The 144179-nt window shown below is 40.0% G+C and overlaps 2 protein-coding genes, 1 non-coding gene and 1 pseudogene across 6 annotated transcripts; 3 read left to right on the top strand and 1 right to left on the bottom strand.

The window, feature by feature from the left end:
* The first annotated feature begins 18490 nt into the window (after positions 1-18490).
* Positions 18491-29065, top strand: GRXCR2 (glutaredoxin and cysteine rich domain containing 2). Its single transcript, XM_069483579.1, has 3 exons — positions 18491-18826; positions 24571-24798; positions 28883-29065. Exons 1-3 carry the CDS (start codon positions 18491-18493, stop codon positions 29063-29065), a joined length of 747 nt encoding a protein of 248 aa, XP_069339680.1.
* A 5723-nt stretch (positions 29066-34788) lies between these two features.
* Positions 34789-34895, top strand: LOC138393338 (U6 spliceosomal RNA). The gene has a single exon (XR_011235159.1). It is a non-coding gene; the product is annotated as a U6 spliceosomal RNA (small nuclear RNA).
* A 12789-nt stretch (positions 34896-47684) lies between these two features.
* PRELID2 (PRELI domain containing 2) lies at positions 47685-116821 on the top strand. 4 transcript variants are annotated; one of them, XM_069484159.1, is made up of 9 exons: positions 48236-48298; positions 53372-53494; positions 60848-60905; positions 62802-62903; positions 63667-63740; positions 65257-65417; positions 82784-82889; positions 109941-110010; positions 114724-116821. In XM_069484159.1, exons 3-8 carry the CDS (start codon positions 60860-60862, stop codon positions 109998-110000), a joined length of 549 nt encoding a protein of 182 aa, XP_069340260.1. In that variant the 5' UTR covers positions 48236-48298; positions 53372-53494; positions 60848-60859; the 3' UTR covers positions 110001-110010; positions 114724-116821. The 4 variants fall into 4 exon arrangements, with proteins under 4 accessions (XP_069340261.1, XP_069340259.1, XP_069340262.1 ...); XM_069484160.1 differs by lacking the exons at positions 48236-48298; positions 53372-53494 and adding an exon at positions 47685-47765; XM_069484158.1 differs by lacking the exon at positions 53372-53494 and having other exon boundaries at positions 48145-48298.
* Positions 111942-127654, bottom strand: LOC138392986 (G2/mitotic-specific cyclin-B1 pseudogene; annotated as a pseudogene).
* Positions 127655-144179: the final 16525 nt, after the last annotated feature.

Here is a 144179-nt window from a genome sequence, read left to right as displayed (position 1 = left end):
TTTCCAGCTCCTGGACATTTCCTTGGGCTTCTTGTCAGCCTGTTTTCTACAAGTAGAGTTCTCAGACTTGCTGCTTCCCTTTCACGTCAGTGGCTCTCACCCTCTGCTCCCGCTGCAGCTGAGCAAGAGCCTCCCACCTGCAGACCCGCGGCCGCCACCGCCGCTGCCCTGGGACCCTCACTCAACAATCGCTGCCATGTGCAGGGGACGCCAGGCCAAGACACTTGACCTCTCTGTCCAGTTAAGCACCGGTCATCCATCTTCTCTGATTTAAGCAAGAAACAGAATAGAACTGTGGAAAGAGTGTAATTCAGAGTTAGACCAAACCAGTTCTCAACATGTTAACTAGGGGTGGTCATACATGTGGTCATTAATTTGACTATGGCGAGCAGTACACAATGTATCCATATATCCAGTCATCATTTGTACACCTTGAGTATATAAAACTTTTGTCAATTAAATATTTTAAAGTAAAAAAATAAAATAACCTTTTTTTTTTTTTTAAATGTGACACACTCAAACTTGCCTCTCAAAAAACAAAAAACCAAAACCACAAAAAAAACCCTGCTTCATAATATGTGGGTAAGCTCTGACAAGAGATTGAACTTCCCAGAGCCTCGGCTTGGTCATTCACAGAAAGGGGCTGTGCCTATTGTCGGATACACACGCATACTTCACGTAGCTGACCTTATCCTTTTGATGTTAGCTTAAATCTTTTCTGCTTTATCTAAGATAGGTTTCCTCCCTTGGTCTCAGCTCTGTGTGAGTTTCCTTTGTAGCACTTATCACGATTTATAACTAATCGATTTCTATATCTTTTGTGTTGTCTTCCCCATTAGATAGCAGATAAGAAGTGTATCTCTGTCAGTGTTGTAGCTCAGACATTGCAACAGTAGCTAGTATGTAATTGTATGTACTATAAAAGTATATATACAAAGTAGAAATAATTATACTTATATAATTTTCAGCATATAGATATACAATTATAATTATAAGTAATTTTAAAAGTATAAAAGTTGGTATATAATTATGTCATTATTATTACTTGTATTATTTTTATGGACAGTGAGGAAATTATTGGAAAGAAGGAAAAAGAAAATCTCTGGGCAACAAGGCACTCTTTCCTTGGTTAATGGAGAGGTCAGTGTAGATTCACAAAGGTCAGGCTGTGGTCTGGGGGTCCTACCCAGGAGAACCTTACCTTCCAATAAGAGGTGGCATGTGTTTCATTGGTTGTCAATTTAGGACTGGCCCTCCAGTTTGAGAAGATCAAGTTTTTTGGAAATCTACTCCACCTCAGCCTGCTTATGTAGTTTCAATTAATTTTAGTAATGAATTCAGTTGGCATTTTCCCTTTGGAACCCCATTATTGAAACAAACTTGACAGAGACTCTGCTTGCAGGCACAACAGTGTGGGAACAAAATGAACTTCCATGTATGATACAAGTCCCAATATCAGTTCAGCCACTGTGACAGTTTGAATGAATAACAGCAATGGGAATCTTGTTAAGCATCACAATTTAGCACCAACCTCCAGGAGGGGACAAAATCACGTCTGATCATAACTGTTCTGTTAGCCTTGTAAATATACAGGAGTGACAAATTGTTGAGGGGAAGAAAAGACAGCAGGAATATTTATACCAACTCCTTGGTCACTTGCTGATGGATCTGATAAAAGACTAATTGAAAAGGATTTATAGGAGAAGTAAAATTAGGTCACGGTCAGAAGGCTCTCATAGGTGGTAAGAGAATTGTTATTAGTCATCATTCACTTATTGAGCATCTACTATGTGCTAGGTGCTGCTCTAGGCACTGGGGATAGAGTGTGAGAAAGCCAAAGTCCATGCCCTTAAGGAGCTTACATTCCGGTGGGAGGAGATAGACCATAACCAATTAAGCAAGTTAATAAATGCCTTCTGTAAAGAAAATAAAACAGGACAGATAACATCACAGGCAGTTACATCTATGGGGGTGATTATAGACTACTTCAGCTGGATGGTCAGTAAAGGCTTCTCTGAAATTGTGACATGTGAGTGATGACTGGATGTTTGGATGGAGGCAGCTGCACAGAGATGGCAGCTACTGGCATCTCAGCTGAGAAACAGGATGGGCGAATCCTGCGCAGGGAAAAATCAAAAGATTGATCAATACCCTCCAAATACAAAAATACAAATGATTACCACTTCCACATTCTTTACTACTTCCTAGTGATATTTATTATTTACCAGCGATGTGCCCTTGGTCAAGTTATTCAATCACTCTAATCTGACAGCTATAATATGGCAGGAATAATGACTACACACCTTGTAGCCTTGTTATGAGTTACACATGATAGCAATAAATGCCAATTATTGAGTGCTTATTATGTCTTGAGCACTTTGATAAGTGCTTCACATATAATAGCTCATTTAATCTTCTTGATAACCTCCTTAATAAGACAAGAAGCATTATAATTCCCATTTTGCAGATGAGGAGATTAAGTATAAAGAGGGTGAATAACTTGCTAAGGTCACCCAGCAAGTGAGTGGCAGAGATGGGGTTTGAACCTGGGCACCCCGCTTCCAAAGCTCTCAACCGTACCTCACATTTTGGAGGTGTAGGAGCCTTAGATCAGTGCCCACCAAGTGCCTAGCCCTGTGTCTGTACATGGTGGCCCTCAGTGCTTCTGTCTCTATCATTACTACGTATCTTTTGTGCCTTTCCTCCACCTCCCAACAGCCTTGAGTGATCTTAGAATCTACCTTTTGGAATGTGACATTCAGAAATCAATGATTTGCCATAGAACTGGAACTGAAAGCCACATCTTCTGATTCCAAATCCCCAGGTCTTTTCCCTACTGCGAGCCTCCCTGGAGTCTTTGCTTATTATAATTAGGCATATTTTGAAAGGAATCCTCAGAAATACACACTGGATTTGCTTCAGTAGATCCAGCTGTTTGCAAAACAATAGGTCCAATTTTCTTCCTTAATTCTGCTTCTATTAACATTTAAAAGATCCCTCCATATTCATTGTTCCTATTTTAAGCTAAAGAATTGTCAGAACCTTTCAGTATTCATCAGCTGATGAAACCCACCAGAATTCTGAATCGACACCTCCTCCGCCACCTGTCAGCCCTGGTGTCACTCTCTGTGCCTGTCTTGCTCCTCCTTGTGTACGTTCCAGGAATTTCCAGGCTTCCTTGAGACTTCTAAACTTTGTTCCTGGTGAGTTTGTTTTTGTTTCTTTGCACACAGTCATTTTATTGTCTTGGATTAGTAGAGCTGAACTTTAAACTTAAGATCTTTTTTTAAAAAGTCTTTTTGGCTGGGGGTGTTGGAACTTAAGACCAGCCTCTGAGACTGGAGGGAAGTGCGGCTGCGCTCACTGCCTGGCCAGGCAGCGACAGCTGTGAGTGGGAAAAGAGGACGTGACTGAGGAAAGGTAAAACAGCCAGAGCATCTGCCCCCACAGAAAAGACAAGGCTCAAGCTTCCTCTGATCTTTCTCTGGGGTGCAGATTTATGACTTCAGTCCAGACTTTCTCTTTGGATATGAGATGCTGATATTTGGCCACCTCGTCCCTGTCTCCACTTAGAAGTCTAACAGGCATCTCAAATTTCACACGATACAGACAAATGCTGGACCTCCACCCTCAAACTTGCTCCTCTCTTTTTCACATCTGCTCTATCCTTTGAGGTGCTCAAGTAATAATGTTGGCTTTTTCCCAACACTTCTCTTTCCCTTCCTGCCCCCATGTTCTGTTCATCAGCAACACCTGTTGGCCTTTACCTTTAAAACAGACCCAGAGGTGGACCACATCTCCCACCTTGGGTGTTGCCACCGCAAGCTGAGCCACTGTCCCCTCTCCTGGTTTCTGTGGTCTCCTGGTCTTCCCTTTTCTCTCACCCCTTTGCTTTCTACTGAATGTGGCAGCCAGAGTGACCCTTTTGAATCTACATCGGTGTGTGCCTCTCCTCGGCTCAAAACTCTGCAATGGTTTCTTATCTCGGGGTGAAAGTTAAATTCTGAAAATGGCCTTTAGGATCCCCACCCTCCCCCACCATCACGCTAATCTCTGCTGATCTACCCCTGTCCACTGTGCCCTCGCCACACTGCTCCTTGCTGCTCCATGGACCCTCCAGGCACGGTCCTTCTTTGGGAACAGAAGTTCCCTTTGCTAGAAAGTTTCTGCCCTTCAAGGCTGACTCCCCCACCAACTTCAAGTCCCTTCTCAATTAAACCTCCCCTGATCACTTTACGTAAAATTGTAAACCCACTTCCAGCTCCTACTTCCTGTTTCCTCCCCTGCCTCATTGCATTTTCCCAGAGCACGTATCGCCATCTGTCATACTACATGTTTTACTTACAGATTTTGTTTATTGTCTGCTCCCCACTAGAATGTAAGCTCCACGAGGACAGAAATTTTTGTCTGTTTTTTCATTCAATTTCTAGTACCTAGAACAGAACCTGGCAGCCAGTAGGCACTGAAATATATCTGTTAGAGGAGTGAATGGCTGTTAAGGCACTAACACAGTGTCCAACTGTATCTGGTCAGGAATCATTCCACCACAAAAGGACAGAAAATCAATTCAAGCCAGAAGGGAATGTGATTGTATCCCTTCCAAGGCTGTGGGAAATTTGGGCGAGCATTGCTTTCAGGGTGGCTCTATCCAGGAACTCAAATGAAGCCATCAATCACAGACTCCTTTTGTTGTCACTGTTTTCTTCCCTGTTGGCTTCATTCTCAGGCAGGTTTTCATTGTTTCCATCAACTTCAGGTTTACATACTACCAGATCAGCAATACCGTGGCGGGGGAAATATTTATTTTCTGACATGTTCACCTAAGTTCCTAGGAGACCATTTCATTGGCCTGGCTCAAGTCAGGTGCCCGTCCCTGGGCCAGTCGCTATGACCCAGGGGGTTGAAATGCTCCCATTGGCCAAGTTGCATCATCCGGCCATCCCGAGAGTAGAGTGAGAGAGTGCGGGTGTCAGGCCTGCCAACGCTCCACAGACTGAGAGGGAAGGGTGGTTCTGTGAAGGGAAGTGTAAGTGCCATTACCAGCCTCATCTTGCATCACCACCAGAGTGACCTCTGCAAAAACATGGTTCTGATCTTGTGACTAGTATGCTCCAGAATCCTCCGTGGCTCCCCATTGAAATAAATGTTGAACTCCTTTGTCTGGCATTCAAAGCTCACCATGACATAGCCTCAACCTATTCCTCCACTCTCCAGCTTCATCTCTTACCATGACCTCCCGTGTTCCCTTTGCTGCAGAAACACTGGACTGTGTGCTGTTCTTGGACCGCCATTTGTTCATTCATTCATTCATTCATCCATACATACATAACACTTATTAAGCTCTTACTATATGCCTCTCTGCCTTTGTTTTTTTAGTGACTGCTCTCCTGAGTGCATTTTTGCCTCCTCTATGCATATAAAAGATAACACATTTTTTACGGCTCAGGTTAAGTGGCACATTTTTGAAGATGTCCTCATTTCTTTCCACCCCCACGCAACTCAGGATGATTTATTCCCTCCCTCTCTCTCAATAATACTTTATTCATTTCTCTCTTGAAGCTGCAGCGTTGGGGGCCTTGGGTTAACGTCATATATGTACATACCTATTTCCCCTATTGGACTCTAAATTCTGTGAGGTCTTGGATATTCTCTCCCCCAAAACAGCCAGGCTGTTGTAATATGTTGTATACACAGAAGATATCTAATAAATGTGAAAAGAATGAATAACAACCTGAGTTGACTTGAACTTTTAGTTTCTCCTTTATCATCATTGTGATATGTTTATTTGCATAGCACATTTGGATTTATAAAATGTTTTCAGGCCTTACATGTTATTTACTTTTCATAATGGTATTCTGAACTGGGTATTATCTGTATTATAAGGATGAAGGAACTGAATGTTTGATAAGCTAGGTAACTTTTTGGGTGCACAGCTAATAAATGGTAAGGATGAGAATTGAATTCAGATCCAATATTGACTCTGTGTCAGTCAAGGATATTTTGGTGACAAATGACAGCAACTCAAACCATAGTAAGCACAAAAAAATTTATTGGTTAATTGGTGGCCCACAAAGAGCCAAGCTTTTTAGTATTTACTCTCTTGTGTCATCCCCTCCCTCAGTGACTCTGAGCTTGGGTGTGGGACTTACTTTGGCCCATAGGACTTTAGCATGTACGATGTGAGCAGAAGCTTGGTACGTTGCGGGCACACTGGGACGTGCCTGCTTGGAGTGCTCCCTCTTGGCACTCAGCTGTCCTGTTGGTAGAAGCCCAAGCCACAGGGAAAGCCACAGAGAAGAACCGTGCTCCCATCAACAGCCCCAGCTGAGTGCTCAGCTGTGACCAGCACCCACAGCCAGCGTAGGAGTGAGCACCCTGGCTGTGCCAGCCTAGCCCAGCCTCCACGTGGCCAAAACCCCAGCTACAGAACCAAGAGACAGAATACAGTGTTTGTCATTTAAAGCCATTAAGTTTTAGGGCAGATGGATACTAAAAAATGGGTAACAGAAATATCAGGCAAGCATCTGATTTGTTCTGCCTGACCTTGATCCAGTCACTGTGGCCAAGGCTGTGGGATCTTCTGCCTCCTGCCAGGACCACATGGAGCAGGGGAAGTGATGCTCAAAGAGGGGACATGAAGAATTGTGTGGGACAGACAAAAGTGGTAGCTCCGGAGCCTCCTACAGACTGCAAAAAGTAAGCCCATCTCCTCAGTGGGTCAGGAAGGTGTTCATCACATCAAGGAATCACGGATTGTTGGTAGTTAAAAAGTTCAAGTCCAAGTCTTTTATTTTATAGACACTAAAATAAAGGCCTAGAGAAGACCATTCCCAGGGCAAAGATCTTACCAATTGTCAGGCCAGAACGCGGTAGGTATCACGGCTCCTCCTCTGGATCTACCACCCCTGTTTCCTTGGTGATGGTGGTTCTCAGGGGTGGAGGGAAAGTGGGGTGCATCTGTGTGTTTCCGGGTGTCTGGCCTGAGGCAGGGTGGAGGGGCCGTGGTGTGAGTGGTGTCACCCTCCCCAAGCTCTGTGTTCAGCACCTGCTGGCCCTGTGGGCAGAGACCCCCATTCACACACAAATCAGTTCCCTGGGTCTGGGCTGGTCGGACCTGGCTCAGCTCCAGTCCCACGTCCTCCTCGGCCTTTCCTGACACCACTGATTGTTAAACCACGCAGTCCAGGGCATGGCTCTGAAGTGTTGTGAAACTTTGATAGGAGAGAAAGTATTTAGAGACAATGTTTGGGACCTCAGGTTTCATGTAATGCTCTGCTTGGTGTGAATTTATAGCTCTTTAGACAGTTTCAAAGCAATTTTTCTGAAATTTCCTGGAACATTTTGTATCCTCAGGCAAAAAAATGGCTCTCGCTGGATGAGCAACAGTTGTGTGTCTCCTCCGGAGAAAGACAATCAATTGTAGCCTCGGACAAATCAATGCGTAGAGGTAGGGGCCAGATTCTTCATCTTCGCTGTATCCATCATTCTCTTCCTTCCCATAACTCCCAGAGATAAAGTCGTAGGATGTTCATTCTGAGAGAGAATTTAGAGTTTATTTGCTCAAGCACATGATTTGAGAGATGAGGAAATGGAGGCCCAGAGAGGGCTAGAGGCTTGTTCCAGTCACACAGCAATTCTTATGGATTAAGTTGGGATTAGGTTTTGAGGAAAGGACATTAGGAAAGAACTGAGTTTCAGAGGAAAGTGACTCTTAGCAGGAGGACCTCAGAGAGAGAAAAGAATGATCTAGATTCCTCCAGTAGAGACTCTAGACTTCACTGCCAGTCTTCAGCCACCAACAGGACTCTTGGATATAACATCTTTAATAGGTTTTCACACTCATAAGTCTCTATAGAAAATCACTCATGCCATGTTTCATTTCCTCTGGGCCCTGACCCACTTCTCTGGGGTTCAGAGAGGTTAAGCAATTTACCCAAGATCACACAGCTATTATACCAGGAGTTGATTCCAAAGCCTGTGCCCTTTACATTACCCTGCACTGCCTTTTAGGGGGCTAGGTATAATCCTTAATATCAATGAAATGGAAAGTATTTAGTCAATGCTTATTTGTCCCAAGGAAAAAAAATATCATAGGGATATATAGGAGTTTGTATTTAAAAGCTGCATAGTGCAGCTGGTTTAAGGTAATGGCCTCCAGAGTCAGACTGTTCAGGTTCGAATTAAGTTCCATCGTTATGCTTGTGAGACCTTGGGGGTGCACTTGACCCCCAAGTAAAAGAAAGTCTCCTTTTACTTCTTATCTAGACAATGGGCATAATTTTAACATTTACCTCCTTGTGTTGTCATGAGAATAAAAGAGAGAGAATGCTTGAAAATCACTTAACACTGTACCTGACATATGAGTGCTCAAAAAATGTTAGCTGTTATTTGATTTTTATAATGCACAGTTTAATTGGCAAGCAGGATAAAGCAGGAAGGGAAAATATAAAAGAGAAAAGACTACCTCTTCTTTCTGTTTAACTTGCCTTCATGCACTGATTCCTTTGCATGTCCTAAGCACATACCTACCCTCTCTGGTGGGTTTAATTAGATCAGCCATTCCCAAGGAGAGAGATAGGTGAAACTGTTTACTGGGAAACCCAACCAGGTGTGAACAAAGATCCATGTAAGAGGATAGTCTTTGCTGGGCCATTTATAATAGAGAAAGCTAAGAAATAATCTAAATGTTGATTTATAAAGAACTGGTTATATCAGCTATGGTGCATCTCAGTTAATGCAGCAAAGTCCTTCCAGGGGCTTAGGATAAAACTTCAGAATCATCTCTGATTCTTTTCTTTCTCTCACTGTCCACATGAATACCACAAGTGAATCCTTCAACATATATTTAGAATCTAACTAATTCTCATTAGCTCCACAGCGACCAGCCTGATCTCGAGGCACTGTCATCCTTTGTGTAGATGTTTGCAGTCGCCTTCCACCTGGTCTCCCTGCTTTCACTCTTGCCCCTTCCAGAGTCAGTGGCATCCTTGCTGTTCCATAAACCTATTAGTGACATTCCTACCCCCGGGCCCTTTCACTTAACTGTTCCCGCTGCCTGGAACACTCTTCCCCGCGATGTTCTCATAGCTCCCTTTTTCATCTGCTCAAGGCTGCTTTTCAGAGAGGTCTGCTCCATCCACCCTGTTTTTAATTGCAATCCATCCCACTCTGAATTTTGTCCTCCCAATCCCCTTTACTCTGCTCTATTTTTTTCATAACAATTATCACTTTTTATGTAATATATATTATTATTTACTTAGCATATCATCTGCTTCCCTCTGCCAGAATGTAAGCTCCATGTAGGAAAGGGTCTTTGCTTTTTTCCCTGCTTTTGTTGTTGTTTAGTGCTATGTTCCTAGCACCTAGGATAGTTTCAAGTACATAGTAGGTACTTAATAAATATTTGCTGAAAGAATACATGAATAAATTCTTTACAATGGGTTAGTGTGAAATCTTAAAATCAATGAGGGGAATCTACATGTATTGACACAGGAAAATCTCCAAGACATAATTTTAAATTAAAAAAAAATCAAAGGCCGGGCGCGGTGGCTCACGCCTGTAATCCTAGCACTCTGGGAGGCCGAGGCGGGTGGATCGCTCAAGGTCAGGAGTTCGAGACCAGCCTGAGCAAGAGCGAGACCCCGTCTCTACTAAAAAAATAGAAAGAAATTATTTGGCCAACTAAAATATATATAGAAAAAATTAGCCGGGCATGGTGGCACATGCCTATAGTCCCAGCTACTTGGGAGGCTGAGGCAGGAGGATTGCTTAAGCCCAGGAGTTTGAGGTTGCTGTGAGCTAGGCTAACGCCACGGCACTCACTCTAGCCAGGGCAACAAAGCGACACTCTGTCTCAAAAAAAAAAAAAAAAAAAAAATCAAATTGTAAGGCTATACATACATACATAAACACACACCATATAACTTCATCTCTGTTTTTTAAAAAAGCCACCAAAACTACCTATTGGTATCTGCATACATATGTATATACGTGTGTGTATGTATAAATGCATAAAATGTTGGGATTTATTCTAGATTTATTCTAGATTTATAGTAACAGTTATTTTATTAGGAAGGGTGAAGGAGGCCTTTTGTTCTCTACCTGTGTCTGCAGTTTTTGAATTTACCTTACAAAACATGTATTCATGTATTACTTGTGTGTTTTTATGTGGATTTCCTAAGTTGGTATAAATTTTGAAAAAAATTGAATGTATGTGCAGAAACTTTAGCACCCTTGGTATGTTTTCTTGAGTCAACTAACCTGAACAAGTTGTTAGCAGAGGTTTGAAACGAATCAGGAGTGTCTCTGACTAGCAGATCATTCTTGCCCATTTGGCCTGATCCCCACCTCCCCAGACCCACACATCTTTCCGCACCCCTCTGTGAGCACCCTGGGAGAAGAGCCATGATTGTTTGGGTCACTGCCATAGCTCTATCTTCCAGCATAGTGCTGTGGACTTAGTAGGTATAAAGTGTGCATTTGTTTAATTGAAGCAGCTCTTTCCTGTCCTCTGGAGCCATCAGCCACATCTTTCCTTGTTCTTTGTGATGCAGCCTCAGTTCCTTCTCCTCCCTGCAGGTGGCAGAGTCTTCATTGGCTTGAACTGGCCACGCTTCTTACTACGGCAGTGGCTCTTAATCCACTGAACACGATGGGTGCTTTCAGCAACATGCATTTACTACCTCCCTCTACTATTCTGGAATGAAGTGAATAAATTAAATAATTACCTATAAATATAACTTCAAAAAACCCAATACAATGCCCTTACTCCAATATAAAGAGAAATAAAAGGAAAGTAATTGATAACAAAATACTGTGTATTTTAATAACAAATGTTTGGGTGTCATTTCTCTAGAAGCTATTATGAAATAGTCAGATGCTCTGCCCATGCTCAGGACCCCTGTGAATGTGGACAGGTACAAATGCCGTATGATACATTTGCTGTATTTAATTAGGGAAATAACTTTCCAAAATTGTGGACAACTTTTGGTAGAACTCTGAACGAAAACAAAGTGCAAAATTTCTTAATTTATATGCATTCTAAGTTTCCCATAATATACTGTATATCAAAGCTAAGCTCCCCACTTCCACCAAAAATAAATAGATAAATAGCCATATTCTAAGCTTATATATATATATTCAAGAGTACAAAGTGTGGGACAAGTTTTGTTTTGTAGTATTTCCCCTCATAGTGCAGGATGTCTAGCAGCCTTGGTCACCACTAAATGCCTGTGGTGTTCATTCATTGAGTACAAACCTAAAAAAAATGTTTCCACAAATTTCCATAATGCCCTGTAGGAGGCACTTTTGACTAGCTACCCAGTAGGGTAGCCACAAGTCATATGCAGCAACCTGCCTTGAAATGTAGCTAGTGTGACTAAAGAACTAAAATGTTAACTGAATTCAGTTGACCTATACATTTTAAAATTGACGCTCAATTCAGTTGGAAGAGCTCAGGTGTGTGAATTTTACTTTGTCAATATAAATTTTATGAAATCAGAACACAGATCAAATATTTCTAACCAAAAGTTCAGTGAAACGAATTGAGATACTTCCTAAGTGTAAAATACACAGAGAAGTTTAAATGTTTAGTAAGAAAAAAAGTACATAAAAAAATTCATGAATACTTTTCTCATTAATATATTGGATTACGTACTGCAATGACAAAATTTTGGCTATATTGGATTAAATAAATATTAAAGTTAATTTGCCTTATTTCTTTTTACTTTTTTAATGTTGCAGTTGGAAAACTTAAAATACGTATGTAGCTCACATTCTAATGCTATTGGAGAGTTCTGGAATAGAAAAAACTCAGGACTATTTTTCAGCCTCTGAGATCTCTTCTTGCTTTGCTGTCTGATAGGAACGAACGTAGGTTAGAAATAAGGAAGGAGTTAGAAAAATTAGTCTCTTCTTCTTTAGCAGGCAAACCCGAGCCCCAGGGACAGGGTCTTCAAATGATAGAATAATCCCAAGAGATTATTATTTTTTAATGAAGTTCCAGATTTTGGTCTGCGGTTTCTGGCAGGGTTGATGTTTTTCCACTACACTCATCCTCTACTGGGTCCTCTGAGAACCTTCCCTGTAGATGCTGACGTGGAGGTTTTGGCCTGTGATACAAAGATTTGTGCCAGCTGTGCTCAGAGGCAATGAGGAAAAGGCATTTCAACGTACAAGGGAGACGCCGAGCTCTCCATCCTGGAGATTTACAGATAATGCAGGTGGCTACATTTCAAAGGGAACTGTGGGGCATCCCTTAAGACAGAGCCTAGAGAACCAACCCCCTGGGTAGCTAAGATACACGTCAGCCACCAAGAGGCCTTCCTGATCATATATTCAGAAGTTTGTTACGGGGTCTATAAAATAAGATTAGTTAACATCATTTTCTGTTCAGTTTTTAAAGAAGTCATCTTTCCTTTTCCAAGTGGTCAATTTCATGATGTGAGATAGAAGCATTCATGGTAAGAAGTGTGAGCTTTGGGGTCAGACCTGGGTTACAGCCCAAATGACTGACATTTCATGGCTGTGGGACCCTGGGCAGGTATCTTACCCTTTCTGTGCTTTGGTTTCCAGTTTCCCCATCTGTGAAATATCTTCTGCATGTGTGCTAAATGCTCAATAAGCAATAGCTGGATTTGATTTTTTTTTTTTTATTGTGAAGGGGTGAGTGTAGGAAGTGGAGAGCATTTTGAAGCAGGGAAGCATTTTAGAACAGCATCTCCCAGGCTCTTCTCCTCAGATCTCCGTGAAATTGAATTCCAAAAAGCAAAAGAGTTTTGTGGGCACTGCATTTTGGAAATGGTGTATGGAGCATCATTTCTTTACCTGTAGCAAAGAAATCAGTTTCACTTGGCTTAACTCAGCATTTCCCAGACTTACTTTATTAGGATTTTCCCCCCCAAATAACTATGAGCTCTTTAGGAAATGATATGGGAGAAAATGTCTTGCCTTCTAATTAGAACCCCTCGATCTCACACTTTGGATTGGATGGACTCCTCTTCAGATTGTCCTACTATGTGGAAGGAGAAACGTGGCACAGGCCACCAGACTCTGCCCCTGCCACGTTGGTCCATAATGAAAAATGTATTCCTAAGGGAGCATAGATGACCTTGAAAAAAAAAGAAAAAAGGCGGTGGTGAGATACAATAGTCTGCTGAAGCATTGCCTTGCGAATTTCTGTTTTAGGTGGTGATGGAGCAGAGGCAGACTATAAACTTAGATTTTGTTTTTCATGTTTTGCATAAAATCCCATGAACACTTACAGCTCTCTATAAATGATCAATAACTATAATAACCTTCTGCCATAATAATATTTCAAAGGGAAATGCCAGACTGGAGTTTAAATACACACACACATACACACACACACACACACACACACACACGCTGCATGGTAATGTATGAGCAGATTAAGAGGATATGTTTAATTTATAAGCCCTACTCTGATTAGAAATGATAGATGTGGAAAGATCGCTAAAAGATAATGTTCATACTCAATTTGCAATAATTGCACATTTCTTTCATCAAGACACATATCTAATATAATCTCCCAAATCCCAAAATACACATAAAAATAAAGTCCAGTAAATGACATCAGACAGAATAGGATAAAAATTCTGCTCCTAAGAAGATTCAGAATACACTAGGGTCTAAATCAAAATGCAAAGAAGCAAACCTAGGTATCTGTGAATATTTTTGTAAGAGCTTCATTTCCCTCCACCTTTTATTATAAACATTTCAGATGTACAAAGAATTGGAGGAATAGTACAGTAGTTGTCAAGTATTATGAACATTTTTTCATTTTTTATTTTGTATACTGTATATGCACACATATTTTAAATAGGCATATATATTGAGGAGATAAACTTTTTCAAAATAGTTTGCAGACATCATGACATTTCGCCTTAACTATTAAATATCTCAGCATGTGTGTCCTACAAAAAAGGACATTCTCCCATATAATTACATAACATTATCTTGCCTAAGAAAATTAATAATAATTCTCTAGTTCCTTCTGATATGAACTCTAGAGTCAAATTTCTCTAGGAAGCAATCCAGGTGTATATATTGCACTTGGTTAGATCTCTTTATTCTCTTTAAATCTAGAATGTTCCTCCTACCTACAGCATTTTTCCCCCCATACACTGATTTTTTGATGCGACCTTGTAGGATATCCCACAGCGTGGCTTTGTCTGTCTCATTGTTTTGGGCCATTTAACTCATTCCTCTGTCTCCTATACTTCTGGTAAACCAAAACAGTTAGGCTTGCTTAGATATTAAAGATTTTTGTCCAGAATACCTCATAGGTAGGGTTTATTCTAGTTTGCTTCCTGTCCTGGTGTAACTGTAAATTGTGCCCCCTCTCCCTGTCAAGATCATCCTGGTTTGGACATCCTATCTGTAAAGAAGGTATCACATCAGCAGACATAATTTCTCTTTGTCCCGACTTTAGCGATGCCAAGTTCAATCACTTCGTTAGGTATCCATCAGAGCTTTTAAAAAGTATTGAGCTCCATTTGGAGATTTTAAAATGACTTTGTTATGTAAGTCATCCCTACTTTCAATAGCCCATTAAATTGTTTTGCAGCTGGTTATAACCCTGAGTAAACCATTCTTCCTTGAGATTGGCTTGAATTAAAGTCATTTCTTTTTGTATTAAAATGGCACCAAACATATATGATTTCCTGTTATTGAATTCAACCAGAGAAAAAAAATAGCAGAATATTGAGGATTTAATTTTTTCTAGCAAATTGCATAAATTTATCTGTGTTTTAAAAGTGTTATGCATAGTTTGCTTTTTAAAAAAAGAACCCTATTGTTCTAATATTAAAATTGGTACTTGCTCATTATGGGAAATTTAGAAAAATACACAAAAATAAGGAAAAGAACATAAAAATCATCCCAATCTCCTTTTCAGACAGAACCACGGTTAACATTTTAATGTATTTACTTTTAGCTTTTTTTCTATATAATTTTACATAGTAAATTCTATACACAGAACATAAAATCTGTTATACTTTTTCCTACTTAATTTGTGCCATAAACATTTTTCCGTATTATATATTTCAAACTTTTTGAAAACCCTTTAAAAATTACTATTACTACATACTCTTTCATATTGTGGCATTCCTATTGTTGGACATTGAAGTTGTTTTCAATTTTTTTCCCAGTATGAAAAATATTATGGAGGATATCTTTATCTACATAAATATTTTTCTCCTTTTAAAATTATTTTCTTAGAAATAATTGAGTTGAAAGGAATGGATTTTTTTCATTTATTTTCCTCTTGATTATCAAAGTAAGTGGAGCTTACCACAGATGAGTAAAATATAACAAAGCTAGGAAAGAAAAAAATCATTCAGATCCTCTACCCAGAGGGAACTGATATTAGTGTTTTGACATGATTTCTTCTGATATATGCAGTTACAGTATTTTCTTTCTTAGCAAGGTTCAAGGATGAGTATTTTTAAGGCTTTTGATAACACTGTCAAAATTGCTTTCAATTTATCAATTTATCCTCCTTCTGGAAGTGTATTAGTTGTGACTATTCTGAAAACTCCAACATCTAAAAATGATCAAATAAGCACGATTGTTTAAAAACTTTCCAAGCTTTTTGTTTGGCTCACTGAAAATCTGTCTGTGAATATGGAAAAGGTCATAAAAAAGTGTTGAACAGGCTGGGTGCAGTGGCTCACGCTTGGAATCCCAGCACTTTGGGAGGCTGAGACAGGAGGATCACTTGAGGCCAGGAGGTCGAGACCAGCTTGGTTAATATTGTGAGACCCTGTCCTTACAAAAAATAAGAATAATTAGCCAGGCATGGTGACACATGCCTGCAGTCCCAGCTACTTGGGAGGCTGAGACAGGAGGATCGCTTGAGTCCAGGAGTTCAAGGTTGCAGTGAGCTATGACTGCGCCACTGCACTTCAACCTGGGCAACAGAAAAAAAAAAAGTGTTGACCGAATGTTACTTGGGGAACTCGTCTCCAGCTTTTGATCTGGTTGAAGTCCACCCTTCTGAAAGGCTACCTTTGTTAATGGTGTTCCATTAGGTTTCAATGGGGGCAACCGAAATTGTTTACTTAACAAGTAGTTGTGGAAGTCAGCTTATTGGTTTTTCTAGATGAAAGTAGGCTGTTGGTCATTTATTAATATTTGTTTCCTGTGATAGGTAGAAGAATGTATTCTTCCGCTTAGGAGTTCCCAATGTTTTTCATGGCATGGCACACATGGAAAATAATATTTGTTCTATTCATTGGAGTAAACGAGTGACACTGTGTAGTCCTGCCACACTCCCACCCTCGGCTGCCCTGAGGGCTGAGGGATCAAGGTCACAGTGTCCTATAAAAAATTTATGGCACATCTGGTCACCTCTGCATCCTAGGGAGCCTAGAGGAATATGTCTTCTTATGTCATAAAGAGCATATCTTTCTTTTTTTTTTCATTAAGTGTTATTTTCCTAGTCCATCTCTGCCCCCAACCTATTCCTTGCACTGATTACAAAGGGACTTTGTGACTGTGGCACCTCTCCTTAGTAGAAAGGCAGATGTTTTTCTTAATCCTACCTCTTCACTATTCTCCACAAAATGTGCTCAATTCCTGCTCCACAGTTTTATCTATTTGACTTCTTTTGCCTGAAGTCATTCATAATTAGCTGCATTCTGTTATGTACCAGGCACTCCGGTAAACACTGGGAATAGAGAGATGGTAAAGACAGCTTCTGACTCTAAGGTGTTCACAGTTGAATGGAGGGAACACAGGAATGGCAAGGCAAGTGAATGATCATAGGTCCAAAGGTTCCATGGCATTCTACCTGGGGCAGGTGGGAAGGCTTCTAGAAGCAGGGACATTTTAAGTGTGATTTGAAAGAGGAGTGGAAGTTTGACACTCCAATCAGGAAACAGAGTAACTGGATAAGAGACAGAACTGTGGTTTTGAGAAACGGGCGAGTGTATCAGTGTGCCTAGAACACCAATTCCAGGCAGCACCTGCAAGAGTGACAGAGGAAGAGGCTGAAAAGGAAGTAAGGGGAGGCAGGCTAGGTTTGGAAGGGATTTATTGCATGGAACGGCTAGGACTTATACACTGGACCACTGGGAAAGATTTTTCAGCGGGAGACTGACATCTATAGACTTGTGTTTTTAGAAACTGCTCTCCCAGAAGTGTGGAGAATGGAATTGGGGATGGGTAGAGAAGTCATTAGGTAGCAGCTGCAACTTGGAAAACAGAAGTGATGAGAGTTTGACCTGGGGCCAGGGAGGTGGAGGTGGATGAAAGAAGGCAATGGTGATAGAATCCATAAGAATGGCTGTAGGAGTTTGGGAGATGTCAGTTTGGGCAACTAAGTAAATGGTGATGCCATTAGCAAAGACAGGGAGAAGGGCCTTACCCCACTCTTCCAGCTCTTCCAATGCAGCCCACCCATTAGACCCAGCCTTAGGACCCTCTCCTTTGCAAGCCTTCTTCTCGTATCCTTGTCTCCTAGAGACCACTCCCTTCCCAGAGTAGCTATTCTGGGATTCAGCTGTGGACAGTTTGCTCCCTAAGCATGAGGTTATTATTTCACATGTGTTAGATTTGTTTCCCAAACTGGATCACAGGACTGTTCACAGGCCCACATCTCATGCTGCTCTGACATTTATCGCAGCGACTATCTCGCAGTGTTGGGTATTTATGAAGTCCAGCAGGCAGTGGGGACTAGTGCTGTGCTTGTAGATGAAATCTTCAATGTAAGATACACAAAAAATGGAGCTGCCCTGGTTAATGCAGGAGCAGACGGCCCAGAATCCAGGACCCTGGGCTTCCTCTTGTTCTAAGCAGCAACTCCCAAGAGCTTCCGTAGTATCTGGGGCTCCATGAGACGCAATTTGAAAACTTAGGCTTGGTGGACTGATCATGGGTGTTGGAGTCAGGTAAATCTGAGTCTGAATCCCTGCTCTGTCACTTACTTAGCTGTATTAGAGGAGACAGACGAAGAAATAGCTCTAAGCTTCACTTTTCACTCTGTAAAACAGATAATGCTTTCTTTGCAGGTTAACTGTGAAGACAAAGTAAGATAATGCATGTAACAATCTCTGGCACTTACTAAATGCTCACAAGATCATAGTTGTTATTGGTAACAATAACAAGACACTTATTAACTGATTGAGCATCTGATCCTTATAGAATTGGCACTTGTTTTGTGTAAGTAAATTGATTCAACCTCAGGTTAAGAAAAGCCAGGGTTGGGGGTGAAGTTATGGGTGAGCTTGGACTTATGAGAAGAACCAATCTTGTCTTGTGTTCCATCCACTCCATAAACCCACAATCGCCTTCCTTTTCATGAGGGTCTATCAATATTTAATGGATGGGTGTCAGTTGCTGTAAACTGACCATACCCTAGCAACAACTTGAATTAATTATATGCAGGAGATAAAATGCCTTTTTCTCAGAGGCCCAAGTTTCACTGGCTACACGGAAGCCTGGAAATCACAGGGTGAGCTGTCTTCTGATGGAGGACCCCGAGAAGAAGCTGAATCAGAAGAATGATGGCAAACCCCGGAAAGTACGATTTAAAATCTCCTCCTCCTATAGTGGCCGAGTATTGAAGCAGGTCTTTGAAGACGGGCAGGAATTAGAGTCACCAAAGGAAGAATACCCTCACAGTTTTCTCCAAGAGTCCCTTGAACCAATGGATGGGGTTTATGGGTCTGGGGAAGCTCCCAAACCCCCACTGTGCTCCCCTAAGCTGACTGCTCAGAGGATCAGCGTGTTTAGAGAGGGCAATGCCTATACTTTGGCAGGCAGCCAGCCTCTGTTCAACGATTACAAGGCGAATGACCATAAGGTTGGTATTGTGTGTGGCATATAAGCTTTCAGGGTAGGGCTGCCCCGAAACTGTGTTCAGAGAAACACCTAAAGTCTTTGGATTTGTATCTTACTCATGCTCTAGTACGAGCCAGAGCTATAGGTGCACCAAATGGGAAGCCGCTGTTAGAATATTTCTGGGACAAAAATAACATGCTTGTTGACTACTCATCGGGAAGTGCAATGAGCATATATAGTATTCAAATTCCACCCAGAGCAATACATTGTAATTGGATCTTTGGGTTTTCTCAGATGTAAATTAAATAGAGGTTCAGCGGTCACCAGGTTGCCAGACTGCCGTTTTAGAAAATTATGCAGAAGTGGGTCATTTTGTTTCATGAAAGAGCTGAATGTTTGAAGGTGCTCATTTTATTCCAGCCAATTATTTAGCTTGTGGTTTATCCATGTCTTGTTTTTTACCCCTATGGTCTTTCTACTGTCTGCTTTTTAAAAATGTTTATTTATTTACGTTGCCTTTCCATTGCTCATTAGCATGAAGTGTGGGCAGTGGAGTCCTGGGAGGAGATGGTGAAAAAGAAATCAGCCAGAAGAGATGTTATGTGGGGAAGCAGTTTGAGCTAATAGTTCAGTTGAAGCATGTGTTTAATCTGTGAATTTCAATTACTTCCCCGATACCATGGATAATCAAAAGCCCATACATGATTTTCTTTTAAACTAAAGGAATCCGGAAAATATTCACTGACTTCCAAAATTCACAGGAAATATGTATATGTTCTCTGTCAGTGGGACCATGGATGTCTTATAAAAAAGATTAAATACAATTATATAATATATCCACATTATTAATGAATAGCACACCAGGATGTGTTCTCATCTTTAAAGTGTGAAATTCAGATAATTATTCTCCAATTATTTTTATTGTTAGTTTCTGAAAGGAATAGATAATGTATCTGTTGCAGACAAATGTATTATTGGCTTTGCTGGCATTAGTAAAATTGTGGGCATGTCTGCAATTATCAAAGATAATGCTAGGTCTCTTTTTAATGTTAAAGGAGGCAGGAATGAACAACACCTTATGTTAACGAAGTACCTTATGCATTACAAAATGCTGTCACTTAATATTCTATCTGTATCTATCATATTGGGTCTCTATCACAACCTGGGGGAAGAGGGCAAAGTATGGTCATTCCCATTTTGCAGATGAGGAAAATTGAGTGCCAAGTTGTTAAGGGACCCACTTGGTATTACAGGGTGATTAGGTGCAGAATCATAAGAATCTGGGTCTTCTGATTCTTCATACTTTTTGCTTTAGGGCATGTTCCTTCTTAGAGAACATGATTATTACATAATAATAATGATGATAATAATATCTGCCATCTATTGAGTGCTTCTTATGGTCTTGGTACTTGGCTATGCCATGCACTTACAGTATTTCGTTTTAACTGTATCTTATTTGTAGGTTTAGAATTTACAAAGTTATAGTTCATACAGACCTTGTACAAAGCCATGGTAGATAATTTTGGATTGCTTGACATTCATAAGTCATGTGCCAGATTTGGCATTTATATAAATGTATGGTTTGACGTGGATTTATAAATCTAGGTAAACGAGTCTTCACTGAAGCATGGCTCAGTTGGTTAAAACACAGTACTCTAGAGACTGTGTTGAAGGTTTAGTTCAGCTGCTTGGTCCAGCTACTGTTTTCTCTGTTGCCTGATCCAGTGCCCCATCCCAGTCTTAGCCAGCCTCTGAGCCTGAGAGCATCCAAGATGGATTCACGCAGCATCCTCCACTGAAGCCCTTTGTCAATGTGGTGTTTATGAAACATAAGGAAATGAGAGCTGGGATGTCATGATTTTCAATAGTGAATCCAATTATAAAATAACTCTTAGTAAATACTAGTTATGACACCACATCAGGTAACAGTGATGTGCAACGATTCAAACCAAAGGCTGTGAACTCAAACAGATATTTGTATACCATTGTTCATAACAGTATTATTCATAATTGCCTAAAGGTAGAAACGAACCACATGCCCATTGATTGATGAATGAATAAACAAGAAAATGTGGTATATACATACAATGGAATATTATTCAGCCTTAAAAAGGAAGGACATTTTGACACATGCTACAATGTGGCTGAATCTTGGAGACATTATGTGTGAAATAAGCCAGTCACAAAAAGATAAATACTGTCAGATTTCACTTATATGAGGTACCTAGGGTGGTCAAATTCATAGAGACAGGCAGTAGAATGGTGGTTGGTAGGAGCTGGGGTAGGGGCGAAGGAGGAATTACTGTTTAATGGATATAGAGTTTCATTTGAGGAAGAAGAACGTGTTCTGGAGTTGGACGGTGGTGATGGTTGCACAACAGTGGGAATGTACTTAATGCCATTGAACTGTGCACTTAGAAATGATTGAAATGGTAAATTTGATGTCATGTATATTTTACCACAATAATAATAATGACTTATAAAAAAAAAACAAGGGCTCTGATGTCAGTCAAACCCAGGCTTGGGCTGAGCCCAGTGGCTCACACCTGTAATCCCAGCACTTTGAGAGGCCGAAGCAGGAGGATTGCTTGAGGCCAGAAGTTTGAGACAAGCCGGGGCAACATATCGAGATCCTGTTTTTAAAAAAAAAAAATTTTTTTTTTAAATTAGCCAGACATGGTGGCTTGCGCCTGTAGTCCCAGCTTCTGGGGAGGCTGAGAGGCAGGAGGATCGCTTGAGCCCGGGAGTTCAAAGTTACAGTGAGCCATTGATTGGGCCACTGCACTGCAGCCTGTGTGACAGAGAGGGACCCATCTCAAACAACAACAACAATAACAACAGCCACAACAAAACCTGGGCTTGATGTCCAGTTCTACCCATTTACTGTGTACGCTTGAGCAAGCTACTTAACTTTGCAGAGCTTCGACATCATCCTCTATGAGATGAAGGTAATAAAAGCGCCTACGTAAAGAGAGTTGTGTGGCAATTAAAAAAGACAATACATAAGAAGCTCTTAGCATTGTGCCTGGCACGTTGTTGTGTATGCTCAGCAAATGTGCCCACAATTGTGATCGATAAAGAGCAGGTTCTGATCAAAGAAATGCTGAGTCTTGTATGTGATGGGTAGAGAAGGTGGTTATAATTAATTAACATAGTTTAAGGAATTAAAACCAACTTCAATTTACGAACCTTGGAGTTTACAAGGTTCATAAAAAGAATGAAAGCGAAAAGATAGGGAAGTAACATTTAATGAACGTCTATTTTGTATATATTTTGTAATTTCATCTTCATGATATTTCTAGGAGAGTTTTACAAATTGGAAAAACAGAAGTTCATAGCGGTTAAACAATTTGAAAATCTCACACAGTTGTGGAATAACATTTGAATAGAATTTGAATTCAGGTCTGTCTGACTCCAAAGCCCACTGCACATCTAGTACCTAATAAGGCATTTCTGCATTTAAAAACAGAGCAATGGAAGGCTTTCGGAGAGCCTGATTAACAATCTCTAAGCATGTTGCCACAGACACCAGCGTAGTTGAAAATGCTCAATCACATAGGTTGTCATTCTGGGCACTGTGGAAGGAAATGAAAAATTCTTGGCTCCATTCTGCCCTCTGTAATTCAAGAGTGGGTGTTCCTCACAGGCAATTAATGTAATCGGATAACATGAACTTTACTTACACCCAGAGAGTTTCTTCAGACACAGGGAAGAATTCGGCTGTCAGGGTGACTGAAACTTACACACCTTAAGGGTGATTTGAGACCCTCCATCTTTGGGGTACATTAAAATAAATTTGTTATGGGGGGTGTCCTGGATATTGACCAACTTAGAGGCAGGGGGCTGGACCAGGTGATCTCATATTCTCTTAGCATATTGAGAGCTTTGTCTTGAAAAACAAAACCAGCTCTAGCTATGAAAAAGCTCCCTAGAAACTGAACCTCTTTGGCCATTACTGGAAGTAGAAATGGAACCTTCCAAAAGTACCACCGTCCTTATCTTCTGATGTTCAGAAACTGATATTCCAGAGTGTGAAACTGGAATCCAGCCTGCATAAAACAATAGGAAATGGAAGCTGCTACACAATCCCTTGACGAGAGGGAGAGAAAACAGGGCCACATAGGAAGCTTGCGGCTTAATAAATAATTATTGAAAACTCCATGGGTGTTTCAGGGAGGGGAACCTGAACGCTGAAGTCTTGCTCACACCAGATTTTGACAAAATACATGCGAGGCTGCTTAACTGTAGCATTTAGATAGATTTGATCGTACAGTTCTATAAGCAGGACAGAATAGTTCATGCTGAGGTATTCAGTTGTGTGGCACGATTGTGCACCCACAACTGAAGAACGGTTTTTAATAATAACGATGGTAATGATGCCCACCATTTGCATAGTGTCTCCAGCTTTTGCAAACACTATATTTGCTACATTTTTCATAGCACCTCCCATCCCCCAGAACTTAATGTAATTGGCTTCAGGGATGAGAGTCAAAATATTTAACCACAGGAACATTGCCCAATCAGTATGGAAGCCAGCAGAGCATTGAGGCAGGGGCCTGAGACTAGGGGTCCTAAGTATTAAATCTCATATAACTGAGTTTTGGGATTTTAGAGGATCCCTAAGGGGAAGCTGGAGTAACAGGAGGGCACTCAGGAGTCTCAGGACAGCACCTGTTTGCCACCCAATATGGAAGTATTTCTGCATTTTAATAACTAGTTTGTCTGTGGCAGTGCCTACCAGCTAGATGTTAGCCCATTTGCAGATGAACAAATTGAAGTTCTAAGACGCTATGTGACTCTTGTATATCGCACAATAGGTAGACAGTAGGACTGGAATCCAACGCAATGTCCCTCCAAGCTGTCCTAACTCTTGGTAAAATATGAGTTCTTGGTCAAGAAATCACAAAGCGCTTCCCAGGCTGCTTTCTCTACTGCATCGTGCTATTGCCCAAATTTATTCCTGAGCAAATGATTAAGTAACACATGGCAATTCCGTGTGAGGGAACATACGCTCTTAATAATGATGCTTTAGAGTCTACTTATTGACATGAAAAGATTTTCATATTACATGGATAATGAAAAAATAGGTTACAACAGAGTATATACACTATGATCCTATATTTTGGGGGGAAATGCTTGTCAATAGTGCAGTGTAGGTAGTAAGAATATGGGCTTCAGTGTGACATCCTTGGGTTGCAATCCAAGCCACATTCCCTGAGTAACTCTGTCACCTTGGCAAGGCACCTGACCGCACTGAGACTCAGTCTTCTCACCTGCAAAATATGGAAATCATAGCATCTCCCTCAGAGGGATGTTGGGGGGAAAGTGAGGTAACATTGGTAAGACATGCATCCTGACACACAAATGGTGCTCAATAAATGGCATTTATTAATATTATTTATGCAGAGAAAAATTTGGAGGGATATTTATATAAAATGAGAAAAAGTGCTTGCATGTATTAAGCACTCATAGTGCCCAGCCGTGCCGTGGCTGCTGGGGCATACAGCAGGGGTGGAAGCTCAGCCGCTGCCCTGCAGAGCCTTGCACTCTGAGCAGTTCGGCTTTGATTGGTTACCGCTGAGGAAGCTGGTTTTCATGGCTTTCAGAGAGAACAAACCAGAGAATGAGCTGTAGCTTTGGGGTCTAATGGGATCACAAGTGTTGGATGGTAGAAGTTCCTCCTCTCCTGTTTCCTGGGATGTTGGACAGATTCTGCAGCCCTGTATTTGGTGGTGAAGTTTCCATGCTCATTCTCCATTTCTCTAGCCCCCACCTATCATAGATTTTGGAAAGATAATCATCTACACGAACAACCTGAAAATCATTCGAACCCCAATGGACAAGAGAGACTTCATGAGGAAAATTCTCCAGAATGAAGAAGGGGTTGAGGAAGAGTCTCTGATGAGCAAAGAGGAAAGCTACGGAGACAGGGACCAGAGTGACGGGCCTTTGCTGGAGGCGGAAGGCGTGTTCCCGCATAACCGGTACACACAGGTGCGTCACAGAGCTTGCCATGCCTGTCCTACTCGTAGCCAACCCTACAGTGAGGGTCTCCAAATTGGCTCAATTGTGCACTACTTAAGTAAAAACTTTTGAATGTGACTACCTAAGATATCTCAATGTAAAATTCTTTAATTCTATTATTTCTCATACCAGATTGTAACTTGTAGGAGCATATATTTTCAGAAAAGAGCCAGAAATGGTAAGATGTGGGTCACACTGCAGGTCTGAATAAAAAAGCAAGAGTAGGCCTGATATGACAATTACCTTTAAATTCAATTTGGAGAGATCCGTGTTTTTTTTTTAACTGTCATGCTGTAAACTAGGACAGAGGTGTGCAGCAGAAGGTTGACGTGAAAGGTTATACTTCACTTGTCTGTCCTTTAAACTCTGTTTTAAATTGCTACGTGTTTGCCCAATCCCTCATGCAGTAAATGCCCAGACAAGCTTTATCCTAAAAGCGAGGGTCAGAGAACATCAAGGAGCCCCTTCTGACCAAGAGACTCTTTGTTCTGTTATATGGAGCAGGGCAGGAGTGAGAATCTGATGAAAGAGCAGGGCACAGCTGAAAGCCAGGCTGGGCTTGGGTCTCTGCATTAACTATCAAAGAGAAGGAGAAAAATGATTGAATCGAGCTACAGTAAAAGGTGGAAGGGGAAAATTTTGGCTTTGTGCTCAGTGGATGTGAGGCCATAAATCATCTGGGCTTCTTTATGCTTTATGTGATCTCACCTTTGAAATCGTAGTAATCATCATCATCATCATCATCATCCTAATAGCTGCCATTTACTATTGAGGGCTCGTGATAGCCAGGCAGCTTGCCCAATGCTGTCTATGCAGCAGTCCATTTAATTCTCACAAGGACCCTGTGAGGTAGGTATTATTAATATTTTCATTCTGCAGCAGGGGAAACTGAGGCTCACAGAGGTCAAGTAACTTGCCAGAGATCACTAGAGCCAGTAGTCAAATCTAGGTCGATCTGTCAACCAATCTTATGATCATAACTGCCCTGTTACGCAGTCTTTAGATTGGTGCTGGTTACTGTCTTTAGGGCAGTACAAACCTTTGAGTCTGCAATGAAAGATCAGGCCCTTCTCCCTGGTCCTGGAGCTAGTAAGAGGTGAATTGGAGGGTCTGTCAGGTTCTAGAACCTAAGCTATACTGTGCAACTCTGTTCTATATCCCCCTACTAAGTATTTTTGAGAATACTTTAGAAAATACTGAGAAAGGAAGAAAGAGGCTTATAGTACACACACGTTGTATAGAGTAGTACTCATTCAATACTTGTTGAAGTAACTGAATGAATAGAAAAAGCATGTGGAGGGTGAGTGGTTGGAGACAGAGTTGTAACCCAGGATAAGGATGGAAACTCTAACAATGCACCCTAGAATGGGACATGAGATATAATTTGATTGAAGATTTGTTTTTGTTCTCTACAGCAGGCTCACCAGATCATTTCATCCATCTTTCATTATTTTCTAACAGACCTGACATTTTATGCAAATGAATTCTTGGATCACATGTATAGCATTCTGGTAGGATTTTACTGTACTTTCTTGGGCAACATTGACTTACATCATTAAAATCTCACAGGGATCAAATCCAAAACATAAAGCATAATGGATCTGGCAGGAAAATGGATTGTGGCAATTTGCCTTATGTATATTTTGGCAAATATATTTATTTTGAATACTTTAAGAAGAAAACACATTTCTTTTTAGTTGATATATTAAAATATGGCAATAATCAATAAAGTATTAACACAAGGGTGCATAGGCATAATTTCAATTTTTGTTAGATGAGTAATCACTTCTATTCCCTAAATCTAGAATTAATAAAATTAATTAATTAAATTAGAATTAATAACATTCAAGCTGGGTGTGGTGGCTCATGCCTGTCGTCCCAGCTACTTGTGAGGCTGAGATGGGAGGATCACTCGAGCCCAGGAGTTCGAGGCTACAGAGGTTGCAGTGAGCTATGATTGTGCCATTGCATTCCAGCCTGGGCAACAGAGTAAGACCCCATCTCTAAAAACAGAAACAAAAATAATTTTAAAAAATAGAATTAATAAAGTTCAATACCTTCTTAGGCACTTTGCAGCATAATGGAGCTACTTTCAAAACTTATTCCTCCCTTTCAGAGATTATTTTTATCCTTCAGTTAGAAAAGAAAGCTGTGTCAGTTGAGTGGAGCTGCCCAGTGGACTCCAGCTGTCTTGCTGGTTCCTAGAATTTAAGAACAGGAAGCTTCTCCATACATCATTGTTTTGTTTGTTTATTCATTCCGCACAAACATTGTGCCAGGCACTGTGCTAGATGTTTGGGACGCGATGGTGAAAAGACACTAGTGCAGAGAGCTTCCTGTCTAGTGAGCAGGAGCTCTCAGCAGAGTGAGACCTGCCATGCTAGGGGCAGTACAGGTGCCATGGGGGGTGCACCTGGTCAGGAGGGGGGGTTGGGGCAAGGCTTTTTGGAGAAAGAGCTGCTAAGCTGACCTCTGGGAACAAGCAGGAGTCGGCTGGGTTGGGAGTGGGTGGGGAAAGGTCCCTGGAGACCAAGTACAGAAAGGCCCAAGGACAAGAGCCTGATGAAAGAGGTGACAAAAAAGTTTAAATGCCCTGAGGTTTTATCTGAAGGGCAAGAATTCATTAAAAGGTTTCCTGAAGGATCCCATGAACCCAGGAGTTCAAGGCTGTAGTGAGCTGTGATCACAGCATTGCACTGAGTGCTTTCTATGTGGCAGTCACTACTGCGGGCAACTTAATGAGGCTGCATCAGTGGGCAGGGAACACCCCACAGGACCAGAGGCAGGGGTCCACACTGCATTCATGCCAGAGTTGGTGGGCACCTGGGCTAGGATTGATGCTTGCAGGGTGAAGAGAATGGGATGGATGTGAGATGTTTAGAAGGTGAAATGGACAGGACTTGTTACTTGATTCACTGGGTTTTGATCTGGTATCTCCCCTTATTTCTTGGAAGGTTCATAGTCTAAATGAGTAAGAATATTGCCAACTTCCTTAACATGTCTTAGGGCAAGAGCAAGACAATAGCCAAGGGGCATTTTCTGGAGGGTGGGAGTCCAGGACTTGTTGGCAAGGCTTAGAAGTGAACTAACTTTTATAGGATCAGACAGATAATATTGCATTACATATATTCTCTCATTTAATAGTCCAGCTGCTCAGAAGGGTAAACGTTATTATTACCATTTCACAGGTAAAGAAACAGACTGGAGAGAGGCTAAGGGAACTGTCTAAGCTACCCAGCTGATGTCAGACAACAGCTTCAGTTCTAATTGATTAACTCCAAAGTACAGAGCTCTTAATCACTGGGCCTTACGCAGCTCTCAAAGAGAATAAAGATAAAGTACTGGGAGAATTCAGAGCTAAGCTTTGAAGGATTGTAACACTTATTGATTGATTGATTGATTCGTTCATTCATCCACTCAGTCTCTCAGTTACGAACGATCTTTCTTGAGCACCTACTATTGGACAGCTACAATGAGAGGCTGTGTATGTAGTCATTAGGAGCATGAATTCTGGTGTTCAACTCCCTGAGATCAAAACCTGCCTTTTCCTCTTCCAAGCTGTGTGTGTCACCATTGGCAAATGACTTCTCAGTATCTTATTTTCCCATCTGTGACACAGGGATGATAATACTCATACTATCTCGCTGGGATTTTGTGAGGATTAGGTGGATTGATATATAGAAAGCTCTTAGAATGGCACCTGGCACCTATCCGCCATGCTACAAGGGTTCACTATTAGCATTTGGCAATGATAAAAATGAAGTTCCTGCCCTTACGGAGCTTACAGAAATAACACATCAGATGGTGACAAGGACGATGAAGAATATAAAGTCTTGGAATGCGTGGTGTGGTGGCAGCAGATGCTGTCTTAGAGATGTCCACCAGGGAAATGCTCTCTGATAAACTTGCTGTGATAATCCATGTCCTGGCCAGTTCCCTCACTGGCGTTTGTGGGAAGCATTTTCCCCTAGTTCTGCCCCAGCCTCTGCCCAAGTGCTATTTTGACCTGCATGTGAACGATGGCTCTAACTCAACCCTGACCTGTCTCTTGCAGGAAGGGGAGCTTCCTGAGGACAACTGTTTTCACTGCCGAGGGTCAGGCAGTGCCACCTGCTCTCTGTGCCACGGCAGCAAGTTCTCGATGCTGGCCAACAGATTTAAGGAGTCCTATCGGGCCCTGAGGTGCCCTGCCTGCAATGAGAACGGCCTGCAGCCCTGCCAGATTTGCAATCAATAGCCCATGGCTTTTGCATGCCTGCTTTTATGGCACCCTCCCTAAAGCTGTTTCTAATAAACTGCCCCCTCCCCCTCCTCCTGCCCCTCCCTGCAAGGAGGCCAGAGCACCTGCAATCACGTCCACTGCTGGCAAAACTCAATTATCTGATGACATTTCGTGAAGCTGGTAACATCTCCGTGTGAGTCTAAGTGGTAGGGGCATTTTCGAATTAGAGTCTGCTTTGAAGCTGGTTCTAAAATTATCCTTCCAGGAACGTGTGAGAGTATCTCACTTGACTTAGCTCAGTTTTCGCCTTGCGCCAGTGAACAAATAAATGTACACTTCAGCCAGCAGGTTGAAGTCATTTTCTGGTTGGGAGTTAAATTTTGCAGAATTATGCGGTAAGAAAGGAATAAAAAGGCAGGTTTCTGACGAATTGAATTTCGGTTGCTTATAATGCACCTCAAATCGTTATTGGTCAAATTGAATTTCTAATTAAGCAGAAGAGGAAAGGGACAGCTAATGCTGAATGCACCAGAAGGCTACCACAGGCAAAATCGGGTGTTCATGCTGGAGACAGGCGAGCTGAGGAGCCTTTCCTTTCAAAGTCCTAAGCTTCTCCCTTGTGACGTGCTTGGAAAATAACCACATAGGCAAGTGAGCAGTGCTACTTCTTAGGTTAAGATGAGATAAGACACTTTTGCATGCCTCAACCTACTGAGGTTATTAGCCAAGTCAAAGCTATTTATGATAAATTTGGTGCTTAAGTATGTGTGGGTGATAGGACTTCTTCTAGCCCCTGAACAAAAACATCTATTTTAAGTCTAAAATCTAGCCACAATTTCTTCAAAGAGGACTATGGACATATTATAGGTTATCTACTGGAAACCTCTAAAAGAAAAATTAAGCAAGGCTGCTTTTTAGTAATTGTGTTTCCACTGTCCATGAATACACATACTAATCAAAGATTCTTTTCTCTTAAAGTTGGTTATAAAATGAGAAAAATATTTTTGTTAATGAACTTTTGGAGCTCTAACACCCACTCTCCATAGCCCTTGAGAATGACACTGTAAAATCTGTTCTCTCTTAAGACCCATTGCTTTCCATAATGATTTTGATTTCATAACTTAATAATTTGTTATTCTCTAACATTCAGCTGTTAAAATCATTCAACGATGCAATGCTTTTCAGACAATATAAATAGTTCTAATAAAAAAGATTAAAATATTTTTCAAAGCCATGATACATTTGTCCTTTTGTACCCAGAACTTACTAGCATCCACCAGCTTTCTTTGCTTCTATACTTAACTACCTCTGGTTATGTTTTCTTACAGCTGTTGGCTCTTCTGCCTTTCCAGAATACCAGAGAAAGGAGTGATGTCAAGAGACCTTTCAGTGTATTCTACTTTTGACAGGAACATTTGACCACATTGTCTGAGCTCCTCTGCACACGGGACAGTACTGGGAGGTGCTTGATGGATAGTGTTACCCAGAGAGGCAGTTCCCCTTTGGAATCTCATGGAACTTGCAGTTTTGGTGGAGACGGCTACATAAACAGATAATTGCAATACAGCCTGACAAGTGCTGGGATAGGTGATTACAGGGAATATTCGGAGCACATGGAAGGGGCACCTAACTTAGCCTTCCTGGTGTTAGGCTGCCCAGGGGAGGAGGTGTGACCATTGTCAGCTTCCGTTCCTGACCCCATGCTCTTAAGAGCCTGTGGTGTTTTTCATCACCTAATGAGTACGTCTACCAATGATCACATTTTATTCATTCCATAAGGATTTCTTATTGCAGTAGGAACACAACGTGAGATTTACCCTCTTAACAAAATTTTAGGTATATAATACTTTATTGTTGACTATCAATTAATGTTTATGGAGCACTGAAGATGTCAGTAGGCTAAACAAACAAAATCCCGGTCCCTGTGGAGCTTACATTTTGGTGAGGGAATATAGACAACTAAACATATACATTTATAGGATAAATATATGTATGTATGTGATAAATATATAGAAAGAATTAAAAATATACATTCATGGGACAAATATTTAATATATATTTATGCAATAAATATATCATATAGAATAAAAAGATATATATTTATATATAATAAAACTACATATACAGTGTACGGTTGTGTTAGAAAGGGATAAAAGCTTTGAGGAAAAATAAAACACTAAGGAGGATGGAGATTTGGAAGGGGTTGCAATCTTTAAATTAGTTTTCGGGGAGGTGTCAGTGAAATAAAGGGCCAAAGGAGTCGAGCTGGGAAGGCGTCTGGGGTTAAGATCCTGCCGAGCAGAGGAAATGAAGAGCCAGACCCCTAGGAGGCGGGTCGCGAAGGAGCGGCGCGGCGGCGGGAGAGCGGTGAGCAGGGCCAGGGAGCCGGACGGGGACGCCAGGAAGGCGCGTGCCGTCGGGGCCAGGGGGCGCCTTCCTCTGAAGCCAAGATGACAACTTGGGTTTTACTCCTGAGCGAGACACTGCTCTGGAGCGGGCCTGTTTGCACTCCCCTCCAAACCTCCCCCTTACTGCTCGGGCCGGACACCTGCGGACTACAGTTCCCAGACCCCCTTGCCTGCCGGCTGCCCGGTAGCTCCTGCCCGTGGGAGGTGCCGCAGGGGCCTGGAAGATGAGGAAGGAAGAGCCTTCCTCTTTTCTGGTCGGGCTCCTGGCAGCCTTTGCACAGGGCAGGAGCCGCTGCAGCCGGCCCCTGGGTTCCAACACTGGCCGCTTTAGTGGCTGTGATTGCAGGTTCGATGTTGCACCATTTTCGCTTTTGTTCCTCCAGCCTAGAGGTGCTAGTGGCTTCCTGCAGTTACTAATCTTTGTCACCAATTCCCTGTAATATATTCCCTCTGTTTGAAATATCTAAAGTGGTTTCAGTTTTCCTGATTGGACCCCGACGGATATAAATGTTTGGAGCAGAGGAGGGTCATGATCTGATTTGTGTTTTAACAGGCCCCGCTGGCTGCCCTGTGGAGAGGCGACACTGCGGGGCACGGGTGGAAGTGGGAGGCCAGTTAGGAGAAACTGGAGTAATGCCAGTGACAGCTAATGGTAGCTTGGCCGGTGCGGTACCAGTGGAAGAGGTAAAAAGTGGACGGACTTTGGATATACTTTGAAGGTAGAACCACAGGGTCTGCCTACGGTCCGCTGTACTCAGAAATACTGCTACAGCCCACTGTACGCAAAACATACACACCTGAGTTCTCTGCCTATTTGTGATCTACAAACGTTTGCCCGTGAGTTGGGCAGGGTTGGGGTAAGTTTAAGGACAAGGTTAGCCAACTGGTACTCCTAAGACTACAAGAATCCCTTCAGAGCTAGAAGCAAATATGATGGTTAAAAAATATCATCATAGTGATGCTGTGATTAAAATAATGCTATATCCTTTGAAAGCTCAAAACATTTTTAAATGAATACATATCTTAAAAACATAACATTTTTCCACTCATTTATTCATTGGAAAATTTTCTACTGGATTTCTACCTATGCTCAAGGCATAGGTCCTCAGAATAGAAAAAAAGACTTATATTTATGAGATTACAGTCTTGGGCCTCTAGTCAGCATAATAAATGAATTTGGCCTTACAATTTAGGGGAGACACTATTGCTATTCTTTGTCACTTACTACAGTGACTTCTACTTCCTTTGCTTGGCCAAGTTAGCTGGGCCTGGTTTGGGGGCTGTGTTACAGAAAGTATGTTTGTATTTATTTTATTAACAAGCACATATCAGTCTTCCTGCATGCAGGACACTGTTCTAAGCACTTTACACTTACCAACTCCTGAATTGTCTTAACAATTGAATTAATTCAGTTTATTGATCATCTCTTGTTACTGAAAGTTTGGTACTTGTTTCAGTGAGAATGGAAAATGAGCACAAGTAGTTTGAGGAAAAGGAAAGAGAAGTCTATTAATTTGCCAGCAAATGAGGAGGGCATCTAGCATCTCAAAAGACTGCTGTCCTGACTAAGCAGAAATACAGGAAGTTTAAAAGAAGGGTTTTCGGTGGTTGGGCCACGCGACCCTGATGATCTCGTGCCCCTTATCTGGACAGTTCTTTTGCGCCATCTCCTGTGGTTTAAGATACTAGAAAACAAACAGCAAACAAGATTATTTTCTGCCCCTTTGATTATTGGCCGTGGGCAGGAATACAGGTTTTAATTCCCCAAATGGGTGGGGGTTTTAGAGAGACAACTTGTAAAACATTTCCTTGCCTTTTTTCCGACCTTTACCTCTGTTCCACTCTTAGTCCTGCTTATACTTTGCCTTTCCATGGCATACCTGACCAGACTAAACACGCAGGCCCTGTCTGTGATCCTCACAAACATCTTGCCCTCGAGGGCTTTGTGGAATTAACAAACTATATTGAAAATGGGGGATATTCCCAGGCAGCTGATGTTGCATTGTAGTAATGAGACAGCTTAACAAGACTTTTTTTGCTGACTGCGCTGGCCACATAGCACCATTCTACTGGTTCCGTCTTCGTTCTCTGTCTTCTTATTACAGTTAACCATTATTCTTTTTACTGTGCTGGTGGAATGACTCATCTCCATGGCCCCTACTTCCAACCTTGGCTCAACTTCAAGGCTTATCTACTCCTCACACTCAAAGATCTGCAAAGCTCAGGAGGCCTCTTTTCACAGACCCTACTCTCCTTGGAAGATACTTGTGGTTTGACATGGTAATATATTCTCCTCCCTGCCTGTCTTGGGGTTCTCTGGAGTGGGGAGGGCAGAATCCATAGGCCTTAAATCTTCGCCCCGAGAGCAACTCTCCTTTTTTTTTTTTTTTACTTTTATTTTGTCTTTCAGGTAAGATCCCTGTTGAAGAGAGAGTTGCACATTTAAAATTTTTTGAAAACTGAGTTAAGCGTTATAATTTGCCTTTCCAAATTCAACTGGCCAAAGATATCAATTAAGTTCATAGAAAAGATAATATTTTCCTGTTCGAAGTCTTCTACAAATATGAATCACTTTGGTAATATTAATATATTCATTTAGACGGGTGCCGGTGACATTTATAAAAAAAAAAATTTCTGTGGTTCACTAGCGCTTAATTGGAGGGAATTTTATGCTAAAGGTAAATTTGAAAGAAATGTTCGCAGTTGTTTTTATCACCTGTCCTCATTAGTTGCATCTCCTCATTTTCTAATTAAACACAGTAATTATAGAGAGTTCACATTCATGCAATTATGTCAGAGAGAAATGGAGTTATGTCAGTGTCAAAATTATGGCATATAATTACTGCCTGTGTTAAAGAACATATAAAACTCAGGGAAGAAAAGACCTGGAACTATGATGCAGTAGAATTCTCTCCATGCTTGAGAGTTGGAGGAAAAGAGGGAGGAAGGGGGCAGTTAAATCAGGCCTTGATCAAACTAGAGTCAACATTTATCTCCTTTAAAACTATGAGCTTCTTTTTTTGTAACAGTGTCCTTGGCATCACTTTTATCCAGCTCCCAAGTGCATTTTCCTTTATCAATGATTATTTCTCAGAGATTAGGGCTATTAATTCATACTAAGGTGTAAATGACTAATGGACAGTTGATTATCCCTGCTTTTCTAGGTTTGAAGTATGATGTTTTTTGGAGCCCTCCTAAGTATCAGGCCATGTGCAAGACACAAGCAGTCACAAATATGAAAGAGACACAGTATCTTCCCTCAAGGACATCACAGTCTCATGGGGAACAAGATATTTAAATGAATATTTGCAAAATAAAATAATAGGTGCTGTGCTCGCTTCGGCAGCACATATACTAAAATTGGAACGATACAGAGAAGATTAGCATGGCCCCTGCGCAAGGATGACACGCAAATTCGTGAAGCGTTCCAAAAAAAATAAAAATAAAAATAAAAAAATAAATAAAATAAAATAATAGGTGCTGCCATAGGAGAGGAAGAGAGTAGAAAGTGGTTAACTTCCCTTTCATTGTTGGTCTCCCTCATTCAGCTCCGAGTTCCTTGAGGGCAGAAACTATGACTCATCCATCACTCTGTCCCCAGCATTTACACAGTGCCTGGTGCATAGAAGGTGTTCGATAAATATGTGGTAGTTTGGTGTTTGCAGAGACATGACATTTGATTGCACATACAGGACCTTCAGTGTATTGTTGTTTTATGGGCCAGTGCCTTGGGGAAATTTCACAGGTGGACAGTTCCTAAAATGGCTCCCAACGATCCCCACCTCCTGGTATTCCTGCCCTTCTGTATTCACCGCCTCCCTCCCTAGAGTGTGGACTGGACCTAGTGATTTACTACTGACAATAGGATGTGGCACAAATGATGGGATGTTACCTCTGAGATTGCATTATCAAAGACTATGACTTTTTCTCTGGCTTTTCTTGCTTGTTCACCTGATGAACCCAGCTGCCTTCCAGAGAGGGCCATGTGGCAAGGAGCTTCCAGCCAATGGCCAGCTAGGAACTGAATCCTGCCAACTATCACATGGGTGAGCTCAGAAGGGTCTTCTTCCCTAGTTGAGCTTGAGATGACTGCAACACAGCTGACAATGCCATTGCAGTCCGTGAGAGACCCGGAGTCAGAATCACACAGCTAGACTGTACCCAGATCTCTGACCTGTGCGATAATAAACCATGAGATAATAAATGTTGTTTTGCCAGTAAACTAACTGCACAGGGGATGATTTGTTACGTAGTAATAGATAACCAGTACCAGGTAAGACCACCTTCTCAGTAGATCCTTGTTGATTGAGCCTTTATGCTCGCAGGTTTTTTGCATGGAAAAGAATACTCAGAACCATTTGTTCTTTGTTTAATGCTCAATTTATTACATTAAGCTCATAAATCTAATACCAAAACCTGAAAACCAGGTTTTCTTGGGGTCTTTAAATATTGATTAAAAATTTATTAAACAAATCATTTTAAACAATTTAACTGCCATTATATATATAGAGTGGCTAATCCTTTTAAAGACTTCAAAACCTTAATTCAAAAACATATAAAAACAAAGATTACAGAACTCATTGTGATAGTTTCACTTAAATCTACTTGAGAGCATCAGTATCATGGATTTGATGCCTTTCTTATTTCTTGTTTTTCTTTGCTTGTTTTGATACATCTTCAGGGTTTCAGTAGTATTATTTTTATTTCTTTCCGAGATCACAAAATTCTTAGCAGACCCAAAGAAAAGATTATCTTATCAGAACAGCATAGATTGCAGGACTTGGTTTAATGACGGATTAATTCTTGGTCAGGTTTGTTTGCTTTTCCCAAGGTGATTCTAACCCAAACCACCTTTCTATAGTAAGCTTTTCTACAGTTCGCTGGCATCTGTTATATCAGCAAGACTACTTCAGGTCTTATCTTATGCCTAGGGTTTAATTTTGCAACCTAGTATCTACCCCTGAAATTGTCTTTGTAATTATCACTTGGCCGTTGTTATATAACTGATTATCCTGTCATAATCAAATATTGATTTGGTCTCATAGCATTAAAAACTGGCATCTTCCTTATTAGCACTGAGATCTAATCTCCTAGGAGTTGAAGGATTGAGTCTACATAGTTAGCATTCCTCTGTAGGTCACCTGGTAATTCATTACATTGGCAAACACCGTAGGACCCTCTCTCTGGTTGGTTGTTTTCAGTACACACTCAAACGGAATAGTTCTTCCTGTTTTCAATGCCTACTTTTTCTGGGACTTTGTGGCTTACAGTTTCCAATGTTTATTCTCCTTAAACAGATAGAGAGAGGCATATGACTATGTATCATAATTATACAAAATTAATAGAAGAGATGTCAAATCCTCCTAATTGTTAAAATCAGTAAAAAATAAATATGATCCATTATGTTCACTGTTTTCTATTACAATGAATGTTTGGGAAGACTTCATATTAACTTTTCTATTTTGAGTCATTTTGAATTCATGGCCTTTCACAAGGCCCATCCTATTCCTATAATCCATGATGATGATGGTAATGATGATGATGGTGGTGATAGTAATTTTGATGTTCAAATTATAGCTTCATCTCAAAAAGCATATCATCTTTTCTCTTAAAAAATGGGCAAGACTAAATTATAGTGTTTGGGAGTACACATTTGGATGATAAAACTATAAAAAATACAATGAAGCCATTACTAGACGAGTGAGGTTATACAGAAAGAGAAGGGGGTGTGATTGGAATGAGACTCATGGAAGGGCCTCATGGCAGGGGCACCAGGGATCAGTTTCATGGAAGATAATTTTTCCATGGACCAGGGTGGGGGACGGTTTCAGGATGATTCAAGTGCATTACATTTATTGTGCAGTCAAACCTCTCTGCTAATGATAATCTGTATTTGCAACCTCTCCCCAGCGCTAGCATCACCACCTCAGGTCCATCTCAAATCATCAGGCATTAGCTTCTCAAAAGGAGCGCGTAACCTAGATCCCTCGCATGCACCATTCACAGTAGGGTTCATGCTCCTTTGAGAATCTAATGCCGCTGCTGATCTGACAGGAGGCAGAGTTTATCCGGTAACGTGAGGGATGGGGAGCGGCTGTAAATACAGACCAATGAAGCTTCACTGGCTGGCTCACTCACCTCCTGCTGTGCAGCCTGGTTCCTAAAGGCCACAGACTGGTACTGTCCCATGATCCAGGGGTTGGGGACTGCAGCCTTATGGGGGAGCAGCAAAGTTCTGTTTTTTGACCTGGGCACACATTTGATTTCTGTTCTCTCTCTCTCTCTCTCTCTTTCTCTTTTGGCATCTGTGCTTTGTTTTTACAGTGAAAATTTTAACTTAAAAAACTGTCACCATCTACTTAGTGGGGAGCTCTTTATGTTGGCTCCCTTATTATTTACACACTTTCCCTGACATCCTTGAAAACATCCTTGCTCTTTGGCAACAATAGGATGTTGGAGAGATGTTCTGATTTATTTTTTCTGTCTTAAAGCATGGAATTAACTATCCTCCAACGGATTCTTTTTCCTTTTAGTAGGAAATAATTTTAAAGTCCAGGAGCTGGTTTCTGGGCGTACATGCGAGAATGTGGGGTGAGCCAGATGCTATTAATGTTGCTGCTAGGCCACTCAGAGCTGAAGAAACACTTTTGAAGGTTGTTATTTCACACTGATATTTCCAATTTAACTTACGATGTTGCTATTCCATACTTTTCTTATATTATATAAGGTTTCATCAACTACAACCCTTTCTCTTGAATTGACAATCTTTTTGGTGTGATGAAACTCCTGGTTGGAGCCAAGACATGCCTTCTATCAATTTCCCTCCTTGGCATAGTCATTTCTAGACGCTATCATTCACATAATTCATATTTTTTTGCCATATTTGCTAAATGCATAATTTTGTACCACCTATATTATTGTTTTCTTAACATTTTTATTTAACCAACATTAAACTGAAGCTCTTAACTTTCTATTAATCAATAATGTCCATACAGTTGTAGGGTTTAATTAACTGGTCATGCATTTTGCAGTACACATTAAGATGAATACATAAGTGCTGGGATTTGAAGGGACTCAATAAATGTCATTTCTCTCACTCAAGTCCAGCATCACCTGAAACGACAAAAGTCAGGGAGGTGGACCTGAAAACATCAGCTTCTTTACTGATGAAAACTGCACTGGGGGATGTGGCAGAGGTGCTGGACGATTATGGGATGCCCAGGAGTGGCTCTCAGACTTGGAGAGACATATCCACCCACAGGGCTTCCCTGCAGTGCGGCCCCATTGACCTCGCAGCATATTGGCCTCCCTGAAGGAGACAGATTCAAAGAGTACAAGGAGGGAAAGACTGAGCTATCATACTTAAGTTTATTATTATTAGTTAATTACTTTATTTGACAAATACAAATTTTGTATGTATATGGTGTACACCATGATGTTTTGAAATACATACACATCGTGGAATGGCTAAATCAAGCTAATTAACATATACATTACCTTACATACATACCATTTATTTGTGGTGAGAACATTTAAAATCTATTCCCAGTAATTTTCAGATATATAATACATTGTTATTAACTGCAGTAACCATGTTGTATGATAGAGCTCTTTGGCCAAGGAGCCCTTAGTTCCCACCCTTACTCTCCGGGCTCTGGTAACTGCCATTCTACTCTTTGCTGTTGATTCTTTTTTTTTTTTTTTTTGATTCCACATAATTAGATCATGCATTATTTATCTTTCTGTGCCTGGCTTATTTCACTTAACAGAATGTCCTTCAGGTTCATCTATGTTGTCACAAATGACAGGATTTTCTTCTTTTTTAAAGCCCAATAGTATTCCATGGTGTATACATGCCACATTTTCTTTATCCGTTCATTCTCTGATGGCCATATCTAGGTTTTCCTCCAGATTCGCTAATTGGGCAGGAGTAAGGGAGCAGAGATGTCCAGAAACATTAAGCTAATGGATATTTCTATAATTAAAATACAGATTCAGGGAGAATAACTACTAAAAATACATCTCTGTTCACGTATTGTGTCAAAGCATCTCAAATATACCTTTTGGGAAGTTCTGCAATAGTAAACCACGTTATGATAAAGTGCCTCTGAATTTCACCTTGTCAGATACTGCCTGGGCACCTTTTGTGCATCTCAGATTATTTGTTATATTTGAAGGAGCAGATGTGATGTAAAAGAGTCTGTTTGAACCCAAGTCAGAGTGAGTCAGATTTGTCCCTCAGTTTACTCTTCCTTTGCACCGGGCCCTTCATGGTTGCCTCCTTCCCTGCTGTTAGAAAAAACCCAAACTGTGTTTTGCTTCTGCTCTCACAACAACAGTGAACACAGAAAACTTCTCTGACTCCATAATATGTAGAGATTTTTTTCCCACCAGCAAGCAAGCAACTGATTCTGCAGCAGACGCTAGCTGGGTGTCTTCCAATTCAGTTCTGACATTATCTACCCAGAAATAGTGTCAGATTCCACAGGTTGAGGGCTCAGGCCCCAAGACTGCTCCCCACTTCCTATGCCAGTCATAAGTCTGGGTGTCTGGAATGTCTGACCGACTGGCTTCAAGTTGGGGTCCTCACAATCCCCGCTTTGGGTTTGATTAATTTGCTAGAGCGGCTGACAGAACTCTGGGAAACACTTAGGTTTGCTGATTTATTACAAAGGATATTTTGAAGGATAGAAATAAACAGCCAGATGAGAGATACACAGGGTGAGGTCTAGAAGAGTCCCGAGCGCAGGAGATTCTGTCCCCATGGCATTGGGGTACACCACCCTCCTGGCACATGGGTGAATTTTGTTCACCTTTCTGTCAGCCTCCATGTGTTCAGCTCTCTGGAAGCCCTTGAACTCTGTCCTCTTGGGCCTTTTATGGAGACTTCATTGGACAGGCCTGATGGGCACCCGTGTCAAAACGTGATTGGACAAAAAGGATGTGATTCAGTACAATAGAATGACTGCGTGGGAAACCTAGACAGGCCTGTCTGTCCAGATTCTTCCTGGCCTCTCTGTGCAGCCTTCCTTCCTCCAGGTGTGAGGCTGGACCCTCTCTGGAATGAAGGTCTTATGATCCCTAATCAGATTAGAGTCCTGCCTTGGGCAGGTGAAAGGAGGTTTAGGAGAAGATCAGAGAGAGAAGTCCTGTTTTCTGAGGCCTGCTCCTGAGACCTAAAGTGCCCCATCATTGTAACAAAAGACTGTCTATGGGAGTATGAGCTGGGAAGCATGGATGAAAACACACACACACATATCTCTCAAACATCACACCTGCCCCTTCCCTTCTTTCCCCTTTCCTCACCCATCTCAAGCCTACAGTACCTCGCTGCTCAGACCTTCTTCCCCTAGAAAACTACGTGGGAAGGGAAAGGACTTGTTAAACTTACTTGCATTGAGACTTACTATGTTTTCACCCAGCTTTCCCATATACTTCATCTGCAATCCTCTCTGTATGCCTTTGGTTTTATTATTGCTGTTATCTGCAGGACCACCACAACTGCCCTCTGTCATTTTTGGCCTTCAGTCTGGTGTGAGATCAGTCGTTTAAAATTGGTCTTCCCAGACAAGCAGCATCTTAAATAGAAGTGTTAAAAGTGCATGCCGTTAATAAAATAAAATAAAATGCATGCCGTTAATTGCTACCTGCTATTACAAAGAAAATTTCCTCTTTTGTACTTACATTGTGAGGGGAATTGGCCTTAAAGGATGCAATTTTACCAAACAAACAAAATGAATAAAATTCTTATTGGGTTTTTAAACAATGAAGGTGAAGAGGATAAACACAGGAGCTGGGTTGATTTGGAGATGGAAAAAAAAAAAAACTGGGCCATAAGGGTCTTTTCTCTTTTCATGTTTTTCTTTTGACATATGAACTCAGGACAGCTAAATTTTCCTTTCACATCATATTAGGTAGGAGTCTCGGTTTAAAGTGATAGAAAACTCAAATTAAGTCAAGCACAAAAGAAGATTTATTGGAAGGATCCTGGTGAAGCTCAGAGAATCTGAGAAGTAGATGGAAGAAGCAGGGTAACTGACGGGACGTCAGGACTGGACGGGAGACCCGGCGGCACCAGAATCTCTCTTCATCTTTCATCCATGCTTATTTCTGTCTCGTGCGATGGGTTAAATTGTGTCCTCCAAAGAGAAGTTGAAGTCCTAACCCCCAGTACCTATGAATGTTTGTCTCATTTGGAAAGAAAGCTTTAGGAGATGATCAGGTTAAATAATGCATTGGTTTGCTAGGCTGCCATGGCAAAGCACCACAGACAGGGCAGCTTCAACAACAGAAATTTATTTCCTCATAGTTCTGGAAGCTAGAAGTGCAAGGGGAAGGTGTCAGCAGGGTCAATTTCTCCAGAGTTTGTAGGTGACTGTCTTCTCCCTTTCTCTTCACATGGTCTTCCTCTGTGCATGTCTGTGTCCCAGTCACCTCTTCTTCTAAGGGCACCAATTATATCGGATTAGGGCTCACCAATATGACCTCATTTTACCTTAATTTCTTTTCAAAGGTCCTGTCTTTAAATACAGTCACATTCTGAGGCATGGGAATGATTAGGACTTCGCCATATGAATTTTGGGGGACACAAATCAGTCTGTAACAGTTGAGGTCATTAGAGTGGCTCTTTATCTAATGGTGTTCTCATAAAAATTTGTACACAAAGACAAACATGCATAGAGGAAAGACAACGTGAAGATGCGGGGAGAATGCCATCTACAAGCTAGGAGAAAGGCATGGACCAGATTCTCCCTCACAGCCCTCAGGAGGGACCCAGCCTGCCAACGACACCTTGATGTCTGACTTCTGGCCTCCAGAGCTGGGAGACAATGTATTTCCCTTGTTGAAGCCACCCAGTCTGTAGTACGTTGTTACAGTATCCCCAGAAGATGAATACATTGGGCTTTCTTTCCTTATGTATACAGGTGGGTGAGCTTTCTCCAGGTGGTGGCCAGTGCGAGCCCTGGCTCCTCTCTCGTCTTCCAGCACACTATGTCCTCTCCACCATCACCATGGAGCCCGAGTCTAAGCTGCTTACCACCTCCACCCATACCCCTGTGGTCTCAGCCACCATGGTCTCTTGTCTGGATTATGGCACTAGCATCCTGAAGGGGGAAAGGAGGACTCAAATGACAGTCATCAACACAGAAGACTTCTGGGACCAAATGTGTGTGGGTTTTCCCCACACACCAAGCCAACAATCAGTTCAGCAGTGGATCCCAGCCGGGTGTCCTCCAATGCAATTCTGAGACTGTCTACCAGCAGATAGCGTTAGATCCCACACGGTGGGGGCTCAGTGCCCCCAAACTTCCTCCCGCCCCCCAGACACCAGTTGCAAGTCTGGGCCTCCTGAACCTCTGACCGACTGGCTTCAAGTTGAGGTTCCCAGGACTCTCTCTTGGGATTTGATTAATTTGTTAGAACAGCTCACAGAACTCAGGGAAACATTTATGTGTAGCAGTTTTTTATAAAGGATATTACAAAGGATACAGATGAAGAGATGCACAGGGTGAGGTATGGGGGAAGGGCACGGAGCTTCCATGCCCTCCCTGGGTGCGTCCCCCTCCAGGACCCTTCATATGTTCAGCTACCCTGAAGCTCTCCTAACCTAGTCCTTCTGGGCCTTTCGTTGCATAGGCATGATTGACAACTGTGTAGAAATGTGATTGGACAAAAAGGTATGATTTAATACTAACAGATTGAGTGGGGAAATGAGGGTCTTATGACCCACTATCAGAAAGGTGGGGAAGTTTAAAGTCCTGCCTTGGGCAGGTGAAAGGAGGGCAGGAGGGCAGAGAGAGAGATTCTGTTTCCTGAGGCCTGCTTCTGAGGTCTACAGTGCCCCAACATTATAACAAAAGACTGTAACGAGGGCTATGGGAGTTATGAACCAGGAACTGTGGACAAAAAACAATTTATATATATATCATAATATCACACCTCCTAATTGATAGCTTTCTTCCCTTTGCCTCCCTGTAGCATTTCTCTACACAATAAGTAGCCAGTGTGATTTTGTTAAAATATACAGTTGAGATATGTCTCTCTTCTCTTCGAAACTCTCAATAAGATTCCCATCTCAGACAGATAAAAACATCTTCATCATGGCCTAGAAGACCCTTTGTAACCTAGGTCCTTGTTTTCTGACCCCAGCTCCCAGGACTCTGCTCTAGCCACGCCGGCCTCCTCCCAGTTCTCAAACACACCAGGAGCGTGCCTATCTCAGGGCCTTGGCACTCGCCATTCTCTCTGCCTGGAATGATCACTCCCCAAATACAAGCATAACGTGCTTCCTCTCTTCTTTCAACTCTTCAACTTAAATGTCACTTTCTCAGGGAGGTCTGCCTTGGCTCTTTTCTAAAGTTGAACTCTGCCCCTCTCCCCAATCCCCTGCCATCACTCCTCATCCTTCTTCCCCACTTTATTTTTTTTCTCCATAGCATCCACACTTACTTACCTTACTAGCTATTTTAAATATTTATTTTGCTAGGCATTGGGATTTGGTAGACCTTCTGGGGTCTCTGTGACATGTTGGATGGGCCGATGACCTGCTAGCTCCTTGCCCTGAAATGTTTCCTCTCTGCCTGATTGAAGCTTTTGAACTTCCTTTGACTCACTAATCAATTTCACCCTTAATTAGGGGAAGAGAAGTCTGGTTCAATGATGCCATGGGTCCTACCTACCCTGACATTGAATCTATTCTGAGATTTTGCTTTGTTCTCCTTTCAAATTCCTATTTTGTATCCTGGCTCCAATAACTATGCCCCTGATGCCTTCCCTGGCCAAGTCTCTAGCTCATGTCTGAAATCTTAAGTTGCTGGGAGGGAATTTAGAGATAATTTTGGCCCATGGTCATTTTGTTGATGAAGAAACTGAGGTGCTGGGGCAGGAAGGAACTTGTTCAAGGTCATGTTCTGTATTAAGTTCATTCATGAATTTGCTCAACATACACTGTGTGCCAGGCATTTCACTAGGTACTGGATAAGGAAGCGTGAGTAACACACAGTTCCTCCCAGTCGTGACAACTTCACAGTCCAAAGGAGAATTTATGTCACATTTATAAGATTGCATTAAAAAATATCAGTGACAGAGAGATGGTCGGTGGTCAGAACAGGGAATTGAACCAACATGAAGAAGGTGAAGAAAGCAGAGAGAGCAGGGGGCAAGGAGAGAGGGTCAGGACGGAAGCTCCATGTCCACTTAAACTCCACAGCACTTATAAAGGGCCAATCACTCATTCATTCAACCAAAATGTACTAGATGTCTACTATGTTCAAACCGTTAGGCCTTGCTTTGAAGATGCAAAAGATATTTGGTGTTTTACAAAAGCTCTTTGGTAACATAGTTTGTATCTTAAAGACCAAATAAGATCATGGACTTCTAAGGTTGGCCAGCAACATTCCAAACTCAAGTCCCTGACCAGTTAAGCCACCCAATTTCAAAGCAATGGAAATTTGTTTCACGGTTCCTTCTCTCTCCCTCAAGGGACACAGCAAGTTAAGATTACTGTTGGTGGGGAGGGGATGGGTGCATACCTACGTGATGAGTGCGATGAGCACTGTCTAGGGAATGGACACGCTTGAAGCTCAGACTCGGGGGGATAGGGGGGCATGGGCAATATATATAACCTGAACTTTTGTGCCCCCATAATGAGCTGAAATAAAAAAAAAGAGATTACTGTTGCATGAACTGGCTGTAATTTTGAGCCACCAGATTAGAGGCCTCATATTGTCAAACCTGGCACATGTTTCACCTTCAGAGTGCTACGATGTCCTTGGAATGGGCAGGTGATATTTGTTCTGACACAAGTCACTGTAAGGCTGGTACCAGGCACCCCTCCCCTCCCTAATGGAAAAAGAAGAAGCCCGAGAGACCTGCCAAGGACAATGCCTGCAAGGCCCAGTTAAGTTAAAGGACGACCACACCTGGATGGTTACCTGATAAGAGTCTCGGTTCCTAGAGTCCACACATACCACTGGCCCCTCCTATTTCTCAATACCCGCCCTAAAACTGCAATGGAAAATTCCTTGCTCTCCCCTACCATAAATCTTCTCAACAGAGAAACCCCTACCCCAGCCCTAAAAACATATATAAATCCACTCAGACTTCTGGGCAACTCGACTTCCCGGGTCTCTCTCGGGGCCCGTGAACCTTGCCCGGAAGCGCCCCAATAAAGCCTCGTTGCTTACCACTTTCAACTCTGCTCATCTTTCTTTCTCTGGCGCCAGCCCATCCAAAGACCTTACAGTCTCTTAACCAGCCAGCTCCAAGTAGAGCTAGTAGGTGCTGGGTCCTTTAACCTTTCAGGACACAGCCTTGGCCTGTCATGGTCACTTAATCAGGAGTTGGTGAGGAGCTGCACAAGGATATGTTCTGGAAGAAACTGATGGTCAGAGTGGAGTGGGGGCACAGGGCCCAGTGCCCAGGGCCCATCCTGGCAGGGTACTTGTGTGTCACACCTAGTTTCCAGCTACTTTCTGGTAACGGACAGAGGCAAGCATAAGATACCATAAACTCCGCAAATAAATGATCTCTCCTTTGTGGGCCTGTGTACTCTCCCCGGGAGACTGTTTTATGTTTTCCTGTAAGAAAGGGCTGGGATATGGTGGAGTTGCCTTTATACCTACATTCAACACATGTTGAGCTTTGGCACCTCACCCTTTACCCCATGCCTCCCTCAGTATTTCAAGGAAACGCCACCCATAGGTTTAGTGAGGTGGGCATTAAGAATGGATTATTGGATTTAGCTATTTTGTCATTGGTGACCTTGACAACAGTAGTTTCAGTGGAGTGGTGGAGGCCAAAACTGGTCACAATAGGTTCAAGAGATCATAGGCAACTTTTCTGAGGAGCACAAATGGAGCAGAGAATTGGAATACACCTGGAGGAAGATACGGGGTTAAGGGTAATTTTTTTTTTTTTTTTAGGATAGACAGAAGAAATCACTGTGCACTGGTGTGCCGGTTGGAATGGTCCAGTAGAGGCAAAGCTGATGATGCAGGAAAGAAGGCAGATATTGCTAAAGAGATGTCCTTGAACAAGAAAGAAGACAGGAACTTTTAGTGATGTGCTAGAGCTGGTGGTTCAACACAGCTGTTATTAAATATTGAATTATATAAATTACAATGAAATACATTATATTTTTGAAAGTAATAAATATCCCAAACTCATCCCTACCTCATTATGTTACTACGTTTTTCTGTTATCTGTGTTACTGTGGTTCTCTGTGGCTCTTGTACGTGAATGGTGGAAATACAAGGTGATTGGCGTGGTCCTGGCTTCTATTCCTGACTCCACTCACTCACTGAACTGCCAGACTTGATGTCACTCAATTGCCAATTTGTGCTCAGTGAGACCATGTTGATAGCTTTAAACGTGGGAGGAGTATTTACACAACAGAAATCAGCAACCCTTAGAAATCAGGGCTTTGTTTGGTTTGTTTTTAAAGGAGAGCTGTTTGTTAAACATTTGTCAGGCCACCTCAGGATTCCATGGACGAGGAGAGAAACAGTGCTTAAACTAAGTGCTGAAAGTTCATCCACAGGAACAGGAGGAAAGGCTGGGCCTTTGCACTGGCGGGTAGATAGGTGTGGCAGAGAGATGTTACTAATTTACCAAGTGAAAAAGGAAGCAAGATAATGACCTAAGTACAAAGCTGGGCAAGCAGGTGTTGGAGGTTTGAGGTGAGAGGAGTATGGGAGAGTAGGTAGATTAGAGAAATTCAGTATTTTAGTAGTGTATTTGGCACCATTGAAAGTCCCCTGGAGGTTCGTGATTATGAATTTAAAAAGAGGCCTGTCACCGTGGGTGTGCATTTTCCTCCAGCCTCTGTCAGTTCTTGGGTGAGGCAGGAAGAGGAGAGGCAGATTTATCCGAGGCCAGGGTGGTGCCAGACCAATGTGAGTACGCATAGCCGGGGCAAGCAGGAGAGATCATAAAACCATAAATGCAGTAAATGCAGAAGTCACCGCCTCAGAGACCCTCCATGGTCATCTAGCTAAAATCATGCCCTAGCCCCAGTAACTTTAACCTATTATTCTGCTTATTTTCCTGTCTTGTTGATTGGGAGTGAAATCTGGCTCATCCATCCCACAGGACAGCAGGGGTGGTGTCTCATTCACTGCCGAATCCCGTGTCTGCCACAGTGCTTGGCACAGAGTGGACGCTCAGTACTATGTTGAGTAATGTTTAACCTTTTGTGAGCAAAGGACCTTCCCTACCGAGTTGGATACACTAAACCACCGTTCTTTATTCCCCGAGGCTGGACCCCAAGCCTCAGAGGCAGCTGTCCCGCTCGCTCGGTCGGTCGGGTGAGTAAAGCTGGCCTTTGTCACATCGGAGTGTACGTGTTATTGCTTTTTTTCAGTGCAGGCGACAGCAGTTTAGGGCTCGGTCTGTGCCTCCAGGCGGGGATGACATAAAAGCACAAGCCCCAAAGTCCAAGGCTGCCAGGGTGCGGCGCGGCGGCTCACCGGCAGGGAAACTTCTACGGGAGGCCGCGGTCGGGAGGGGACAGGCGACAGGGGCCGCCCCGCGCTGGGGCCGGTGCTCAGGGCGCGCTCCCGCCTCCCCCGCCCTCCCCTCTGGGTGGCGGACGCGGGTGTGGGCGGGACCTACTGTGAGTTTCTCCGGGCGGACAATAAAGTTTCGCAAGTTTGAAAAAGGGCAGGAAAAAGTGCACGGCCCTGCGACTGCCGGCCGTGGGCGCCCGCGGGCCTCGGCGGAGCCGGCAGCGCAGCGCGGGCGCAGGCGGGGCGGGCGCGCGGGGATGGGGGTCACGGTGGACGTGCGCCAGGTGTACAAGTACCCCTTCGAGCAGGTGGTCGCCAGCTTCCTCCGAAAGGTACCGGGCGCCCTGTGGCCCGTGCGGGGCTCGCCTTCCCCGCGCCGCCTCCCTGCCCCAGCCGTCTGCGCGCCCGCCGCCTGCCGCTGTCGCCTCCCCGTCCGCGCGGACATTCGCACCGACCCTCTCCCTCCAGCCGCGGGGTTTGCTTCGGGGGTGTGTGGGGCCAGGGTGGAGGTGGATTTCCTCCAAGTCTCCCCTTCCAGGGCGAGGGACGGGGCGCCGTGCTTGGCATCACGTCCACACCCCGCCGCAGCTGAAGGGAGAGGCTGTTGGAAAGCGCTTCGGGGAAACCAAGTTCTCCTCTGAGCCCTGCTGGGGTTGAGGACTGGCTGCTCCGTCTTTCTGGTTCCCCACTGACCCCTTAAAAGCCAGTGGAGGCCGTGGCAGCCATCGCCCTGGCTTACTCTGCATTATCACTCTACTGCCCGCCACCTTCTCTCTTATCAAACAGCTGGGCGGGTTACTCACCCTCTCTGCACCTTAATTTTGTCATCTATACTATGCGGAAAATAATAGTACCAGCTCATAGGGTGGTTGTGAGGATTCAAATGAGATAATTCATATAAAGTGCTTATCACAGCTGTCGACCTAAAGGAAAAAAACAGGCAAAATTAATATAAGTAGAGAGTTTATTTGGGCCAAGTTTGAGGACTGCAACCCCGAGCATAGATCCAGGTTGCTGTGAGTACAGCTCTGATTAGCAGCAGTTACAAAGTTACAGTTTTTAAAGGGAAATATGAGGCAGTTGCTAAGTTGTTGACTAAGAATTTACCTTAAAATAACACAAGCTATTGATTGGCCTGTACATTGTTTTCTGTGTCACAAAGTCCAGACACTGGAGATGATGGGCGAGGCAGCAGTTGCCACCAGGCATGAAGGGTGTGTGCGACCAAAGTCTCTCTCGGCTTGATAAATTTTGGTTACCTGAGCATACTTCACAGAGTTCAGACTGCTCTGAGCTATTTTTCTTTTCTCACAGAGACTGATGTTAGTAAGGGCTCTCTAAAAAAATATTACTGATGTTGTTTGTACTACTACAACTAATCTCAGTACAGACATTGAACTCTGGCCTCAAATAATCAGTGGCCCTCTTTCATGCCAAAGGCTGCTCCTAGGACCGTGGCTTGTGATAACAGAAAAATGGAAAATTTCTTTGAAAAATCAAGAGCGCCCAGTCCTGGGAGGTGGGACCCCTGGACTCTGGTCTGGCTCTATGTTTAGTTTTATGGGTGACTTTGGCCATGGGTCCTCTCTCCAGGCCTTAGTTTCTTCTGGATCTATAACACGAAGGTGTGTCTTTTAGGTTCCCTTTCAGCTTTCACATATTTAAGCCAGATTTGCAAAAATTGCAATTTGCCTTGGGCAGCAGCCACTGGACGTTGAACTGCATATGCAACCTGGAAGCCAAGCTAAAGGAGATGCTGGGGAGATGAAGGTCATTTGTTAAATGAAAAGTCCTGGCCTCCATTAGAGGAGGTGACACAGTTGGGGGCCCTGGTCATAGAGGAGTGAGTAGGACACTGGTTAACATGGTATTGCTATGGAGGCCTTTTTTAGAGGGAATGTCAGCTTGTTGATATTGTTCATTGATCTTCAGTATCTAGAATATTGCCTAGTACTTCCTCGGGACTCAAAAATCTGATGAATGAATACATGAATGAAAGAATGAATTATGGATCTGATGTAGACTTAGCCTTAGGCCAGGCTTCTGGGCCCAGAAAAATAGCAGCCAATACCCCATATTTTGTTAGGATTGGCTCCTTTGGAAAGTCTGGATTGTCATCATCAGGAAGCTATCTCTGCCTTCTCACAATTCTCAGGGCACTCTGTATAGGTCTCGCTGACCAGCTGCAGGGTCAGATGGTTACTTCTGTATGTATCTTGTTCCCCCACTGGACTCTAAGCTTTTTTAAGGCAGGACTTATTCCTGCAGAAGCACGTAGCACAATGCCAACCTCTCATCTATAGAGTACTTGGCACATATCAGCTTCTGGTAAATGGTTTTCTTTCGTTCATTCTATTATAGATAATACTTATCTTCTGTGTGCCAGGCTCTGTGCTAGGTGCTGGAAAAACATAGGAGGGCGCCACAGACAGACCCTCTTCTCATGGACCTGATGGTCTCTAGTGGGTGAGACTGACACTAGTAAATGATGAACACATGAACACGTAATTGCAATTGATTTTATGTATGAGGAAAATACACGGTGTTGAGTATAGCAGGGAGGCCTGCTGAAGTCCAACAGGGTGGTCTTAGGAAAGGCTTCCCTGAAGAAGTGGCATTTGTGAAATGATGGCTGACGCATGAATAGGAGTTTCCTAGGCAAGCCAGGTGTGTGTGTGCTTGCCGTACTTTATCATGTTTGCTCCTCCTGGCAGCCTGAGGAAGTAGTTATGATTGACTTCCAGTGCACAGTATAAAGAAACTGAGGATCAGAGAAGTCTAAGCACCGTTCTCAAGCTCTATACAGCTAGCAGGTAGGAGAGCCAGGATGTCAACACATCTGAATCCAAAGCCTATACTCTTAACCACCAGGCTGTGCTGCATTGCACATAATAGGCACTGAGATGATTATTGAGGGATTAAAATTTCAGAGTCAACTTTGTTGTACTCTTTAATCAATCTCAGTTTCCTTTTGTCCACAGTCTTCTCTTAGGGTTTACTTATCTGAGTTGGACCCATTGTGCCTCATATAAAGATATAGCTTTGATGTGTATTAGGGTGAGAGCATAGAGTGTTTAAGTTATCTATTGCTATGTAACAAATCACCCCAAAACTCAGTGGCTTAAACCAATGACAGGCTGTTAATTCTCATGATTCTGTGAGTTGACTAAGGTTATCCGATTGGTTTTTATGTGCCATGTGGTATAGCTGAGGTCACTTATGTAGCTGCAATCAGTTAGAATCTGGTATAATTCTTACAAAATACTTAGCAAAATGCCTGGCAGTTAGTGAGTAAGAACTGAGGAGGACATTTTGAAAGACAAGACTGGGGAAAGGAGAGACAAACATTTGCAGACTGAGGGTCTAGCAATGGGGACATTGTTAACACCATTGGATGACACTACATTTCTTTTCTTTCTATTCATTCACAAAACAAAACTTCAAAGGTTCTCTGGGAGGAGCTATGCGACTGTTTATAAGCTGTCAATAAATCCATTTGCTGTGTCAGTTCTCTCCTTTTGTTATTTAAAGCCATGAACTGGAAGCCAGTGCAACTGGATTCTGATCGTTGTTAGTTGGGTAGCTGTAGGAAACAGTCTTCACTGTCCTATGTTGTGTCCTTGTGCAAATTAGAAAAGGCATCATTTAGGGGGTCTACACCATGAGCTCACAGTACATAAGGCTAGTGGAAAATAAATGGGGCTATTTATGCAAATTAGAAAAGATGCTTCTTCTTGTAGGTGGATGTAGCCCTTGGCTAACTGGCCCACTTGATGGGGAGCCCTTGTGCAGTGAGCATCATGTACAACTGCATAAGGCAGCCCTAATTTCTCATCTGTGAAATGGTAATGCCATATACTCCACCTACCTCCCAGGGTGGTTGTGAGAATATCAAATGTGTAACAGTTTGAAAAGTATAGCTTTTTATAAGCCTAAGGTAGTAAGAATTGTCTTTTTGGCAAAATATGCTCTTATTTTCCTTTTGGTCTGTATGTATTTTTTTTGAAAGAAAAGCATTTGGCAGAAGGGACAATCATATGAGGATCTCTGGGAAGCATTTAATCTGATTTTGCACGATGGTATGTTTGAAGTTGCTTTAGCACTGAGGAAGTTCTATTTTAAATCGAATCTACTGAGCTATGGATTTTGGTATGTTAGGACTTGCCTTCCAAGTTATAATATACTACTATTTTTAAAACCTGAAGAATGTTTGCTCTTCTTACATCTGCCTGTTAGATACCACAGGCAAAATATTAGCCGCACGCTTTCAAAGCTAAGTGGCACCTTGAAAACAAACAATACAATACTCTTTGTTCATGGAAGGTAGTATTTCTCAGTGAACTCTACATGGAGCAGTGCTATGAAACCCAAAATGGTTTATTCATTGGATGTTAAACTGTGCACTTTCCAAGAACTGTAGAGTCAACTATGGAGTATATTTTAGTTTCTTCCTTTGTATGACTTAGCTTTTTAGCTCTTATCACTTCCAGTTGTTTTCTTCCTTTTACTTAAAATTGTCTACAAGGAGAACACAAAGTTGTATAGATGAATGCTGCAGTATGGAAGACTGGTCTTTGGGAACTTGCGTGGGCCTTTTTCATGGGCTTGCCTTTTGTGAGCTGGCTTCAGAGAGAACTTCTTCAATTTCATCTGCTTGAAATTTAAAGTCATTAAAAAGGACCCAGAGAGCCATTGTGTTGACTGGATTTTCTTGTTTCTATTTAAATGAGGCCAGAGAAGTTAAGGTTTTCTTACCATAGAGTTATTCAAGTTGATTTTCTTTTCATGCTATAGGCCAAGAGTCATCGTGAATAGAGTGTAAGCTTTGTGTGTAATGATTTTTGTCGTCGGTTTCTGATGTATCGCAAGTACCCCAGGAGATCCTGGAACGTAGTAGGTACTCAGCAAATCTTTGTTGAATGAATGAATGAACGAAACATGCTCTGCTGGGGAGAAGCCCTATGTAATTTCAGACTAAAGTCAGTGTAGATGTCCTTACTTTGGGTACTGTAATAAAATGGACAGATTAAAATAATTTCTTTGCTTCAACAGACTGACCCTGGGTGTTATTTCTTCTGGCTGGGAGCCTGATGTGCTGAATGAAATGGTTTGAATGTTTACCCTTAAGCTCATACAGGGGATTTATGAATGGCTATTTCCATTTAGAGTAGAAAGTTGATTGGGTAATTAATAATGTTTCCATTTCTGATCCTGTCTTTTCTCCCTTGCAAATCTGATATGTATGTGGAACATCTCTCTCCCTGCAGAGCTCCAGAAGTATTTGGGGGTGAACCTGCATTTCTGAAATAAATGATTTGACAAACTGTAGGCCTAGTTTAACATAATGGTTTTTGTTTTTCACATGCTGTACTAGTCTTTCTTCACTTTTATCTTCCTGTCCTCAGTGCTGCTAGAAGATTAGGCATGACATGAAGGAGAATGGTGCAGACGTGCAGAACATGGGCTCAGACATCAGATGGGGCGGGCAGACGGGGAAGGAGCGCTGCTAGCCCTGTGAGGTTGGACAGGTCAGTTCATTTTTCTATGCCTCACTTTCTTCATCTGCAGAGTAAGAATACTAATAACTATCTTCTGGAGTAGTTGGAGATGTTAAATTGGATAATGCATACAGTTGCATATAATACACCTAGCTTAATGTCAGCACACAATAGGTGCTTTAAAAGTACTTGTTGAATAATAATGATGTTGATGATGATGATGATTTATTGCATTTATTTCACGAGTCTGAAAATAAAAAGCTGAGAGAGGTAGTCTGCAGAAATCTTTATTAAATTGGAGTAATAAAGGTGAGAGTATGCATGAATAAAGGTACACATTTGAATTATGAGTATTTTCTAAATGCCATTTAAATAATTTTAAAGTGTACTTAGACACTTATCTAGTGGAGTTTGTAGCTTAATCAGTGTATAAAAGATAGAAGATTTTTAACTATTCAAGTACTAATAGTTATACATTCATTGTATGTCTACTAACTAATACACATTCATTATAAGTCTGTGCATCGCTTTGCTTCAGGAGATGTGAAGAAAAATAAAACATGGCCTTGTCCTCAAAGAGCTCATTGTCAAGGGGGATGGAGGGGAATATACAGATTTTTGTGATAAAGGCTTTCTCAGAGACATATGGAAGATATATAGAATGGGGCAAGATTCATATTTTAATTACAAATCTATGAAAGCTTTTGAAATACTTATTTGTTGTCTTTTTTTTCTTTTTTTAAGTAAATATTCTCTCTCACACTCTTACTTCTCCGCTGCAGCCCTTTCCCTGGTGCTAGTGTGGAGCGAAGTGTTAGGGAGTCTCTTAAACAACTTCTGAATGGGTTAAGCATGAGCTTGTGAGTTTTTATTAGTCTAGAAAAATCAGAAATATCATCTTCTAATAATTTTTAATCATTTAAACATTTTTGGATTGCAGATAGATGCCAGCAATATACTTGATGCCACACCACAGTAAATTATAAGATAAAAAATTAAGTCTTGACATTTTAACTTTTCAAAAGTTGATTTGTTGTTTAGTAGCAAAGCCAGCTATGTTTATTGATACCTGCACAATGCTATGTTATACTTTACTAAAATTTTTTTTCTTAATTCCTATAACAACTCTTTGAGCTAAGTATTTATGCTCATTTTACAGATGAAGAAACAAACGTAAATTAAAGTGATTTGTCCAAGACTCTCGCAGATGGATTTCAAGTTCAAATCTCTTGGACTCTAAAATTCATTCTGTTTTTCAACATTCTGTGTCTTTATTTTAATTTTGTTTTTTATTTATTCTTCATTTAGAAATAATTTGACTTATAAAACGTTCCCAAAACAAAGAATTCCCACATACTTTTTCCCAGGTTCCCTAAACCACAGTGTAATATTTAAAACCAGGAAATTAACACTGATACAATGCTATTAACTAACCGATAGACCAGACATGGGGAACCTGTGGCCTTCTAGGTCCTTAAGTGCAGGCTTTTGACTGAATCCAAATTTTACAGAACAAATCTTTTTATTTTTATTAATACGTTTATGTTCATCTTTGATATTTTTATTTTATTTTTAAAATGAATGTATTTAAAATATCAAAGAATAAAATAAAGTTTCATTGAAATAATCCCCCCTGATTGACTGGCATAATTAGAACATTAGTAAGCCGTAAGGGCTAAATTGATGGCTGCTGTGCTCATGATTTAGTTCTAACTTCCCCCCACTGACTGGCACCACTACCGCATGAAGCTGGCGGGTGAGAGTTTATGGGGGTTGAGTATGCCCGTCTGTTACCACCTTTTGACAACGGTGCACTGTGTTTCTGTTTGAAGTGAAATTTGTGACTAGTGACACAGCTCAAGAGTATTTTTTAATTCTGTTTGCTTAATGGTGCCTCATGTCAAAGAAGACCAAGAGAACACTGAAGGAAGAAAACAGATTTTTAAATGAGGATTGGGAATTGCAATATCATCTTGTTTCTGCTGAAGATAAGATGATTTGCTTGATTTGCGATGCTGCATTATCAACATTAAAGAAATTCAATGCTCATCAGCATTATAGCATTTGTAAGGACCACAAATACTTTAAATTAGAGGGAGAGGTGTGAAAGGTTATATTGCAGAAATTAAAAGATGAAAAGCAGAATCTAAGACAGTTCTTTCCAGCAGTAATAAGACCTGGAAATAATGCCAGTGAAGCAAATTATAAAGTAGCCTATATACTCAGGAAGTGATGTAGAAATTCTGAAAGAATGCATTGTTGAAGTTGTAGGATGCTTAGACCCCAGTAATGTTTCAAAGTATAATACAAACAACTGCCTCTTTCAAGGAGAACTGATCGGCAGCATGAATTAGCCTTCAACTTAACAGAACAATTTCATGCAATACTGTAAAAGAAAAATAACGTATTGATACGTATTATTCAGTACTATTCAATCCCTTTGGATGAATCAACAGATACTACTAACTCCGTGCTGGCTTTATGCTTCATTTGGGCCATAACAGAAGATTTCCTTGCTGCGAAGAGTTATTTGTGTTGGGCGCTCCTGTGAACAGAACACGGGGAATAGATATCTTCAACAACTTTCAAGATAAATGTTGTGAAGTGGGACTGAATTTGGTAAATTTAGTGAGTATATGTACAGATAGAGCACCTTTCATGACAGGAAAACATGAAGGGTTTATTGTACAGATAAAAAAAGTATTAAAAGATCCAGATGCTCTCATTTCTTTTCATTGTATCTTGCATCAGCAAAATGTCTGTGCTAAAGCTTCTATTTTAAGTGACACTTTGTAACAAGTTACAAGTATTATTAACTATATTTGTGCAAATGCAACACAGTATCCTCATTTTCTTAACATGCTAAGGTTGAATGATGAGGTATTTAGTGTGGATTTGCCCTATCATTCCAGAGTGCGTTGGCTATTGCAGGGATAGGTATTGGCCAAAATTTTATTTCTGTGAGAACAGACAGTTAAATTTTATGAAGAACAGAATCAGCAATGTGAATTACTGAAAGAAGATTTTTATAGGAATGCAGCATTTCTGCGTGATATCATATCAAATCAAAACGACTTGACTATTTCTTTGCAAGGTAAAACTAAGTCTACATATGGTATGTGCCAAAAAATCCAAGCATTTTGAAAAAAGCTATCTTTTTTATCAACTTATCTTCTGACTTACATATGTTTTGTCCTTGATCACTGAGATTTTGATTAGTTGATAGCTCATTTCACCTTGATATAAAATCAACTTTGCTTATGTTCTGAGACAGACAATTGCCTGGAGCTCATAAGAGGGATTTAGCATAGTCCACAATGATTTCTTTGTACAGCTAAACACCCGATCTCTTTTCAGCAGCTCCATCTCTTTTTTTTTTTTTTTTTTTTGAGACAGGGTCTTACTCTGTTGTCCAGGCTAGAGTGCCGTGGTGTCAGCCTAGTTCACAGCAACCTCAAACTGCTGGAATCAAGCAATCCTTCTGCCTCAGCCTCCCCAGTAGCTGGGACTACAAGCATGCGCCACCATGCCCGGCTAATTTTTTCTATATATTTTTAGTTGTCCAGATCATTTCTTTCTATTTTTTTAGTAGAGACGGGGTCTTGCTCTTGCTCAGGCTGGCAGCAGCCCCATCTCTGCATGTACATGTTTGCAAGCAGCTTGGGTAGCAGATTCCTTTAATGCTTATAAAACAGATATGTTAATGTATCAGACATTTTAGGTCTTCTTTGCCTTCTTGATAGGACTCATCAGATAGATCTGTCAGCTTACCTGCCTCCTTGAGCTCTCTCGGGTAACCCCTGTTGAAAGTTGGTAGACAGTGACTCCTTTGAATGTCATTGACTTTTGGGGGGATGGAGGAATTAATGTGTTATAAAAGACAGGCATCGACTTTTGAGCTTTTTGGAAAGTTGATATTTTAATAACTCCTTACTCTTAAGAGCAGGCTTTCTGAAAGCTTATGGATTTTTTCCCCCCAGCATAAAAGAAAGGTAAATGCCGTATCTTCATGAAGCTCCTCCCATAAATATTGAATATTATTTCTGTAATTAGATGGACTCCTTCTTGGCTTCTCACTTTTATTGTTACATTTGTTTTATGTACATTTTCTTTTTTCCACCCATATTGCGCAGTTTCTGGCCTCTTACCTTTTGACATGTTAAAAAATACATGAAATAAGGGAATATGACGGCCTTAAGAGAATCTACATTTTACCCTTGGTAGACTGTTACATACAGGTAATATATACAGTGGTGTTTGCAGCAGATTCATGTCTTGGGGAAAGGGAAGGCAGTTAGTTTACACAGTCTGTGAAGAAAGTGAAAACCATAGGGAAGTTCAAAATGAAATCAGATGTACCTTGAAAAATCCCTTAAATCACTCATAAGATATAGCATATATGTCGTATAAATGCATTCCCATGGGATCGTTCTTATGCACACTGCAGTTTGTGATCCGCTGAGCCAGACACAAGGAAGACAAGGGCTTTTGGCAGATATCTGCATCCTCAGACCACGTTGCTTCCTTGAGAATCTCTAGTGTGAAACGGGGATTGGAGAATTCCAGTGTGACCCAGCTTGTCTGCAGTCCTTATGCCATTTTGTTTTTAACAAAAATACTCTGCATCTGTATAATACTCTGTATCTGTATAATAATTTTTGATAGGTTTCCTTGCTTTGGGGAGGACTGAATGAGCTCGTGTGTGTGGCAGTCTCTTCTAATACAGTGCCCTGGGCAGACACAGCAGATCCGCAGTACGTCTTTGATGAGTTTGGTTCTGAGCTAGCTTGATCAATCTCACAGTCACACTGTGTTTGAAAGGGTGTCCAGAAAAACCTGGCCACCTGCTTCCTGTCTTCCCAGGTTGGTGTTTGTGTTGTTGGCCTTCTCTGAGCAGCTTTCCCTCTTTCAATCCTTTTTTCAGTAAATTTTCGTGAATTAAAACATGAATATTCAAATTACCACAAGATGGCGTCATATCATTTCAAGTAATGCCAGGTAGGGGGAGCCTCAGTTCAATAAATCGTTAATTTTGAGAACGTTAAGATGTGTGACTTTCACTTCATGGTGTTTAGCGATTACAAATAAACCCCTAATTTCTTTTACCATTCTTGTATGGAAACTTGAGGCTCATGTCCGTTGAACTCCAAAATTATGTAAGTGTGAAGTGTTTGAGTTTATCATCTTTAGGAATTTCACTGACAACTTAATGGAGTGATCAGAACTTGAAAACTTTTATTACTATGCCTCTCTGGGGATGACACTTCCAACCTCTTTTATAATTTAGTTTAGTAATCTTTCTACAACTTACAGTGTATTTCTAATAATCAGCCAGGATGTATTTATGGATTTACAATGAACAAACTAGAACAGCAGTAAGGGAAATAATCCCATTTTACGTTAGTGTGCAGGCTGTAATTTACACACATACACACAGAATTCGTGGGACCTGTGTGAGTCTCAGGTATCTCCCTTGCTTCGAGGGTGGTATCAGTAAAAGCCTCCTTTGCTGTGGAGCAGAATATCTAAACCTGACGCTCTTCACTGGACATATATCTTTGAAGGGCCAGACTTCAAGAAAGCAGTGAACATTTCTTTCTGCTGAATGAATGAATGAATGAATGAATAAAATACATTTTAGAAAGCTATGTTTTTCATTATTTTTCAAGATTGCAGTTGCCAGAATGGAGGTGTGGGTGGCAGGGTTTGCCGACATGGAGCAGGGTGGGGTGCGGAGGGTGCTGGAGATTGAGCCCATTGCTGTCTTCACAGATTGGTTCCTGAATGGAGGAAGTTGTGTTTTCCAAATGGATCCCTGAGGTCGTTGAAGTTTATATTCCAAATCATTCATTCATTCAGCAAATGTTTACTGGGTGCCTACTATGCGCCAGATACTGCTGGTTGGTGGAGACACAGGAGTAGCTAAAATAGATAATATTCCTGCCCTTGTAGAGCCTAGGTGCTAATCTGGTGTATTTTTGGGTCACCGATATCTTTAGGAATGTGTGAAAATGATGGACGCTTTTCCCTGAAAATCAAGCAATCTCTGCACGCGTGCGCGCACACGCACACACACATACACACACACACACAGGTGCGTGCAGCTGCTGTGGGGTGGGGGCGATCCACACTTACAGACTTTTGTATTCCATCTCCCAGAGTTCACAAGACTTAAAGCTCAAGTTCTCCAAGGGAAGGACCTTCTCCTGCCCCTCAGTCTGTCTGCTGCTTTTGCCTTCTGCTCAGAACCGTGCGATGTCCTGGATAAGACTTCCCTGTGATTTTCTTTTTGGATTTAATCACATGATAAAGCAGTAAACCTTGGGGAAAAGAGCCCAGGGGAGCTTAGCAGGCTCGGGACACCAGCCACCTTGCCCCATGGCTTTGAGGAAGTCACTTCTGCTCCCTAAGTCTGTCTTTTCACATCTGCGTATTGGAAACCTTTGGGTTAGATTAATTTTCAGGTGATTTGGTGGTAGGTTACGTGGGACAGGCTTTGGAGGCAGACAGAAAACATCTGGGGATAAATTACATTACTCCTAGATACATCACTCATTAGCTAGGCAAATTACTTAATTTATCTGAGCCTTATTTTTCATATATGAGATGAAAAAAATAATGCACACCTCATGGAATAGTTCTGAAAATTAGCTGAGCTAATGTATGTAAATTGCCTAGGACAAAAGTGGTAGCTATTATCAACCATGTCACATCTATATTGTCTTTCAGGGTAATTAAATCAACAAATGAAATATTTATTGAGCACCTCCTATGTGCCTGTCATAGTATACTTCTACGATTATTCTCCTGTGATGCTAACCCAGCCACCAGGCAATGGTATAGGATGATAGTGAAGAAATTCACTTTGTATTGAACAGGTCTAGCTTAATTTCCTGGCTCTACCAGGAGCCAGCTGGGTGACCCTAAGCAATCCAATCTTCATTCATTTTTCATTTCTGAAAAATGTGGATAATGACATCATGCAGCCCAGGTATAATAAAGAGGCTAGGCTGTTGGATTTAGACAAGATTGTGCAAGTAAAGCTATTTAGCACAATGCCTGGCACAAAGAGCGCTCTTGATTTATGTTAGATTGCTTCAATATTAATAGTATTATTATTTATCAATTAGCTTAACCTTACCCCCCCTCGCCACCCAGGGCTAGGTTGTATCTAAAGAAGATTTCCCCCAGATTTTATTCCAGTTGAGATGATGATGGCATCTCACTTATCTAGACTCAAATAGTATAATTAAGACCCTTCATTGAAAACTGGCCTTTATTTAGAGGTTGCTTGGAAAACATTTACTGGCCCTGCAAATGGCTGAGGTTACTACTAAATAATTCGCTTTGAATGGTAATTCTTCTTTATATGTTTTTATTTAGTACCCCAACCCCATGGATAAAAATGTCATCTCTGTAAAAATTGTGGAGGAAAAAAGAGGTAAGTTCTCTGATTGTACCCCCATTTCAATGATTATAAGTGATACTGATTTTTGTAAAGAGGTTTATTTATGGGCACGTGTGTGTGTGTGGCCTATTAGGTTATTAAGAAGCACCAGCTGGCCGGGCGCGGTGGCTCACGCCTGTAATCCTAGCACTCTGGGAGGCCGAGGTGGGTGGATGGTTTGAGCTCAGGAGTTCGAGACCAGCCTGAGCAAGAGCGAGACCCCCATCTCTACTAAAAATAGAAAGAAATTATATGGACAGCTAAAAATATATATATAGAAAAAATTAGCCGGGCATGGTGGTGCATGCCTGTAGTCCCAACTACTCGGGAGGCTGAGACAGGAGGATCCCTTGAGCTCAGGAGTTTGAGGTTGCTGTGAGCTAGGCAGATGCCACGGCACTCACCCTAGCCTGGGCAACAAAGTGAGACTCTGTCTCAAAAAAAAAAAAAAGAAGCACCAGCATTTATAGTAGTAAAACCCTGTCTCATGTGCTCTTGTCACTTTCTAAATTAATAATTGATGACAACACTGAGCTACATATAATTGTAACAGCCAATATTTTTGAGCACTTTTGTGTGCCAGTTTTATTAACTCATTTAATGTTCAGAACAATGTATGAAGTAAGTATTAGGTTACTCCTACTTAATGAATGAAGAAACTGAGGTACAGAGAGGTTAAGTAACTTGCCCAAGGTCACTTGGCTGTATTCCTATAATATATTCATGTATCATTTTGGAGATGGCAAAATAGACGTGAATTAATAGCACGTATGTAGGATATGACCACAACACAATTAGATTACGGGATCGTAACCGTCCTTAGCAATGTGATTTTGCATTGACAAGAGCAGGGGTTGACAAACTATGGCTCTTGCTACCTGTTTTAGTAAATAAATTTTACTTCCTAGCCACACCCATTTGTGTACCTGTTACCTATGGCTGCTTCCTCACTGCAATAGCAGAGTTGAATAATTGGGAAAGAGACTCGATGATCCACAAAACCTAAATTATTTACCATCTAATCCTTTACTGACCTCTGAGCTAGAGCGTAGGAGTTGCTACTGTTCTCTGTCATCCCCATCTCCAGCAGAAGCATTGTCTATGTTTGAACTTGAGAACTGGGCAATGCAGGAAACTATGACAATGTCCAGAATCAATGTACAAACCTTTGGGGACACCCAGGCCCAGGCCCGACGTTCTCTTCAGCCTTCTTAGAAGTCATGAGGTGCTACTGTCTATCACGTGACTCTGAAGCCCTCTTTGTGCTTGGTAAACGTAAGACTGTCTTTTGCTTGTGTACTCTTTTCTGTACTTCTGTAACTATTAGTATATAAATATATTTTTAAAAAACATTTTCTCACTCAGTGTGGGAGGAACTTGTTATTTGGGATCAGACAAATCTGATTTCAAGTCTTGATTTTGTTACTACCTTCATGATCTAACTTTTTGGAGACTCAATTTCTTCATCTGTCAAATGGGAAAATAATCTTAGTTTTAGGTTGTTGTGAAGATCAAATGAGAGAACACTGTGCATATTCTTAACAGGAACGTCTACAATTTCTATCCTTGTCAGGGGCATCTTTGCCTCTGGGAGTAGTTAACCCATTTTAGGTATGTGTGGCAAACATTGGATGAGAAGGTCACAGGGAGTATCCACGGGCAGAGGGTCTTGTGCCCTAGCAACAGCTTCTGGGAAGTCGGGGTGTTTGCACCAGGGATTGGGACTACTATAGCCAGAGCTTCCAGGAACCCTGCAGTGGCGTGGCTGAGTCACAGTAATTCACAGAGCAAATGTTTGTCCTTCACAAAGTTTATCCTTTTCTCTGCCTGTTGCCCTTTTTCTTAACTCATATTTTTTTTTTTTAACTTTTTTTTCTTTTTTTGAGACAGAGTCTCGCTCTTTTGCCCTGGCTAGAGTGCCGTGGCATCAGCCTAGCTCACAGCAACCTCTGGCTCCTGGGCTTAAGCAATCCTTCTGCCTCAGCCTCCCAAGTAAGTAGCTGGGACTACAGGCATGCGCCACCATGCCTGGCTAATTTTTTTTATATATATTTTAGTTGTCCAGATAATTTCTTTCTGTTTTTTAGTAGAGATGGGGTCTTGCTCTTGCTCAGGCTGGTCTCGAACTCCTGACCTCGAGCGATCCTCCCGCCTCGGTCTCCCAGAGTGCTAGGATTACATGTGTTAGCCACCGCGCCCAGCCTCTTACCTCATAGTTATTATGTTTTTTATGTCCCTGGTTCAGTTCTGGAAACTTTGCTCCAAAACAGAATGGTTCCAGGTACAGGACGTGAACTTCCTTATGTGAGAAGAATATGGCTTATATCATTAATTGTAGGCTTAAATTTTATAGCCAGAAATCTGTGCTTAAAAGTTTGGTACTGAAGGTGGCAGAATCAGATTCTCCCTCTTTTTTTGTTAAAACTCTCTGCTTTTGGAGTTGAGCAGGAAGCACTTTGGCCATTGTCGTTAGAGCATTGACGTTGATAGTCCAGAGCCATGAACAATTTGTTATTCTTCTATCCTTGGTTTTAGAATGTGTGTTGTGAGTTGCTGTTTTATTCTTAGTCTTTGATCACCAGTAAGGAATATCTGTGATTTGGCCTAGGAAGTGGTCCGAGAAACTGAGTTTTGAGTTAAACATTATCTCTAGGAATTCTACATAAAGTTGAGATCGACTTTAAAAGTTTTATCGACATTAAGAAAAGAATACATTTCCTTAATTTTTTTTGAGTGTAAAATTTTTCTTTTTTAGATGAATCAACAGGGGTTATCTATAGAAAGAGGATTGCAGTCTGTCAGAATGTGGTTCCAGAAATTTTAAGGAAGGTAAGTTTGTTTTAAAATTTAATTAGAGTAAGTGAACATGGAGTCATTTTTAATAGTTATGGAAAGAGACAGCATTTTCTGATGTAGAAGAGCGATGGAACTTTCCTACTTCTCTTACCTCCTACCCCTTCATAGGGAGAGAACTCTTTCATATCTAACCTCGGTTTTGGCAGATGCCGCTGGAGATACTTTTCCTCTGTCTCTTGTGAAAGGCTCTTAATGGACATAGAGATGTCCTACAATTTTTTAAAAGATACTTTCGGCATTTTGCATAAAGTGACTATCTTTTCTAATCTGTTCATGGTTAGAAATGACTCTTAGGTAAGAATGATCAGAAGTGGGCAGATTGTAAATATTTAGTAAGGAAGATAAAAGCGTCAGTTTCTAATTCACTATCAAAGATAACAGTTATTTCTGGGAGTACAATGTTCTCAGTACTCCTTGTAAGTCTTTTTGTGTGTGTTTTTGTAAAGTAATATCATTGATGATGAAATCTTCATGATAGCAAATTGTTTTCTCTCTTTGATACCCTTAAGCACACTGGTGATTCTTTGTTGGAAAAAGGTGAGTGGAAATTTTTCATCGCATTGCTAGAACCATAAAGGGATTTGCAATGTGAGCCCTTTCAGAATTATTAGGTAGTAAGGGGAAGGCATCTTGATATGCACTTTTAAAAATGTCACATATGGTGGTTTCAACCTGGAAGAGATCCTGTGTGTGACGGGGAACCCTGCTTAGCTCGTGCCAATTAGCTTGCAAATTAAATTGCTATGCTGCATGTAGAACAAATGGCAGCTTCCATCACTTCCTTATCATAGATTAAAAGACATTCTTTTGTGTAATAAAGCTGATAGGACAATGAAATTGAACTTTCTGTTATTTTCCAGATGGTAAAACATGTTGCACTGTAGCAGCAAAGTCTCACTGTGTTTTTCCGCAGAGTGTGTACCCTGCCTTTGCCCTATATACACACTTTGAATCTATTATTTAAAAAGGCATTCAACTTTGTCTTGTATCTCAATTCTTAAATGATTTAAGGATACCTGTGACTTGTACAATCCTGCCTTTGTAGTTTTCTGTGTCTTCTCCATGTAGGAAACCATACATTTCTAGGTATTAGACAGAGTTTAAAATGAAGAATATATTTTACCTGATGTTGTCCTGCATATGAGCCTGTAAGTGGGCTCAATTAAAATCCATCAATTTAAGAAAGCCATAACCAGCCATAGAGGAGACACGAAGGAGGCTGATAATTTGCTTAGTGTTTAGCAGTTAGGGAAATCAGGCCAGGGACTGTACAACCTGCATAAATCCTGGGCCATTTGCGTGTCCTCACCAGCACTTAGTAAGGTCATAGTGTGTTTGATTATTAAAAACTTACAGCTATTGGTGAACCGTCATCTGTATATCAGGATCACTTGTCCTCTTAATTATCCAAGACTGAAAATGACTCTGGACACTCTTATGTAGCCTGTTCTTCCTAAACTGAGAAAGCCATCTTCCCTCTGTTGGACAGGTGAGCATTTTAAAAGTACCTAATATCCAGTTAGAAGAGGAATCATGGCTCAATCCTCAGGAAAGAAACATGGCAATACGGAGTCACTGCCTCACGTGGACACAGTATGCGTCCATGAAGGAAGAATCTGTCTTCCAGGAAAGTGTGGAAAATCCAAATTGGTAAGATCGTCTCTGCGTGTGTGTGCATGTGTGTATGTGTGTGTTGGGTGCAGGGATGGACACATGAGCACATGTATTAAAAAACTATGATTCTATACTTAAGATCTCTGTTTACAACTTACATTCAACATTATTATTTTTTTAATCACACAAGTAATTAATGAATATATTTTTCTTTGGGGGAAAAATGACAAAGCTCAGCTCCTCTCTGACCACTCTCCAATTCTAGTGTCTTTTCACCCTCTCCAGAGGCATTGAATGTTATCACTTTGCTGAATATTCTTCCAGACCTTTACCAGACACCTTTAGATACTTACAAATGTACTTATAGACCTGTACAGTATGGTTTCGTATATCTTCTTTACATACTTGATTTCGTGCTGTGTAAGTTATTGTGCACTTCTCTTTTTTTACTTAATGGAATGTTTCTTAGCTTTGTCCATTTGACATATATAAATCTAGCTTATTCTTTGAACTATTGCATATAATTCAATCCTATGGCTATACTACATTTTATTTAGCTACTTCCTTTTTGGTAGACATTCAGATGGTATTTAGTTTGTCTTTATTACAGGATATATTACAATATTTGTGATGCATATGTTTCTTGTACATGACCGCTTATGCTGTATGTGTTTCTCTAAAGTAGAATTTTCAAGTGTCAGGTTTATTGAGATATAATTTACATACAGTAAAATTTACTATTCTTAGTGTACAGTTCTATGAGTTTTGACAAACATAATACAGTTGTGTCACCTCTGTGACAATGAAGCTATAGAACATTTTATGTAGATTTATAAAGTTATATTACAAGACACTTCAATGGGAAAAGAATGTTTGTTTCAAGAGATGGTGCTGGGACAACTGGTTATCCACATATAAAAAGTGTAGCTGGACTCAAAATACAAAATTAACTCAAAGGGACGGGGTGGGGGACCTGTGGCCTTAAGGAAACATGTGGCCTTCCTGGTCCTTAACTGCAGCCTTTTGACTGAATCCAAATTTTACATAACAAATCCTTTTATTAAAAGGGTTGCAACAGAGAAAGATGAAGCTTTTCTTGCCTCCTTTGGTGCTTAAAAAAGAACAAATGGACAAAATATTTGAATAGATTTTTCTCCAAAGAAGATACACAAGTTGCCAAGAAGTATATGAAAAGCTGTTAAACACCATTAGTCGGGCCGGGCGCGGTGGCTCACGCCTGTAATCCTAGCACTCTGGGAGGCCGAGGCGGGTGGATCGCTCAAGGTCAGGAGTTCGAGACCAGCCTAAGCAAGAGCGAGACCCCGTCTCTACTAAAAATAGAAAAAAATTATATGGACAACTAAAAATATATATAGAAAAATTAGCCGGGCATAGTGGCGCATGCCTGTAGTCCCAGCTACTCGGGAGGCTGAGGCAGGAGGATCGCTTGAGCCCAGGAGTTTGAGGTTGCTGTGAGCTAGGCTGACGCCATGGCACTCACTCTAGCCTGGGCAACAAAGTGAGACTCTGTCTCAAAAAAAAAAAAAAAAAAAAACACCATTAGTCATTAGGGAAATGCAAATCAAAACATAGTGTGACACCACTTCACACCTACTCGGATGGCTATAATAAAAAAGACACAATAACAAGTGCACGTGTGGCCATGGAGAAATACATTATTGATGGGAATGTAACATGGTGCAGCTGCTGTGAGACACAATTTGTCACTTCCTCAGAGAGTTAAAGATAGAGTTACCATCTGACCCAGCAGTTCTACTTCTAGGTAGATATCCAAGAGAAATGAAAAAATATGTCCACAAAAAAATGTACAAAAATGTTCATAGCAGCATTGTAATAGCCAGAATGTAGAAAAAAGCTAGTGTCCATCAACTGCTGAATATATAACCGAATGTAGTATATCCATAGAATGGAATATTACTCAGCCATGAAAAGGAATGGAATGCTGATTCATGCTACCACATGGACAAACCTTGACAATATCATGCTAAGTGAAAAAAGCCATTTACAACAGGCCACATATTTTATGAGTCCATTTATTTAAAATGTCCAGAATGTGCAAGTCCATGGAGATAGAAAGTAGATTAGTGGTTGCCACAGGCAATGGGGAGATGAGAGTGGAGAGTGACTGCCGATGGGTATGGAGTTTCTTTTTTGAGGTGATGAAAATGTTCTGGAATTAGTGTTGATGCTTACACAACTGTGTATATACTAAACCACACTGAATTGTCTACCTTAAAAGAGTGAATTTTATGGTATATGAATTATATCTCAATTAAAAAAAGTTATGTGGCTGGTTCTCAGAGCATGCATATTTTTGGTTTATGTAGTATCTTACTTTGGGCTGCTATAATAAGAATACCATAGACTGGATTGCTTAAACAACAAACATTACTTTCTCACAATTCTGGAGGCTGGGAACTTCAAGATCTAGGCACGGGCATATTGAGTGTCTAGTGAAGGCCCTCTTCCTGGTTTGCAGATGGCTGTGTTCCCATTGTATCTTCACACAATGGAGAGAGTGAGCTCTAGTCTCTATCTCTTATAAGGACACTAATCCCATCATAGGGGCTCCACCCTCATGACCTCATGTAAACCTAATTACCTCCCAAAGGCCCCATCTCCTAATACCGCCCCATTGTGGGTTAAGGTTTCAACATATGAATTTGTGGGGGACACATATATGCAGTCCATAACATAGATTCTGTCACATTGCCTTCCAATGTGTTGATACACTAATTTACACACTCATCAATAGTACATGAGAGTGTTCATTTCCGTACAACATTGTCAGACTTAATATTAACATACTTTTTAATTTTTGCTATATAATGGGAGAGAAATCATTAATTTCTTTGAGGCGGGTTTAAAAACAAAAGCAAAATATAAACACTGAACGTTAATAATAATAGTTGCTGTGAACTGTGATTTCAGAGGATAATTTTCTGTTTTTTGTTCTGTATGGTTTGACTTTTTTATTATGCACTTATTATTTTAATGGAAATAGTAAAGCCCTCACGCCCAAATAACTATAAACCAAAAATCTAAAATCCATTCTTAAGCCCTAACACTTGTTCACATCATTACTGCTGCCCATAACTTTGTTCCTACAGTGATAATTCTAGGATGCCGCAGCAGTCCACTGTATGAGTGTGAATGTCAAGTCTTATTAGCATCAGAGGTGGGCTTGCTCTGAACTACCCACTCATTTTTATCTGTTAGCCTCTCTCATGACAAGAACTTCACGTAGGACATAGATTTTTGGGATTAAGTGTAAAAGCTGTGGCCAGAGAATAGAGCTCTTTTCTTTGTATGTAGAAGTAGTAATAGGATGGAATTGTCTGATTTTATGTCCCCAAAAAGGTCATTTCATCTACTACATTTTAACATTATTTTTTCCAGATATTTGAGCTATTGGCTAGTCTTCAAAGAGGAACTAAAGCTTCATCTGTGATATGTAAAATGATAATTAACACTGAGAATCCAGGGAAAACATCCTTTAGGAACTATTTTCCTTTATGTGTTTTTTAAAAGTTATCTTTCTACAGTCACTGTGATTCTAGAAAAAAAAAATGATACATATGTCTTGTAAAAAACATTAACCAATTCTGGAAAAAAGAAAAGGAAAAATTCTCATCACCTGGCAATAGTGTGTGTTTACGTAATTTTCTTGGTCCATTCCTAATTGCCACTTGGATTGCTTCTGAATTTTTTGCTATTACAAACAGTGTTGTAATGAAAATCTCTGTGATTACATATTTTTCCACTTACTCAATTACCATTTAGGGTAGATTGAGCAAAGTGGGATTTCTGGGTGAAAGGTTATATGCATTTTATATTTTGGTACATATGATCAGTGTCTTCTATAAAAAGAGTTGACCAGTTACACCTTGTTTTTTTGTTTTTTTGGTTTGTTATGTTCTAATCCTCTCTAAAACACTGTCTTTTATATCACTGACACAGCAGGATAATATTTATTGACAGTATGTCAAGGTCAAAGCTAGATCATTCCTGTATATTGTTTTTGAGGCTCAGGTTAAATAACTTGCCCAAGGTGACACAGTCAGTAAATTGCTAAGCCACGGGGTGAATCCAGGTATCATAGACTTCACCTTGAGCAAGACGGTGAAGCAGGAATATGAACATTTATAAAGGGCAGATTTATCTCAGTCTGTAGAGTGCTTTGGGTCCCACGTATGAAGATTTAGTTTTGTCCTTTCAGCAACAAGCATGAAAGTTTCTTAGCAGGGGCTGATGTGCTGAAAGCTATGATCCAGATTCTAGAGAATGTATGTTTCCTTGGCTCTTGATACGGATTTAGAAAGGCACTGAGGCAGACATTCTAAATGGGTGGATAATTGGGTGGCACATCAAATAAAGAAGGATGCATTATTACCTTAATTTCCTTCCTTTGCCAGCGGGTGTGAGAGTAATGGCTAGCCACTGCACTCAGAAGAAGAAATATGGATAATATTTTTAAAGGGCAAAAGAAAGCTGTCATGGCTGCTGAGCCTAAAATTAGACCTTCAAGCTGTGTGTTGGTTAGCAGGTGTGGGTGTGTGGCGAGAAACCAGATGCCACTCTGTCCCTGTGCATGGCCTGTCGGCTCAATTCAGAGATGGGCTCAAAATGGGTTTCCCGTAGCGCTCACTAAGCCTTGCTCTGTATCTCTGTACATAGATCTGATTCCGGCTTCCCACCGACATCTCAGGAGGTGTGGCACCTTCTTGGGCAAGAGCTACATTGAACTTTCTCCCATCTGTATTCTCACACATCTGGATATTTCCAATATGCTTTCTTCCTTTATTAACTTCATCCAACATTTTCTTCCTGTAGTTTTTATGCGATGGAATTTCCATCTTTTTCTGAAGATGGAGTGATGTGCTGTTTCTCACTCATCTGCCTCTTCCAAAGCCCAGCTTGGCACTCCATGCCTCAGAGACGTCTTTCTATACGTACTCTGTCCCTCCTCCTATATCAATTAGGCTGCCTTGTGCTGCTAATAGCAGAAGCCCTGACTCAGACAACACCAGCCATCCCTTATATTAATACATGTTTACTGTGTAGCAGGCACTGTTTTAAGTGCTTTGATATATGTGTGTGTTTATGTGTGTATATATAAATTCATTTAAACCTCATCATAGCCATATGAAGTTAGAACTAGTATCACCATTTTTACAAACTGAGGCTTAGAGATGTCAGGTAACTTGCACAAGGTAAGATGGCCAGTAAGGGCAGTGCCAGATTCAAACATGGGCAATTTGGCTTCAGAATCTATGCTGTTGGCAACTATTCTGCCCTTCTTCTCACTCAGGAACTGTATTATCTCATAAGCAAGTGGGCTATATTTCCCTACCTGTTATTCTTTTGGCTCTACTTTTCCCTGTGTATCAATTTTTTTTTTTTTTTAAGTTTGGATTCCTCATGACTGCCAGTAGCAACTCAGGTCAGCATATTCCATTGTCCAGCTTTAGTGAGAGAAATAGCTGTGAGAGGGACAGAACTTGTCTCCCAACCATGGGAAAAAACAGTCCTTCCCCTGAGACTGATTGAGTCACCTTGGATCACCTGCTCCCACCAATGAGCATGATCAGAGGATGATGTGGGCTGATTGGCCTTGACCAATTGGGATCTGCCCCTGGAGCTGGGGTGAGGTCCGCTCCCTCTGAAACATGGCTGCCTGGGGGAGGGGTTGGCACCTGGCATATGGTAGAAGGGGACACTGCACATCTTTTTTCCTTTTTATGGTTTCTTTTCACTGTGTTGCCCATTGTCTTTGTTTTGCTTTGGAAGTAACAGAAACTCACCATGGCAGGTGATTACAGGGATATTTCTGTACCTGTGATTGGGCCTTCCAGGGGATAGGAACCAGGAACTGGAAATCCAGCAAGACTTAAGACAGCCTCATAGTCTCTGTTTTCCTGTGTCAGGCTCATTTGTTCAACAATTTACAAATCTGCTTTATTTACGCAGGCAACCTGCTCGCCCATGCCTGCCCAGGGTCTGTCATGACCTGTGCCACAGTAACTGGGCAGTCTTTTGGGTTAGAATCCTACCTCTCAAATTATATTTATATGCTCTTGCACAGTTTACCTCACTTCGTTAAGCCTCGGTTTCCTCATCTGTATGATGGGGATGATATCCCTCTCTCAGGGGTTACTGTGAGAATTAAATGAAATAGTACATAGAGAGAGCTTAGAATAGTGCCAGCCCGCTGTGGTCAGTAAATGTCAGTGTTTCGTATTGCTACTTTTACTGTTGTTGTTATCATCATCTTAAAAATTCCCGTGCCTTTTGATTCTAATTCTCAGTATTTGTTTTGTAAAAACAGTGTTTGTAATTATGTGCCATTAACGGCAGGAACATGTTCATGTTGGGATTTTGCATTTCCTCAGTTCATATCTCTGGGGCTGGCTATGAGTCCCTCAGTTGGAGAGTCATGAGACTAGGAACCTTTTATTTTAGTTCCAGAGTGGGATTTAAGGTCTAGAGAGAACAATATTCAGGGGCTGAAACAAGCATTTGACATAGACTGAATCCCCCATTTTCTGGTTCTCTTCTTGGTTCACGCAGGAACCACGGCTGTTGTTCAGGGCGTCACACGGATATTCTGAGGACCTGCCTGAGTGTCTAGAATCAGAGACGTCAGGCTGATGCTCTGCTTTGCCTTAGGAGACTTGGGCCAAATCAGAACATAAAAAGTGAATCTTAATCTGAAATTAAAAAAAAATTAAAGTCATCTCTTGTGGGAATGTGCTTTATTACATAGAACAGGACACAGGCATTTACTTTGGAAAATGTAGAGTGGAGTATATTGTTTTAGATTTTTCAGAAGGAAGGAAAAAAGTCATGGTTTCTGCCCTCTGAAACTTTAGATTCTGAGATAGGCTTATTCATTTCTTACTGTTTTATGTTTGCATCTGTTCTTTAAAATATATTTATTTGTTCGTTTTTGGTTCCTTTCTTGTTTATTCTCCTTTTCCTTGTAATAGATTTTTATTATACTATGCAAGCATATAATTGACATGCATTTGATTTGGTTTTAATAATAGACATTGGCTTTACTCAAGTACTGTAGTGTAATTCTAAAAGATAATCATCTTGTAAAAATATTTTCTTGGGCTTTGCTCTTTCATCATAACTACTAATATATGTGTTTTTGTGATATGCAAAACCTTTTCTGGTATCTTTAAGTTATCACTATCCGTGAGGACCTAATCTGTTCATGATGTGGAGGGTTTTTTTTGCTTTTGAGTGACAAGATTGTTCTTCCATACTCAGTGCAGCATCTCAGTGGCCCATGTCATCACCTTTCCATGTCTAAGAGCTTCTACCTATCCGCTGATGCTCACAGACCTTGTTTCTGAGGTTAAAAATGCTCAGCTTAGCAAAGTGTTAATAATATTGAGTATATCCCTCAGATATGTTGATTAATCATTTATAAAATATCAAAGAAATTCCTCCTGGAACATAGTAAAAAACAAAAAAGCCAAAATCAAACTTTACACACAGATTAAATTAATGGGGTATGCAGCTATTCATAAAATTTATTAGTTCAGTAAATTTTCTTCATTATTAAAGTTACTCATATGAATATTCTCCATTCTAATAAATAGGTATATAACTTTTATAATTTTTTACTTTTCAATTTCTAGATTAAAACATCTTAAGTCTTGGGTATTCATCTGGTAAATCACAAGTAGTCTCATTTGCATGTGTCAGGGGCTAATTGTTGGGCATTTTTCTTTGTGTGTCCATTTTTTACCCCTTTCTCTGGAGTGTTTTTATTTTTTTCCAGTGGCAGATCTGACAGTTTGGTGACTTCTGTGTGTTTTTAAGACTGGCACTGGCCTTTCTGATTGACCTCCAGACTTGGTTTTACCAAAGAAAGTATTAAAATGCTCTGGCTTTGCTGACTTTACTTAGGAATTATTTCTAAGCCCAGTCCTAGTGCTAAAGGGCCGAGGGTGTAGTTATCTAATAGCCTGAATAAATTCCACTGTATTCATCCTAAAACACGACTCCTCGTGCTCATATTGACCTTGATTTCCGGTGCACCAGTGGGTGATCAAACAATTAGCAAAAATCACCGCCAATTATGAAAAGCCAAGCAGCAAGGTCTTTTCTGTACAAATATGACTGCTGGGCTGAAGCTTTATTTTTGGCTTAGCAAGACTGTCCTCCAAAAGATACTCACTTGCCATTTGATGTTCATATTCATATAATCAGGGTCTTCTGTGGTTTCTCATCCTGTACTAATTGTCTGCTGGTGGCTGTGCACTGAGATCACAGTTTCCCTGCCGTGTCCCCAGTATCTAGCACACTGCTTGGCTCACAGGGGTGTTCCATGGACTTTTGTCCAAGGGATGATGAATGAACATCTGCTCAAGGGGTTGCAGACAGTGCTCCTTTTGGGCTGAAATGGAAATGAAGGGAGAGAAGGGAAAAGAGAAGAAATTGGTGGGAGGGGTAAGTGTAAATTGGGAAAGTCTGATTGGATTTGGTGGGAAATGCCACGTGGAGGGAATCTTGACCAGTAATATGGAGACACCTCCTCTTTCTGCTTGGTCACTTATGTGCTCTTTGACTCTGGGAAAAGGGATAAGGGTGGCCTGAGCTTCCTTATAGAGTGATGTGAAGACTTAATAAGATAGTAAATGGGAATGCTCTAGATGTGGAGAGTATAAAGCACTAAATAAATGTCAGGTGTTGGAAATAATAGTGAATAAATGTTGTCTTCAAAATGCCTTGGCTGTTGAAAGATACGAAAATTCGAGAAGTGGAGTAAGCTGTTCTATTGAAAAGGGAGGTGAGAATTGAGCTGGAAACAATGGTGTTTAGCCAGGAGAGCATTCAATGGTATTTAGAAGCAAGACCTTTTGAAATACAGTCATGTGCTGCGTTATTACATTTCAGTCAATAGCAGACCACATAATCACAATGGTGGAGCTGAAGGATTCCTATTGCTTAGTGACCTCATAGCCATCTTAATGTCATAGCACAACGCGTTACTCATGCGTCCGTGGCGATGCTGGCATAAACAAACCTATTGCACTGCCAGTTGTGTAGAAGTATAGCACATACAATTATGTGCAGTACATAATACTTGATAATGCTAATAAATAACGACGTTACTAGTCTATGTATTTACTATACTATACTTGTTATAGTTAGAGTATACTCCTACTTATAAAAAAAGCAACTATAAAACAGCCTCAGGCAGGTCCTTCAAGAAGTATTCCAGAAAGGCATTGTTATAGTAGGAGATAACAGTGCCATGTGTGTTATTTCCCCTGAAGACCTTCCAGTGGGACAACATGTGGAGGTGGAAGACAGTGATATTGATATGTATGTTTGTGTCTTAGTTTTTTTTATTTATTTATTTATTTATTTATTTTTTTGAGACAGAGTCTCACTCTGTTGCCCAGGCTAGAGTGAGTGCCGTGGCGTTAGCCTAGCTCACAGCAACCTCAAACTCCTGAGCTCAGGGGATCCTCCTGCCTCAGCCTCCCGAGTAGCTGGGATTATAGGCATGCACCACCATGCCCGGCTAATTTTTTCTATATATATTTTTGGCTGTCCATATAATTTCTTTCTATTTTTAGTAGAGATGGGGTCTTGCTCTTGCTCAGGCTGGTCTCGAACTCCTGAGCTCAAACCATCCGCCCACCTCGGCCTCCCAGAGTGCTAGGATTACAGGCGTGAGCCACCGCGCCCGGCCGTGTCTTAGTTTTTAACAAAAAAGATTAAAAATTAAAAAAATATATTTTAAGTCTAGAAAAAAGCTTATGGAATTAAGTTTGTAAAGAAAGAATATATTTTTGTACAGCTGTACGATGTGTTTGTGTTTTAAGCTAAGTGCTATTACAGAAGTCAAAAAGTTAAAAAAATTAAAACTTATAAAGAAAAAAGTTAACAGTAAGCTAAGGTTAATTTATTATTGAAGAAAGAAAAAAATTTAAAATAAATTTAGTGTAGTCTAAGTGTACAGTGTTTATAAAGTCTACAGTAGGGTACAATAAAGTACTAGGTGTTCACATTCACTCACCACTCACTCTCTAACTCATCCAGAGCAACTTCTAGTCCTGCCAGCTCCATCCATGGTAAGTGCCCACGTGTACCATATTTTATATGGTATATGTATAGTATATATCTTTTGTACTGTATTTTTGCTGTACCTTTTCTATGTTTAGATACACAAATACCACTGTGTTACAGTTGCCTACAGTATTCAGTACAGTGACACGCTGTCCAAGGTTGTAGCCTAAGAGCAATAGGCTATGTCGTATAGCTTAGGTGTGCGGTAGGATAGACCATCTAGGTTTGTGTAAGCACACTCTATGATATCCTCACAACAATGAAATCTCTTAATGATGCATTTCTCAGAATGTATCCTTGTTGTTTAGTGACACGTGATTGTATCTTAGTGGGTGACTATTGACTTTTTTTCATCCTCCTTTGTCCTTTGAGTCGTTTTGAGTGGTGTTTTTGTCCAGGGTTCAGGGGGAAGGTTAAAAACGTAGACCCATTGTGATAATTCTAGTTTTGTAGGTCTGGGCTAGTTCCCGGTAATCAATGTTTTTTCAAGTTCTCCTGGTGAGTCTGTTGAGTAGCTGGATTTGGGAACCCCTGCGAACTAGTCAGTATCCTGTGGTCCCAGTGTTAAGCACGCACACAGCTGGCACCCCTTTTGGAACTCCACTTTTTGCAAAGTTCTTGCTAATCTGATAAAGCACGACCAGTTGATAGTCTGGCTTTCTAGCAAACAATAAACATTTTTCAGCAGAAACACTGTGCTGAAAAGTTTAGCAAAAATCAGACAAGATGAAATGTGAATCTAAATGGTCGAAATCCAGGAACCACACCCTTAATCCTTGTTTTATAGTCATATATAGTGTGTGTCACTATACACACACACACACATATATAAGTATGAATATATATATTAAGCCTGGAAACTGCATAGCACATTGTGAGCTCTGTAAATTGCATTGGTTCTCTGAAACAGCATGGGAGAGACTACGTATTCTGGCGTCTTGGAGCAGAGCCAGGCAGTCTCCACAGCAGTGTTGGACTCAGGGAGTGAGTGGACCGTCTGACCTCCAGACCCTGCAGTTCCTTTGGGGTACCCCTCTTTCTATGTGGTTACAGGAACATGCCAAAAACTCCACGATTAGAACTTAGATATCATCACAACAGGAGTTTCTGTGGAAACTTTTTTCCCCTTCAAAGACACTTTAATTAGATTCCCATCATGAAAACAATTAGGTAAGATTTGCCGTACCTAACCAGTCAATAATTCAAGGACAGGATCTCATTAAGAGCTTTTGCTTTCCCGGAAACTGCTGTTTTGAGGTTTCAGCGCTGGTGGCTCCATGCTCTGGGGATTAATTCCTGATCTGTATTTCCCCTGAACTTTTTTATTTTCCCCAATCCAGAGGAAAACAAATTTTTAAATGACTGATTATATAAACTACCCTTCTTTTTCACAAAAGTGTTTCAAGATTTTAGTTGTGCTCTGTGTTGAATTGTATCCTTAGAGTGGGCAAAGCAATGATGTGACTCAGATACAGGCACTGCTTATGTGAGTGGCCTCACGCCCAGACTTTGCCGGTAGCTTGTCCCTCAGCCAGGTGAAGGCTGCCCCCTACTGACCTCGGCCATTGGAACTCTGGACAGAAGTATTGAGATGTGCTATAAATTTCTCCCCTTCTTTTCCTTCTCCCTTTCCTCTTCTTCATCTCTTTTGCTTCTTACCCTCCCTCATTCTCTCTATCTTTTCCTTCCTAAATGCATTATTGATTTCCTACCACATGCCAGTCGTTGCAATTGGAATTGAGGATGCAATGAGAAAAAAAAAAACAGATACAACCATTTACAAAAACATTTGGTATTATCTGTTGAAACTATGCATGTCCTATGGCCCAGATAATTGACTGCTAGATACTCTAGAGACACTCATGCACGTATGTATCTGGCTGCGTTGTAAATATTTTTATAACAGCACTGTTGATAATAGCTTTAAACTGGGTCCATTCAAAATGTCATCTTCAGTAGAGCAGATAAGTAATTTGAAGTGTTTTTAGTCACTAGAACACTATGCAGAAATGAAAATGAACAAAAAACAGCTACATGCAACACTATGGATGAGTTTCAAATATAAAACTGAGCATGTGGACTTTATTCTCTGTGCCTTAGTATATAGTGCATGATCATTGTGTACTTAGGAAGGTGATTTTGGGCAGTGTGGAGTACAGGGAGTCCATGCTACAGACAAGGACCCCATTGGGAGGCAGCTGCAGGGAGAGAGAAAACGCTATGTTAAACCCAGGCAGTGGCAGTACCAAGGGAGAGAGTGACATGGATCATTGAGGGACATTAGAAATAAAATAAACACAATCTGGTGACTGATTAGATGTTTAGATTGATTGTAGAGAGGGAACCGTTTAACATGTTGCCGAGATTTCTGATCTCATGGACTAGAAGGATGGTTGTGTTATTCACTGAGATCAGAGGAGCACTAGGGTTTGGAGGTGATAGATAATGAATCTTCATGACATCAAGCTCTATGACCTTGGGAAAATTATTTAACTTCTCTCTACCACAGTTTCTTCATGTATAAAACAGAGAAAATAATTTTCAAAGCATAAAAACCTCAGTGATAATACAGTGTGTGATCCATAACATACACTGTTTCTATACAGTTTTTTGAGGAGTAAGTATGACCCTGAGTATATAACATCATAAATGCAATGCAGTCCTTTCTTTAGGCTTTTCAGAGATGAAAGACAGGTGTAGGAAAACTTGAATCATCCTGATTGTCTTGAGTGAAACACCATACACTTCAAGTGTGGGGTGGGGAGAAAGTCTTAGGACAAAAGGCACAAAGAGCTGAGATTATATTAAAAGGAAAGCCAAGAGGTGATTTAACAAGACTACTTTTAAGTGAAGGGCAAGCCAGAAGTTAGAATGTGCTTTTGCTGAAAATGGTTTAAAAGGCACAGGTCCTTTTTATAAAATGCTTTATTCATATACAAGTGATACTTATTTTTTTGGTGATTGACAAAGTAATATATATTTATTCTAGAAAATTTGTAAGCCACTAAAAAGAAGAACAAAGTGAATAAATAGCATCTATAATTGTTATGCCCAGAGATTCTGTTGTTAACGTTTCAGCTCTGTCCATTCCCCCACCTGGCCCTCTATCCATCTGTTTTTTTTTTCTTTTTCTTTTTTTTAAATAGAGCTGAAATTAAACTGTATAGTGTTGTGTAGACTGCTATGTTTTGCACAGGACCTTAAATGGAGACTAATCCTAGTGTGAGGAATTTAGGTTAGCTATGGGTAGTAAGAAGAAAATGTCTGATGTGCTTTGTCAATGAGTTATTGAGGGAGAGCGCAGTATTTTCTTTTCTGGCAGTCTTAAAATATAATAGGATAAACTTGTTGATGGCGAGGGCATGACCCTGCTTTACTGCCCTGTTATTCTCTGAGAGCTGTACAAACCCTGAAAGTGCTTTTCTGAGGACTTATTTCTCCCAGAAGTGACAGAAAGAAATATTGGTTAGAATATGATGTGAGAGAGACTTTTATTAATCCCTCACCTACACTTGCCTCGAGGACTGGGGACTGAAGAGTGCATCTCTCCCAAGAGTGTGAGGCTGCTCAACTTTTCATTTTTAAATATTAAAATCACTGTAAAATTCCACTCTGACTAATCCAGAATAAAGACGGAAAAGATTAGTGTCACTAGGATATGGTTTTACATGAGCAAATCATTTTAAATAGGCTTAAATCTAAGAGGTGGATGGTGCTTAGACTGAAGATATTTATGCCAGATTGGAAGGGATAACTCTTGTGTGTGTGTGTGTGTGTGTGTGTATAACAGAGGGAGAGAAAAGGATAGAAGGGAGAGGGAGAGGGAGAGGGGAATTCTGAAGGTTTCTTCATGTGCATGATCGAAATGTAGAGGCTCCTGCTATTAGAAAAGAGGTCTGATTAAGAGGTCTTAAAAACCGTTTTGACCAAAATCACACGGTTTGTTTGATCCAGTATTTTCTCATGTTTTTTTTTTTGTTTGTTTCAGTGCACATGCTCACATATCAATGCATACACACATGTCAATATATATTCAGGAGGCTTGGTTGCCATCCCTTTTCTATAGAGATGTAAGAAGGCTGGGAAAATATTTTCTTAGTTGAATATTTTTGATTGCAAAGAAATTAAATTAATTCATTCATTTAACAAATGCTCATTGAAGTCATTGAGGGTAAGCACTGTGCTGAAAACGGGGGATAGGAGATGAAAAGCATTGAGGGGTTGCCACAAGCCTTTTAGTCAGTGGTGCACGTGTAATTGTTAATCTGTACCTGACACTTGGTGTCCTCAGAAGAGAAGTCCCGTTTACTCTCAGGATAAAGTCTAAACTTGAGATCTAATCCTGAGATCATTTGCAATCCCATCTCCACTTATCCTTTCAGCCTCATCTCCTCACATCTATCACACCCACCTTATGCTCCAGTCATTTACATGGGAAGAGTTTATCAAGCCCCTTAGCATGTCCTGGGTGTTTTCGGATAACTTATGGCTCATCAGATATCTCTGTTCCTTCATGCCTCCTTGCCTGGGTCCTTGTGATTTTCTTCTGAAAGAATGCTTTGCCTCCATTTGCTGACCTTCTCCCACTTGTCTGTTTGTCCTGTCCACTAGTCAGTGAGATCCTGGAGGACAGAGACCTCTTCTCTGTGGGCCTCTAGCACTCAGTATGGTGCTGCACAATAGTAGCCATGCAGTCAGTGTTTTGAAGAAATGAATGAATGAAACTAAGTTAAGTGTAATCCAAACCTCTAGTGGTGATGAACTCCCTCAGCTTTTGTTTATCTCAGAAAGTCTAAATTTCTCTCATTTTTGAAGGATAGTTTTGCCAGGTATAGTGTTCTTGGTTTGTAGTTTTTACTTTCTTTCTTTCTTTTGTTTCTTTCAGCATTTTGAACATATCATTTCATTCCCACTGGCCTGCAAAATTTCTACTGAGAAATCCACGAAAATTTTATGAGCTCCCTTTTATGTGATGAGTTGCTTTTCTCTTGCTGTTTTCAAGATTCTCTCTTTGTGACTTTTAACAGTTTGATTATAATGTATCTTCGTGTGAGTTTCTTTGGAATTATCTTAGTTGAAGTTCATTGAGCTTCTTAAATTTGTATGCCCATTTTCTTCCTCAAATTTGGGAATTTTTCAGCCATTATTTCTTCACAAAGGTACTCTGGCCCTTTCTAGTCCTTTTGTCTTTCTGAGACTCCCATAATGTGTATATAGATTTAATAGACGATGTCCCAAAAGTCCCTCAAGTTCTCTTCACTTTTTTAAAATTATTTTTTCCTTTTGGTCCTCTGACTCAATAATTTCAAATGACCTATCTTCAAGGTTATTTGCTGATTTTTTTCTTCTGCTTGATCAGGTCTCCTGTTGAACCTCTCTAGTGTATTTTTCCAGTTCATTATTTGTATTCTTCAACTCTTAAATTTTTGTTTGGTTTTCTTTTTTTTTTTCTTTTTTTTTTTTTTTTTGTTGAGACAGAGTCTCACTTTGTTGCCCAGGCTAGAGTGAGTGCCGTGGTGTCAGCTTAGCTCACAGCAACCTCAGACTCCTCGGCTTAAGCGATCCTACTGCCTCAGCCTCCCGAGTAGCTGGGACTACAGGCATGCGCCACCATGCCCGGCTAATTTTTTCTATATAGATTTTTAGTTGTCCATATAATTTCTTTCTATTTTTAGTAGAGATGGGGTCTCGCTCAGGCTGGTCTCGAACTCCTGACCTTGAGCGATCCACCCGCCTCGGCCTCCCAGAGTGCTAGGATTACAGGCGTGAGCCACCACGCCCGGCCTTGGTTTTCTTTTTTACAGTTTCTTTTTGTTGGTATTTTCATTTTAGGCATGCATTGCTTTCCTGATTTAATTTAATTTAGTTGTCTATCTGCATTCTCTTTTAATTCATTGAGCATTTTTAAGATGGTTATTTCAAATTCTTTGTCAGGTTATTCATAGATCTCTGTTTCTTTAGGGTTGGTTTCTAGGAATTTATTTTGTTTCTTTGAGCCATATTTTTTTGTTTCTATGTATGCCTTGTGATTTTTTTGTCGTGATTTGGCATATGAAAAAACAGACACCTCTCCTAGTCTTTATGGGTTGCTTTTGTACAGTGGAAGACCTTCACCAGTCATGCCAGCTAGAGATTCCGGGGGCCTCATACTTTTCCCAGAGATGTGTTTTCTCTGGGCTTGTGTGTGTAGTTTCCCAGTTAAAGAGATCTGCCCCTGTTCTGAAGAGCCCATAATCTCTTGTTCCCCTGGGTGCCAGTCAGAGGTACTTCAGATTCTTTTAGTACTGTAACAAGCTGCTTGCTTTTGAAAATATACTGACTGCCATTTCCTGAAGCACTCTGAGTCATGCCCTTGGGCAGCACCTCATAAAGCGAGAATTTTGGGTGTACATTTAGCTCTTCTCTATCCCTTTTGAGGGAGAAGTCAGGAATTGGGAGCTTTTCCTAATTATGCTGCTCTGTGCTGGGCGGGAGGGAGCTCCCATGGGTAAAGCAATACATTTTCTTACCTGCTTTGATGTGGCTTTTCTGGGCTTTGCACTTGCCTGGGGTGCTGCCACCTCCCAGCTGGTTTCTGGAGTTCTCACAAAGGATATTTGGTTCGTATATTGTTATTAAGTCGTTGTCGGGGAACAAGGGCTTCAGGCCTCCTATTCAGCCATCTTATATCACTCTGAAGTGTAATCCAAATCTCTATATTATGAAATGGGGATAATTAATATTGATATAACTTTGATAATTAAAATTGGTAGGGATGGTGGCACATCTGTTCTTTCTCAGTCCCCTCTCCAGTCAAGGACTAAGGAAGTCATTCCAGGCTTTCCAGTCTTGTCTCTGTTTGTCTGTCTCTCTTTAGTAATAGTGTCTAAAATTTAATAAATGCCTATGTGTCAGGAACTCTTCACATTCCTATATGTATTAACTCATTTACTTGTTGTAATAGTTGTAAAAGGAAGATATGATGATTATTTCCATTTTACATGTGAGAAAACTGAGTTACAGAGAATCTAAATAATTTACCCAGTCATTCTGTTAATATCTCAATTTTAAAAAGACATTTTGCAGCATGAAATGAATATTCTTTAATTTGTGTAAGACTGTTATTTAGACTATATAGACTATAAGATTTCTTTTAACAGTCTTTCCCTACAGTAGCCAATTATTGAATTATTATGTATATTATTTTGTGTTAATTATAAGTGGTAATTATGTTGCTGGAAATGTCTGCGGTTTACATAGCCAAGCGTAGAAGACATCAAAGAAGTGTTTCTGTTTGTTTTTTACAGGACAGAGTTCATTCAAAGGGGCAGGATTTCAATCACAGGAGCTGGATTTCTCAACTACATTTTGGAAACTTTTGCCAGCACGTTCTTAAGACAGGGAGCCCAGAAGGTAAACTTGTTTCTGCTTTGAACCAACATTAGTTTTAAGAAACAATGAGCGTTCCAATAGAGTTACTGAATAAAGCTCGTGAACAGATATAATAAGGAAAAATATCATTAACATATAAATATATGTAAAAATAATTACCCACAATAATTATTACATAAATCCAAATCAAAATAAAACCAATGTGCCATTTATGGCTCATTAAATTAAAAATGTGCCAATGAAGAGTATATGAAAATATGGAGCATACTTATAGTCTAATTAAGGGAAATGATAGAATGAATAATTATAGTATGTACAGTATAATGACAACTATTTAATAAAGATAATAATAGCTAATGTTTATTGAGTGTTTACTATGTGCTACTGTTAAAAGCATTTTTATTTATTGTCTCATTTAATCCACACAAACCTTTAAAGTATCTATTCTTGTTGTACTGATATTATAGATGAGGAAAATACAGAGGCCCCAATTGTCCATTCTTATAGTTTTCATCCTCTATACTTAAGGGAGCTTAGCCTTCCATTAAGGTGATTCAGAGGCCGTGTTGGACCTGTGTACCCTGTTTTAAGTAGAGCTGTTCCATTTTTAATTTGTCTTCTATGGTATTACATATGACATTTATATATCCTATTTTATTGCCTTCATAGCATTATTTTTTAAAACTTCTTAGCTGGATGTGCTGGCATGTGCCTATAATCCCAGCTACTCGGGAGGCTGAGGCAGGAGGATCGCTTGAGCCCAGGAGTTCAAGTCCAGCCAGCCTGAGCAACACAGGGAAACCCTGTCTCAAAAACAATAACAACAACAAAAACAAATTAAACAAAACTTCTTTATGGCCAAGCCCATTCCTTATGCATCTTTATATGCCTATTGCAGTGCTGAGAATAGAACATTGCACCAAAGTCTCCAAAGTGTTTTGTTATTATTATTGTTATTATGATGATAATCAGACTCACTTATTTCCAGAATTTAATCAGGACTTCTGTATATATTATTTCATTTTGTTTTGTGGGTTGGAGTTAATGACTTGTTTCAAGAACTATTGTTATGACTCCCAGAGATTTCTGGGTGATGGATCCTTGTTTTTATTTTTGCAAGGCTAGGTTTAAGAATGAACCTGGCCCAGGAAGTGTTAGTCTGGGAGGCTGAGGGTGATGAACGAGTATTCGGTATTGTTCTATATGCCATAGACATATTGTCAAGATTGGTGATATGTTCCTGGCCCAGCTGAGGTAGTTCCTGGCACATATTCGGACTGGTCCAGCCTATTTAAACATCGGCTTGAAGGAGGACAGTCGAACTTATAGCAAGTCTGATGTCACCTTTAACTCACTCAGACATGATTGCAAGTTCTTCTGCTATATTGCAATATATGCCTTTGTAAAAATCCCCGTGTTCTGTAAAATTGCACTCTAAAAATAGTGGGGCTGATGAGCCAAATAATTTCATTGCCATGTCCCTGACTGAGTTGACTTCTTGTACATCCTTTACACCCTGTATCACAAAATAATTGAGTATAATTTTCTGTAATACAGGTGTATCAATCAGAAGAATGAAATTCTTTTTTGGAAAGGATAAAATTTAGCTGAATTAGGGTTCAAAGTTAGTGTTTCCTATCATCAAATTGATTACAAATGTTCATTTATAAAAATCACTCTTGTGGGCCATGTAAAAACAGGAGGTGGCTGGATTTGGCCTGTGGGCTATAGTTTCCCAGCCTCTGCTTTAGACAAATGTTGTTTGATTAACCCAAGTGGGTCTGTATTTGACCTAGCAATCTGAACCTATGAAAGACTTTTAATTGCACAGTGGTTGTGTACATTCTGATCCTGTGAAATGCATAAAGTGAACACTTTATCCCTCATTTTATTAATGAGAAATGACTTGGAAAGATAAGTACACCCAATATGTGGTAACTGCTTTCCCGTCTTCCTCTCTCTTACAAATACATATTGAGCACCTGCTTTGCTCTGGGCACTTTGCTAAGTGTGGGCTAAATGGATTTATTCGTCACAGAGCTAGCACAGGGTGGAGTCTGGACTTAAATCTCCATCTTTCTCCGATAAGACGTAACCACTTGCCTCTTTACTGTGCAGCCCTCAGGTGAATGAAGCAGAATCCTTGCCTACTCAGCACCATGAACTTCACAGATACTGTTATGCATTAGATGAATTTGTGTTGTGGTCTTGCTCCCCTTATATTGGGGACTCTTTGGTTGCAAGTAACAGAAACCACTACAGGCCAGCTCACTGTAAGGGTGGTGAGGCTGGCAGGCTTCAGAAAGGTCTGCCCTGGGAACTGAAGGCTGCCAGAAACCCAGGTGGCATTCCTTCTTCAACTCTTGTCTGTAAAACTATGTGTCTGTTTTATTCTTCTCTTTCTCTATGCTCTGGCTTTCTCTGCTCCCCAGGGTGTATAGAGGGATGTGGGCCTCCACTGTCAAAGTGTACATGTTGTATAGAATTCTGGTGAACAAAGACTGGCTGCTTACTTCTTTTCTTTCTAAATTCTTTGAGCCCTTCCAAAGACTCTTGTTAGCTTTCCATAGGTCAATCACCCCCAGAAGGGTGCAAGTCAGGCTGTAGAAATGGGGCTTATCCCCTGTGATGACCATGTGGATCAGGGTTGGGGGCACTTCTCAGAGAAAGGGGTGGTGGGTGGAGTAAATACTGCCAAAGGTTTCTGGCGTGGACCCACAGTCGATTCTATGTTCCTTGATGGCAGAGTGGGGTTTATTAATCTTAATCCTAATCCTACCCCAACCATAGCACCTTGGTCAATGCAGCACATTTATGTATAAACGAGTAGCAAGGAAATAGAATGCACAATGAGCTTCACTATTGGTTTCTGATGAGTAATATGTAGAAATAATTAGGTGACTTTAACTTTTTAAAGTGATAAACTCAAGTGATTCCTCTTTATTCTCACTCATTTATTATGCTCAGAAGTAAGACTGTATTTTTCCTGATAGCTCTTGCCTTTTCTGACTTTGCTCTTTCTTTTTGAAGAGGCCAGGTTTAATTAGCTTTTCAATTTTAGGAGCCGTTCATGCTTTTACCCAAGTGGTCATGTTTTCCGGTATCAGCCTGACTTCCCAGTAAGCCTTCCCAGCTGGGCCTCGCACGTGGCTTCTGGGAAGCCACCAGAGGGTGTTTAGATGACTTTATCTTCACGTTAGGACTTTATCCCTGAGTCTGTTTAGTAGTGGTAAGGTAAGGATCTGACACTTATTTTTTTTGCTAGAAAAAGCAAAACTAGGTGCTTACAAACCTTACATCTCTGTGTTTATAAATTAAAAATTGGCTTTTGAAATGGATCCGCAGCCGAGCTCATGTGTGTTTCTGTGCCTCTGGGGGCCTGTTCAATGGCTTTTTTCTCCTCCCTTCATCACTGTGAGGCAACTTGCGATCTGGGGGCCTTTCCACACACCAGACACCACTTTCCTTTTCGCATGGAAGGCTGTGGGCAGGAGAATGGGCATTTCCCTCCGGTGTGCAGTCCGCACGTGTCCTTGAAATAGAAGCAGTTCCGAACCCACAGCCCGAGCTCACTCTGATCGCCTTTGGGACCTACTAAAAGTCACTTTGCCCCTCTGATCCCAAGTTTATTTGTCTGTGAAAGGAGGATTTTAGTGCATTCTCACTGATAGGTGTGAAAACTGTGTTCTGTTTGAAAGCTTTCTGTAAATTGAAGAGCACAGGTCAAATATAGAAAACGTGTTCTCTTTGTTTTTAAGAATTAAAAATTGTAATCATCATAATCACATGCTTCTTTAGCGTACTTTCTTTTCATGGTTTATGTATTTTTCCCCTCAAACTCCTGTGAACACATACAGCACAGACAACTGGATTTTAAACTCAGAAGTTCAACTCCACCAGCACTTTTGGGGTGTCAGCTGTGTGCCAGGCACTGAGTAGGATGCTGGGGACACAAGTAAGAGTAAGATGTAATTCACAAGATGGAAACTGCACGTGAAGCGGCTTTCCTTCTGGGACATCTAGCTCAGGGCGGAAAGCATGACAGACAATGAATAAACACCTGCTGAGGCTGAAAATTTATGGAGCCCTGCTTGGTGCTCAGTGTCAGCACTGTGATCAGTGCTGAGACAGGTATTAAAATAACAACTGTGCTTACAAGAGCTTAGTAGATGCCAAGCACCGTGCTTGGCATGCATTACCTACCTTATCTGCTTTTCTGAACAATACGATGAGACAGGAATCGTTATTCCCATTTTAAGCATAGGAAAACTGAGGTCCCAAGGTCACAGAGTTAGTAAGTGCTGAACCTGGGATTTGAACCCAAGCTTGTCTGACTCCAGAGTGTTCTGGATCACTACACCACAGTGCTGCATCTGTGATCTCTGCACTTCAGCTGCGTGCATGGGGCACGTGTATGTGCTTGATAGAACCAGAGTGAGACGCTGTGGTGTGTGCAGTAAGGACGGAGGGATGCAAGAACAAGGAGTCAGTTACAATGGAAGGACTTGGAACAGGCCACAGGAATGGCGGGGGCGGGGGGGGGGTCATGCTACTTGAAAGTGCTTTGAGTGGCTAGCGAATGTCCCCTTCCCTTCAGAATCCCCCACCCCTGTCATCCAGACTACAGCCTAAATTCCAGAGTGCCATGCAGGTTGAGAGGGTGTATTTAGCTGGCATTTCTACCATAATGACATATCCTTTTTTTCTACTTTCCCATGTACTGCAGATTTATTGTGCTATTTTTTTAAAAAAACATCATTGTATGAAAAAAGAATGTTAAAAGTTTTTTAATGTTGTGAAATACACACAACATCAAGTTTACCTTTTTAAGGGGTAACCTTTTCATTGGTATTAGCACAGTCACATTGCTGTGAAATCGTCGCCACCATCTGTCTCCAGAACTTTATTCAACTTTCCTCAACAGGAACTGCATAGGCATTAAACAATAACTGCCCATCCCACTCACCTCCCTGCCCCTGGAAAACACCATTCTCCTTTTCATCTCTGTGAGTTTGACTTGTTTTAGGCATCTCATATAAGTGGAATCATACAGTATTTGTCTTTTCGTGACTGCCTTATTTCACTTAGCATATGTTTTTAGGGTTCATTTATATTGTAGCACATGTCAGAATTCCCTTCCTTTTTAAGGGTGAATCCTATTTCATTGCAGGTATGTATCATATTTTGTTTTTCTAGTCATCCATTGGTGGATACTTGAGTAGCTTCTGCCTTTTTGCTATTGTGAATAATGTAGCTGTGAACATGGATATATAAATTTGTGAGCTCCTGCTTTTCTTTCTTTTGGGTGTATACGCAGAAATGACATTGCTGAATTATACGGTAATTATATGTTTAACATTTTGAGGAACCACTTAAAAGTATTTTTGTTCTTTTAAAATTTATTTTTTATTTTTAATTGACCAATTATAATTTTTTCTATTTATGGGACACAGTGTGATGTTTTGACATATGTATGCAATGTGGAATGATTAAGTCAGGCTTATTAACGTAGCCGTCACTTCACATACTTATCATTTTTTGTTGTGAGAACGTTTGAAATTTACTCTCGGTAATTTTGAAATTTATAAAGCGATGATTGTTAACTATAGTCAACATGCTATGCAATAGATCTCGAAAGCTTATTCCTCCTGTCTAACTGACTGACATCTCCTATACTCCTCCTCTACCCCATGCCTCTGATCACCCCCTTTCTACTCTCTACTTCTATCAGTTTGACTTTTTTAGATTCTGCATAGAAATGAGAACATACAGTATTTGTCTTTCTGTGCCTGGCTTATTTCCCTTAGCACAGTGTCCTCCAGGTTCATCCATGTTGTCACATGGATGACAGATGACAGATTTCCTTCTTTTTAAGGCTGAATAGTATTATGTTTTGTGTATATACTACATTTTCTTCATCCAGGGATCTGTGGTTGGACACTTAGGTTGATTCTGTATCGTGGCTGTTGTAAATAGTGCTGCAGTGAACATGGGAGTGCAGACAGTGACATACCGATTTAAAATTCTTTGGATGTGTATTTAGAAGTGGGATTGATGGATCATATGGTAGTTCTATTTTTAGGTTTTTGAGGAACCTCTATACTGTTACCCATAATGACTATACTAATTTACATTTCTACCAACAGTGTACGTGGGCTTCTTTTTCTCTGCATTCTCTCCAACACTTATCTTTCATCTTTTTGGTAACAGCCATTCTAATAAGTATGAGGTGCTATCTCATTGTGGTTTCAATTTGCATTTCCCTAGTGATTAGTGATGTTCAGAATTTTTTCATATACCTGTTGGCCATTTGTATGTCTTCTTTTGAAAAATAACTATTTAGGTCCTTTGCCTATTTTTAAAATGAGTTGTTTTCTGTCTTTAGAGTTGTTTGAGTTTCTTATATATTTTGGATATTAATTCCTTATCAGATGTGTGGCTTGCAAATATCTTCTCCCAGTCCACAGGTTGTCTCATCACTCTGTTAATTATTTCCTTTGCCATGCAGAAGCTTTTTAGTTTGATGCAATCCTATTTTTCTGTTTTTGCATTTGGGGTCAAATCTAGAAATTCATTGCCCAGACCAATGTCATGGAGCTTTTCCTCTATGTTTTCTTCTAGTAGTTTTATAGTTTTAGGTCTATGTTTGAGTCTTTAATCCATTTTGTGTTGATTTTTGCATATGGTGTGAAATAGGGGTCCAATTACATTCTTCTATGTATGAATATCCAGTTTTCCCAGCACCATTTATTGAAGAAACTTTTTTTCCCCATTGTTTGGTCTTGGCAACTGTATTGAAAATCAGTTGACTTTAAATGCCTAGGTTCATTTCTGGGCTCTCTATTCTGTTCCATTTGTTGATGTGTCTGTTTTTATGCCAGTACCGTGCTGTTTTGGTTACTGTAGCTTGTAATATATTTTGAAATCAGGTAGTGTGATGACTCCGGCTTTGTTTTTTTATTTGTTTTTTGTTCAAGATTGCTTTAGCTATTTAAGATTTATTGTAGTTCCATGTGAATTTTAGGCTTGTTTTTTTTCTATTTCTGTGTGAAAAATGACATTGGAATTTTGATAGGGATTATATTGAATATGTACATCACTTTGGGTAGTATAGACGTTTTAATTCTTTCAATAGACTATTAATTCTTTCAAACCATGAACATAGGATAGCATTCCATTTATTTGAGTCTTCAATTTCTTTGTCAATGTTTTATACTTTTTAATGTAGAGATCTTACACCTTCTTTGATAAATTTATTCCTAAATGTATGTATCTGTAGCTATTGTAAATGGGATTGTTTTCTTGATTTCTTTTTTGGCTATTTTGTTGCCAGTGTATGGAAATGCTACTGATTTTGGTATGTTGATTTTGTATCCTGCAACTTTACTGAATTCGTTTACCAGTTCTAGCAGTTTTTTTTTAATACATAAGCTCATGTCGTTGGCATATTTTTACTTCTCCTCTTTTTATTTGAATGCCTTTTATTTCTTTCTCTTGCCTAATTGCTCTGGCTAGGACTTTCAGGACTATGTTGAATAGAAGTGGCGAGAGTGAGCAGCAGTTTTTGAGATGGCCGTCTATGTGCATGACAGCAAGGGACTGTGCCATTACTGTGTATTTTTCTCAAGTCTGCACAGAAGAAGGAGTGGTATATATACTACAGTCTCAGCCATTGAACACTAGTGAGGGTACCAACGGGCATGTTCCTCAATCTGAGAGGCATTCACTCATCCCCTGACTCTCCCGTAGTCTGTCTCTCAGCCGTAATTCACGTTCTCATGGACAGTTTTGACTCATGATGGCCAACAGAAGAGATGTCGGAAGTGCCAAAAACATGCTAAGGATGAGTACTTACTTACCTCAAGGCAGGCTAAATATGTAGTTTAAGGTGACTTGAGGTAAGCAAGTATATTCAAAAAACAGATCAAGGAAACAAAGAGAAAGGTCTGAAGGAAAGTAGGGATTGGTAGAAGGCTGGGACACATGAAAATCTTCATACACATTTCTCCAGCCTCGGGGAATTGCCAACCATTGTGTGAAGTGTGGCTGGAAGGAACCCAGGCCAGAGTTAACTCAGAACCTCAGACCTCAGGAATCCGAAGGGAAGAAAACAGAGATCACCAATGCTCCCTGGGGTGGGACAGCTTGGCAGGTGGCCCCCAGTTCTGTGAGGGATTCTCCTAGGTCAGTGTTTCTCAATCTTTTTTTTTTTTTTTTCCCCCATTTTCATCCCCCATCAAAGGAGCCTTTTTAGACTTTTTTTCCCCTAATCGCTCTCCTCACCATGAAATTTTAATACATAGATAGATATACTGATGATCTATGTACTGTATTATGTCCTTGATTTACATATAGAAAGTTTAAGATATTTTTAGCTTCCAAGAAGAAATTTTCACCTTTTTTTTGATATTGTCTCTGTTGAGATAGCATGCCTTATACCACACTGGGTGCAGCTATCTTTTGGGGTTTTTGCCTCCACCTCTCCAAATCAAAGCAAAACCAGCTCTCCCCTCCAAAAACAAAAACAAATTCAAAATTCCAAACTCAAATCAAAGAACTTTTTTGTGAACCTCTACGTAGTTGCTTACAAATTCAATAGTTTTTCTGGAGAGGCTCAGGAAATAATATGGGTGGTAACAATCCTGTTATGCAAGTGTTCCTTTTTTAGCCCAGTTTGTCTGAGTGCTTAGAGAGTACTACAAATGCCGTGGAAATGCAGAGCTCTCATTATGCAATCACATAGAGGTCTTTTTTTTTTTTTTTTTTTTAAGTTTGTGAAATATATTTTCAATGTGTGATAAAATAATTTGTTATTTCAGCTACTCTCTTGGCAAGGCCCCATTATTAGTTCCGTCATTATTCCTATTGTGTTGATCAGGAAGCCGAAGCAGAGAGAGATTGAATTCAACAGAGTGTGAAATATTTGTCACTGAAACAATGTGGGCAAGTCAAACAATTTGAACATCGCTTTGTGGAAGGTCTGGCCTAGACATGCTACAGCTGAAGAGATCTAAACATGCTGCTTTCTTAGGGTGTGTGCTTGTTATTTTAGCCTTACAAAAATCTATTTTAGTAGTGGAAGATAATTCCCTGGGACTGAAGAAAAAAGTGGTGATACTATATATGTAGTCCAAATGGGCATTTGAAAAAAAACCTTGCTACTATTTGGTTGTGTCATTGTTGCAAACTAACTGTATTAGTTATTTATTGCTGTGCAACAAATTATTTTACAATACCTTGTAGCTTAAAATAATGCGTATTTATTTTCTTTCTGTTTCTGTGGGTCAGGAGTCTGGGCATAGCTTAGTTGGGTCTGCTTTAGGGTTTCACAAGGATATAATCAAGGTGTTGGCTGGGGCTGCAAACTCATCTGAAGGCTCAGTGGGGAAGATTCAGTGCCAGACTCACTCACATGGTTGCTGGTGGGATTCAACTGGCCTCCCCTTGGTTCCTCATCACATGGGCCTCTCTATAGAGAATCTCATAACATGGCAGCAAGAGAGTGAGAGGGCAAGAGAGTTTTAGAAGGTGAAATATCAATGTTTGGTTTTTTTTGGTAACTGACATCCCTTTATTTTTCTGTATTCTACTCATTAGAAGCAAGTCACAGATGCAGCCCACGCTCAAGGGAAAGAGATTACATAAGGACACAAATACCAGAAGGCGGGGGTCACTGGGAGCCATGTCAGAAGCTGCCTGCCATTGACTTAAGCCAATTCGTATGCCAAGTTGTGTGCACAGTGTTAAGTTTTTTTTGGTACAAAGTTCTTTTGGGAATTGATAATAATTAGTGGTTGATGAGGGTCAGCAGCACCCCTGAAACTTTAATATCGGTTTTTGAAAAATTTCTGCAACATATACAGGCATTTATTAATCATTTATTTACAAGTAGGCACAAAATAGTTTGCCCGTTCTGTAAGTTTAATAATTAAGTCTCCATCCTTTTGGGTGCTCTAACCATGAATTTCACCATCAGTTCACTGAAGGCAGAGCAGACAATATTCCAAAGGCGGGATTCAGCTATTTTACAGATACTGTCAGACACCCATAGCCTTCTGATTCTGTGCCTGGCCATAGGACGACCATTTAGGCATAAACTGTGGGTGCCATTCCTAAAGTTGGAGGGAGATGGGCTTGCTATGTAGAGACTGACATCCTGATGGTGCAAGGATGGATGCATCTTTAGGATTTTGAGCTCATCCCCATACCTTAAGTCCTATTCATTGAATTAATGAGAGTCCATTTCTAATCTCTATTATGCTAGTTAACAAGCCATTGATTTCACCAATGGAAATTCACAGTTTCAATGTTCCTTGTGCTAATGATCAAAGCCTCTTGTGTTTAACTGAAGTTTCTGGTTGCCAATTAGAATGTTTACAGACAACCCTTGGAGCGTGAAGCCCACATTAGGACAGCTGACTGTACCTGCTGTATAGCTTGAACTAATACACACACTATAATATTATGCTACATGAGCTGAAATATTTTAAAGCAAATTATAGACATCCTAACAACCATATGCCAGTATCACCTCCTGAGCTAAAAGCATAGTATATCGTGCCTTTAGAAAAATTATTCAGTGTGAAACCAGGTTTTGGCTGTATGTTTAACACAGGGACTGCATGTGAAGCTTTAGAGAAAGGGTGCTCGGCCCCTGATCTGGGTTTCTCACTTCCTGGATGTCACATTTTACCTCTCAGACCCTCAACTTTTTCTCTCTAAAATGGAGTGATGATCATAGTCCTATATCAGAGGGTTTTTAAAGGATTAAGTAAGGTCACATATGTGAAACTTGCCTGGCATATAGTAAAACCTCAATAATTGTTAGTTTTAAGAGAAATTCTCTGCGAGGAAGTGTATTTTTATAGGTAAACAGCCTTTTAAATACTTACCTGAACAAAAATTTTAGATATACAATAGTATAGGGCAAAATTGTGGTGTTTCTTTTCAAATTTATTTATCATTTTTAAAATTATAGAAGTATTAAATATTCATTATCAGTTTTTCATTAAAATACAATGAAAATAAAAATCATTCATAATTCTAACACTCAGTATATGTACATTTAATATTTCGATATAGATATTTTCATTTGTGGGCATATTATGATCATTTTTCTGTGTCATTACATATTCCTTGAAAACACGATTTTTGATGCCTGCATAATATTCCACTGGCATACTAGCTCTTATTGTTAGTTTCTCTTTTTTCACGATTATAAATAATATTGAATAAATACTTGAATAAAAATACTTGTGCACATTTCTAGTTGCTTCCTGGGTTAAGACCTTTGATGAATATTGCCAAGTTTACTTCCAAAAGAATTCTGCCAATTTATAGTGTCTACCACTAGTTGGTGCTAGATATCACCAATTTTCTTGCCATGTGACTTGAATGAATGACTTAACATCTTAGAACTTTCATTTATCTCTAGGGAAGGAGGACTAGTTATTCTTACTTCGTGGCATTGATGTGAAAAAGAAGCAAAATTGTTAGCTCCTGTCTTCTGACACCAGATGACTAAAAGTTTATGACTCTGTCATTAACTAGTTGTTTGACCTCAGTCCCCCTTAAGGCTTTTTATATTGTGTTACCTCGGACCAGTTGCTCTGAGATGCTCAATCCGTTATCTGTGAATTAAATATCCAGTGTACACACATACACGGGCAGTCATAACTCTAAAAAACAGCAGGCATTTCAAAACTCAATAATTTCAAGATAGAGGAAAAGAACAAATAAAACTGTCTTCAAAAGAATAAGTAAAAGTCACAAGTATGACATAAGAACACCAGTGTGATAGTATGCTGACTATATATTTGGAGACTTACATTTCTTTCGAGATTCTTTACATTACTTGAACCATGTGAAAGAAGTGATGAAATATGTTCTCTCTCCAGTTCCAGAGGGTTTATTTCCTAGCTCAAATTTACGTCTGTTGATAATACTTTTTAATCCCACTCTTGAGTGCCTAGATAGATTGACTTAGTTGATATTTATTCATTAGGTACCCTGAGAATATTACCAAGGATTCTGATTTTTAACAACTCATTTCTATATCAGGTAAATCATAGTAGCTGCTATCTTCTTACACACCCCCTCCCCATCAACTCTGCTCCCACTGTTACCTCTAGGGTGTTAGTCCCATGAAACATAGCTTTGGCAGGGAAAGCAGCTTAGTGAAAATGAGTATTCTGCAAGTGATAGTTTTTTGTTCCTTCGACTGAGTTTAAATCAATGCCTTTCCTTTGACTGTGAGACCTAGGAATCCAAAATCCTCCCCTGGCTCATTTGAATTCATCTGGGTTGTAATAGACTTTGCTCAGTGGTAAAGCTTTCGGGAATTCCTAAATTCTGGGACTTTGCCTTCTGTGAAACTGGGCGAAATTTGGGAAGTTAAGCTCCTACTCGAATGGAAAGAAAGGGGTTTCCTGAGTTCCAGGTGTGTGGCTGTCATTGCACGTGTAACGATGGGAGAAAGTTGTCTGCACACAGTGCAGTGAGGAGCCTGCTGACCCAACCAGGAGTCAGTCTCTGACCCTGTCTTGGCCACTCTTAATGGCCATGGTGCTTGGACTAGAAAATGATAGATCTTTCTGTAAAATCAGATTGGACAGGGTAGGTCATTTTCAATTCTGAAATTGTATGACTTTTTAAAAAAATCCTCTCCTTTCTTCCAATCTCCACCAAGATTTTTTTTGTGTGTGACAGTGGTCTTTAACGTTGCATAAAAATTCAGTAGTTTAACATGGGACCTGAGAGCATCAGACAATTCATTTAACAGGTAGATGGTCAAGGGTTGAGGTGGCAATAAAATTTTACAAAATAAGACACATACTTTTATAAAATACTAGCTAGGAGAAGGGGTGGTAAGCATGTGGTAGTGTTGTTACAATTTCATTTTATAATCCTATACACATGAGTTAAATAAACTACATATTGCAGACTTGTAGGTCTTTGAGGTATTGGTGCCCAGTAATAGTTATGTTGGCTTATTTTTAATCCGTGCCTTCTGTAAACAGACTATTCTGGAAACCTTGGGGAAGACTGGATATAATAATAACAGCAGCTGCAATTTACTGAGTGTTTACCATGAGCCAAGCACTGCACTATTTTATGAACATTTAGTCCTTCCAATAATCCTCCGAAAGAGAGACTGTAGTTATTTCCACTTTTCCATTTTATAAATGAGAAAATAGAGGCACACAAAGGTTTAATTACTTGTACAAGGTCATCAGCCAAAATGTGGCAGAGCTGGAACATGAATCCAGGTGGTCCAACCTCAGAGCCCATCCTCTTAACTGCTGTTTGACTCCCTGCTGTGGAGGACAGAATCCTTTCCCCCGAAGAGCTTAGCGAGGAGACAAGACAAATGCATGAACCTGTCTCCATCAGCATTGGGTGTCCCTGTGACCTTGAAGTAGACACGTGGTAGACTATAGAGAAAACATCCTTGTCTTCGTAACATTTAATGTGATACTTGCTTTCTTAGTGTTCCTCTACTCTCTTACCCAACCGGGTATCTTTAGAAATTTGGGAGCTGTGTTCTCCCAACCAATCTATTCGTTTTCTGAGCCTGTTTCTCACTGTGTTGTGCTAAATTCAAAGACAAAGACAACGAGAAAATAGGAATTTGTGGCTGCCATAAATCTTTATGCGCCTGGTGCAAACCTAAGGCAGCACAGAATTGAAAGTTGAAGCAGCTCTGGCCAGGCTGCGTTGAAATACCAAAAAGAAAAAAGGAAAAATAGAGGCGGCGTCTGCACATTTTGTGGACTAAGTGCCTTTGAGGTTCAAATCTGTTGTGGATCAAAGGTATCATTACTTGTAGTATTGGGCTTGGATTCAGCTAGGCTCTTTGTGTTAAATTAAGGCTTTGAGTTTGACCAGAAAGAGCAGGAAAATGTCAGTCAGGCATCTCAGCTCAGGGGTTTAGACAGAATTCTGGGTAGAACTACTTGAGTTGGAAAGGTAATTTCATTTCTTAAGGGTACATCCAGCAGTTAAACTGCATTTGTGTGCTCAAGCCCTGCAGCCTGCTAATGAAGTGCTGCTGAGCTCTCTGAGGTGTCCAGCGGTCCCCCTGGAGCCTTCTTCCTTGCTTTGCCTATGGTGATTTTTTATACTCACTCCTCACTCTAAGGTCGAATCGCATCTCTTCCCGAAGGACCCCTTTTGTAGGGCCCACCGTTTGTGGGACTTGGGCAGCAGGCAGAGACCCAGGAGGGTGATGGGGAGGAGGCTGTGGTGTCTGCCTGTTGTTAGGGAAAAAGAAGCACTGGGTCTAGCGAATCCGGATTTGTTGGAGCGATATTTCTTTGTCACTCTTAGTTTTTTTTTGAATCCCACTTGCTGTCTGGGATGTGACCCTTTATTCCTTGGCTAGCTTTCTTCTAGAAAAGTTAGATTCTATCTAAACTTTTCCTACTTTCCTCTGAATTTCCTTAGCAAAGGAAAATGATGGTTTTTTGAGAATTAAGTAACTCTTCATATTGATTCCCAGTTTAAGTAGAATTTAAAGGATACAGTTAAAAATTTTCTCCATCAGTGGCCTTTTGTTGTTTTTAAAAACATGGGCATTTGTTAAAACCTACTGGTTTTCTTATTATTCTCCAAACTTCTTGCTATGTTGGAATAGTTCAAATTAAAAAAAAAAATACCTCACTCCTTCTAAACAGATTCTTTTATTTAAACAAAATTTAAAAAATACCTTATTTTAAAATGTTTTGAAAGGTACTACCTGCACAAAAATATTTTAGATTATATTTCCAGTAGAGCCATTTATGTTCTTTTGTCTCAGCTCCCTTTGAAACCAGCAGAATACCCTGCCCTGACCAGTCATGTGACTTTGGATGAGCCACTTAATTTTCTATGTCTCATTTTTCTCATCTGCAAAATGAGGATAATATTGGAATCTACTTCATAAAGTATTTCTGAGGAGTGAATGAGTTATATACATAAACACTTAGGATAGGACTCGGCACACAACAAATTATCCGTTGTTATTGTTAACATTATTTAAAAAGCAAAATACAAGGAAGTTAAAAGGCAAAAACTTATTTTTCCCATTATGACATTATAGACAAATGGTTAGTGGTTACGATGAATCCGTCTTTGGAATCAACTCATTGTGGGTTTAAATCATAGTGCCCTCCCTCAGAGGGTAAGGACAAACTTAACCTTCTCTGGGTGAAATGTGAATAATACTATGTAACTTCTGAGTATGAGAATTACAGGAGATAATGTAAAGGAGTGCTTAAAAGTCCTTGGCACACAATAAATACTTTATAAATGATAATTATTATCTTTCTGTTATAACCCAAATTGGCATATTTCCTTCTGGTCTTTTATATGCAGATTTCAAAGACAGTCATAATTACAGTACTAGTAAAATTTCATTTCTTGGTTTTTTCAAGTAATATTTTATAACAAATGCCTTTCACAGTAACTACATGAAGTTCAAAGCCATCGCTTTAATGACTGCATAATATTTCATTAAATAGTTATATGATACTTTATTTCACCCTTTCTTTAGTGTTGAGCATTGAGGTTATTTCCAGCTTTGACCATTGTAAATGACACCATATGAAACATCTTTACACATAGAGCCTTTCATATTTTGTGCCATTGCCTTAGAAAAGATTCCTTGAAGTGCTCTTATCTGTATGTGACTATTTTCTTGATTCTTTGAATGTATTCCTTGTCTCTCTCACTGAAAGATGGGCTTCTATATAGAGCACACCACTTTATCCTTAATGCCTAGCACATCGTCAGTGCTTAATAAATATTTATTGAATTAATGAACAAACGAATGTATTACAATACTGTTTTCCAAAAGTGATAAGACTTCTTTTATATTTTCATTCTATTATCTTTTAACAATAGTCTTAAAAGCAGAGGAACTTCTTATCCAACACAGTGTTAATAGGAAAGGTAATAATAGCAGGTAATATTTTTTGAGCACTTTCTATGCCGCAGGCATCATCCTGAGTGTGTTGCATGTATTAACCTCATGCAGTTTGCTGAGCAATTCTCTGTGGTGAGTACTACCATTATCATTGTATAGATGAGGAGGAACAGAGAGATGAGTTGACTTGCCCAAGATGACACAGGTGGTGAGTGGTAGAACCCAGATTCAAACTGGGCAGTCGGACACTTCGCCTGAGCATTTACTGATGAGGCTACATGACTTTAAAATACTGAAAATTCCCCCTCATTTACTTTCCCAGCAGCTTACTGTTTACTTAAGCCGGGGCAACAAATTATTTCCTAGACAACCTGAATCTGTTGACTAAATTCCAAACAAGGTGTGAATCAGAGCTGTCCCTCAGTCTTAAGGATTTTGCATCAGTCTCCAAACGAGAGCCAGAATTGCTTGCAGCACTTGGGTTTTAAAAGGAATCCCAGCCTTGCAGTTCACCGAATGAAGTGTATATGGATGTATTTTTTATAAGCCTTAGGTTTTTTATTGAAGGGAAGATATCTTTTTTGGATTGTTTAACATTAAAGACAGCTGGTAGATGTAGAACATGGAGTTATTAATCATGTAGGAGTACCTAGAACAAACAATACAAAGACTATGATCTTAGGGATTAACCAATAACATTCCTATTTAGTTGGCAACTGAAATAGTAGAATGTCTTTTTGAAAGTATCAGCCATGTGATGATGTGTATTTCTTCAGTCTCTTCTTTCCCCTTACCAGTTTATGAGGGGGTTTGGAAGTTTTAAAGAACATTTGTATCTACAGTAGTCCCCCCTTATCCACAGGGGATATGTTCCAAGACCCCCCAGTGGATGCCTGAAACCACAGATAGTTTTGAACTCTGTATATATCATACTATGCATGAATTTCCTTTTTCTTCTTCACAATTTCATGGATAGAAGATTAATTCTTCCTGTAGATCTTAGCAACCTAACATATGATTTTTTTTTTTTCTCTTCTTGAGAACTTTTCACTTACAGCTTCTCTTTGGCATATATGAATTGCTGGCATCATTACTCTTGCACTTTGGGGCCATTACGAAGTAATATAAGGGTTACTTGAACACAAGCACTGTGATACCATGATGATCCCTCAACAGTTGGTCTGATAACCCAGACGGCTACTAAGCGACTAACAGGCAGGTAGTGTCTCAGCATGGATACGCTGGACAAAGCGATAATTCACTTTCCCGGATGGCAGATTTCATCACGCTACTCAAAATGCTGTGCAATTTAAAACTTCTGAATTGTTTATTTCTGGAATTTTCTTTTAAATATTTTTGCACGTCAGTTGGTTGTGGGTAACTGAAACCCCAGAAAGCAAAACCACAGATAAGGGTGGGCGGGGCTACTTATAAGTACTATAAGGCATTTTTCCTTTGCAGATAGTTGACTTAAAAACAGCAGAGGCCGGGTGCAATGAGTCACGCCTATAATCCTAGCACTTTAGGAGGCCAAGGCAGGAGGATCGCTTGAGGCCAGGAGTTCAAGACCAGCCTGAGCAACATAGTGAGACCCTGTCTCTACAAAACATTAAAACAGTAGCTAGATATGGTGGTGCGTGCCCATGGTCCCAGCTATGTGGGAGACTGAGGCAGGTGGATTGGTTGAGCCCAGGAGTTTGAGGTTACAGTGAGCTATGCACTCTAGCCCAGACAACAGAGTCAAAAACAAAAACCAAAACCAACAAAAAGATGATTTAACTTTAGCCTATCTGTATACAGAGATTTTATTTTTTAATCATTTAGTAACTTTCCTCTATGTAGCTTTTGTTCTGATTTCTCTTCTTAATTTGTAATGTTAAATTCATGGAATTAAAAAGCAAATGTCACTTATTCAATTTGCCATGGACTTACTGTTCTGCCACTCTGTAGCTAATGCAAAGGATGAGGAGTGAAGGCAAGCCATCATATTTATGTTGCTATTGTTAATTACAGCACTCCATGTGTAAGTCATAACTCTGTACCTCATTCACCCACTGGAGGTTTTGTCCCCAAGAAATGATGACCATGTTCAGTACTGAAAGGCTTTTAGTAGGAAGTGAAGTGCTTCCAGGTTGGCGTTAGACAGTTGACCAAGGAATTCTATTTGGCAGATATTATATTGAAATAAATGCTTCTTATGGACGTATTTTTCCTCTAACTTCTCCAGAGTACATGAAGGAGCTTCACTTAGTATTAACAGGAGAAAAAAATGCATTTGGAGATGTGGTAAAGTGCTTTTTTTCCTTAAGTTAATTTCAAGAACTATTATATACGTGTTTTGATCACACTCTGCCTCTTCTAAATTTATAAAATTAAAACCACCCAGATATAGATGGAAACGACTTCTGTATGGCAGGAAGGATTATGCCTAAAGTAATGTGTCCTTTTTTGGTAATTTGAGAAGGGAACTCTATAGACACACCTTTTCAAGGAGGTAGTATACTGAGGGCTCAGTTACAAAAATCTGGGTGTGAATGTGGATTGTGCTACTTACTAACTGGGTGCCTTTGGTGAAGTTTCTTAACCTAGCTGGGTTTCACTGTGTTCAGGTGACTGACTTGTAGGTTAGGTGTGAGGGTTAAAAGAGACAAGGCATATAAGGTGCTCAGCACAGCCAAGTAGAGGTCTTTGAGATAATGTAGGTAAAGCCCTGGCATGTAGTAAGCCCATAATAACTTACTAGCCTCAACATTGTTGAGATTTGGTGAGGTGTTTTTTTTTGTCTGAAATATGGCTTTGGAAAATTCTGTTTTGTTCAAAGGAAATACCTGGTTTGAAGACACAATAGATTGGCCCAGCATGTAGAGAAGATCATCGACTTACAGAATTGCATGAATCTGGGAGAAGGAGAAGGGTGGAGATAAAACATGAAAGGGGAATTATCTGGGCATCTGTTGGATTTATTTATTCTGTTGGAGACAATTTGTTGATAAAATGTACAAGCATGCTGCTCACCATTTACCTCTCAGAATAGGTAAGAAATGAGGAAATTATGACCGAGCTTAAGTCTGATGAATAGTGAAAAAATAGCTGATAAAGGGGGAAATGATGGAAACTTTGTTGTTTTTCAGTTGCGCACAGTTAAGAGTATAGGAGTTGGCACTGGGACCCCCTGGTGCAAGGCACTGAAGCACTCCTGCTTCAGTGGAAGGAAAAGTTGTCCCATAATTAGGACTAACACAGATGAAATAAGGAGTAGTAAGTGTCCCATGAATGGAGGTTTTTAAGCAGATAATAGATGATGAACTGTCAGAAATGTCATGGATGGTGCGTGGCACTAGGGGAGAGGCTGGCCTTGATTAGTGGAGAGAGCAACACATATTTTGCATGAAATCTAAGTCAGGAAAAATAAAATTATACACATGTCACATTTTAAACAGTTCAAAATGAAAACAAACTAATTCAACCACATTCGAGGGTGCAGGGAGTAGCTTTATAAATAGAAAAACACTAATGACTTAAATGTTCAGGTCAGGTCAAGGTTTATTGAAAATTGGCAATATGGAAATGATTTTATAATCAGTCTTTCATTCTGATATTTGATCACAGGACATCTCTTTAAATCAGATGGCCCACTCTCAGTTCTTGACTGCGAGTTTTGTATTTAGACTAGATACTATAAGGACCTTGGCAGTTTTTAGATTTTATTACTCTGGGTTATATTCTTTTCCATTAAAAATTGTCAGAATTAAATATTCTCCTTAAGGAGAGAGAAAACTTTATAATGTGAAGTGAAGACATCTGAATCATTGTATCAGTTTAATGTTCTGCAGTCACATCTAAAGATTTTGGGTTACTTATAAAAATAAAAACGAATCTTACTCAAGAGTTTATTAGCTACTATGGGAAAATTATATTGGAGCCATACATTCTATCAGGCTATTCTTAATTGAAAAACATTGTATTTAAAATAATTTGTAGATTTGATTAGATATTGATTCATATATTAAGATTCATGCCATTTTGTTTGGGAGCAAAATCTCTGATTTATTTATCAGGCTTTTGGAACGTAGGAGGGAAGGGAAGAAAAGCTCTTGCTGTGTACCTACTATGGTTTGAACGAGTCCTCCAAAGAGCATGTGTTGGGAACTTAATCCTCAACGCAACAGTGTTGCGAGGTGGGACCTAATGAGAAGTGTTTAGGGCAGGAGGGCTCCAGCCCCATGAATGGATTAATGCTGATTAGGAAAGGGCTTGAAGCGGCAAGTTGGATCTCTTGCTCCCTTGTGCACCCTCTCTGTGTGATGCCTTCCACCATGTTATGCATTGGACAGCGTCAGATTAAAAGATGCTTTCCTGTGATAAAAGGTCTCTTCCTGGAAACGTTGTTCACAGTGTTTCTCTTACCTTTTGATGAGAAAACTGAATGCAGATCCCTGCCTCCCTCCCTCCCGTGTCTTTCCCACCCCCATGCCTTTTCTTAAGCCTCCCTCTGCTTGTTCTTTCCCTTCAGCTCTATGTCCCACTCATGACCAGACTTTGAGTCTTACTCAAATCCCTTCTCTTCCAGCGGCTTCTGCAAGTCCTCCCTTCCAGCAACGTTCGTCTCTACTTCCTTTCTTCCATTATACAGTCACTTAACACGACGATATCTTCTGAGAAACGTGTCCTTAGGTGATTTTGTCATTGTGCAAACCTCACGGAGTGCACTTACACAAACCTGGATGGTACAGCATCCCACACCCCTAGGATACATGGTGTAGCCTGTTGCTCCTGGGCTACAACCCTGTACAGCTGGTCCCCAGCCCGGGCCGGGCTGCGGACTGGAACCTGGCAGCACAGCAGGAGGCCCGCGGCAGGCGAGCTAGCGAAGCCCCAGCGGCACCCCAGCCGCTCCCCATGCTCGCATCACTGCCCGAGCCCTGCCCTCCGTCAGATCGGCTGTGGCATCAGACGGTCACAGGAGCGCGAACCCACTGCAGACTGCGCTTGTGAGGGATCCAGGTTGCGCTCTCCCCGTGAGAATCCAACTCCTGATGATCTGAGGTGGAGCCGAGATGGCAACGCCCCTCCCACCCCCCAATCCCTCACCCCACCCTGTCTGTGGAGAAACTGTCTTCCATGAAACCGGTCCCTGGTGTCAAAAAGTTTGGATGCTGCTGCTGTACAGCATATTACTGTCCTGAATCCTGTAGGTAATTCTAGCACCTAAGTATTGATAGTGACAAGTATCTGTGTATCTAAACATAGAAAAGGTACAGTAAAAGTACTGTATAAAAGATAAAAAATGGTGCACCTGTGTACCTGTACAGGGCGTGTACCGTGAGTGGAGCTGGCAGGACTGGAAGTTGCTCTGGGTGAGTCAGTGAGTGGTGAGTGAATGTGAAGGGCTAGGACTTTACGCTACTGTGGACTTTACAAATACTGTACACATAGGCTACACTAAGTTGATCAAAATATTTTTCTTTCTTCAATAATAAATTGACCTTAGCTTGCTATAATTTTTTTACTTTATAAACTTTTTAATTTTTTTTAGCTTTTGACTCTTTTCTAATAACACTTAGCTTAAAACACACACACATTGTATAATTGTACAAAAATATTTTGTTTACATCCCTATCCATAAGTTTTTTTTTTCTATATTTAAAATTTTTTATTTTTACTTTTTAAACCTTTTGTTGAAAGCTAAGACCCAGACACATTAGCCTGGGCCTGCGCAGGGTCAGGATCATCAGTATCACTGTCTTCCACCTCCACATCTTGTCCCACTGGAAGGTCTTCGGGGACGGTAAAACAGTACACAGCTGTCGTCTCCCGTGACAACAATGCCTTCTTCTGGATACCTCCTAAAGGACTTGCCTGAGGCTGTTTTACAGTTAGATTTTTTTCTTACTAGGCAGAAGAAGTGTACTCTAAAATAACAATAAAAAGGATAGTACAGTAAATACATAACCCAGCAATGTGGTCGTTTATCATCACCATCAGGCATTATGTGCTGTACATAACTGTGGGTGCTGGGCTTTTATACGATGGGCAATGGAGCAGGTTTGTTGACACCAGCATGACCACAAACATGTCAGTGACCTGTGGCACTACGACGTTATGGTGGCTACAACATCCCTAAGTGATAGGCATGTTACAGCTCCATTATTATCCTATGGGAACATCGTTTTATATGGGGTCTGTTGTTGACCAAAATGTCATTCAGTGGTGCGTGGCTACACTTTCATTCTTTAAAAAGTCGTAGCGCTTCTCAGAGGCTGTCCTGCCTTTCATTGCTTTTCATTCCTTGTTTCCTCTGAAGAGACCAATGACCCTTTGAGTAGAGGCTTCACGTCTTAATCTGCAGCCCTGTTCCCCACAGCTTCCGTGCAGTCCCTCACACACAGTGGACACGGATCCTGTTTATCGTGTTTGCTCCAAAGCCATGACCCATGAGAAAACATTTCCAGCGGGGTCTTTTATACCAACCTTTTATCGCTGTGATAATTAAGCGAGCAATTCTCTTTTGTTAAGAGCTCTCCATAGATGTGCCTTTTGAGACCTGCTTTGGAATATTTTAATCTTTGTAAGGTCTAATATTACTCTCTTTAGAGGCTCCTAGGTAACTCAGAGCTTCTCAGGGAAGCATCAGTTTGATAATAACATAAATATACTGCCTGGATTTAGCTACCTTTAGTCCCAACTTATTTCTGCTCCTCTAAGACAAGTTTTGTGTTTTCATTAATAGTCAGCTATTTCTCAGAGACTCTTAGAGTGGGGAATTTGTGAGATGTTTTGAATCTGAAAGACCCTGAGACTCCTTTGTGGGGCTGCATCTGCCCGGCACAGCTCTGGTATTAGGGAAATGAGACTGCCAGGTAGCTCACTTATCTGTATGTTGGCACATACAGAAAGATAGCCTAGCAAGAGAGGAAAAAAAAAATCTCAGAGGGAAAAGAAGTAATAAAATCAAGCTGGTTTATGGTTTGTCAGTCCGAGATGCTTTTAAGCCGTATCTATAAAGGTACATCCACTTAATGTTTGTTCTGCATTTCAGGCATCATTGTGTGATAAGTGGTGTCAATTTAGCCTCTTTAAGCCTGATCTCCTGTGGGTTGAGATTTAAGTGTTGGAACTTTACTTGAAAGGACTCTATCGATTGGACTTTGATTTGATCCTTCCATACCAAAGAGAGGAACTAAATAATGACTGTTAGTTTTTATTTATTTATTTCTTTTTATTCACTTTATAGGCCTCTCTCCCTCCCCCATTCTCTACCTTCTATTTATTTCTAACCGTTCTGCCCTAAAAAGGCTAAAGTGATATGAGAGAGAGGGGGAAAAAAAGAAAAATCAGCTGTCACCTTGTGAACATAATTGATTCAATAAATAATGTCTTTCAATCCCCAAGGCAAACCTCAGAGTCTTCACTTATGTCAGTTAGTGTTCAACTCAGTAAGTGGTGGTGGTCTTCATTTAGATGGATGGGAGAGTTCACAGGCTCTCACTTCCTAGGGAAGGAGTGCGCTTTTCTTGTTTTAAAGTCGTACCATTTTTATGGACCTACTCTGCAAAAAGAAACTTGAAAGGGAATTAATGTGGTGGGTTTTATTTTTCCTTAAAATAGGAGGACAATTTAATTATTTCCCAGGAGTTTGTTGAAACAAAAAATTGAAACACGGCAATGAAAACTCCCTGGAATCCACTAGACTGTAAGCTCCATGAGGGCAGGGACTTTATCTTGTTTGTTCCTCACTTAGTCTCCAGAGCACATAGTAGGTGCATAATAAATATTTAACTGGATCTGTTGTTGAATGAGTAGAACAGACATGAACATAATCCAGGTCTTACGTTAATTCAGTTAAATTTCATTGCACTAGTTGTTTCCTCTCTTGCGCCTGCCTCTTTTTCCCCCAGTTCTTTAAAAGAAGAGCTATAAGAGTACAATATATCTGCAGAAATGATTGAGGAGAACCTCTTTTATCAATTGCTACACTGTCAGAGTTCCAGGTGATGTAAAGCTGCTATTTACAAATTCTAGTAAGTGAACTAGTCATGCTTCACAATCATATGAGATATGTTATCGATGTAAAGATTCTAGGTCTCCGCCCTGGAATTTCTGATGGAATCAGTGGTAGGGCTTGAGGGTAGTATAGAAAACACTGATCCAGTCTCCTTGCAGGCCCTTGACCTCTGTAGTCTAAGTTACTTTTTGGTAAAAGTGATCAGTCTAAGGCACCCAGCAGAACGATGGGTGGAGCTGTGACTAGAACCCAGGTCTCCTGGCTCTATAATGGTGCTCCTGGTCCTACAGAGGTTTAGCCAGCACTCCCTGCTACTTAGCTTTCTTTAATATAGGGACAGTATTTGTGGTGATCACCAGGCAGAATCTGAAGGACCTTCTGAATCCTTAAGGAAACATTAATTTTGTTCTATCTACTTGGTGTTAAGTATATTTTATTGTATTCTCTAACAATGTCTTTGATGACCCTCTCTCTCCATCCCTCGGATGGAAGATACACCCCAAGTAGGAAGTCCTTGCCTTTCTCCTTGTCAACCCAAATAACAGACAGAGAGAAGCTCTCTGAAAGGAAACGATATTTATTTGGGAACAGGCATTACAGTGGAATACAAGTGCCATAATAAGCTATGTGCATATTCAGGGGGGTAAAGAAAGGCAAAGGTTTGTAAAGAAAAAATGAGGAGGATTACATGGTTGTTTTGAGATGATTATCCTTGGCTATAAGGATCAATAACAACCAATCCAAGGTTGGACAGGGCGCAGATGTCCTTGTAGAAGTATTTTTTGTGTATGGTCACAGTGGCCTTGGTGCAAGTTTGTGGTTTTTGTAAGAGTCTTTTGTGATAGTTTTTGTTATCAGGCATATAGGCATGAAAAGTGTCTCTTTGTGCCCTTCCCTGGCTCTGTTGATCAGGGACTTTTTTTTTTTGGTTTAACACAAGTGACTCCATTTTGATTCTGACAACTTTCACATGCTGTAGGCCCATTTAGCAGTTCCCAGCCCAGCCTGATCATAAGAGAATCACATGAGTGCTTGTTAAAGGTATAGAACTCTGGGGCCTGCTTGAATCCTGTGAAATCAGAATCTTCCTGGGAGGGGTCTGAGGACCTATATTTTAAGTCATAATTGTTCTCTCCAAATTACTTTTCACTTTCTGAGAATAGCAGGTCCCTTTCCGCTGGCCCCAGCTTTGACATCCTTAAGACCCTAGTTTATAATTACATTATAACCCTGTCTTCCCATCTGAAGGATTATCTTCTGGTCTGCAGAACTTGTCCTTAAGGAGGAAAGGCATTTCTACTTTCTTCTTTCCGCCAGGGTGGAATTTTACTGAGCACGGTGTGTGCGTAGACAGGTTGGTATGGAAAGTAGTGGGGTGAGCATTGCGAGAAGGTAACAGGTGCCTGTGAGACGGAACAGGGTGCCTGTGCTCTTGCCCTGGCCTTGGTACTTCAATCGCTGCATAATTTGGGGCAAATTACTGAAACCTCTTTGAGTCTCTGTTTCCTCATCAGTAAAACGGGAGTAAGAATAATACTCGTTTGGAGGTTTTGTGTATATTAAACAAGATGTCCTAGGTCGGCTCTGGGGATGCAAACTCAGAGACAGAGATTTGCATGCAGAGGCTATTGGAGAGAGCTCTCAGCAACAGCTCTCATGACAGGCTGTGGGAAGCAGGATTAGGAGAAAGTGATGCTGAACTATGATGCAGTTGCATGCAATAAAGGTCTCAGCTGATCCCACGGGGAGCTGTGGAGGTGTCCCCAATACAGGGAAGGGGCCAAGTCTTTATACCCCTATATGCACTGGATCTGGGCTGCCCCTGGAAAAGGGACATGACCTCAGGTAAGGCAGCTCTTTTTGGCTGAGGGTGGCTGTGTGCCAGCCGCAGCCCACAGTCCTAGGAGGGGGAAGGAATCCTGGAGTCCTGGAGGGGATCTCAGTGGGGAACCACAGGACCCACTACCCAAGGTAATGCACATGACCCCTAGCAGTAAAGCTAGCACATCTATAAGTGTTCAATGAATGTTAACTATTGTCATTATCATTCCAGCTCTGGCAAGGCCACTTAGCAGCTGGGCCACTTTTAAGAAGTTACTTAACTTCTCTTGGGCTGTTTTCTTGTGGTTAAAATGGAGATCCTACAAACATACGAAAAAATACTCAGCCTCTCTAATCATCAGGAAAATGCAAATCAAAACCACAATGAGATATCACTTAACTCTGGTGAGAATGGCTTTTATCAAAAGGTCCCAAAACAATAAATGTTGGTGTGGATGAGGAGAGATAGGAACACTCATACACTGCTGGTGGGACTGCAAACTGGTACAACCTCTATGGAAAATAATATGGAGATACTTCAAAGAGCTAAAAGTAGAACTACCGTTTGATCCAGCAATCTTATTACTGGGCATCTACCTCCTCCCCCCCCAAAAAAAGACATTCTATCAAAAAGACATCTGCACTAGAATGTTTATAGCAGCACAGTTCACAATTGCAAAGATGTGGAAACAATCCAAGTGCCCATCAATACATGAGTGGATTAATAAAATGTGGCATATGTATACCATGGAGTTCTACTCAGCCACAAAAACAATGGTGATCTAGCACCTCTTTTATTATCCTGGGTAGAGCTGGAGCCCATTCTACTAAGTGAAGTATCCTAAGAATGGAAAAACAAGCACCACGTGTACTCACCATCAAATTGGTATTAATTTATTGACACTTATGTGCACATATAGTAGTAACATTCATCAGGTGTTGGGTAGGCAGGAGAGGGAGGAGGGGAAGGATATGTTTACACCTAATGGGTGTGGTGCGCACCTCTGGGGGATGGACACACTTGAAGCTCTGACTCAGGTGGGACAAAGGCAATATATGTAATGTAAACATTTGTACCCCCGTAATATGGTGAAATAAAAAAAAAATTAAAATGGAGATCCTAAACTCTGCTCTGCCTACCTTCTTGAGCACATGTGGAGATTATGTATGTGAAATTGCTGAGTAGCAAATTATAAAAATGTAAGGTATGACTATACGCCTACTTTTCTGAAATGAATATATGGCCATGACCTGGATTCCTTGAAGGGAAAAGGTTTTGATAAATGTAAAAGTGCTTGTCTGTGAAATACGGCATTTTGATTTTTCTTTCTTCTCGTTATAGGGAATTAGAATCATGGAGATGCTGCTAAAGGAACAGTGTGGTGCCCCCTTAGCTGAATAAAGAACCATCAGTGAGTACCACGAGCGGAGTCAGAATTATTTACTCAAGCCGTGTTTTCATGCTTATAAGCCTGGTGTTCTGCATTAGCCTCCTTGGGCTATTCATGCCGTACATTTCCGAATTATAGGCACAGAATGCCATTTCGCAGGTGTTTTATCTCTTCAGTACCTTTATTTACTTGGTTCTTTGATTTTCAGAGCAGTTTTGTATTACGTGCTGGGTTACAACTGCATTCAAATTGTTAAAACAGCTCAGCACAATCTGTCATGATTGGGGCCCTCGAGGTGGCGTAGATTTGTAAGGACTGTAGCTCAGATTAACTGAAGCTTAACGTGAGTGTTCTGAGAACAGTCAAAAGAGGGATTTAAAACTGTAATTGGAGCAGGAAGGAAAACAAAAAAGAGACATGTTGATTGGCCAGTGAAACAAATATATCTTATTAGTCATATATGCTTCCACTGATTGGGGGTGACTGCCTAAAACGCTATTGAAGATTCTGAGGCCTTGAGAATAACTCTTAGGCTCTGGGTAGGAGTGCCTTGATTGATTAGCAATGTCTGCCTTGGGCACAGGATGGAAACAAGACAGTGATTGGGCTGAAGCATGTGCCACGTCTAGTTCAGGGGAAATGGTGTAGGGTTAACATGTACCAGGGGACTTCAGAACTTACCCCCTCCCCTCCAATTTCTATTGTTTGCATCAATGAGAATGGTCTTTATAGCAGAGAGGGCAGGAGAAAGTTATTTAAGAGACAATCAAAGCCCCAAATAAATATGATGGTTTTACATCGTACAATATTTATAGGACTTAGGTTTTTAACATCTGAGAGGGGACCTGAGTCCTATAGATATTACAAAGCAAACATTACTTGGATAATTTAGAATTATCTCAGATTTTCTTATGTAAGCTTAAAAGTATACTACACTTGGTTTTGTGTAAGCACCCTGGTATTCTAATTGTGGTGTACAACACAGTTTGAGTGTAATTAACCAAAGAAGCAGCAAAAGGAACATTCATATGCAAGTACCTTAGCATTCCAAGCATGCTGGCCACGCCTGCGAATGAACATCAGCTGAAGAATTGTAAAGCGTTCTGCTTGTTTGCAGGTTGGACTCCATTCTGATTAATAATAAGCCTCTGTATACCTAACACATATTAACAGATTTCCTTATTGCTAGAAAGGCGAAACAAGACAATTTCATTTAGCATAGGCACAGCACATGGCAGGTACTCATAAAATGTTGAATCTAAATATGGTTTACTCCTACATCCACCCTGTTCCTTAAAAAATTGTAGAGACGAATTTGGCCGCATCTCCCTGCTTTTCTAAGCTGGCACATTTGTGAGGCTCACTAAGCACCTCTTGTGCTTGTGCACCTGGGCACAGATCCCATTTCATCCTGGGGGTTGGATCTCCAAGTTGAATGAGGGAATGAGGGGCCTCCACTGCCATGAGAAAGGTACGTTCCTATTGGTTTTCAAACTTCAAAATCGTGGTTTTCAAACTTCAGTAAGCATCAGAGTCATCTAGAAGATTTGTTAAACACAGATTGGTGGGTCCCACTGGCAGAGTTCTGGTTCAGTAGGTCTGAGGTTTGGCCTGAGCATTTGTGTTTCTAACGAATTCCCAGGTGTGGTCCTGGGACTGCACGTTGGAAATAACAACTTTAAATGAGCTCTCACCTCTGGCTGGAAACAGATTAAATGCTAGGGCACTGAGCAAGCTAACAGCGAGGGTCTTGAAATTGTTGCCATGTATTCAGTCAGCTTTAGATTAATCAGAAGAATGATTTCGTTGTGTGTCTTTCCCCCGATTTTAGCATCTTGTTTGCCTTTTTTTTTCCTGCTCGAATGGTGACAGGCTCCGCCTTGGAACAAACACAACTGAAAGGAGAGGAGAAGAGATTCACATGAACTTGTATTTTAAATCAGTTTGGATTTTCTTTTTAATATGTGCAGATGGCACATGGTGCCAATTTTATTGGCAGATAATACTCCAATTCAAGTTTATAAGTTATACCTTTGCCACAGCCTTGGTTAAATCTTGAACTAGTACAGAATTCACCTGTGCTAGAGTGCTAATTTTTAGCATGCTCAGACGTGGCATACTTGTTCTTGATAGTCACGTGCTTTGTAAACCCTTAATTTACCATGACTATATGCTTAGCCAGGTGCTGCATAACAGTAAGAAGGGATTTTTCTGTGTAGTACAGGTAATGCTGTAGGGTTGGTCCATTCACCACTTTCCAGAATCTTCAAGGCTAAGCAAAAACTCCTGCTGCAATTTGAGAAGGAAGAAAGTGCATCATATTTGTAGTCCAACATAGTTAGTTCCACCAGTTATTTGGCCAAAGTATGTTGCTCAGTATCAATCTCTCCAATCTTAGATGCTCTCCAAAGGAAGTGCAAGGGTAGAGGCCGAACCACACCAGAGTTTTAAATCTCTTAGAATGTTTATTTCCATCTCTCTGATTTGGTGCCTAGTGCAAGTGTTGTTGGTCCCAAAAGCAAAGTCACCAATTTCGGGAGGGTACACTTTTCATATTTGCTTGCGATAAATATGGCAGTGACACCAACCAGCTGTAGCATCTTCCTGGGCACACGGTTATTCTGCATGAACTGATCAGTAATGGAAACAGTCAAATACGTGGTCTCCTGCAGTAAATCAGCTTGGATTTGATGTGTTGCTAGTGAAAATGAGTAAATTAAACAAGTTTACAGCATTACGAATAGTCTTAAGTTACCCATGCTCTTTTTTTTTTTTTTTAAACTGTGGTTAAGGACTCAGGCATGAACCCAGGGCTTTATATCATTTATGCAAAGCAACTTATTCTCTTCTCTTAAATGAAGTGGTTGAGGTCTGGATACTACCAGGAGTTTAATACAGGACAGTTACATTTGATGAATTTAATACAATGGAATTCCTGAAGGATATATATAATTCAAACTCTCAAAATTGATCACCAGTTTTCTCAGAGGAGTAAATGTAAAGTAGGGATATATATACACTCTTACCACATAAATCTATAATTACTGTAAATTAAAGGCTATTGCTGAGGCCTTAAGCTCTTCTCAAAATCTCTTTCATTGAGGTATTATTTATATACAATTAAATTGACCAATTTTAAGCGTACAGTTTGGTGAGTTTTAACACATATATACAATTATGTAAGTATCACCACAAATATGATGCAGAACATTTTGAGGCTTTGATGTTGCCATGATGTTGCTACTATGTTGCCAGCTTCTTTCTTTCCCTTTCCCCCCATTTTCTTGACTATTTTTACAAAGTTTTTTGAGCTTGAATGTTTCTGTTTTAATGGCACTTTTTATTTTCTCAAAAATAACTGTATTCTGGAAGTTGGGCGGGTGGTTATAGATGGGGAACCTACTGTTTTTATGAGTGGTAAAATGCTACATTAAAAGAAGGGGGGAAGTTAGCCCTATAGCTATAGAAGAGAGGTCAGAAAACCATGGTTCCTAAGCCAAATCTGGGCTACTGCCTGCTTTTATCAATGAAGTTTTATTGGAACACAACTATGCCCCCAACTATGTTCAGAGCTAAAGCCACAGGGTTGAATAGTTGTGACAGAGACCTTACAGCCTGCAAAGCCAGAAATATTTAGTATCTGGTCCTTTGAGAAAAAGTTTGTTGCCTCCTGATTAATGTCCTAAATTAACATCAAGGAGTGTTGGGATGATTGTTTGGCCTTTTTTATATAGCATTTGACCATATCTTATCTTTACTCCAAAGTTTATAGTTTGGCAGTTTATTTTCCATGCATTAGCTCTCACATCACCATTTGGTGAAGATTTGGAGGATGTTATTTTAAGGCATAAAGAAGTATTAAAATGACAATAACATGAAGTTAAAATACTAGCAACAGTGGTCACTAAAATTGCCATAAAGTTCCAATGCACATACACAATGGAGTAGAAATACAGGGATTTTGTTTAGCACACAAAGTGGCACTGTCATTTGGCAATAGTATAGCAGCTGTTTATAATTAACTCAATTTGCCAACTTTCGAATCTTGCAATTCTTAATTTTTAAAAGATATTTTGTGGGATTTGGTCAAATGGGCATAAGGAGACATTTTATATCTTCATCTCATACTACATTTTAAATTTATAGAATTTAAATTAACATAGAATGTGACTACTTTGTATATTGCACCAAGTATTAAAGATAACTTTGTAGAACTCTCTGTCCTGTATGTCCAAGTGGGCATTTGAAAATTAGAAAGCTTAGAAGGTGATTTTGTCATGAGCCTAAATGGAGACACATAAATCTCACTAACCAAAATGCTTGTGGCATTGCTGTTGACACATCCATTTGATAGATTTTTGATTTCCTGTCATTTTTGAATAAAACAAATAACGATGACGTCTGTTTGTTCTTGCCGCTGGCAGTTGGGGGACTAGGCTTGGTGAGATTTGATAACATAGAAGAGTTCTATTAAATCAGAATGATTAAGACCTCAATTTTAGCTATATCTTAACTCCTCTCTGAACCAGCTTCTCCGGGTAGTTGGACTTAATAAAATGAGGTGCTTGCTTTGTTGGATGATTATTAGGAGGTAGAAATGCAATTTCTTCAAGAATTATCTATAGTGATAGAACTCAAGTTACTCTAGAGAGTTGCATCAGAAAAGAGGGCCAATAAGTATTGATTGGTGAGACATGTTTACAAGTGATAAAGCCTGTTTGCTTTCTCTTGCAGGGAATCCGTATCCGTGTCCACTTGTTTCTGAGAATCACCTCTTGGCCACAACACATCATAGACACAGTTTCTGGAATGGGGTTTGGGGATACAGTATTGGCAGCTTAAAGAAGAGACCTTCTTGCGGGGACATAAGATGTACCGCCCTGGGAGCCTGCTTCAAACAGTGGGACTCATGGAGATGAAAGCTTCTTGCTGGATTTTTATGACACAGTCTCTTTATGATTTTACAAATAAAGGAAAAACCCATATGAAATGATGTCTGCCCTTCCTCAGGATGTCCTGCTGGTTGTGTGGTGATGGCGTCAGGGCAGCCAGAGTCAGGATAATGGTCTGGAGAGGGTGCTTGTGCCCTTATGTTACCAGCATCATTGTTCGTAGGACTTGTGAGAGGATTCTGGAACAAATAAAGGAGTTGAACCTGGTACCTGATTCATAGGTGGCCTGGAACAAACAGGCACGGTACCAGACCTGTACGGAAGCCAAGCCATATTTATAGCAATGTTTACTGTTCTCAGAAATCAGGAAATTTGATTTCCATCCATAAGTAATACGTAACTGCCATTGGTGTATCTTTTATAACATGACATGTGAATTGTGATTTGGTCCTCGGAAGGAACACGGAACGGAGAGTGGGAAGGCAGATTCTAGCCTTGGCTCCTGCTAACTCATCCTGTGATAATGGAGCAAATCATTAAGCTCTCTGGTTTTTTGCTGGGAAAATGGAGATAATCGGGCACAGGCCTCTCTGCCTGTGGGCTGTGATGATTAAACAAGGTAGTTTAGTGCAAGGAGCACAGGTTTGGAAATCAGACAGACACACCTGGGTTTGAATCCAAGTGCTGCCACCTACTCACTCGATCATGTACCTAATTTAAAATCTTTCTGAAGCTGATTTTTTAAAATTTGTAGAATGAGATGACACTATTATTATAACTTTGTGAGGTTATCGGACTGATTTGAGACCACGTATATAAAGTGCCTAGTGTGCTGCCTGAGGTACAGAAGTCCAGTAGTGAGAAGCCATTATTAGTATGTGAAACATTTTGAAAATGTACTTTTCAACTGTAATGTAAGGTGGTGTGACTTTGAAAATTAGAGGACAGTAGTTTGCATTTCTCATGATCGGAAGCCAACATATAAATGCACACCCCCTAAGAAAGCTTGAAGAGAGGTAGTAATTTGGAATTCATTTTCTTAAGATAAAAATTGGGCTATTACTCGAAAGTCTTAGGGAAATTGTTCTTTTTTTTAATATTTGAAAATTTTTCCACTTAGTCCATTGATGAATTTCAAAGCAATTGTACTTTTTCACATAAGCCCGCCACTGTGAGTCTCTTCTTATTGTATTTGAGCTATTTGTGCTGTCTGAATTTTGTTCCAGGATAATTTCCCTTCATTTCCTTAGCGTTTCAGTTGTTTTGGAGGGAAAATACATGGTAGAAACCAGAACACACTTTGACCTTCTTTTCTAGTTTGCAAATGGCATTTGGTAGTCTTTTGGAGTAGTAGCCTTTTTTTTTTTTTTCCCTAAGAATAAGAAGTGATATGAATTATTGTGAAAGAGACAGGCAAGAAAATCCTATTGGGAGGTTGGCATTGGAATAAACTTAACGCTTCATACTCAACAGCTGGCATCCTCTGAAGGCAGGAGTTCCCAACCTGGGCTGCCCATGAGGAGCTGCTGCTATCCCGGTGCCCAGGCTGCTCTCCAGACCAGCAATCAGTCTCTCTGTGGGCAGAACCCAGGCATCCGTAGTTTTTAAATCTCCCCAGGTGATTCCAATGGGCAGGTAAGGATGAGAACATTACAGTGACTTCTAGGTAATTTGTGGATATTATATAATTTTTCTTGATATCTCTGAATTTGGGAAGAATCTTTGTAGCAGGAATTTTCATTACAAATAGAATGAGGCACAGAGAGACTCCTGCCTTGGTTCCTTGAAGCCAGGGTGGCCACTGCAAATGGTCTGGTGAGGGAGGCGGGCAAGGGCCGCTGGAGAGACACCCCGGGGAGCACACGCCTGGCTGAAAGTGGGCAGCTCCCGCCCAGCTGTGTGGCCCTGCGGCTGGTTTTTCTAGTTCTTCCAATTCCCAATTTTCCAGGAAAAGACAGCATTAAAAAAAAAAAAAAAATCCCTGATTTTTTTTTTTTTTTTTTTACCTGTTGACAACCAATTCAGAATGGTTTAAAACATTGTGCCGGCCAAACAAAATATGTTTGCAAGCTGGTCGTTTCCAGCCTGTGCTTCAAGAGTGGTAAGGGCAAGCCTAAACATCCTGGCCAATTTTTAACAGATTTGTATTTTCGTATTCTGGATGTAAGCTGCATTCTGCTCTCCTCCAAGCCTGCTTTTAGATGTATTTTCTTCCCCATTCCGACGTAATCCTCAGGGATTACTTTTTCTCAGTATTGTTCTCCCTGCAGGCATCTATTGCTTCAAGTTTCACATATATGGTTTAGAAATCTTATGGTCTTTTTAGAACTAATTAGGGCTTAGTAGCTTTTTTTTATTATACGTCTTGTGATGAAACATTTAGAAGTCCGTGTTTATCTACTGTCTAGTGTAAGAATTGTCAAAACCAGGAGTATAGCCTTACTGGGCCCACGAGGAACAAGAGTGGGGAAGAATTAATTTCCAGCCCTGACCCATCTGACGACTTCAAGGTGATGGTTTACTGTGTGATCCTCAGACTTCACGTGTACCAGAGACCCTTGGAGAGGCAGCTGAAGCCCTCGAGCCCTTGCCCCAGAGATTCTGATTCATGTGATTTCAGCTGGGACTCAGGATCTGTATTTTAAAACAAGTTCTCCAGGAGATTTGGTTTCAGAAACACTGATTTAAGGGAGATGTTTTTGATCTCTGTGTCTCTTGTTGTCTAATGTTTTTCAGTCAGTTGGGCCTACTGATCAATACAGTTGCTCACTCAGGACGCAACAGAAAGTTCTTAGGCAGAGAGAAGCTGACTTAAGCTATCCCTACATGACTGAGGTGCTTTTACTAGGAAAGGGCTTTTATAATTTTAGTCATATATGGGTGAAAAGGGTGCTGTATTTTTTTTATATAAATTACTTTGTATATTTTATAAGCAGCATATATGTACTAATATCCCATTTATCATACATTGTAAGGTGCGTGGTATAGACAACTCAAGGTTAGTTTTTTAAGTTGCACATCTTTTTTGGCTTTATTTCAACCACTTACGTGGAACTTTCTTAATTTAGTATATGTTTCCTAGTTTTTGCAAACAAACTCTACCAAAGATAATTAAATCTTTTCAGAGTCATCATGTATGTTTTTAATTCTTTCAGATCCTGCTTAGTTTTGTTAAAGCCTCTACACTGAATGGCCCCAAATGTGCTTGCTCTTTGAGTTCCACGGTGGTTTTTAGCGTTTTCCTTTTTCCCTCACCGTTATCTGTCATTTCTCTCTGCTGTTACTGTGCTTGCCTCTCGGAGCCTTCCTTTAATTTGCTGTGGGGTTGGGAAATCACGTAACCTCAGACTCTGTGTCGAGTAAGAGTAAACGGGATTTGAATGAGGTTTGGGGAGGCTTTTCTAGCAATAAAGTGAATGCACGTTGCTGCATTGACTTGGGGACATTATTTTAGTGACTCAGCTACCTTCCTATAACTTACTTCCTGATCCTCCACTGCAGCTGTCAGATCTGTGACCTCAAGACAAGCGAGATGTTGCTAGAAATCATTTCTCTTGATCTCAAACCTGTTGTCTCCCCCAGCTGTGTGAGCGTTTTTATGCATGCAGTTCTGTAATGTGAAACTCCTGAGGATTGAAATTCAGAAATTTCTCAGGCCAAGTTTTTGTGCAAGAGAAAGTGGTTTTGATTCAGGGTTATTGTGATTGAGAGATATAAATTAGTTCTTTACCCTCTGCAGTCATTCTGAAATAAAGTTGTTACGACTAATATTTGTGCACGATTTCTGATTTCTTGGGGGGAATCACGTCTCTCAGCACAGCCTGTGTTTATTGTTTGTGCTGATGATCCTAACTCTTTTCAGCTGCCCCAGATGAGGGTGTTATACTGACCATATGATGTTAGCTCCCCTCTTCCCCCAAGGCGAGGCATTAAAGTTTCTCCCAGAAATAAGCAGAGGCAACGTTTTTGGGTGGCCTGGATGGGCCATGTGCTCATGGAGCAAAGGCCCAGGATCTGCAGAGCGAGAAGAAATGAAGCACAGCACAGACAGCAGAATGAAGCCAGGTGGTCCCAAAGGAGGAGGGAGAAACAGAGTAGATTCTTGTTGACCTTTGAGGCTCAGCTATCATTTCGTACTTTGTTTCCATGGGACCCACTTTTCTTTTCTTGTCTTTTTTTTTTTTTTTTGAGACAAAGTTTCCCACTGTCACCCAGGCTAGAGTGCAGTGGTGTGATCATAGCTCACTGCAAGCTCAAACTCCTGGGCTCAAGTGATCCTCCTGGCTCAGCTGCCCAAGTGGCTGGGACTGTAGGCACGTGCCACCATGCCTAATTTTTTAATTTTTTGTAGAGACAGAGTCTTGCTATGTTGCCCAGCTGGTCTCAAACTCCTGGCCTCAAGTGATCTTCCCGCCTCAGCCTCCCAAAACGCTGGGATTACAGGTGTGAGCCACTGCACCTGGGGCATGAGACTCACATTTATTCTTTCATCTGTCCCCTTTTAATTGAATGTATGTGAGTGGGTTTCTGTGCCTTGTTACCAAAATGGTTTGTCTAAGCCCTACTAGTGCTCTTCCTTTGCTAGAACCGGAGTGTGGGGATGACTTTACCTTTAGGGGTAGAGTCCTTAGTTTGGCCACCAGCATTTATTGAGCACCTACTGTATGCAAAAGAAAGGAAGGATTTGACTTCATTCAGTGGGTCACTAGAAGGCTTTGCAGTGCACAGTGATTGCAGGGTACAAGACACTGAGGCATAAGCATCTTTTACCTTCAGATTGTTCTATTGCGGCCCGGTCTGAGGACATCCCTGATGTCTGTTCTGCAGGTAGTAGGATGGCATGCTGACAACGTGGGCTAATGCTGCACACCTTAACACGAGCCTTGGAGAGACCGAGGCACGTGGAAAGTTTGTCATTCCTAAGAATGACAAACTCAGTGTGATGGGGACTCAGAATAGAAGTTAACATAGAAACTCAACCTACTGATATTTGAAATGTAGTATTTAAAATTTTAAATGCAATTATTTGGAAAAACCTGGGGAGCTTTAAAAAATACCGATGTCTGGGTCTCACCCCTAGAGATTCTTTCTGATGTCTTGATGTGGGTTGCTGTCCTGGCATCAGGACCGCATGCAGTTCCCCAGGTGATGCTGAAGCCAGGGCAGTGCTTCCTGCCGACTTCAGAAGCCGTGTTCGCTCTCCCATTGGTAGTAACCCTGAAGAAGCTCGCGGGAGGAGGCAGTTTGAGACACGAGACCTCTCTTTTCTAGTGTTTTACCTCTAGTCCTTCAGAAAAAATATAATTCACTGTCCTAGACAAAAGTGCTCCAGTGTCTCTTAAATGCTAATAGAAGAAAAGAGATGCTAAAAATACTCCACCATGCACAGCCTGTTTTGTTACAATCAAACGTTTGAGTTGTATTTGTTGGAACAGAATTTCATGCAGAAAAAGGATCCCACAATAACTCCAGACCTTTGCTTGTCTTGAAGGGTTAACCTGAGTAACACACTGCCGGACCTTAAGATGTAGCTATGCACTCCATGCTGTGCGAGAGGCGACAGGGAGAAATAGCAGCCACTATCCTGTTAAATTAAACTCCACGGAGCTATTCTCCGGCATTCTCCGAGAAGGTTAGAGCCATTTCGTGCCTGCCATCTGTTAGGCTGCTGATGGAATCATTACTTCTTTGTGTCGGTGCCAGGATAAAGTTTTAGATTCGATGACAAAGGAGAAAATGCTAACTTGTTCGATTGTATGTTTTCGTTTTCCCATTTTGAGTTAAGGTGTCTCCTTAAATTCGAAAGTCCATCAGTTGTTCCAACTTTAGTAAAATTACTGCACAGCCAGTTTCTTTAGAGGTTTGGGGGAAATCATTTTCTGGACTGAAGCCACCTGTGTAATTTGTGTTTTTTTTTTTTTTAAGGATGTAGTCTTCAGTCTCTGGAAACCAAAATGGTTCTTTTCGATCAGTGAAAAAAAAAAAAAGGGAAATTTACAAAAGCCAGTGAGAAGGATTTAATGAATAAATTACTACAAAGCATATTTATTGTAAATGGAGATGGGATATGGGGCCGGGAGAGGGAGAAAGAAAGGGGAAAACCTTACCAAGGTCTTCCCTGTCCCTGATTAGATAAGCGTGGCGATGAGGAAACATTTATTGTCTAATGTTTTCTTTCATAAATGACATTTCTAAGAAGTGGAGGATGTAGCATGGAGGTTCAGAGTGTCCAATTCATGTTTCCCCCAGCCTCCCATGCTAACCTTGACCACGCCCTTAGAGCACAAAAAAGTTTAATGCAGCTGTTCTGCTGGTTTCTTGGTGATTGGACACAAATCCCTTAAAAAACTTAGAGTCACACCCAAAGCCCTAGATAGCTACAATTTTTAATTACAGTTTTAAATTGGATTAAACAGTATGCATCAGATTACAATTGGAGCTATTCCAGTATGGAAAGTAGTCTTTTTGTATGTGCGAAGTCAGAAGCTAGCATTGTAACTTATTTCCTTGGGTGTTAATTGTTCTGTCAAATGCTCTGAGAACTATTTCTTTCTGGAAAAAAATAAATGCTAACCACGTTTTTGGGCCTTATTAAAGGGAGGTATTTTACAGAGAAGAACTGGGGAAGAGCAGAGTCAGCTAGACATTTATTAATATTTTTCCTCTGATCTGCCTCTTCCTGGGGGTATTGCCTTCAATTCTCAAAACAGGGTACTTGTTCCCTTGGGGATCTACAGTCGTCTCTGTGAGGGGCTTGTGAAGCCACAAACAAGGTAGACTGGCAAAATCCTCCTCTTGGAGCATTAATGTATTCTCAAAGCTTTGCAAGGAAAACACTATTTTTAAATGACAACAAAAAAATAACTTTGTAGAATGTAACATTAGAGTGGATTCTTAATTTTAAAACATGAGACAACAAAAGAAATTTTGTTTGGGGCACTGGAAATTCTTGGAGTGTTGCCTAGAGCAAGTGTTATATTAGGTTAAACCCAATGGAAATTCCAAAGAATGGCAATTGCATATGGCGCAGCCTACTACAAATGCTTGTAACCAGTCCATCCCTAAATGCTCCACGGCCCTGTTCTGCTGGTAAGGAATGGGGTCTGTCTTGGAAAAGTTGGAGAATCCCTGATTTAGGGCACCTCCACTCACTGGAACTCCCAGAATTCCCATGTCCCTCAGAGTCAGCCTTACACCCCAGCAGCATATCCGGTAAACTAAGGTAAGCTTTGCCATCAACTGCATCATGGGTTATTTTGAATACTGAGTTAAGGTAGAGCTCTTGGTTGTTAAAGCTCTTAGTTGATGAGTACTATATATAAGTGTGAAGAGCAATTTATTGAACATTAAATTATAGATTATTTTTCCCTGGAGAGAGAGAGAGAGAGAGAGAGAGAGAGAGAGTGTTAGTTTTGGCAATGATGTTTTCTCTTTTGTTCTCCTAGTTAGAAAAATATTATTTGTCAATATAATGCTTGTAATATACAATTTTTTTCCTCAATGGAGGCAGTTCATATATACTGCAGCTTTCTCCAACCAGTGAGTCTATAGTGTTTAATCCAGGGTGCTTGTTAAAATCAATGGGAAGGGGTATAATTAGTCTTGAAAGGATAAAGTAACAAACACATGGGAAAAAAATTAATGAAGCAGTGTTTTGATTCTTGATTCTTGTAATTATAGTGGTACAGCTGGTTCTGCTATAGTGAAGCTCTTACCATTTCCAATAACGAACCTTTTTCCTGGTTTATTCTCTCAGATACATTTTAACTGTCTTCTGGATGGGAATTGTATAGCAGTTGCCAGCAGGAAAAACTTTCCATTTTATTTAAAAAATACATGTATTTCTATTAAGAATGGCAAATATAGTAGAGCCCTAACTTCTTTGTTGAAATAGTATACCCTGGTCAGATCTGAATTTCCTTTCACAGAAGTGAAATTTGAACATAAATTTGGTAATCAATAGCAAGTAATAAGAAATTTTTGTATCTGATTTGATTCAAATATCTGCTGAGCAATGGCCACAGACCAAGCTCTAAAAAGTTTGGAGGTTGCATAATGCGGGTGAGGGTAAGGGCTCAGGAGCCAGAAGCCTAATTTGGAAGCCTAGCAGTGCTGTGTAGTAGCTGGGTTGTTTAAACTTCCTGGGTTTCGTTTTCCTCATATGGGAGGGAGTAACAGTAGTGCCTATCTTATGAGGTCGTTGAAGGGCTTCAATGAATTAAGACGTGTAAAAACAGTTGGAGCAGTTCCTGGCACATAGTAAACACTCTGCAAATTCTGGAAGAGAGTGTGTTGAGTCTTTAAATGTTTGATAGAACTCTCCAGTGAAACCATCTAGGCTTGGAGATTTCTGTTTGGGGGAGATTTAAAATTACAAATTTAATTTTCTTAATAGTTGTAGGGTTATTTAAATGTTCCTTTTCATATTGGATGAGTTGTGGTAATTTGTGGTTTTCAAGGGAATGGTCCATTTTATCTAAGTTGTCAAGTTTTATTCATAGTGTTTCTTTATTACGCTTTTGGTGTCTGCCTAGTCTTTAGTGGTATCCCTGTTTTATTCCTGATATTAGCAATTTGTATCTTCTGTTTTTTATTTTGTCAGTCTTACTAGATGTTTGTCAATTTTATTGATCTTCTCAAAGAATCAGCTCTTTAGGCCGGGCGCGGTGGCTCACGCCTGTAATCCTAGCACTCTGGGAGGCCGAGGCGGGTGGATCGCTCAAGGTCAGGAGTTCGAGACCAGCCTGAGCGAGACCCCGTCTCTACTAAAAATAGAAAGACATTATATGGACAACTAAAAATCTATATAGAAAAAAAAATTAGCCGGGCATGGTGGCACATGCCTGTAGTCCCAGCTACTCGGGAGGCTGAGGCAGTAGGATCGCTTAAGCCGAGGAGTCTGAGGTTGCTGTGAGCTAAGCTGACGCCACGGCACTCACTCTAGCCTGGGCAACAAAGTGAGACTCTGTCTCAACAAAAAAAAAAAAAAAAAAAAAAAAAAAAATTAAAAAAAAAAAAAAAAAGAATCAGCTCTTTGTTTCCTTGATTTTCTGTATTGCTTTTCTATATTTAATTTATTTCTGCTCTTATCTTTATTATTTCTGCCTTCTGCTTGCTTTGGGCTTTTTTTTTCTTTCTTCTTTTTCTAGATTTTGAGGTGGGAACTTATTGTTTTGAGGCTTTTCTCTTTTATAATGTATGCATATAATGCTATAAATTCTTCTAACTGCTTTAACTCTATCCCACACATCATGATACTGTATATTCTCATTTTAATTTAGTTTAATGTATTTTTTAATATCCCTTATTTCTTTAATAGTAGCCATTCTGATTGGCATAATATGATATCTCATTGTGGATTTAATTTGCATTTCCCTGATGATTAGTGATGTTGAACATTTTTTCATATGCTTCCTGGCCATTTTTGGGGTCTTCTTTTGAAAAATGTCTGTTCATATTCTTAGCCCACATTTTAATGGGGTTATTTGTGGGTTTTTTTTTTTTTGTTGTTGTTGTTGAATTGTTTTGAGTTCCTTGTAAATTCTGGATATTAGTTCCCTGTCAGATGTATAGTTTGCAAATATTTTCTCTCATTCTATAGGTTGTCTGTTCACTGTTGGTTATTTGTTATGTTGTGCAGAAGCTTTGTAGTTTAATTAAATCTCATTTGTCTATTTTTGTTTTTGTTGCCTGTGTTTTTGAGGTCTCAGTGATGAATTTTTGCCTCGACTAATGTCCAGAAACTTTCCCTAGGTTTTCTTCTAGTATTTTTATAGCTTCAGGTCTTACATTCAATTCTTTAATCCATCTTGAGTTGATTATTGTATATAGTGAGAAATAGGGGTCCAGTTTCATTCTTCTGCATTTGGCAACCCAGTTTTCCCAGCACCATTTATTGAACAGGGTGTCCTTTCCCCTGTGTATGTTCTTGTTGATTTTATCAAATATCAATTGGCTATAAATATGTGACTTTATTTCTGGGTTCTCTATTCTGTTCCATTGATCTATGTGTCTATTTTTATACCAGTACCATGCTGTATTGGTTACTATATACCCTTGTAGTATAATTTGAAGCCAGGCAATGTGATGCCTCCAGGTTTTTCCGTTTGCTCAAGATTACTTTGTCTATTGGGTTCTTTTTTGGTTCTATATAAACTTAAGAATTGCTTTTTCTAGTTCTGTGAAAAATGACATTGGTATTTTGATGGGGATTGCATTGAACCTGCAGATTGCTTTGGGCAGTATGGTCATTTTAAGGATATTAATTCTTATGATCCATGAGCATGCGATGTTTTTCCATGTGTTTGTGTTATTTCTTTCATCAGTGTTTTGTAATTTTTCTCATAGAGATTTTTCATCTCCTTGGTTAGATATATTTCTAGGTATTTTGATTTTTTTGGTAGCTACTGTAAATACGATTGCCTTCTTGATTTGGTTCTTGGCTAGATTGTTATTGGTGTATAGAAATGCCACTGATTTCTATACATGATTTTGTATACTAAAACTTTACTGAATTCATTTATCAAATCTAAGAGTTTTTGATGGGGTTCTCAGGGTTTTTCTAAATGTAAGATCATATCATCAATGAACAGTGGTAATTTGTTGGCATGGGTTGGGGTGGGTCCTTTATTTTCTGTGGTGTTTGGCTGGAGTACAGAGGTTATCTTCTAAACATTTCTGGTTTTCAAGACTGCCCATTTCCTGGTCCTTTGGAGAGAGCAGCTTTTTTTTTTTTTTTTCCCCCCTTTTATTTTAATTGGCTGTGCCTGTTGCTGTTTCCAGGCAGTTGGCTTCTCCAGCACCCGGTCTGGGATATGTGAGGAAAAAGAATAACCAGAGAATTTACAGCAGTGTTGTTCTTTGTGTGCCAAGTTTCCTAGCTTCTTCACTCCACTTTTCACCGTCTTTTTTGTTTTATATATAATGCCCAGGGGTTTTAGTTCTACCACCGCTGACTTTTTATAAGTTCAAGGTCTTTGGGCTCTTTTCTCTACTGAAGTCTGACCTTTCTTTCAGTTCTCAGCTGAAGCATCCCTTCTGGGACACTCTCTCTGAGCCTCCCGAACTGCTGGGATTATAGGCGTGAGCTACTGTGCTCGGCCCGAAGTCCCTTTTCTCATGGAGCTAATGAGGTTTTGGTTTTTTTTTTTTTTTTCCATTTATTTATTGATCATTTCTTTTGTGATCTTTTGTGAATTACCTCTCCACATCAGTTGCTCATCCACCTGCTGCCCTCCCCACTCTTTAATGTGTTCATTTAACAAATATTTTGCTCAGGAGTATGGAAGATGTAAAATTAAAACAATCCTTTTCACAGTTCATCTAGCATGTATTCTGGCTCACCAGTTCATACATTCAAACGAAACCGTCTTTCTAAAGAACAGGTCTAGGCAGCCTACTCATCATTACTAATTTTATATAATTGTGAGTAATTTAAATGGTCACATGAGGCTAATGGTCACTGTATTGAATAGAGCTGCATGTTCTTGGGCAAATCACTTACCATCTGTGAGTCTTTGATTCCTCCTCATGCTTATGATGAGTAATAAATAAAACAAGGTAATAAATTAAATTTAAAGAACTTGAGTAAATATGTTTTTTAAAAATAAAGGCCAACGTACTTGTGATTTTTGGTGTTTTGTTTTTATAATAAATAGGTGGTCCAATTGTCTAGCAAGAGTTAAATAGTATACATTGCACGAGGGAACTGAACAGTTGAATTTAATGAAACCCTTTTTAACAAGAACCAGTTGCAATGTTAGGTTGTAATTGCAAAGGAACCTGCCTAGACTTCAGCTTGTCATATTGCTTTATTGTAAAATGATGCTCGATTTGGATTTTCTAAAAGTTAGAGGCAGTGATGAGAGGTCCAGGGTGACAAGTCTGTAATATCATCAGCAAGAGTTTAAACAAAATCCAGCATTTCTCTGATGAACCCACGTTTCACTCACCTTGAAGGGAGCCCTGAGTGAGATGGTGTTAGTCTCACAATGCGATTGGTCATACTGATCACCTGTCTCGCTCATTCGAGCAGTAATAGTAATCCCTCACATCTGTAGAGGCTGCTTTAGTTTATTAAGCACGTGCACATCCACGATCTAATTTAAGCAGCCCTGTGAAGGCGGGGGCAGGTGATTTAAAGTTAAAAGATGAGGGGGAAGAAATGGCGGAGTAGTAGCGACCTCCTGGTTCTCTGCTCCCGGAGTGGGAGGCGAAGAACGCGGACAGCCACACACGCGTGGGTCGCTTTCCCACAAGAACAGCATCCAGAATCTGCAGAGAAGCAGCGCGGGACAAGCAGCGCTGGAAAAAAAAAAGGTAAATTGGAGAAGCCACCACTAAGTTCTGGGAGTGTGAGATACACAATAGGGAATGGAGCGTGGGAAGGCCGCGCCCGCGGGCCGGCTGGGGCAGTGTGGCCTGACCCACAAGGGGTGACTCTTCCTCTCTGGACCTCCACATCCACTCGGGGAAGAGTCTGAAGTCTGTGCGAAGTTGAGGCACAGGCTGACGGGCAGTTTGGAGAAAAGACAAAGTGGGGGGACGTTTTGAATTCTGCAGTGCGGGGTGCTAGGTCCGCGCTGGGCGGGGGAGGGGCAGGTCTGAGCGGACACGTCCCATGTCAGCAGGAGGGAGTTTGGAGACGGGCTTCTCGCCTCTGGCGATCCGGGTTCCAGAAACAAGGGAGGTGACCACCGAGGGAGAGGCTCTGCCTCTGGAAACCGCCGGATGATCCAGGATAATTTTCTCACCTCGAGACTCTTGCCGGGCATGGTGGCCCATGCCTGTAGTCCTAGCTACTTGGGAGGCTGAGGCAAGAGGATCATTTGAGGCCAAGAGTTCAAAACCAGCTTTGGCAACGTAAAGCGAGACTCCATCTCTTTTAAAAAAACAAACAAACAAACAAACAAAAAAAAAACAAAAAACAAAAAACTAGCTGGGGGTGGTGGTGTGCGCCTGTGGTCTTGCTACCCGGGAGGCTGGGTGGGAGGATCTCTTGAGCCCAGGAATCTGGGGCTGCAGTGAGCTATGATTGCACCCCTGCACTCCAGCCTGGGCAACAGAATTAGGCTCCCTCCCAAAAGAAGGATAAAAAAAAAGATTTCTAATTACATCTGTCAAGTCTCTTTTGCCATATAAGATTCCAAGGATTAGGACATGGGCATCTTTGTAAGGCCATAATTCTGCCTACCACAACTGGTAATATTTGCGAGAAAAAAGAGAGGATGTTTTAATGAAACCTAATTTCTTGCTTTGGAAATACTCATTCAGTTTCAATTGACAAAAATTGCTTTTGAATCGGATGTGGACTAGCTAACTGTAAAATCGTGGGAGAATTGTGCAAATCTAGAAGGATTCTGCACTTGATTGCTTCAGAAGTGTCTATGTTCTTCATCGAGGAAAACAGACTATAAATCAGAAGATGTAATATGGCTTTGATTTATGGAAGGAAAATAATGCAGAGAAAAATGAGTAGTATTTTTTTAAAGTTTTCCCATTTTAAGATAAAATTCTTCAATTTCTAGGTTAACCAGCCAACTGTCAATCCTAAGTGTGTCAGATTTTCTCATATATTATTTAAGCCAACGCATACCCTATTCCCATTTCTTCTGTTCTGAGGTGAGAGAATAAATTTAGGTTGGTGATTCTTTAGGTTTTGGCTGAAGTCTCGGACTCCTTTGAGAATTTCATGAAAGCTAAGACTGACCTTGGAAAAACACTCATACAAACAAGTTTTTCCTTTCTGTTTAGTACATTGGATAACAAGGAAGTTATTCTTCAGTTCTTGGTCCACTATCCTATTTTATTTTCCTCTTAACCTCTTAGCCCTATTTTGATCTTCACTCCTATACCATCCTCCCCATAGACACCCTCCCTATTTTATTTAATACTTGTTCTTGGATAAATGTATTATTGAAAGACAAATGGTGTTATTTTGCATATTCAACATTTCATCTACATTTTTAGGTGATTTTGTGCATCTTCTGAAGTTTGGATATTAGAGGGTCCATGGGTCCCAGGTCAAGAGACTTTATCCTAAATCTGCACGATCCAATACAGTAGACATTAGCCTCGTGTGACTATTTTAAGTTAAGAGTGTATAAAATTAGGTTTCTAAGTCACAGCCACATTTCAAGTACTCAGTAGCCACATGGGTCTAGTGGCTGCTATCGTATAGGACAGTGCAGATACAGAACATGTCCCTTATCGTGGAAAATTCTATTGAACCAATACTGCCTTAAATGATCTATAAGAATTCTCCCAGCTCTAACACTAAGGATTATTTAAGTAGGAAAGCTTTTCTCTACCTGGCATGCCTTTGTGATTGAATGGAATGACTCATTCCTCAAAAGTGTTTTAGGGAGTCCACGATAAAGCAGATGGGAGATGGGCTTAGGACATGAAAGCTGTGAGCAGTGATTCTGGGTCCAGCAAGATACAAGACTGCAGAATGTGCTGGAATTTTACACTGACACAAACTGTAGTCCAGGAGGCCACCAGTATAAGCCCTAACACTTACATAGAACACTTCAGAATTCGAACACCTGTTTAGTTTTAACTGCTTTCAGTGATAGTGTTATTATTGTAATCATTGGTAGTGTCCAGACGGGCAAGCAGGTGGGGCCCATCACCAGGAAGAAGACACAGAAGGTGATGTAGAACAGCTTTTCACTTTCCTCATTGAACCACCTTTTGGTTTACATAAATTGTGTCTGAGGAGATCATTTGGAGGCTTCTGCTTTCTTTAAGCTTCTTCTTTCCTTTCTATTCCTCAGGGTTCTGATTTCCTCTTGGAATTGGGGACATGAAATCCTCTAGTCTGGTCCCAGGTAGCGGGGAAAAGGTAGACTCTTATGGCTTGTGCCTGCTTTTCAGATTCATCATGATGGAGACATACAAATTTTTTCCTTTGCTAAGTTTGACAACTGCTCATAGCATAGTTTATAAACAGGAGTGAGGGGTAGAAAGAACAAAGTAAAATGAGGAAGAGAGAAATGATCTGCCATGCTATGTATGATCTTACTAATGACCTCATTTTACTAATGAAGACATTAAGACTAAGAATGGTTCAATGTCACGCCCCAAATTATTCAGGTAGTCAGTGTTTGTGCTCTGTATACAGTGCTCTTTTCCATGTCATACTCACTAACAATTTGGAATAATAGAGAGTTCCACAGTGTCCAGACCACTCTGATGTATGTCTGCCTCTCTGACACATTGGCTTGTTGGATTCCAGCCAGTATACATCTTAGTGACAGTGCATCTTAGGAATGGAGCAACATTGTGGCTGAGGATAGGCATGCTAATATGAACATTTGCCATGGCCAGTAGTTGTGATAGATGGATCAATGCATGGATCCTTGTGTTCAAAACTGGCTATGTCCCAAGAACTCTGAGAATCTCCAAATTTATAGCAGATAATTTCCCCTATAAAATGCAACATACTTTATGCGCATTAGTACATATGCAACAATATAGTAAAGGTTGCAGTGTAATATGCTGTGACGGAGATGTTGAGTCTTTGTCTTGGCTCACTCACAGGTAAGAAACGTGTTTTTGTTCTCTCTCCAAACAGCCTCATCCTCATTAGCACAGGTGATTCAAATTTATTACTCAGCAACATTACAAATGACTCCTTGTCGTGGATCCTCATACCGCGTACCAACAGTTAAAACCAAATGCCAAAAGTAGTTTGGCATTTTGGGAATGTGCTAGTCATTAGTGCTGCTCACAAAGTGTTATCTTTTTCTCTACGTTTTGGGCTCATGGTAGAGTTGCACTTCCCTTCTTCAAAATCGGGCATGACTATGAAACTTACATTGGCCAATGAAATGTTAGGAGTCACTTCCAGACAGATGCCTTAAGAGCCAGTGTACGATTTGTGTGGGCAGAGCAACCTCCCACAGTGTGAATGAAAGCCGTAAGTGTGAAAAGTTGGTAGGTGACAATAGCTTGAGGTAGAAAACTGTCAGAGTGAAAAGCTACGGCTGATGTCAAAACTGGGCTGAGGGGATTGGTGCAGGACAGTTCTGCTTAATCTACATAGTGGGTAACCACCTTACTGTGCCTACCCATTCTCTGAGAGATGGGCACCTTGGTGGACTCCAGCTTTCTGGTTCTGGTCCTGGTCCTGAATACAGTGCTCCAATGGACATACTATATTTATACATATTCACCTGTCTGTCTATATCCATTCTCTCTCTCTCTCTCTCTCTCTCTCTCATCATTCTATCCATACCTCTATCTCCAGGATGGAAGTCTGATGAGTTTGACCAAGACAACCATCTTCCCAACCATAGAACACTGACCTCCCTTTTCTTAGAGCATTTACTTTAGAAAGCATGCAATTGTTAATTCTTAATTCTCATTCTTAAATTCTTCCCTTTGAGATGTAAATCTTCGACAACCCAGAAATATCTTTCTCAAGGACCTTGGAATCCATTTGAAATGTAATAATTGAAGGAGATAGCACCTGTCTCTGTGAGAGGGTAGAAGCCTAACTTGAAAAAGTGACAATGAGCAAACACAGATGATCTAATCCCATTGACCACCCTCCCTGCTAATGTTCTTAAATACTTTCCTGTGATCTCACTCCAGCATTTAAAAATTTTATTGCCTTTTGTTTCAGTGGAGTTGAGTTCCATCTCTTATTGCGATAGCCTTGAATAAAGTCTTCTTTGGCATTTTTGATGTGTCCAGTGAAGTTTTACTTTTTAACAATGAGCATATATTTAATTTGACTGAGTAGTGCCAATTTGTTATCCAGAATGGCAATAGTGATTTATATTCCCATACATACGTCTTAGCAATGCATGCACAAGGGTTCTTACATCCCTACATTTTTACCGACCCCAAGAATTACTCAGACTTCTAATGTTGGTGAGTTAATAGGGGTTAGGTGATACCTGATTGTATTTAAATGTGCATTTCTCAAATTACAATGATGCTGAGCAACTTATTAGTAATGTGTTTGATAGTTTTTAGGGTTTCCTCGTCTGTAAATTGCCTTTTTCTTTCTACTGGGATTGCTGTTTTCTTGTTGCATTGAATTCCTTTCACATTCAATCGAGAACTTGTGAATTTTAGTCATTTCAAATACCTGCTCCCATGTTTTCAACATCATGAACTTTGTCTATGTTGTTATTTGTGAAACAGAAATCCACATTTAAAAATGATTTATTTTGAACTTCCAACTTGCAGAAAAATTGCAAAAATAGTACATAAGTACATAAGAACTCATTATTTACTCAGACTTAGCAATTTTAACATTTTACTCCATTTGCTTATCATTATACACACACATATACACATCTTTTTTTATATTTTTTAAGAATCATTTGCAAAAAAGTTGTAGGCATCATATTTCTTATATATATTTTTATTTCAGCATATTACGGGGGTACAAAAGTTTAGGTTACATATATTGCCCATGCCCCCCTCCCTCACCCCGAGTCGGAGCTTCAAGCATGTCCATTCTCCAGACAGTGCGCATTGCACTCATTGTGTAGGTATACACCCATCCCCTCCCCATCTGCCAGACACCCAATTGGTGTTATTCCCAAGTGTGCACTTAGGTGATGATCAGTGAAACCAATTTGCTGGTGAGTACATGTGGTGCTTATTTTTCCATTCTTGGGATACTTCACTTAGTAGAATGGGTTCCAACTCTATCCAAGAGAACATAATCTTCTCTGTATCATTCCAATTTTAGTATATGTGCTGCCGAAGCAAGTCGGTATCATATTTCTTTACTTCTAGTTACTGAAGTGTGTTCCCCAAAGATAGGAACAAGCTCTAACAGAGCACAAGTATGGGATCAGGGTGTTTAACTTCGATTCAGTATTATTATCTAACTTTTGCCAATTGTTTTACTATTGAGTGATATAGCTATTTCCCCCCTCCAATCCAGGATTCTACTTGTCAGGTCTCCTTTGTTTTCTTCCTTTCTCCCTGTCCCTCAGGATTTTTAATCTTTCATGCTCTTAGCATTTTATATTTTAGACTGTTGCTAAGTTTGAGTTTGTCAGATGTTTTTTCATGATTATGAATTTTTTGACAGAAATACTATAATACAAAGGTAATACTGTGTTCTTCTGGCATCATGTCGGGAACACATGATATCAATTTATACCATTACTGAAAGTGTTAACTTTGGTCACTTGGTTAAGGTCAGCCTGCCAATGACCATTTTTCCCTTTGTAATTAACTACCTTCAAATAGACACTTTGGAAATATATTTGCATGTTGCATTTTTCACTTATCAGTATATGTTAAACTCACAGATTTCCCTTATTACAAATGCATAGCATTCCATTGTGTGTAGGTATCCTAATTTATTCTACCAATCTCCTATATATAGACATTTAGGTCATTTTCAACATTTTGTATTTACAAATATTGCTGCAATTGATAACCTAGCGCACATTTTCTTATTGTTGGAGGCATATCTTCAGGGTAAGTTTCTAGAATTGAGATTGCTTAGTTAGAAGGAAAATGCATATGTAATTTTGTTAGGGATTGCCAAATTTTTCCAGCATAAGTTGTATTATTTACATTGCCACCAGCAATGAATGAGCGCCTTACAAGCCTTGCCAACGGAGTGTGTTGCCAAGCTTTTTAATTTTTTGCCCATCTGATAGAGAAATGGTATCTCAGTATAATTTTATTTGCATTTCTCTTATAAGTAAAATTGTCTCACAGGATTAAGGGCTGTCATATGTCTTTTTAACAGTTTATTTATCTTTTGCCTTTAACTCATTCTTCCACTGATATTTCCCCCTTTAAATTTTTAAATATATTAAGGATAATAGCTTTTTATCTGTGATACATTTTGCAAATATCATTTCCTAATCATGAGTCATTTGTCATTTTGCTTGTGGTATTCTTTTTCCATGAATGCTTTTTCCATTTTTGTTCAGTCAAATTTATTTATTTTCTGCTACTTGATTTTGAATGTTAGAAACTTTTTTTGTACTCAGGTTATAGATGAGTGCAATCATATTTTCTTCTAATATTTAGTGGTTTTATTTTTCACATTTAGATTTCTGGATTCATTGAGTTAATTTTTTATGTATGGTGTAAGGAATGGCATTAATTGTGTCTTTTTCCAAAAGACTACACAGTTATCTCAGAACCATTTTAAAAAGATTCACCTTTGCCCCAGTGGTTTGACAGCCGCATTTATTGTATATTAAATTTCAGCATCTACTTGGGTCTCTATTCGGGCATCCTATTTGGTTCTATTGCACCAGTCTGTCTGCCTATTCATGTGCCAGGACCACACTGCTTGGATTACAGAAGTGTTATAAAAGGTTTTAATCATCCCTAGTAGGGCTGGTCCCTATACATGGCTTTGTTTTTTCAGTATTTTACTAGCTGTTGATACATGTTTATTTTTGTGTATGAACTTTTGTTGCAACCTATTCAGCTTCCAAAAAAGGCTTATTGGTATTTTTATTGTTGTTGCCTTAAATTTATAGATTAGTGTAGGGAAAAGTGATCTTTTTATGATGTTGTGTTGCTCTATCCAAGAAAAAAGGCTGCCTCTCCATTCATTTAAGTCTACCTTTGTGTCTTTGAGTAGTGTTTTTAAGGTTTTTCTCATACAGATTTGTATTGCTGCATAACAAATTACCCCTAAATTTAGTGGGCTACAACAACATCACTGATTTTCTCACACACATCCTATAGGTGAGGAATTTAGGAGTGGTCTAGCTGGGTGATTCTGGCTTGGAGGTCTCTCATGATGTAGCAGTCAAGATGGTGGCTGGGGCTTCAAACATAGAGCCTTGTTTGGGGCTTCCAAGATGGATCACTCACATAGCTGGCAAGTTGATGCTGGCCTTTGGCAGGAGGCCACAGTTTCTCACCATGTGGTCCCCTTCATAGGGCTGCTTGAGTGTCCTCATAACATCTATCTTCCACTGGATAGATGACCCAAGAGAGAACGAAGTAAAAGCTGTAATTGCTGTCATAACAGAAATGTTGAATATCACATAACATCATCTCCACCATATTCTATCAGGTACACAGACCAGGACTTTGCAACGTAGAGGAATCTACACAACGGAGTGAATACATGAAGATGGATTATTGGGACCATCTTGGAGGTACAAATCTTGCCCATAGCTGTAGTGTTTTTATGTTAAATAAGATCTAGGCTTCAGAATTGTGTGTGTGTGTGTGTGTGTGTGTGTACATGCATGTATTTTATATTCATGGATTGCTCATATTGATGCAGTACTGGAATAAACCCTGCTTGGTCATAATGTATTATTTTCACAGGGCAGTGATGAATTCTGTTTGCAAATACTTAATATTTTGGCATTAATATTTATAAGCCATATTAGTCTGTTTAATAATTTTTTTGATTATCAGATTTTATACTTCATAAAATGATTTTGGAATTTCTCTTCATTTTTTGTTTTGAAACAATTTTTGTAGCATTGGGACTATCTGGTTATTGATGGTTTGGTAAAATTTCCTTGTGAAACCTTCTGGGCCTGGTGCTTTTTTTGTGGGGGATAGCCTTGGTAAATTTCTCTATTTTTTTTTTTTTCTGTAAAAATTGGTCCCTTTAAGCTTTCTAATTCTACTTGAGTCAGTTTTGGTAAGCTGTATGCTTTTCAAAACATTAATTTGATACTGGTTTTTAAATTTGTTTACACGGAGGTGTGTGACGTAATCTCATGATTTTAATATTTTCTTCTGTTTCCATGGATATTTCTGTTTTATCACTTATTTTACATATTTATGCTTACTCTCCTTTTTTGTTGATTTGGTGACCCTAGTGATTTGTCTACTTTATTAATATTCTTCAAAGAACCAAGATACTGATTTATTAATTAGAATCTTCGAATTTCTATTCTCTACTGCATTAATTTTCACGTTTATCTATTTCCTTTTTGCTTTCTTTTGATTCACCCCATTTTTCTAAAAAAACATTTTTAGTTTGCTGTTTATTTTTATTTCTTTTTTCTTGATATGTGTATAAGTCAATGATTTTCTTCTGCTTGCTGCTTAAATGTATTCCATAGACTGAGATATATAGTGTTTTCATTATCGTAATGTTTTAAAAATTATAAAATTTTGGGTTATATTTACTCTTTTATTCAAGATTTAAAACAAAATTTAATTTCAGGTGAGTTTTCTTATTTTTAATTACCTGCTTTTTTGTGTTATAATCAGAGTGTTTGTAATATTTTCCATATGGCTTACTGATTATTTTTTTGTTAACTCATAATTTGATGAATTGTGTAAATGTTCCATGTGTGTTGGAGAGGAAAATGTATTTTCTATTATTAGAGTTTAATGGTTGACAGGTTTCCATAGGTCTATCTTACTGAGAATGTTGGTTAGGTCTTGTATAGCCCTATTAATCTTTTGTCTTCTTGGTCTGTGTTATACTGGGATTAGCACAGTAAAGACTATTACTAGTGTGCTTCTGTGTATATCTATTAGCTTCTCCTGTAGTTTCTGCTTTACAAAGATGCTTGCTCTATTTGTTCCATAAATGTTCCGAAATGTTGTATCTCTATTTTGAATTGCAGATTGTAGCATTATTTTCATTACATTAGACGTTTTTTTTAGCTTGCATTCTATCTCATCTGATATCAGGATTGTGAACCCAGCTTTCTTATTAATTCCATTTGCCTGTTATGTTTGTGTCCATGCCTTAAGAGTTAGCCTTCTGATTCACTTGTTTCTTTCTTTTTTTTTTTTTTTTAGCTGTAACTCTTATGTCCATCATGGCTTTAATATTTCTTTGCGAGTTAATTTGGAAGTATTTTTCCTTTAAGAGATAAGTTAAATCAATTTGCAATTAGTAATCTGCTTGTTATATTGGGTCTATACTCTGTCATTTTATTTCAGTTATAATTACTATGTGACTTTATTACGTTTTCTTTTTCTCCACATGATGTGTCTGCTTTGCTCTTTAATTTTTAAAATTTATTTTGGTATTAGGATTAGGTATTCAGTGATAACCTTTGTACTTAGGCTTTTTAAGAATTCCTTTTTCCCCTGGCGAGCCTTTACCTAGTTCGTCAGTTTCTTATGTATCCTTTGACTTCTCCCTTTTATCTGTACGATAGATGTTCTCAAGATGTGGCCCCCTGGGGGGTCTCTGAAACCCTTTCCTGGACTCCGTGAGGTAGAAACTCTTTCCATAATAAAACTAAGACATTAATTCACTTGTCTACTCTGACTTTCTCATGAATGCACATGAAAGTTTTTCAGAAGCTACATAATAAGGGATGATATCATTGCTCTGATCGCTAATGAAATATTTGAATCACATATGAAAATCCAGCTGTCTTCTATTTAAGCCAGACTTTAAAGGGATTTGCAAAAATGTAAGATTCTTCTCACTATATTTTTTAAAATTTTGTATTTTAGGACATAATGGGTTTATTGCTATTTTAAAATAATATTTTTAAAACGTCTCAGTTTTAACTTTTAATATGGCATATATTGATAGATATGACTCACATAAACAAAAACTTTATGAGGTCCTCACAAATTTTAGAGGTGTAAAAGATTTTAGAAGCCAAAAATTTGAGAACTGCTTTTTATACAAGAATCAGTGAATTCATTCTCCTTTCCATTTTCCTTCCCCCTTCTCTTCCACTTTTTATTCATGTTTTTTGCTTATCAGAGTGTATGACATTTTATATTCTTGTACTCTTGTTTCTACTTCTTAGTCTTAAATTTAAAATTAAATATATTAAACCCTCACTATTACTCCTTTTACCTAAATTTCCTCAATCATAATTTGGTTGGATGAATAGGATCCTTCAGTAGATTCTTCAAGAAGGACTCATGAATACAGAATTCTGAGTTCTTGCATGTGCAGAACTGCTTTTTATTTGATTTTTTATTTATAGGCTTGATACTGAAGAACAGCTTAGCTGGATATAAAATCCTTGCTTCACATTTCTTTTTCCTCTTGCGTTGCTGACAAATGCTGCTTGCTTCTTGCCGTGATTTGTATGTTGCTCTTGAGAAGTCTGTTGCTAACTGAATTCTCCTGTCATGTAAGATTTTTGGCTGTTTTTTTTTGTTGTTGTTGTTGTTGTTGTTTTGTTTTTTGCCTGCCTGGAGACCTGAGGTTTTTTCTTTATTTTTAATAGTTTTATTGGAATACATCTGAGGGTTGACCATTCTGTATACATTTTCCCAGGTACTTGGGCCAATTTAGTATGCGGGTTTAGATTTTTGTCTAATTTCCTGAATGTTTTCTTAAATTATATTTTAATGTATTAGTTCTATTACATTGTTTTGTTTCACTTTTTCAGAGTTCAGTTCTGTCTAAGTGGATCTCCTTCATTTCAACCACTTTCTTTTTGACCCCTTTAATGTTTTTATCTTATTTTTATTACGATTTTTTCTGCTTTTCTTCAGGTTTTTTTTTTTTTTTTTTTCCTTAAGAGATGGGGTCTCACGCTGTCACCCAGGCTGGAGTGCAGTGGTGCAATCATAGCTCACTACAGTCTAAAACACCTGGGCTCAGGCAATCCTCCCACCTCATCCTCCTGAGTAGCTAGGACTATAGGCACATGCCACCATGCGGGCTAATTTTTTTATATTTTGTAGAGACATAGTTTTGCTATGTTGCCAGGCTGGTCTGAAACTCCTGGCCTCAAGTGGACCCTCTTGCCTTGGCCTCCCAAAATGCTGGGATTACAGTCATGAGCCGCTGTGCCGGACCATTTCCTCTTAGTAAATGTTCATTTGAATATAATCTTCCTAAGATGACCTGTGATTTACTTTCTCGTTTCTGAGATGATTTCTCTTTTTTCCCCCATTTCTTTTGATCAATTCTTAATTAATTTCTTCCTATTTTAAATCCATTTCCACTCCTTAGATTCTGATTATCTGATTTAAGGTGTTTTTTCTTATTCCTACCTGCCTGTTTGAAGATACTGGACTCAGGAGTATTGTGCAATGGTATCTTTTGCTTTGTAGTTGTTTTGAGGGGTGATGTGGGAGAAATTTCATCCATTTGAATGTTTCAATTTTGTTTTCATTTTATTTTTCCAGTAGCTTTGTATAGATGCAGACTCTTTTTCAGTCCATGTCGTGGATCAGGTTGGCAATTTGGGGAGATTATAAACATTTAATTCAAGAGATCCCTTTTCTGTGTAGTGAAGTACAGTTTTTTTTTTTAACAGATATCTATCATGTATGTATGTATACATGTATTTCTCTCTCAGTGGGAAATTGGCCATTTATCTCTCAATTTTTTCCACTCTTTTGTCCTGAATGATTTCCAACTTCTTTTGCCTGCTGCTTCTTTCTTTTACCACCAAGACTCCAAAGTGTTTTCCTTTCATACCATCTTTCCCAAGTTGTTGGGCCTTTCTGAGGCTGCCACCGTGAGTCTTGCACGTCTTACAGCCTGAAGTTTTGTCATTAGTGTGGTCGTTCTCTTTCTGGAGATGATTTCAGTTTGATCGTAGACATGCTACTCCGCTTCTCTCTCTTCCTGCGGTTTTTCTGGACTTCGCACTTTTATATCTCAAACATACCAAGAGTCGGCCTTTTAATACAGTGTTACGAAGGGATCCAGTTTTATTCTCCATGTAGCAAACAAGTTGTCCAACCTTTTCTTAAGCAAATCTTTTCTTAATTATATGCATTTTGTCATACACAAAGTATTCAAACACACCAGTGTGTTTCTAGGCGTATTTATCTATTATTATGGCTCAATAATAATGTATCTTAATATCTGGTGGCCTGATGTTGAGTTTTTTGTTTTAAAGTTGATTCGGTTATACATGGGCCTTTAGTTTTGCATGTAAATTTTAGAGCAAATATGATAAATTTCTCAAAGGCATACAAGTTGAATTTTGATTGGCAATTTACTGATTAATAGAAAAATTTACATTTTTAAAATTGTTATTTCACTCCAATCATGGAAGAGCTTTCCATTTATTCTGATCATGTTTTCTGTCCTTTACTAGGTTTTAAAATTGTTTTCTAGAGAGGTATTGAGTTTTGTTGTTTAGCTTAATTCCTAGACATGTCATAGTTTTGGTTGCTTATCTTACTTTTTTATTATATTTTCTAATCGGTTATTGCTGGTGTTGAGAAATACTATTGATTTTTTTATAGGCCAATCATAGATCAGCAACATTGCTAAGCTCTTACTTTTTCCTCATAGTTTCTCTAGATTGTTTGTTTTCCTAAATAGATGATCATGTATAATCTACAGATGACGACTCTACTTTTCTCACTGTTGCATTTAGAGCATTTTATTTTGCATTCTTCTGTGAAATAAAAATAAGAAAACACAGCAGTGTCAGATTTGTCCCTTACTTTCCATGAACTTGAATTACCCTTTCCCTCACCATCTAGAGTAATTATCTAAGAGTCGACAGTACCTATATATATTTTTAATGTCATATTATGTCAAAACCCATGATGAATCCAAAAAGTCACTCTTTGTACCATGAAGGAGAAAATACTCAGCAGCTAAAGGCCAAATGAACTAAGAAGGAGAAACACTGCCCTGTTCTCTCATTCCTGACATACCTGCTGATGGTACTGATCTTGGTACCTTGGTGAGCTGACTGAAAAAATATTAGTGCCTGTTGAACTTACTTGATTTGAACTTTAAAAATTTAATAGTCCTTAATTTTTATTATCCAAATTGTTACATTAAATTATACAAGTAAGAAACTGAAACATTATAATTATAAATTATTCAAATCGTCTGATTCAAATGATGTAGAACTAGACAGAAAGAAAATCTCCTTTTATCTTCTTTCATACTTCGACCTCAGATTTCTTCTACCACTATCAACAGTTTTCTGTGCATCCTTTTATTCCCTTTCTTTATATTTAAATACCTAATTATATACAGCATAACTTTCTTCTTCGGTTATTTTTAAAACATATTTATTGAAATACATCTCATATGCCATAAAATTCCATCTGAAGTGTACAACTCTGGTTTTTAGTATATTCACAAAGTTGAACAACCAACCACCATCACTACGAATTTTTGAACATCTTTATCATCTCCAAAAAAACTCCGTGCCTGTTGGCAGTCATTTTCCATTCTCTCCTCTCCACAGCCTCTGACAACCACTGATTTACTTGATGTCATTACGGATTTCTATAGTCTGGACATTTCATATAAATGGAATCAATTTGTGGCCTTCTTTTACGTAGGTACATATGATTTTTAAAAATAAGTATTAATGACATAATAAACATTGTTCTGATTCCTTTTTCCCTTAATATTTCTTCCATACCATGTATATTTCCAAGTAATTATTTTTAATAGTATTAGTGTACACAGATGACATGCATCATAATTTATTCAAAGATTCCATTATTGAGGGATATGTGAATTGTGCCAGTCAATATTATCAAAAATTTAATACAGAACACTGTTGTTTATACATATAGGGTGCATATAAAAATGCCTTGTCCAGAAGGAAAAATGAAACAAAATGGAAATACTAGTGCTCACTGTAGAAAGTTATTGTGCAGATAAAACAAAATAATACCAGTTCTTAGAACAATGCCTGACACACAGCAAACTCTCAATAAATGCTAGTTACTATTAGTGTTATGAGAATATTCAGATCTGCAGTAGCATAGAAAATGTTTCCAATAGTGTAAAAAGCAACCTGGTAAAATAACATACTTTATTAGGTTGGTGGTAATTTTGTAAAAGCTGTATCTGTTTATGAATAAAAACACTAAGGGAATGTGTCTATGTGAAAATGGCTTTGTTACGATGGTATTATAGATGGCCCTTTTATGTTTTCAAAATGTCTTTAATGTTATATCAGCATAAAATTAAAAAGAAATGTAGAAAAAGAAGAAGGAATCTTGACTTGCCTTTGAAGATGGGAAATCCCACAGATCAGTACTTGCAAAGAAAAGATAATAAGGAAAGGACAAAAAAAAAAAAAAAACAAAAAAGATGGGAAAGAGGTTTCTGAGCACCCTGGACTGGGGCCCACCCCAAAGCAGTGTGCCTCTGACACGGATGTGTCAAGAGCTCACCGTGGTTTCTTTTTTGGTAGAGGCTTCCTGGTGTTTTCCATTCACTTCACGATATACATCTTTGCTTTGTCTCCTTGGTTATTCATCGATTCACCCATTTAGTAGGTACTTGCTGAGAACCCACTGTGTGCCAGGCAGTGGATGTACAGTGGCTAACAAGACAGGGAGGGTCTTTGGATTTTTGCATTGTAACGGAAGGCTGACACCGAAACAAATAAATAAATGAGACAATAGTCAATGATAAGTACTATGCAGGTAATTAAAACAGTGATGTGAAGATACCTGACTTTGTGACCACTCTAGATTGGCGAACAAGAAAGACTTCTCTGCAGAAGTAACTGTTCATCTGCCGAGTCTAAATGACGAGAAGAAGCCATCCATGGCTTATCATGGGAATATCACGGGGAGGGACATTTCATGAGAGTGAGCAGCACACACAAAGACTCTAAGGCCGAAGGTAGCTTGGAGCGTGGTAGGTATGAAGTACAGAAAAAAGGCCCATGTGGCTGGATAGTGACTAAAGCGGGAGCAGAATGAGGTCAGGGAGGAAGGCAGGCTTCGTGTCCTCAGTGAGGGACTGGACTGGATGGGTTGGAGGGATTCTCTCAGTGCTGCTGCTCTGCCCTCAGCCTTTGGCAGACAAACACTGACCATCTGCACCTTAAGGAGGGTCCCTCTCAGTTCTCCACTCTGTCCCCAAGTTTCCATGTAAACACCCAGTACAGGCCTGTGGGAAGGACTTGGTAGATGGCTGCAGATTTGTGGCTGGAGCTCCTGGAGATACACAGCAGTCATGATAGTCCACACTTAGCCTTTAAGAATTAGAATTGTTTCAGATGTTTCTTCTTACCCCATTGGTAGCAGCATCTTCCCTGTCCTACAAGGATGAAAGCAGCCATAGGTATCTTCTCCCCTAGTGGGAGCTCACCATTTTCTCCACTTTGGTTCTTTTAGGTTTCTTTGCAACTCCAGATTGCTAATGGGTTCCAAAAAGTTATGATTTGATTTTCTAGGTCATCTAGACTGTTGTTGTTAGGATTCTTCTGTGATTTTTCTACTTTCTAAGTGAAAGTGAAATATTACGTTAATTTTAAGCATGAATTTTTGTTAAGTTGTGTACCTGTAGCTGGAAAATTACTTCTAAACCTGGGTAGAGGATGGTAGACACAGATCCTCCTGAGTGCTTTGGTTTAGGAAACTAAAACAGTTTGAGCTGAGAGTCAAGAGGGTGTAAAAAAGATAAGTGGAATTGTAGTATATGGCTTCATGGTATGTGTGACAGAGATTACTGATTGTTTATTCTTACATCATCCTGTTCCTTACAAACAGAACCCTGTGTATTTAGCTGGATTCATGGTTATCAGAATGAAATCTCTATTTGCTGAACTCTCTTGCAGATAGATGCAGCAAAGTATCTAAATTCTAGCCAGTGAGATGGAAGCAAAGATGTTCTATGGCAGCTTATGGGAAAATCTCTGTAAAGAAACTTTTTCTTTATTCCTTCCTCATTTCTGCTACTTGGTATGCAGATGAAATGGCATGAGCCTCAGCAACCATTCTGGGGACCATGCAGTGACTTTGAGGGACAATGCCACTCTAGTGGAACAGTAAGCTTGGGTACCACGGATATTTATGCCAGTTTGGGATTGCCCTCCTCCTGAATTCTTTCATGCGACTGATAGTAAATTTTCTTTTGTTTTACACATAGTCTGGGGAGAAATGTTCCTCGGACAAGAAGCCAAACCTAAGCCCGACTTACATAGTAGGTAAAAAAGAATCATACGATCAGAATCTCAGAATATTGCAGCTAGAAGAATCCTTCAATATCACTTAATTCTATTTCCTACTTCTAAAAACTGAGAAAATTGAGGGCTGGAGAGGTTAATTTATTTTCTCAAAGGAAATTATTAAATTAATGACAGTTTGCTTTAGATCGTGCTTGAGAAAATCTCCCAAATATGCTCAGGATCCTTTAGTACAGCTCTGTAACACAACTTTGTTCTCACAGGAACAGAAATACTACTACAGATAGTAAATACCTTTTATTTATATTTATCATATATATCTTCATGTATATCAGAGATAATTGAAATATTGTGTCTTCAGCAAGATAAACTAAGTCTTGGCATACTTTTCAAGACTTCATGGAGGACAAATTAATAGTATCTACTCATTGCTTGGAAGACATTCCTTTGGATTAGAAATCCTCTTCCGTTGTCTTTTTAATAAGGATTCTTGAATAGATTAGCAAGAAACTTGTCCCTTTCTTTCCCA

This window comes from Eulemur rufifrons, chromosome 10, assembly GCF_041146395.1.
Source record: "Eulemur rufifrons isolate Redbay chromosome 10, OSU_ERuf_1, whole genome shotgun sequence".
Taxonomy (NCBI): Eukaryota; Metazoa; Chordata; class Mammalia; order Primates; family Lemuridae; genus Eulemur; species Eulemur rufifrons.
Note: the sequence above shows the minus strand (reverse complement) of the source record. Positions and strands in the feature narration are given on the sequence as shown.

Excerpts from the sequence above, each read along its gene's own strand:
- GRXCR2 (XM_069483579.1), top strand. The coding sequence starts at position 18,491 with ATGGAGGACCCCGAGAAGAAGCTGAATCAGAAGAATGATGGCAAACCC. Across the intron at positions 18,827-24,570 it reads ACAAGGCGAATGACCATAAG|CCCCCACCTATCATAGATTT; the intron begins GTTGGTATTGTG and ends CCATTTCTCTAG. Across the intron at positions 24,799-28,882 it reads CGCATAACCGGTACACACAG|GAAGGGGAGCTTCCTGAGGA; the intron begins GTGCGTCACAGA and ends TGTCTCTTGCAG.
- PRELID2 (XM_069484158.1), top strand. The coding sequence starts at position 48,224 with ATGGGGGTCACGGTGGACGTGCGCCAGGTGTACAAGTACCCCTTCGAG. Across the intron at positions 62,904-63,666 it reads CTTCTGCCTCAGCCTCCCAA|ATGAATCAACAGGGGTTATC; the intron begins GTAAGTAGCTGG and ends TTTCTTTTTTAG. Across the intron at positions 65,418-82,783 it reads AGTGTGGAAAATCCAAATTG|GACAGAGTTCATTCAAAGGG; the intron begins GTAAGATCGTCT and ends TGTTTTTTACAG.